The 144,179-nt window shown below is 41.9% G+C and overlaps 2 protein-coding genes, 2 long non-coding RNA genes and 1 other non-coding gene across 33 annotated transcripts; 3 read left to right on the forward strand and 2 right to left on the reverse strand.

The window, feature by feature from the left end:
* Window positions 1-2,000: 2,000 nt before the first annotated feature.
* Window positions 2,001-114,945, reverse strand: Plagl1 (PLAG1 like zinc finger 1). 29 transcript variants are annotated; one of them, XM_087190075.1, is made up of 8 exons: window positions 68,880-69,019; window positions 48,501-48,540; window positions 30,196-30,267; window positions 19,292-19,359; window positions 16,968-17,074; window positions 13,217-13,311; window positions 7,716-8,156; window positions 2,001-4,389 (listed from the first exon to the last, which is right to left on the reverse strand). In XM_087190075.1, the coding sequence occupies exons 7-8, from the start codon at window positions 7,865-7,867 to the stop codon at window positions 3,144-3,146; spliced, it is 1,398 nt and encodes a 465-aa protein (XP_087046201.1). In that variant the 5' UTR covers window positions 7,868-8,156; window positions 13,217-13,311; window positions 16,968-17,074; window positions 19,292-19,359; window positions 30,196-30,267; window positions 48,501-48,540; window positions 68,880-69,019; the 3' UTR covers window positions 2,001-3,143. The 29 variants fall into 29 exon arrangements, with proteins under 29 accessions (XP_087046201.1, XP_087046198.1, XP_021114961.1 ...); XM_087190072.1 differs by having other exon boundaries at window positions 19,292-19,584; XM_021259302.2 differs by lacking the exon at window positions 16,968-17,074 and having other exon boundaries at window positions 19,296-19,359.
* LOC147824230 (U6atac minor spliceosomal RNA) lies at window positions 103,621-103,745 on the forward strand. The gene has a single exon (XR_015442660.1). It is a non-coding gene; the product is annotated as a U6atac minor spliceosomal RNA (small nuclear RNA).
* LOC147824231 (uncharacterized) lies at window positions 114,526-115,791 on the forward strand. Its single transcript, XR_015442504.1, has 2 exons — window positions 114,526-114,595; window positions 114,922-115,791. It is a non-coding gene; the product is annotated as an uncharacterized LOC147824231 (long non-coding RNA).
* Window positions 115,792-133,333: 17,542 nt separating this feature from the next.
* Window positions 133,334-134,011, reverse strand: Sf3b5 (splicing factor 3b subunit 5). The gene has a single exon (XM_004846022.3). The coding sequence runs from the start codon at window positions 133,878-133,880 to the stop codon at window positions 133,620-133,622; it is 261 nt and encodes an 86-aa protein (XP_004846079.1). The 5' UTR covers window positions 133,881-134,011; the 3' UTR covers window positions 133,334-133,619.
* A 100-nt stretch (window positions 134,012-134,111) lies between these two features.
* LOC147824232 (uncharacterized) lies at window positions 134,112-137,748 on the forward strand. The gene is made up of 3 exons (XR_015442505.1): window positions 134,112-134,482; window positions 135,432-135,532; window positions 137,534-137,748. It is a non-coding gene; the product is annotated as an uncharacterized LOC147824232 (long non-coding RNA).
* The last annotated feature ends 6,431 nt before the right edge of the window (window positions 137,749-144,179 follow it).

Consider the following 144,179-nt stretch of genomic DNA (forward strand, 5'->3'; position numbering starts at 1 on the left):
ATGCCCCTCTGCTGTGCTGCCCTGCCTTGAAGCTAGGGACTTGAAACCTCTACAAACTGTGAGCTAAAATGTATCTCTTCTCCTTTAACTTATGGGTGTTGGGTATTTTGTTCCAGCAATGAAGAAGTAACTAAGACAACACATGTACCAGCTTCCAACAAGGAATGTAAACATTACATACTATACACATGTACTAATAAACTAAACTAAAATATTTTAAAAATATACTTAATATGTATGCTAATTTGTTTCATGTATACTAGTGTGTCGAAGAGAAAGTTTTGTGCTTTTATCTGTTTCTTTTTTGTAACAGTGAGTCTTTTTTTTTCTTTTTCTTTTTTTGGTACTGGGGATTGAACTTGGGACCTTGCTCTTCCGAGGCAGGCTAAATCCCCAGCCCAGAATGAGTCTTTTTGGTCTATGACTTGTACTCTAACATTTTGGCCGTTCTTTCAATATTAGGATACACAGCGTATTAACTATATTATTCTCTATTGGGTTATGAAATCATTTTATTTTTTTCACAGAAGAGTGATTTTTATATTTTCTTTATTAATATTACTAGCATTACATGAAAATAAGAAGCTGTGAAATCCCAGCTTTGATATTTGCACCCAGTAAGTATCAAGCCATTATTAGTAACTATTCCTATTTTCAGTGTTCCTCTATGCACCACGTAGAACTGTCTCACAAAGACCAGTCATGCAGATCATATTTTGGAGGAACCTGAGGTGGAGCGAGAAAGCTCACAGGAACCTCTCATCCTGGGGGAGAACGTGCTAAGGGCCTCGACCATTTACCTGTCATGGCCTAAACAGCAGCCACCTGTTCATTTCCTCACCATTGGTGTAGACCAGGGACGGTGACTTTCAGTGTGTTCAGTGGTAAACAGCCCACTGTGGCACATGTCCTGTAGGTGTGCCCCCACTGGGTTACACAGCTCTGTTGGGAGGTGGTGAGTCAATTCATCCTTCTTTCTACCACCAAAAAGGTGAATGAACTTCTTTTTGCAGAGCCATTTATGCTTATGTCATACGTTTTAGTTGAAACCCTTTTGCTTAATCAGAAACTTTAACTGGGAAAATTAAACCATGTTCCTTGTCTAAATTTCAGTAAGAGAACCACAGGCTGAAATCTGCAGGCTGAATTCATCTGAAACCCTTGTGACCTGTATTTTGGGGACCAAAGGCCAGTGCTTTATGTTCAGGAAAGTCAGCTCTGTGTTCTGGAACTGGACTGTCTTAAGCCCCATAGGAGCACATGTGCCTTCTCACCAGGACCTAACCCTGGGACACTCCCTTCCAGCCCACTGAGCAGGGGAGATGAAACCAACAAAGACACCTAGGGCCACGGGTTCCTTCCGGGGAGCTATGTTCTCTCACATGGTCTCATTTTCCCCAAGTCTGGTCTGTGTAACAGTTGGATCTCGTAGTTTAAGCTTCTCTGGGTCAATTCCCGTAGCCTCGGCTCAGCCCTGAATTGCTGCCTGTGCAGCACAGAGTCCTTGGTTTCTCAACAGGTAGGATGTACTGCTAGGCTCTGTGGGTATGAAAAGGAATCCACCTGCACCCTCCCTAGAGCTAAAAACAAACAGCCTTGCCAGACTGGAGGGCCACAGTGCTTTCTAAAGAAATTCCAATAATGAATAAGTATATTTCTAATTTGTTCGAGGAATTAAAAGTAAACAGTGCAAAACTGGATCACAGTGGCCAAGGGTGGATAGTATTCCGACCTATATACATCAGAAATACGTTATGTAATATTATAGGACTCGGAATTTAAATGTGATTTTTAGAATTAAGTCCTTAGCATTTTGAATTTAATTGAGGCATGTAAGCCTTAAAGCATGATGGACTCAAAAAGCACTGTCACAGTAGTTTTTGTGGGTACAGTAATGACCAGCAGGGGGCGCGAGGGAGCTGGGAACTTTGTCCTCATCTCTGAGCGTAGCTAATTGTCAACAGGCAATCCCTATATGAAAAATTGATCAAGCCAGATTGCAAGATATGTAAAGTTTATTATATGTAAATTTATGCTTATGGAAAAGAAATCCTCTAAAAACAAAAGACAAAGACTGTAAAAAGGTTTTACATTTTTTAAAACTCATTAACAAGATACCAATTTCAAGAGATACAGTTACATTGCAAAATGTAATTCTCTTTTAAAAAGCTAGTAATGACTTAACTGATGAATTACAAATGTAGCTATTAGCGATTAAAAACAATACTTAGGAATTTAAGCAGCTTGAGTAGTTAAGCTAGGCAAAGAAAATTCTTGTTCTCATATATATATATATATACATATACATATACATATACATATACATATATATATAAAATTCCAGTAATATTCTCTTAAATTCCTGTTAAAAATATAATCAGTATTATAGTCAGCAAAATGCCTTTGACTGACGCCTGGATTATTTTACCACTTTACCTGGTTACACAGTGATTTTTTTTTGTCAGATGTAACTGACATCAGTTTTGTCTTTAAGATAAATGAAGTGATAACTCACATTGCAGCATCATGTGGAAAATATTCAAACTACATGTAAAATGCTCTTTTTTTAATTAAATGGAGAAATCTATTGTCCCACAAAGAGTTGTTTCTCACAAAGAGTGTAAAACTACAGGTTGGCTATGGTAATAGCAACTAAACTACATCCAACCCTGAAGGTAGAAAAGTCCCTGAAAAGAAATACACAGCCTAGTTATAATATGCCATATAAAGGTTGTATTCTTATGTTTTAAACTTCTCCCAATGCGGAGAAACTCTGATGCTTCCATGGTTCCCTTACTAGGCGGTGGCACATAAAGTTATTTAGTGAACATTATCACGATCATGGCTTACGATTTAATTCAATATGACAAACACTTATACATAGCAGCCGTGGTTTGGATGTTGGTTATGACAATATTTGCAGTTCAACTGAAGAACACGCACTGGTTAAATTTGGTACAAAGCTTGAACACTCAGGACAGATTGGCACAATACATGCAGATAGAGAATTCTCTCTTCAAGTCAGACATCACCAAATAAGCCATTTTCCTAGTCCTGTTCCCCAAGCTTCCTCCGCGGTATAGGCGATGTTTGGTGCCAGGGCTTCGGAAAACATCGCCCAGAGTAAGGAAGGAGCCAGGCAGTCATCTGAAGGCGTGGTGGAAGTGCGGCAGGATGGCCGTGCTGGCGCCGGCCGTGAACACGTGCGGGATGGGCGGCAGGGGCAGCTGGCCCAGGCTCACGGCGCCCACGGCCAGCGGGGCCTCCTGCTGCTGCGGCCCCAGGCAGCCCAGCCGATGGGGATGGGGCAGGGGCTCGGCGGGCCCCAGGGCGAGCGCACCGCTGCCAAAGGCGTTCTGGGCGGTGGGCGGGGGCAGCTGCCAGAGGCTCAGCAGGGACGAGAGGTCCAGGGAGGCCGGGATGGTCAGGTTCACGGCATCCGCGGGCAGCTCCTTGGGCAGGCCGACCTTCCCGGGCCCCGCCTTGGCCAGCTCGAAGCCGGCGCTCAGCTTGTGAGGTGACTGAGGCTCTGGCAGCAGCAGGTCCTCGAACAGACCGACGCTGCAGAACGCTTTCGTGTCCGCCTTGAGGGGCAGGCCCGCCAGGACGGGGTATGAGGTAGAAGTGGCGTTGTACTTGTGATTCGGCAGGGTCGGGGGAGGAGAGCCGGGGCCCACCGTGGGGTGCAAGGCGGCCAGGGGCTCCGGCGGCCCGGGCTGGGCAGCCTGCTCCGGGGGGCTGAGGGGCAGGCCGTGCGCCTCGGCCGGCACGGGCACACCGCCCGCAAACCCGTTCTGGGCAGCGGGCCCCAGAGGGAAGGGGGACGGGGCCGCGGCCTTCTGCGGGAACGAAGGCGACACGGGGTGGAAGGTGCCCAGGAGCTCCCCGCCCTGCAGACTCTCCTTCAGCAGCTCCTGCGAGTGCGTCTTCTTCGTGTGCCGCGTGAGGTGGTCCTTGCGCCCGAACCTCTGCGCGCAGAACTGGCACAGGAAGTCCTTGCAGCCCGTGTGCACCACCAGGTGGCGCCGCACGTCCTTCCGGGTGTAGAAGCAGCGCTCGCAGTGGTCGCACTGGTGCTTCTTCTCCTTGGCGGTGCCAGGCGGCTTCTCCTCCGCGTGGGCCTTCAGGTGGTCCAGCAGCACCTCGGTGCTCGCCAGCTCCAGGGCGCAGACCCCACAGGTGAGGTCCCCGGCGCTGGCCGCGTGCAGGGCCAGGTGGCGCTTGTAGCCCAGCATGGTGTTGTACTTCTTCCCGCACTCCTCGCACCCGAAGGCCATCTTGTTGGGGTCGTGAGTCTGGAGGTGGTTCTTCAGGTGGTCCTTCCTGTTGAACGTCTTCTCGCAGTGGGCGCACTGGTGAGATTTCTGGGGAGAGTGGGTAGCCATGTGCCTAGGGGGGAAGCAAACATTGCACAGCGGGAGTTGGACAAGGGTGTGGAAATAACAGCACCCAGAATGTTAAAAGTTTGGTACACGTTCACTTTAAAACTACATTTCTGTACTTCCCAAATACATAACATTTTATCATTGAAAACCAAGAGCTACCCGGACTCCCAGCACTCTGGGGGGCTGAGGCAGGAAGATCACAAATCCGAGCCCAGCAGTAAGACCCTGTCTCAAAATAAAAATATAAAAGGCTGGGGATACAGATCAGTGTGAAGACCCTGGGTTCAATCCCCAGGACTGAAAACAAACAAAACCAGACCAAAAAACCAGCAAACCCAAGGACTACTAAAAGCATAATGCAATTTGCACACCCAGAAGAAATGCCTTTTGAGAAGATAGTGTGTCTTGCTAATGTATATAGAGTTCTAGACAAATACGAGTTTGAAAAGTATGTGATGGAAGGCTGAGGCGGGACAGTGGCAAGTTCGAAGCTAGCCTGGGCAACTTAGAGAGACCCTATCTCAGAATAAAATTTAAAAAGAAGTTCAAGTCTCCCTGGTTCAGTCTCCAGTACTGGAAGCAACAACGAAACCCTATCCTTAACTTTGGAGAAAATATGTAATTGGAACCCACTTTTTAAAAACTGTCATCTTTAAGCTTTATATAATAACTGAAACACCAAGTACTATATGTTAGTATTTCTCACACATTCTTTTTTTTTTTTTTTTTTCTGGTACTGGTGATTGAACTCAGGACCTTGCACTTCCAAGGCAGGTCTGAGCTAAATCCTTGACTATATGCTAGTATTTCTTATAAAACAGAATCCTGCATTACAGCTTGCGGCTTGCAGGTGCCACATACGTTGCTCTATCCCTTAAGGCATCCTCTTAAGAGGCTTGTCTTACTAACAATTTTAGTGCAACTGTATCCTCTGAGTTTGTGACTTTGGATACAAAAAAATTTCTAACAACTCATTCTATTAAAAAAAATACACTCTCTTTCAGACTATATGTTTAACTCAAAAGTATATTTAATTATACCTTTTACCACTGCCTACTCTATCTTACCCATTCCCGATAAGTAGTCGCGAACAGCAGTGGTTTAGAAGACAGTGGTCTCACTAAGAGTCAGACTGGAAGCCAGTTCCAAAATTATAAAGCTGATATGGATCACTGTTTTCAAAATAAAAGCAAAACCTCCTTGTACACCTCCTTCCTCTGTCTCTTAAACAAGAGTAACCTGCCATGTGCAGGGAATAAAAGGTTGGCATGTAAAACGTGCTGAGAGACAAGAACCAATACAACAGGCATTTGAGAAATCAGACATGCTGCTGTCTCCACATTCCGGATGTACTTAGGTGCATCCATAGGTTCCACAAAGGGTTTTTAAAAGCATGTTAAGAGGGGCAGTAGCCATCTTGTTCTAAAGATATCCACATGTGGCGGGATTGGTATGGGGCGGGGCTGACTTCCAACTTAGTATTCACACTGTTTCTATTTGGCTTACTAATAATAGATCGTGCTGCAAAGGACTGTCCCAAGTCTTCTCTTGTTGGCTTTCTTCCCCTTTCTTTGTGGAGGATTTTAATCTGGCTTGATTTCATCTATCATCCATGGACTGTGACCATAAGACTCCGTCTTGGACTTGAACTGCCCTGCCAAATCATCTCTTCTCACCCTTTGCTGACTGCACCTAACTGGTTTTATTGTCTGCTGTACTTGGACCTATGTTCTTTTTCTGGTTAATCAAGTCAGTTATTTTGTCCTTCAATTACTGTTCATAAAATAGAACTCCTGTGTAATGCTGGGAGATGGGGTGGAATGCTGCCCTATTACCTTTTCTTTTTTTAGGACAAACCTAAAGCATCCTGCCATCCCAGTCTCATTCCTTTAAGATTGTACGGCCAGAGAGACTCTGGGGGCTGGGGCAGGGAGCTCAGTGCCTGCATAAAAGCACATGGTTTCCCTGTTTTGCTTACTTCACACCCTTAACTGGACAAGCCATTTCCCTTGAACTACCTCAGTGATGCTTAAGACATTTTCAGTGCAGTTTCACCACATAATGCCAAGGAATTTGACTCCAATAATCTGCTTGCTCTGCTGTCTTTCCCAGGTATTTCTCTCCTTCTGTGTCTCTCAAGCTTTATCCCCGAGACTGAGCCACAGCCCAGGCCACTGTAGGTGCTGGGGTGATGCCTGCTGCCTGCTCAGCAGCAGCTTGATGCACAATAGGGAGCCGCCGAGATGACCCTGGTGTGCACTGTGCGCATTCAGACCGCTATCATGACAACTAAGTGGCCTGTGTGCACAGGAAATGCTCGAATTGTAAAGTGCCTATACATTGACAAGCTTAATTCAAACAATCAACCTATAGCACAGTACAGCATCTGTAACAGTGGTGTGCTTACAGCCAGGAGCATGATTTACATTTTCTTTCACGTCATTCAAGTGCCTTCCTCTGGGCACTCCAAGATTGAATAATAATGAGGCCCGTTAATATCACTCAAAGGAAAGGCATGCTTGCTACTGCTGGCTCTCACCTGTGCATTTCTATGTGTGCATCAGAAAGCTGAAGCCTAAAGACACGGGCAGAGCACATTTCCCCTTACCAGGCATCAAAAGCAACACAAATTAGTGGCAGTCCTAGTGCGTGGCTCTGCGAGCCCCACAGACATCGGCACACAGCCTCCGCTGGCAGGCACAGTACTGTCTGGCCGAATAGTCTGCCTTCTCTATATTACTACAGTCCTTGGAAACAGAAGCTGTATGTCATGTATCATTTCCCTCGTGGCATGGAGTACCTAATAGCTCTCAAGAAATAATTCAGATTAAACATATATTTCTTTAAGAGACTCATCTGGTACAGCAGTGTTCTGCAGCGCTCACAGGCTGCGCATCTGCACACACAATGGAACCCACTTGTGCAGGTGCCTTTCCCACGCCAGGTGACAAGCTGCTCCAAAAACCTGCACCTGTGGGGTCTCCTCCTCTCCAGCCTCTCTCGAGGGACCTGGGTAAGCCCTTGCACCCTCTGCCTGCACTCTCGAAACAGGAAGCAGGAGGCTGTGTTTTCTAGTGTCTGCCTGCCTACCTCCTCGGCTGTGGGCTCCTTGCCCTTCTGCCTTCATGCCGGCTGTGTATTACATACAGGTGCACAAGAAATATCTGTCGAAGGAATGAACTGATATTGCACAGCAAAACTGTCAGACCGAAGCACAGCGATCCCTGGAGAGAACAGGTTTAAGGAATGGCTGAAAGGCCACCGCGCATGCCTTTGCCCTTGGAGTGAGCGGTCTGAGGGGGCCGGAGGAGCCTTCCTAGCATGTCTCACCTCGTCAATTTGTATCTGGAAATGAAGGCTTTGCCACAGTCAGCCTGCAAGCACTTGAACGGCCGCTCCCTGGAGTGGGAATAGTTGTGGACAGTGAACTTCTCCAGGGTGAGGAATGTCTGGCCGCATAGCTGGCAGGGGAACGTGGCCATGGGCTTTGCTTCTCACACCTCTCTCTTCAGATGTGCTGACCCAAGGCTGTGCCATTTAAGCACAGATGGAAGGAAGGCACTGTGCACATCAGCAGAGTCACTGCGGCCGGACTGCAGAGAAGGCCAGAGGCAGCATCACCACCCAGTGCTACCCAGACATGGAGCTCTCGGACGTGCCCAGTTCGCTTCCTGCTTCCCCACGTTCCGGTTTACACGCAGCCTCGAGATGCAGGCGCAGGAAGGGTGTCTGCATGGCTACTGCTGGGTGGGGTTCTGCATCACCAGGCGCCTGTGGAAACAAGAAGTTGCCTTGTGTCAGCCATGCACAGCCTTGCTTCTCCTCCCTGCCACTTCAGAAGCAACCGCCCACGCTCAGCACGTTCCTCTACACGGCCCTAACTGGCACAGTTCTCCCTGAGCGCTCCAAGAGGCCCTTCTGCCCGGAGAGCTTCCCCTCTGCTTCTCACGAGTGGCGCCATCAAGCCTTCGGCTCGCGCTTCGGGATGATGGGGCACACGGCTTAGGGACCAGGAAGGCTCTTCCCATTGATTCGGCCTACTGTGAGGCTCAGGTGACAAGACAAGAAAAACCCACCTTGGTGTGCTGCAGTGTTTTACTGGTCATAAGCAAAATTCTCCCTCCTATTCAAACCATGGGTTTCCTCCTTCACACACTGTTAGCATAAGATAAGTTGTCTATGACACCTGTTTAAACTTCCAGAGGATGAGAAGAAATCATTTGTATATGTCTAAGGCAATTTGTTTGTCACGTCATGGCGCACAGGGCCTGGTATAAACATGAGTAGAGCTGGGGAGCCGCACTGATGTGGCCAGGCGAAGAGCATGTTTCCATGGAAACGAGACTGACGGCTGCTCTGAAAGCGCAGGCCACACTTCCACTTGTAGCACCGTCTTCTCGAAAGCTGTTCTGTCCCTCTCTGTCCCTTTTGTTCACGAAGTCATTACCTCAGTCTTCAGCTACCCCTGGGCAGGACAGTTGTAGGAGCTGGGCCTGCCAACTCCTCCAACCCAGCCAATGCCACCGAACTCCACGGTCTTTTTTCTCTACCAATGGACCCTCATCTGAGGAAATGCTTACAATGTCTAAGACACCACCATGAATATCAACCTGCCACTACAACTGGAAAATTCCACACCTGACTTCATATGATGGGTTACTTAAAACACAGACACACTAGAAATGTATAAAACTACCTCAGGTTATGGTTAAGGTGTATATGAAATGCAAGTACATTTTGTGTTAAATTTTGTGAGAATTAAGTTCCATTCCCAAGATATCTCATATATATTCATTCCAAAATCCAAACAACTCCAAAAGACCGAAACTCTTGTGGTCCCAAAGTGTTTCATTCATCTATTTTATTCATTCTCCCTGACTCCCTGACTCCCTGGTCATCCTGAGATGACCAGTAAGTCCAACAGAACTTTCCACAATGATGGCAATGCTAGGTATATTATGACTCTTAAACACTCGAAATGTGCCAGTGAGAAGCAGTAATTTATTCTGTTTAATTTCAATAGTCACATGTAGCTAACTGCAGCTTCATGGAACAGGCAGATGCTTAGATTTCCTGGCAAGGCTGGCTTTCCTTGGACATAACTGCATTCACTCTCAGGTGTTTTCCCTGGAATGTGGGAGGAATTTGTGTCATCTATTTTATAAACACAGTGGAAAGATTTGGCAGTTCAAATTCCCGCTTACTCATGTAGGCTATATCCCAAGTTTCTGTTTCCACTTTTATGATAGTCACGTGATGTATGGAAGCGGGGTGGGGTTTGGGGACAATCAACTGAGAGAAAATGACCTGGAAGCAAATTTTAATTAAAAAAATCTCCATACAGATGTTATAGTATTTATGAAACACTGAGATTAAAATAGAACCATGTGTCCATGTACAACTAATGGCTTCTAACAATTCAATGATGGATATGGTGGAGAAAAGACATAATCTCCCCGTGTATGCCCCATCAGTTATTCATGCTGGGAGGAACCCATGCAGACAAGGCACATGCAGAAGGAATAGAAGAGACAAAAAATGATGAGCTGCATACTTTGTTTCTCAGCAGATGTAAATCTCCACTGATCACTTACCAACATAAAAGGAGTACAAAGGAAAATCAGATATATTCAATTTTTAAAACTGCCCTTTGGATAAAGTTTTTCAGATCCACTTTCCGATCACTTGTCGCTAGATTCACAAGCCCAACAGTCATGTACATTGTCCATATGTTCTTTCCCGCTAGCGTTCCAAGATGGTGACTATAATCAGAGCATTAGGATGGCCATGTTTCATTTAGGAGCAAGGCATACTTCCTCCACTTCAGGTTCCCAAACCTTCCCTCAAAAACAAAGTCTCTCAACTTTTTACACATACCTAACTTAGTTTATGAATGTTCTTCCCAAGATCTTGTGAGTTGTAGGTTTGTGTTAAATATACCCAGCCTAACACAAGGGATAAAGTTGGTCCTCAAATGTTGAGCTGAATTAATTACATGATAGTGAACATATTTTAATTTCTTTAGTGATTAGCTCAAATTCATATGAGCTATAAAATTCAGCCACCATAACTATGTATTTCATAAATATGGGCCTTAGAATACAAGTGTTTGCACTGTTTTCATGATATAATCACTAATGTCTATAACTGTCTTTCCCAGCAGACTACACTGAGGATCAAAGCTTAGCTATTAAAATAAATAAGTAGGCTGGGGATTTACCTCAGTGGTTTCGCCACCTGCTGAGCAAGCGCAAGGACCCGAGTTCGATCCCCGATACCAAAAAAATAAAAAATAAAATAAATAAGTAAACTGTGTGGATATGTGCAACATCTCATCACCAGGCACTCCATCGGTACCGGCTACATTCGGATGATTCTGATCTTTAGTTGAAACTTGATGTACTTCTGGCCGCATCCTTGAAAAAGACTTCTGATCCCTTTCTACTGCCTGGCCTACCCACAGCAATCCTAGGAAAACTGACAAAGTGCTGGTCCTGATGAGAGTCTGCCTGTTCTACCGCTCGACAACGGATTGCATCTGAATCTGAAATGTGGTACTATTTCAACACCTGTCACCCTGGAAAGATAGTAAGTCTTCCCCCAAAACATCTCAGGGCATAATTTTCAGTCCCCTTGATTCTAAAAATACTGAGTGAGTGATACAGATCTGCCAGGACGCCAAAGAAGGCTCGTGCCATCTGCTTCATTCTGTTCATGCTGATTATTTTAGGGATGAGAGAGGATCAGACGGGAATAAGAACATATATATATATGGCAACAGCCAGGAAAGACTGTGTCCCTGGGGGCTGGGGAAACAGCGGCGAAGGGGAGGTCAGAGCACAAGTGGAGTTCCAGGACTTTCCTGATGCCACGTAACACAATCACCTAACGGGGGACAACTGTTTCACAGCATTCTCAAAATAAACCATGACTTCTGGCTTCCACTTCCATTGTTCCCTATGATTCAATTCAAGGCCCATTTCTGAGGGGAAAATGAATTTCCATTTTTGGTCTTCCAGGATGGATGCTCTCATTTTTATTTTCACACCATTCATCACTACATCTTATGGATAAGAAAGTTCTACTCCAAATCTCTTCCTCATGCACCAGATATAAATAATGTTAAGGCCAATTTTAAAAGACCTCTAACAAATTTGTTATTTCTTATATTCACAATTAGGAAGCAGCCAGTCCTGGAACAGGAAAGATAGAAATTCTTTGCTGGTCTGCTCCTAGGAAGCATCTAGAGTACTTTTCTTAGTGTCAGTTCTTTGAAGGACTTGGGTAGCAAGTGTCTGTTAGAAAAAAATAAAGAACTACTCAGAACCATCAGCAAAGGTAAGAGGAGGCCAGAAGCTCTGGGTAGTTGTCACTGCTTACTTTTTATTCTGTGCATGTCCTAAAATCTACTGAGCACTGTGCCTGAGTGAATGCCATGCCAGAGAAGGTAGGCTTATATGACTGATCAGTGGGAAAAGGTGCTCATGGCATGTGACCATCTCAAACTACACGTGAGGCCGCGACAAAGCTCTGGGGTGGCCATGGCGGGCTTATGTCAGCCTTGACCAAGAACAAGCCCCTCTGACTTGTCTGGAACTCCATGCAGAATTAGGAAGCACGCATACTGGAGTCCTTGTGTAGACAGGGACCATAACTTTGCTTGGATTTTCCAAGGGGTCCTAGGTCAAACAGGTTAAAGAACAATGACTGAGATGAGAAAATCCTCCTTGATGTTATCAATATTCTGTTGGACTCTTCACAATGTCATTGATATTTCCTAGCCCATGGGCTACATATTTTGTGTCTGGTTTTTGTGGAGTTAAAATGAAAAGGAAAAGCCCTGGGACATTGTTTTTCTCAAATTCAAGTGGTAAAACAACTTGCACAAATTTCATTTCAAATACAGGAAGAGATGATCGTTTCACAGGTCCTGCCCTGAGCGACAGATGTACCTTACAACTAGCTGTAAGGTGCCCTCCAGTCATAGGGTTTCATTTGTCAGCATGTTTTAAAGTCACTTATTTAAAACTCCTCGATGAAGCATTACGATATTATCATTAAGGTCCATCAACACTTGGTCCATCAACACTGCCCAGGATGAGCTCCAGGGCTGTCACCCCACAGTTGCCCACAGCCCGTCAAAGCCTCGGGTGCGTCGCCTTGCTATTCGTGTGCCACATTCTCTCAGGCAAATGTGCTTCCCTCCTGGAATGCCTGCCGTCCTGGTCCACCTGGCCAGCTCCTCTCCTGTCACTGCTGGACAGAGCACTGAATTCCTCTTCCGGCCAGTGGGGTGCACGTGACTGTCCCACAGACATGTCCTCCACACCTGCCTGAAGCTGTTTCGCCTCAGTATGTGCTCACTGGCCGGAAGCTCGGCTGCCCCTGCCCCCATCCTGCTGTGGTAGGGCCATCCCACAGCCTGCTGGACACTCAGGTTTACTGCCTACAGGTTTCTTAAACTGTTGCCTTGAGAGAATTTTGTTATGCCAGCAACTAAGCTCTTATTTTCTTAGAAATGAGGCCTTAAATAAGCAAGAACACCAAAGTGAAGTGTTTATCTAATATTCAGAGAGAAAAAGAAAGCTCTCTAGTGCAGTATAGCCCTACTTTAGAACATCAGGTCTATGTACTAGCCATAAAATTCGAAAAAGGATGGATGCATTCCATTTGCAAATAGCATGAGTTGTATCTACTTAAAGATGGTAGAGTGAATAAAAGCATGTTGCTCTGGTCTTCCCAGAAACTCTGCTACAGACAAGGGGGAAGGGGAGGTTCCCTCAAGGACCCAAGCATTACCCTACAATGAGGCCCTTGTTGACAAGCCCTACCTAAGTACACAAGAGACGCTTCCTTGGCTCTTTAATGGCTCTCCACTCCCACATCAGTAGGCAGTCAAGGATTACCAGGAAACAGGATACAGCATCTGCGAGGAAAAATCACTGCAAAACTTATAGGAAAAAGCAGCTAGGATGGGGAAGAGAGAACACAGAAGAAAAATTTAAAAGCTACTATTGTTAATATCCTAAAGGGGGGTAGGAGAGATACTTAAAAGATGACCAGGGTATTAAGAGAACGAGATTTTTAAGAGATGCACAATAACAAAAATGGCAGTGGTAAGCATAAGACCCCAGGAGCAGGGACAGTTATTGGAGGCAGGCATCTCAGAATCTGCGATTTTAATTAATTTTCCTGATGACTCTTAGCCACCTTCAAGTTTGACAATTCAGCTTCTTTAGAGGAAACCTGATGTTTTCCATGTAAGTTGGTCCTATTGCTCACTAATGATTCCCCCACAAAGCAACTCAGCTAATATAATCTGGAGACTAATAGTAAATCATTTACAAATAAAATGGCTACAATATGAATAGTTAGATTAAGAACCTGGAGTTACTTTTAAGTTAACAAACAGTTTATGATCTTTACTACATGACAAACTTACTTATTAAATGTTTCATTATTGTACTACGAGCTGTGGATCATAGAATAAGGCAATGAACAGAAATAACAGATATAAATTTAAAATAAACCTTTCATTACTTGTAGATCATGGTCTACATAGAAGACACAAAAGAATTCATACCAGAAGATTAGCATTACAAAGGTTGTCATTGTTTAGTTATCAAAATCAAACTACAAAATTCAACTGCATTTCTAAATACCAGCAAAGAGAGATATAATTTTAAATGCCACATATATTAGCTGCAAAACAAAGATACCTAAATAATGCCCAGCAAAAGGAAAAGAGGCGATATATAAAATGGAAGTCACAGACAGGATGCGTGTATTCAAAGATGTTCATGCTTTGGAATCAGCAGATATAATACAATACAATTGCTCATGGAAAAGCAATAAATCATAGTGAAAATAATTAGCAAGGTAGATAGGAATTTAGTTGTTTAGGGAGCAATCAGCTGTTGATGGGGAGATCAGGGTAAGTTTCAAGGAGGACTCCAAGATTAAGATGAGCTTGCAGGTTTAGCAGTTGTTCAAGGGGGGGCTGGTCCACTCCAGGCTAAGGTAACAAATGGACATAGGACATCTGAAAACAAGTAGTTTAGTAGGACTAGAACAAGGGCTCGAATATGAGGTAGAGCAGTGAAGCAGGATGGAGAAGCAAGCACATACCAAGTCATGAAGGGTCCATTCTAGCTAGCTAGGGAAGCGTACATTGGTTGTACATTTTCAGCAGACTCACTCATTTGCTCAGTCAAGACCGTACCAGCTCTGGCGGAGGCAGACAGTGAGAAGAGAAGAGTAACCATAGGTAGAGAAAGCCCGTGAGACCCTGTCTGAACAGGATGGGGAAGAAGCTGTGGAGGTGAAGCCCATGACTGTGGGCCTCAGAGTCATAGAGAATGGAGAGAAGCCAAACTCCCCAGAAGAAAGGATGGTCCAGGCACAGATGACCAAGGAGCCAGTAACAGGAAGCCATTATAAGCAACAGCCTGGTCATCAGATGCCACTTTCTGATGCTAACTCCGGCAGGAAGGAGCCACATAGGAGTGTAGCGGGCCTGGGCCAGGTGGAGACCACTTAGACTTCCACTCTGTCACAGAAGAGGTAACGCTGAGCTGTCCAAGGAGAAAAGTTCTAAGTGACCCTTTGTAAGCAGACTAGTTAGATTAGGATTTAGGATCCCCGAAAGAGGTGAGAGTGGTGGCAGAGATGGAAAGTCCCAGAGGAAAACTCCAGCGAAAAATAGGAGCTAGGAATTTCATTTTAGACATGTTGAGTTGAATGGTGCTTAGTGCCACTCAGGCCAGTAAGGAGATGCCCAGCATGGAGTTGCTGGAATCCTCTTCCAAAGAATGGTGAGCAGGCCCAGCGTGGTGGTCCACACCTGCACTCCCAGTACTCTGGGAGGCTGAGCAGGATTGCAAGTTTGAGCCCAGCATGGGCAACCTGGAGAGACCCTGTCTCAAAATAAAAGAGGGCTGGAGATGTAGCTCAGTATGAAGGGCCTGGGTTCAATCCCCAGTACTGGGAAGGAGGGAGGGCAGGGAAAGGATGAATGGATGGACAGTGGGACAGACAGAGACAAACGGTGAATGGGACCCTTTGGCTTCAGGAAGATGACACCACCTGAATTCTGAACACTGCTTATCCAGGTGACTTTACAAATGTCTCTGAGCTCTCTGTGGGTGGCCTTGAATCCTGACAGGAAGCTCACACAACCAACTTTGATCACCAGTGTTCCTCCTCCCCAGAGTAGTTTGGTGAAGTGGGTTCGCCTTGGGCAAAGGAAGACTTTGTTTTCTTTCCAGCAGGCCACAGCTGGAGTAATCCTCCCCTCAGATTCCTACTCTGCAGGCCGAGTGCCACGGACCTGTGGGGACATGCAGCTGTAGGCGCTGCAGTCACAGAGGAAGGCCCTGCCTGGAAGTGCCCCAGCTTCCTCTGGGGGGACATGGGGCAGGGACTGCTCTGTGGTGTTAGCCATCAGCAAATGGGAACTGAGTCTCAGTTCAAAGCTTGACAAGGTCTGCTACGTAACTCCTGCTTGGTGACAGTACGAACAAGACCCAGACAGCTTTAAAATCCCCTTGGTTGCCTGTCCTCTAGCAGAAGGTGGCTTTCTACAGCCGGGGTCTCTCTTTGTTCTGTTCTGTTTAGCAGACTGGAGAGAGTAGCTAATTTAGAGCAGAGCTGGCCACTACTAGGAGAAAAGCAGCAGCAGCAGACACCAAGTGCGTGTGACGCTGTCTCACCCGGAGTGGGAAGCAGCCCCCAGGGGCACTAAGCCCATGGATGTGAGCCCCAAAGAGCCACAGGTGCCAAACCACAGAGGAGCGAGGCCACTCTGCGGACCAGGCCCGGGGGCGCATCACCATCTTGTGCATCCTGACTCCCAGGCCATGACCGCCACGGCTGCCCTTCCTTGTTGTGCAGAGGTGACGCAGGGCTGGCCTGCTGGGGTTCCCAGGCAGCACCACAGCAACCTAGGGGATGGCTGTGTCCAGAAAGGCAAGTGTTAAATCCAGGATTGGCTCTCAAGCAGAGACGGATTGTCCTTGTTTGAAGAGGACTATTTATCAAGGAAGATTCTAGGTAGCCTGGATGGCGGAAGGGGTGACAAAGGGCTTTGGTACTAGGAGCAGATTTCCTAATCGTTAAAAGTCAGGGATGGGGGCGGTTCCTTTGTGACAGCTGAAAATGTATCCCCCTCCTCCCTCCCTATAAATCTGCGCCGACTGGCCTTTAGACCCTTTTAGGGTCTGCTTCTATAGCTGATGGCGTAATCTCTTTTCCTGGATGCTAAGTGTAGGTCATGGAGGAACCAAAACTCCAATTAACAGCAGGGCCTATTGTCCCAACAGGGCCCCTGCTTAGGGGGAAGAAAAGCCTGGTTCCATCTCAGGAGGCGTGAGGGTGCAGGCTCACCCTGAGAAAAGGGAGGTGAGCATCTGAGCCATGCTGACAAGGAGAAGCCAGACTTGAGAGTCTAAACTGAAAGGAAACTTAATCTATGCTAGCCAGAAAGGATGCTCATGGCTTGGGTTGTTTGATCTTAAGACAACAAACAATGTTACCAGACAGAAAAAAGACAAGCAAGGCTGGGCACGGTGCGGTGGCACACACCTGTAATCCTAGCACTCGGGAGGCTGAGGTAGGAGGATCACCATGAGTTCAAGTTCACCCTGGTCTACACAGTGAGTTCAATGCCAGCCTGAACATGTAGTGAGCCCCTGTCTCAAAAAATAAAAGAAAGAAATCAGTTTGTCAGCAGGATCTGACAGGGGAATGGGATGAGATAATATGTAATTTTTCTTTTTCCTTTCTGAATATCTACACTGCCTAAATTTTGATTACAACCACTTAGACTGAGTCCTGAAGTACCACCAGCTGGGCAGAAGAGGAAGGCGACTGCAGGCAGAGGGAAGAACAGGAAATCAGCACATGGTGCTTTGGAGCTTGGGGCTGGGGGGTGGGGGGCAAGAGGCCCAGGCGGCTCGGGGAAGTGGGCTTAGCTCGGGGAGTATGTGAGGTTCCGCGGACTCCTCAGAGTCATGGCCCATGTCCCTCCCCACACAACTGAGCTGTCTGGAGAGAACAGCAAGCCCGAGGTACTGCTCTGAAGATCCAGGCCCTTCGACCCCTCCAGTCAAGCCCAGGACCAGTCTGATGACCCCAGACAAAAATGTGATGGGTACTTTTAAAACGACAAAGTACACTTTTTTTTCAAGCTTTGTCAATGGATGAATATCCAGAACTTAAACTGTATGTAGATGATTGTGTGAGAAAAGTCAAACTGCTATGCTTGTGCCCCACAAATTGTTCATCCAGAAATGAACAAATACTGAAATATACAAATATTTATTAATGGTCCTTTATGACCCTCTGGGATTAGTTGGTTTTTTTATTCCCTCCTTTAAAACTGCTAAACATTTCATTGGGTTTCTGTTTCAGAAGCAAGCAGCACTGAAGAACAAGGCAACTTTTCTAACAGGCACTGGCTTCTCAGAAAGACGGGGAAGGAATGTAAAGGAAACGGGGAGAAAAAGTGGAACACTTGCAAGCCAGCCCCTCTGCTTTTCACCTTGTGTCTTTTTCCTTCCCCATTCACAGCTGTGGCCCTTTGTTTGTTTAACAGACCATTACAATCATCCGGAGTTCAATGGGGGAGGAATGTGAGCTCAAAAGGAGCTGTCCCTACAGTCCACATATGTGGTCATCCCTGCCCAGCCTTCGGGCTCCTGGCTGCCCTGGAGGCCAGCACCTTGCTCACCATAAGCCTGAAACCCCTGGAGGTGTACTTGCTGCTCCTTCTCAGGAGCCTGGAGCAATGTCTCCAGGTGCTCTTCATCTCTGCTGGCCTAACCACTGAGGTCCTGAGACAGACATTGCCTGACGTGTTGGCCGCCCCTGCCCGACCTCCACCTGTGCACCTGCATTGAAAACTGCAGCCTGCTCCTCCCTGACCTCCCAAACCTGGCAGGCTTCCCAACGCCTTTCTCAGGTCCTGGCAGATGCACCAGCTGCACTGGGATGGATTTCACTCCCTTGATCAACAGATCAAAATACTATTCACTAGCAATATATTTCTATAAGAATCAAAAGGACTGTAGTTAATACAATGATGAAGTATTTCAGTGGACCTCATAAAGCCCTCCCCTGCTAGTTTGTCTAATAATTTCTATCTCACAGCCTTGTGAGGCAGCTACAAAGGCATCAATGTTCCCTTTAGGGCTCAGAGGACTTAAATTCTTTGCCCAGAAGCACTGACTGATGAACCTGCAAACAATGTCTGTACCACACTAAAAAAAGGCCTGGTCCAGAGTGAGCACTCAAGAAGTATCGGTCCCCTGGATGCAGCCTCTGTCCCTCCTCACCAGTGACACCGATGGATGCTAACAGTACACTTTTAGCAATCTCTTTCCACTTCTGCCCCAGCCACACTGTCTGCAGGAGCAGAGACCTTTAGCAGGAGCTCTTACTGCTGTATTTCCAGAGAAAGCCTCAGAACAGCAGCAGGCCTCCTGGTGTAGCTGCATAGGACTAGCACTTCCCCGGGATGAACCCTCAGCTTCTATATGGGTGGGCAGCCTCGACACATCATGAGCATACAGGTAAGGCCTACCATCAGGGGCAGTTTCCAAGCTTTGAATTGACAAGGTTGTCAGTAGAAAACTCCACAGACCTGCAGTGTTACTGCGGCTGTGGATGGGGGTCAGCAGATAAGTCCACTAACTGCTTCATCAGATTCTCTGAAGTGCAGTGTACACTGATGCTTTAACAAAAGAAACGCAAAACACTCCTGTCCTAAATTATTTTGCAGTTTGATGAAAAGGGGAAAGTCTACTTATTCTCCACTAGAATCTTGACGTACCCTTGCCTCAGTTTGCTGTTTTCAAGCAATTATGCATATATACACCCAGCTAGAATTGATTTGAAAGCTTGCACACCTACTGGGTGACAGGAACCGTCGGCCGTGAGGTGGGATGAAGTCCTTCCAGAAGTCTGAAGATCCAATCTGTAAAAGAGACCTTGTACATCTTCAGTCAATGACATCAGAAAAACACTCTCCCGTTGTGCAGTAACCTGAGCTCCGCTTTACAAGCACATATTCGTGTACCCCATTTCGGTGTAGGAGATTTTTTACTGCTTTTTTCATGCCTTTTATTGGATGCTCTTTACTTATATCCTTTGTCCTACTGCAAGTGAATTAGAACAACTCTCAAGTTTTTCCCTGCTTTTTCTGCAAGTAGAAAAAAAAGAACACATGAAATTGCTTACCCAAAACATTCAAAACAGCACTCAGAGGAAATGGTATTTCTTTTAAACCAACAGCATTTAAATACCATAAACAGGTATGCAAATCTATGCAGTAATACAACTTGAAACAAATTATGAATTGAAAGAAAGTCGGCAATGACCCATCAACACTCACTTTCAACAAAAGCTTCAAATAAACATTGAGATCTATCAAATAAGCAAGGCCAAAAGGCTGGCACCTCCAAATTGAATATTCGATTTAGTACTGACTAAACCTGGTTACGCATCAAAAAATCTTTTAAGGGCTGGGGATTTAGCTCAGTGGTTTCGCTACCTGCTGCGCAAGCGCAAGGAGCCAAGTTTGATCCCCGTACCAAAAAAAAAAAAAAAAAATCTTTTAAAAGGACAGATTCTTAGGCCACAGGTAAGCCAGCACAGACTAAAAATATCTTAGGTACCCTGAGAATTTAGTTTCTATTTTTTTTTTTTTTTTTGAGACAGGGTCTCCCTATATAGTTCAAGCTGGGCTCAAACTCACTGTACAGTCTAGGCTGGCCTCAAACTCATGGCAATTCTCCTGCCTCAGCCTCCCCAGCGCTGGGATTACAGGCATGAGCCACTATACCCAGCTCAGAATTCATGTTTCTACCAAGACCTTAGGAACCAAGTCTGCTGCTGGCTTTGTACCACCAAACTCTGATGAGCATTTCAAAACCAGTATCTCTGTTCACCAATTAGTGATAAAACTTGGCTTCTAAATCCCATTAAAACCATTCCGACCAACAGATCCTCTTAGGGGAAAGCTACATAGGCTTTTTTTCACTGGTACAAAAGGTAAATTGATTATGAAACAAAGCCAATTATAACTCACCTACGTGATCCAATCACTGGCTGCCTGCTCCTGTTAATTTAATCAGAAGGGCTGTGCCCCTTTACTTTATATAGAATAGCCTTTTAAATTAAAAATGGAGAAATTAAGACTTTTTCAGCCAACTAACATTTCAAAACAACCCAACACAGCTCAAGGAAGAAACTGGAGGCGAATAGGTTATGTGTCTGAATCAGTCTGTGTTTGATCGCTCCCTTATTTTGCATGTATAAACACTTCGCAAATCATCTGCATGGGCGCTGGGAGCAGCTCACCTCCTGTGTGCTAGTGGGGGTAGTATGGCGGCCCAGAGGACTCCTCTTGTCTGCTGGGAGCAGCAGAGCCACAATTCTAACTCAGGTTAAGTCTGGTTTGTTCCAGTTTAATATCTCTAGGGGCCAAAGGCCTCCTAAGAACCCTATGTGACTGTAATCCCAGCTACCTGAGAGGCTGAGGCAGGAGGATTGCAAGTTTGAGGATAGCCTGTGTGAGTTAGTGGGACAATGCTTCAAAATAAAAATTTTTAAAGGGCTAGGAATATAGCTCAGTGCTCCCTGGGTTGAATCTCCTCAAATCCCACAGAATAAATGTAGGTCACATTTAACTTCTCTGTATGTTCTCCAGGAAGTTCCATGGGGGAGTCCATTATACTTTAGGTGGTTTTCATCTGAATGCTTATAGCACAGAAAGAAAGGTGCCCATGTGAAGTGCTGGATACATTAATTTACTTGGCTGCAGTGAGTCACACTCATGTTGGTGGCCGGGGGTATAGCTCAGAGGTAGGCTCTGTGCTTTGTGTGCACAAGGTCCTGGACTCAATCCCCAGGACCTTCTTGGATCAACTCTGGCAGTAACCAGTCTTGGCCATAGGTTATATGCATTATAAATATGGTCTGTTAAAGGACTGCTTTTCATTTTCTTAACGATGTCATTTAAAGTTCTAAATTTTGATGGAATCTCATTTATCAATTTTTTTCTTTTATACATCATGTTTTTTATATCCTAGGAAATTCTTGCCTACCCTAAATTCATAAACATGTTCCCTTACAGTTTCTTCTTAAAATACTTTTAGGCTTTCATATTTAGGTTCATAGATCCTTTCAAGTTATTTTTATGTATGGAAAGAAAGGGTTGAGGTTTTTTATATATGGATACCAGGTGTTCTAGTACCATTTACTGAAAACCCTATCTTTTCCTCAGCTCTTGAGTTTATATTCTATAAAATGTTAATGTTAAATAATCTTTCAAAACTCAGTGGACCATATATGTGTGGTTCTATTTCAAGATTCTCTGTTTTATTCCAATGATCTATATGTCTTTCCTTACACCAACACTGCCTTGATTACTGTAGCTTTAGAAGAAGTCTTAAAACTAGGTACTAAACGTCTTCCAACACTGTTTTTTTGTGGTTTTTAAATTACTTTTCTAGGTCCTTTGTACTCCTACATAACTTTTAAATTTCAATATCCAATTCTTCATTTATAGCAAGTATACACAGACCTGAATTTTTATATATACCTTGTGTTTTCTAATCCTGCTAAATTCAAATACAAGTTCTAGGGGCTCCTAGAGATTTCTTAGTATTTTCTCTGTAGATGATCATTTCATCTACATATAAAGATTTCACTTCTCCCTTGCCAATCCTATCCTAATTGTGTCATCCTATTGCCAGACTATTTTGGTGAGGCCTAGGTTTCAAAGTTTAATGGACAGATGAAGAGTAGGCATATCTGCCCTTGTTTCTCACCTTAAGGAGAAAGCATTGTATCTTCTCCGTTCATATAAGGTGTTTTTGCTGGAAGTATGGAGTACATGTCTTTGATCTGTTGAGAAGGTTCTGTTCTATTTCTAGTCTCCTGATAGCTTTTACCATGATCAGCTGTAGAATTTAGTCCAATACCTTTTCTCTAACTACTGACAGGATCATATGGCTTCTTCCTTTCCTCTGTTAAAATGATGACTTTTGGGGGTGGATCTTCCAATGCTGAACCAACACTGCCATCCCTGTAATAAAACCACTTTCTACATACTGCCAGATCTGACTTCTAATAGTTTGTTTTATTAAACATATTTCTATCTATGTTCATACTTTTTTCTTCTATTATCTTTATCCAGTTTTAGTATTAGCACAATGTTGATTTCCTAAAATGAGGGGAGAAGTGTTCCTTTTTTCTGCTTTAAATGTTTGATATAATTCACCAGTTAAAGTGTATACAAGCCTGTTGTTGACATATAGGTAGGTTTTCAAGCTAGGAATATACTTTCTTTAATAGGGGCTATTCAAATTTTATATTTCCTCCAGAGTTAGCTTCATTAATTTGTCTTCCAAGGTACTTCTTAGAATTTGTCAAATTTATTTCAAAACAGATTTTTGTAATATGCTTTCTATATCCTTTTAAATTCTGTAAAATCTGTGGTAATGTCTCCTAGATCTTGATATTGTAATTTTAAAAATGTATAATTGATGTTGTGTAATAGGAAGAAAAGGTCTAAAGAAGTGGAGGAAGTGGGAGGGGTAGGGGAAAGGAAAGGAGCGAAAAGAAAAAATATGAGAAAAGGAAAAACATGGAAACAAAGTCTTTGCAAATAGGGAAGGGTAGAGGGGGTGAAGGGAGGGTAGGGGAATGGGGAAAAAAATAAGAACCAAGAGACTCATGTAATGGTACAAGATCCCAATGATGACTGTAACTGGATTTTATACCTAAAATGTACCAATAAACTTAATGGGAAAAAAAAATCATCTGCATGGACCGCCTGTCATTTTGAAATGCTCAGCATTTATCATGGTGGTTTAAATGGGTGGTCCCCGAAGCTTGAATTAAACTCCCCAGCCCTGAGAGCTTTAAAAAACATTAAGGCAAAAGAATCAAATTCTTCTGCTTGTTCATCTCACAAGTGGACAATCCCAATTTATGTATTCAGAGAGGTGGGGGCTGTCATCCCCTTCCCAGGGAAGGGCTCCCAGAACATGAAGTACACAGCCAGAGGTAGCTTAGCTTCATTGTCAAAAGATTCAAATTATCACCAAAAAAAAAAGCAATTCCTTTCTGAATTCAACAATACTCCTTGGCCTCCAAGGGCTCACACAGGAGCTTATTCTTAAGCTACTCAGCGTGAGTGGCACTGGTGAAAGAGGAGCGCTCTAGCCGGGAGGACCTCAAGCCCCCAGCCACTCCCACCTCACCACCAAGCCCCCGTGGTCACAGCTAAGAATGCAGTGGGAGCCAGGGACGTAGCTCAATGGCGCTGCACCTGCCTGGCAAGCACAAGGTCCTGAGTTCAATCCCCGGTAAGCCCCCACCCCCCAAAAAAAGAATGCAGTGGGAAACCTAACACAGGCCTGGCCTGGGGACAGTCATATGGAGCATATGATAATTTAATACAGTGGAAGAGAGACAATCAGGAAAAATAACACATCTCAGTTTGACAGGATGCTACTTGCAGGCTGTTTTCCAGGTCTGGATTTAGATTTCAAAAGCAGAGAAAAAGGTTTTCAGATGGCAGTTTCTTTTCATGTATGTAGTAAAAATGACCCCATAAAGTTAAACCAAAAGATCAAAGTTTCTGAGTTCCAGAGCGGCACAAAACAAAATCATACTTTTCTAGGAAGGGACATTACCACGTGGTAACCAGATTCATTAATTATTTTCAATGAATGGAAATAGTTTTTAGGAAGCCTCTCACTGACAACAAAGAAAAGTTTTGTAAATCTAGAGCATATGGTTTCTAGAATCCCTTTCTGCTGGGACAATTTTTTTTCTAGGTGACTGCTTCTGAGAACAGAATTTAGGAACATACTTTTTCTCACTTAATGAATGGGGTTAGCTGCCTGCCGAGCATTTGCTGAAACCCAAATTGCACAAAACGATTTCTCCCAGTTTTAGCTCATTCACTTCTAGTGACTCCTGGTTTTACTTAAGCAAGCTCTCCAAACTCACTTTTTTTGTTTTTTAAACTTCTCATGATTTGAGTGGAAAAGAACTGAGCAAGCCCAACCCTGAAAAGTCTGTCTTGGTTTTCAGTGGAAAAATCTTTTAGACTGAAGATTTGCCAGGTTTGTTTTTATAAAGCCTCTCAAATGTTTAACTTTCTTTCTAAAGACCGTAATTCCAGATGGAAAGAAGTCCACCTGATTTGGCAGATTACTGACAACTAAATGCAACAAGATTCTGTCTTTGCAGAGGAGACTGTTAGCGAGATACTCAGATTCACCTCTGGATAGTAACATCATTTTAAAGATGACACAGGAGGGGCATGTTGCTAAAAGATCCCACGTATCTTAACGCATCTGTGAGCCTACCATTGGCCCTTACCCTCTCCCATTACATATACTCCCTGGAAGGCCCCATCACACCCCAAGGTTTCAACTACTTCCTGAGGTCAGAGGCCTCCCAAACATCTTCACTTCTGAACTTTAATTTATTTATTTTGCAATACCCAACACCTTGGACTGCAAGCACTTTACCAGTAGCTACATTCCTAGCCCTTTTCTTTTCTTTTCTTTTCTTTTTTTTTGTGGAACCGGGGATTGAACTCGGGTCCTTGTGCTTGCGCAGCAGGCGGTGAAACCACTGAGCTACATCCCCGACCCCGCCCTTTTCATTTTTAAAATTTTCAGACAGGGTCTAAGTTGTCCAGGCTGGGCTCCAACGTATCACGATCCTTCTGCCTCAGCTTCTCAAGTAGCTGGTGATGCAGGCACGCATCACCATACCTGGCTTAACCCTGAACTTCCTCTCCAATTCCACCCTAGTGTATGAGTGCTTTCCTGTTCTTCTAAGCGCCCCTCCCGGTCACATCTTTTAAGTGGAGGTCTCACACTCCAGGTCGAAAGCTGACTCCTCCCAGAGCTACCTGAGGTTAGCTAAGGGCCTGCGGTGGGTGCAGTAATGGCTATCAGTTCTTGGTTGCCCAGGGGTGATGCTATGGCTTGGTACCTCACATCCTCTGAGTAGGCAGTGGTAGCCCTAATTTACCGCGAGAAAACCAAGGCTTAGAAGTTGTGCTAATTTGCCTGATTCCACAACCAGCAAACAGCTGAGCTGGGAGGTGAATCCGTGGTTTGTGATTTGAAATTCAATCCCTTCACTATAATTTCCCAGCCGCTACAAAGTCAGAAACTCTGGAGTCATAACTAGATTTTTTCTCTCGGATCAAGCAATTCAGGTCCCGTGGGTTTCCTGTCTCTCAAGTGTGTTTCCTCCTCCCAAGTCCCGCAGTTACCGACGCTCTGGACGCCATCTCCCTGGCCTGCAGCTCACGGCAGACATTTTACTCTGCCCCGCCCCCGTTTCCCTTCCTAGCTCACTCAGAACAAGGGCTGGGTTCATTATCCCTTGTATTTTAGCCCAGCCAAAGGCAGAAATGGTCCGAAGAAGTCTGTTAATATCTAAACCCAATGAAGAAATTCTGCTGTACTTCTGGGAGCATAGGAGGGATGTATACAGAGGGTGGGAAAAAGAAAGACACTCTCTTCCCACCCTGTCCCACACCCGGAGTCTGGAAAGGGAAAGGAGGAGGCCTGTCAGACCCTGGTTCTCTAAGGCAGAGGCCGAGTCCCCGAGGGGACAGCTGAGTGATCCTGCCCTGCCTCCGCCCTTGTTCCCGCTGAAGGCCAGGCCTTAAGCAGGAAGTTTGCTGTGATGTGTGGAAGGTCCGAAGCCAGTTCTTTGCCTTCCAGGAGCTATGGGAATCTCTAGGTTAGGGCCACACCCTACTGGGAAAGAGGACACACCTAAAACTGGTGGGATGAATTTCTCCTCTACGTTGGCAAAAGGGAGGCCGGTGTCCAAACAAATATGGGGAATAACCTTGTACCAGGAGAGTCAGATGCGGTCCCTCAGTAAGGTGCTACGAATCCTACTTAGGACCCTGCCTAGCCAGGATGGAGACTTAGCTATAACTGCTGGGGACTGGAGCCTGTTTTTCATAAAAAGGCCACCACCAGTCTCCAGAGAGAACTGTCTGGATTCTAGTGACCTGAGGCCAGGCCTGGGCCTTCGAGCCTCAGGCAGACTGAGCCAGAAGGAAGGAAACCAGGGCAGATGGTTGCACACACTCCCAGATAATGCCTCTGATTCATACGCAGATACCTAGAAAGTGAGAGGCTTACAAGCTAGCTCTGAGGCCTTTATCTTAAACTCTGGATTGCTAAAAACAAACAAAAAAGGAAAAAGGGGAATCTACTAGGAAGCAGAAAGAGAAGCCAGACCAGCTGGCATCTTAGGTCTGGGACATCTAAGGCTGGGCATCCCTTCTGGGCCAGAATGCAGGGAAGGGAGTGGGACTTGATTTCCATAAAATGGAAATGATGGTGTCCAGAAAACTGAGGTGCTTTCTGGGAAGGAGAAAGGGTATAAATCCTTGTGACATATGGGATGAGTCCCATCCTCCACGGGAACTCCATGTCAGTTCTGTAGCTGAATGTCTGCCACCTTCAGAGGAGGACTTCTAAAGGCCCTGGTGAAGTCTGAAAAGGATTTTGCATACCCCAAGATAGATCAGCTATAATGCAGAAATTAGAACTTTGAGTAGAAAGCATCAGGAGGCAAGAGAAGCTTATTTTCCTGCCCAATGGGTACACCACTAAATCCGAAGGGTGGCTGGGCTGTGGGGCTGCAAGGGTAGCCACCTCCAGGAGGCTACATTCCCATCTTGGTGCCTGCGGACCGGTGGGGAGGGATGTGCAGAAGGGAGGGCTGTCCACTCCACTGGCACAAACTGAACTCTCATGTAGCTTTTCTCAGATGCCCAGCAGCCTAGCAGGAGCGGGGAGGCAGGTCCATGGAAAGGGCTGTTTGGGCATACTGGACACTGCGATCCATACTTCTTCCCCTGGCTCTGTTTTTGAACTGGCTCTCTTCATTCAGTCACAAAACTGCCATCAGTGTGACTCCTCTAACATGCACATATGTTCCTGTCACTTGGCTGCTTGGAATTCTTCAGTGGTCTCATTAGTTTCCATCAGTAGCAACCAAGAGACTTGTCTAATCAGAACCACTGAGTTTTTAATCACAGAGCATGATGTTCAGACTTGTGTTACAGAAAGATACTTTAGACAGCAGACACAAAGATGATTCTCCTGGATTGATTAATTACATACCTTAAAATGGACAAATAGTAATTCCCATAGCAAAACAAACAAAGCAACAAAACTGCTCCAAAGAATAAATGCTATCACTGAATGCCCAAGTTCCTCTATAAAACCATTCACTGAGTTCTACATCCTTCCTGAATCAGAACTAGCAACATTTATGCACTTTGAGTTGAACAGTTGAGACAAATGAGAACCATTTTAGTGAAACAAAAAGACTGTGATCTTAATGTGATTTAAATTTACATGGTGACTGTGTGTGCTTTATGAATCATTTTTAATTCCTACTGCTGAAACAAAAAAAAAATATTACCTTGGTAGCTTCTACAAAATAGATCAATTAAATTATTCCCCAAAATAAAATACACTTTGGCATAGCATAAACATACATAGTTTCCAGCATTTTAAAGAATGAAAAATACTCTTTATTTGGTTATTTTAATAAGTATATTTAATACTTTATTAAGATCTCAACTGTCATTTTCACTTTTTATTTATTTATTGTTCATGAAGAGGGGAGTAAGGAGTTTTAATAATACTCCCTAGGAAATAACTTCTAACTTGAAAGTGGTACAATATGTTCTACGCTTGCTCCATTCCACTATGAGGGAGGCACACTCTACTTAATTCTGTAGTAGGCTGTGCTCCTGTGGTTAAACAACAAATCCAAGGATAGTATTCTTCTAGGTACAACCTAAGACAGATGGAGTGGAAAGAGAACTGGCTTTAGAATTAGATAGTTCTAGATTTTAATGCTGGCTCTGCTACTTGGAAGGTGTGCGACCTTCACCAAGTTGTATAATTTCTTCTCTAAGTCTGAGTCTTTTCTGCCATAAAATGGGGATATCCATCCTACTGAGCTATTATTAGAAGATACATTCTGTGGATACATATAGTGGCATAATGAGGGCCACAGAGTCCAAAATAGCTGTACAAAGTAGATGTGGCCTGTAAGTAAGAAGTATCAAGAATGGCTTTATTTACACTGTGGGTGAGCTTACAACAGGAAAACTTTAATATTGTTAATAAACACAATTTATTTTAGAACATAAAACATGCAACAGAAAGAATATACATGAATGATCCACTTCAATCCTCTTACTGTGGATCATCATATTCCTTCCTAACATATACTTGTAAGAGAAATTTATATTATTATATGTTTGCTTTAACAGTGTATGTTGTGTATTGGAAAGAATCCTAAACTCTTGAGTTGTGTAATATAATTTACTGTGCTATGAATGCAAGACTGAGTCTGATGACAGAAAACAATTACAAACAGGCTTGGCATGAACTGGTCTTATGAATCTCATAAAGTTACTGAAAAGATAAAGCCATTCATGCATTTTTGGATTCTGCTAAATCTTTCCTTCTGAATCTGTTTCTGGGGAAGTAGACCAATTTCGGTTAGAATATCTGCAGATTATGTCCATGTATCCATTTCCCAAGATAAATGTAAACCTAATGTACTGCAAGCATGTACTAATAGATAAAAAAACACTATTAATATTAAATGTTAATAAAAGAATCATCTGGAAAGTAGAATGCATGCGAGCACACCTGGTACCCCCACCCGAGACAGCTGGAAATCAATCTCAAGATCACGAAAGAAGCTAGAAAGTGGTTTATCTTGAGAAAATGGCGGGGGGGGGGGAGTGTCAGATATAAGATGTATTATATGAAAACTTACAAAAAACACTGGAATAAAAAAATTATGGAATCTCAGTAAAGGAGAGTTTGCAAAAGATATATGGAAAGAGGCCAACAGTTATGGTTAAGCAACAGCATAAAAGCTGCAAAACAAGGGAAGGGTTGCTTTAGGGTGAAATGGGCTTGGACAGAGAACTAACACATGCTATGGGGAAAACCACAAAAATGCTGGCTAGGACATTTAAGGCTAGAATTAAGGAACATTATCTTGAAATGAGTGGTTAAAACAAACCATTATCTTTGTATGAATGGTGGAAAGTGAGATATAAAAACTTCTGATATATAAGAAAAGTTATACATCAGAATCTATGGTTGGTGTCCTGCCAACCATAGATTCCTTCAAATAAAGTCTGGACCTACCTACTTCACAACTTTAGGAAATTTGGATAGAATATGGACATAAATGGACAATCACCCCAATTATGATTTAGGAAGAGTGATTTAGACCCTGAGTTATATGTTACATAGCAGATATGTGATTCTAAATGGAGGACGACACTATTTCCTAGTATTTTCTTTGTTTCTTTTGTTTAAAGCAACTTTAAAATAAAAGGGAAGGATATCATAAATGTTCTAGTAAGCAAATCATGATACACAAAAATCAATGGTCCAGTACCCCATCATTTCTAATTTAATATGGATAAATAGTAACAATGTTCTTAGCAAATTCTCTTCGCTTTTTTTTTAAGATAGGGTTTTGTAAGTTCCTAGCCTTTATCCCTCAATCCTATTTTTCCCTCAGGGCCTGAAGTTCCTCAAATGCAAACTCTCTGGCACTGAGGTTTGTGGAAATGCTGTAAAACTTCTACTGTGCAAGAGGCTTTGGCGTGGGCTCCACTGCAGGGAGAAAATGTGGACAGTTATCACTGACCACAGGGGAGGCGAGAGGGCAGGTGTCTGAGGGCTTAGCAAGACGTACTTACCTTCCTACGTGAGGTACAGGTGCGTTTTACATGTGACCCGAACCAGAGGCCACATCAGACACGAGAGCAAACCTAGGGGAAAAACATGAGAAAAAGGTGCACAAAGGACACAGACAAAGCACACTGGTACCCCATACAGAGACACTGACCTATGGAGAACAGGAACTAGGAGGTCTCCCCATCACACCATGCCACTGTGTCATTATGTCATATTGTAACATTCCTTCAAGTCCCGAAAGAATGTGTACGTATGAATGTATTTACTGATTTTGAGACATGGTCTTGCTAAGTTGCCCAGCCTGGTCTTGAACTCATGATCCTCCTGCCTCAGCCCCCAGTAGCTGGGATTACAGATGGTTTGCTGCTGTACTTGGTTTTAAAGGGTTTTCCATTTGAAAGAGCCGATACAGTGATGCAGTTAACAGCTGGGTTATGGTGTCAGAAGGCAGTGATTAAAATCCTAGTGCTAACCAGATCTACCCAGGGTCCTCATCCAGTTTGTTTCTCTACCTCAGCTTCCTCACCCGTAGACTGGAGATACAATAACGATCCACCTGCAGTATAAGAGCCTTCAGAGGTTAAATTGGTTGACATGAGCAAAGTACTTAACCCTGTGTCTGGTGAGCAGGGAACACTCAGATATTTGCAATTATTTTTCAAGGACCCGAATATAAATACTTCACAGCCCACAGTGGAAATGAGAAGATAATCAGAACCTTTTCAAAAAGTGTCAACTAAGCCAGGCATGGTGGTGCATACCAGTAATCCCAGCCACTCTGGAGGGTGAGGCAGGATTGCAAATTTGAGGCCAGCCTGGGCAATTTAGCGATACCCTCAAAGAAAAAAAAATCAAAAACAAAACAGGACTGGGGAAGTAGCTCAGCAGTAGAGTTTCAAGCATAGCATGCTTGAGGTCCTGGGTTCAATGCCCAGCACCAGGGAAAAAAATAAAAGAGTGTCAACCAAGAATATTATCTTGAGTAGGGCTTCAAGTAAGGGATCCTGGGAGAGTGGAGAGGGTTACTCAGGAATAAGGAAAAGCCACCAAAAGGTGAAGTATCAAAAACAGAACACCTCAATGTCTCCTAGATCTTGATATTGTAATTTAAAAAATGTGTAATTGATATTGTGTAACAGGAAGAAAAGGTCTAAAGGACCAGGGGAATTGGGAGGGGTAGGGGAAAGGAAAAAAGGAAAAAAAAAATATGAGAAAAGGAAAAATGGAAACAAAGTCTCTGCAAATAGGGAAGGGTGGAGGGGGTGAAGGGAGGGCAAGGGAAGGGGAAAAAATAAGAACCAAGATACTCATGTAATGGTACAAGATCCCAATGATGAATGCAACTGTATTTTATACCAAAAATGTACCAATAAACTTAATGGGGGGAAAAAAAACCCCAGAACACCTCACCTTTACAAAACTCTGTTTTCAAAGACAAGACTACCATATGGGAGGCCTGGAGGGCAGGACTGGACCCTGAGCACACCCTGACCAAGAGAGAAGTCAAAAAACAAACAGGATGGTGATGGAAGGGAAGGCAATACTGGGTTTTCTAAAGACTGAAAAATATGTGAATATGGGGCCAGGGATTTAGCTCAGTAGCACTGTGACTCTCTTGCAAGCACAAGTACCTAGGTTCGATCCCTAGTACCAAAAAAAAAAATGTGAGTTTACTTTTCCATGAGAAGAATGAAGACAGGAAACACATTACAGCAGCTCAGACCACCAAGCCTCGTTTCCACAAAGACAAACTCCTTACTGACCAGCAGCCTGGTCCAAACAGGTGAATATGTGAGCAAGCAGCACCCTCTTCCTGCAGTGGGTCCACATTTATCACTGACTGAAAAGCCTGGGGCTTTCTTCCCCTAATAGCAAAACCTTACTAATCTGAATTCTACTCATCTACAAGAGTAGTGACTTAGGCTCTGAGCTGAGCTGGTTTTTTTCCCTTTGCGTTGGGGTCTTTCCTTGCTGAAAAAATGTCTCACTAAAGGAGACAATAAGCAACGTTGCACACATTTAACTTTACATATACTAAGTATCTAACATCCTCGTGAATATACTGAACATTAATTATAAATAATTAGGTAATGAGTTATTACAGAAAATCTTTATACTGTAGTAAATCTGGCCTCATATATACCTTACATGTAATTTTTATAATCTTGTATTTCACAATAGTTTCTCTTGCAATTCAATCTAGTGGGTAAGGAAGATGCCTCTTTGTCAATGACTACATGAGCCTTTTTGAAGTGGGGCCAGTACTGGGAATTGAACCCTGGGCATTTGCACTGAGCTACATCCCCAGCCCTTTTTATTTTTTATTTTTATTTTGAGACAGGGTTTTGCTAAGTTTCCCAGGCTGGAATCAAACTGTGATCCTCCTCGCTCAGCTTCCCAGAGTGCTGGAACTACAGGTGTGTGCCACCATGCCTGGCTTACATGAGCCTTTCTAAAAGCCATTTTATGTATTCAATGTGGATGGATGGGAAGCTAAGAGGGAAGAATTTGGTATCTTTCTACTAAAATGTTTGCTTAGGTAGATGAATAAAGATGTAAGCACAGAAATAAAATACACATCGATCCCCAAACCTATTCTGAGGGGCTGACTTTTAAATTACTTGAAATTTTTATTTCAGTTTTGGGGGTAAAACAAATGACTCTTTTATGGAGGATACTATAGTTGAAGTTATCTGATTCTATAAACATAGCAAGCACAGTTTCTGGTGGCAGCTACTTCCTTGGCCTGCATGTCGATAAAGCAATGCAGATAAAGATAAGCTTTGCCATGGAAAGTTGCACTATCACACGGGAAAGTCCAGTTTGAGTTCCTATTTTTTCTTCTATTCTTGTCCCTCCTGCTTTGGATTAAGCAGCCAAGTTGTAAAACTTAAAAGTTATGCGTCATGCTTTCTTATCTACAAGTGAATACTCAGGGAGATGAGTCTACTGATGATCAAAGTCATGGTAAGTTTCCTGTTTCAGAAAACATCTCTAATCTCAGCTTCATGATAACCTATGGAAGTTACCATATCTGTACAACTCACACAAATACCCATTCCTCTACAGGATTCCTACCACAACTCATAAATCTGTAAACCTCTATTTCAAATGTCATCCCTACCATTTAATCAATGCAGAAATCCAAGTAGATTTCTTTAAAAATAATGGCGGTGGTAAAAAATAAAAATGAGAGTCAAATATTAGCCAGTTCCTGTATTTATATGGTTATTCCTCTATCCACAATTTGTAAAAAGTTTTCACTATGATTTTTTGGAAATTATTTCTCCAAAGAATGTTGAGAATCATTTCCCACTTAAATAAAGCAAATGCTTAAAAAAGAAATAGATTGTAGCTGAAGAATAGCTCAGAAATTGGGTTTGTCTTAGGGTCCTGTGAAATCAGAGTCAAGCCCTGAGAATCAAAATTTTCCTTTCACTTTTCACTGAGAACTAAAGGTGTTTACTTCCTCTGATAAAGGGTTCATAATAGAGAGTGGCAGTTAACTTGGTTAAGGAAATTGTTAAAGGATGCTCTATTTGCGTTAACATCACATCATAAAATTAAATCATATAAAATGGAAGCCACATCTATCTCAGCTGCTAATTTTAGTTAAGTGAAAGCCTACAAATTCCTAATTAAAAGCTTCTTCATCTTAATGGCAAGAGCTAAGCATCACCTTGAGGGTTATTTTTAGGAAAGAATAAGAGAGCAGAGAGCTCGACTCTGAAAAGGACAAGACCATACCCTGTCAGTCCCTCCTCCCAGGCGGGCCTGGTGGGCTGCCCAAGGAACCTGCCGAAAACGCATTTAATAATTCTCCATAAAGAAAAGATTTTTAAAAGCAATAGGACCAATCAGGTAACAACAGACCAATCAGGTTTTTCCTAAAATTTAGAATTCACTGTGGCAAGCTGGATAGGCAATTACATTCAAAGGAATGTACAGGGAGCCGTCAATTGCCACTGCCATTCATTCAGCCGCATTTACTGAGCCAAGTGCTTTGCTAGGCTTGGAGATATAAAAATGAATACAACACAGCTGCTTTACTTCCAGTGAACAGAATACAACAGAGTATGCCGAAACAAAGGGCTTCAGGGCAACGTGTTAAGTACTATAATTGGGGTGTGCACAAAGGAATGGGGGCCAAAGGAAGAAGCCATAAATGCTTCCACAGGTGGGGGAACAGGCAAGAAGGGATGATGATAGTCCCTTGTGACAAACGAAAGACTTTGTCTTTGCCATGTTCTAAAAGGGCAGGTGGTTGTTTTAAGATTTATGAACTACTGTAATTTCAGGTGCTATTTTGGTCTATTAGCCAGTTTCATGTGTGTTCAACACTGACTTTCAGTTACAAAACCTCAGGAGTATACATCTTAAAAAATAAATTAGAATACTCCCCATGAAACACACACACAGTGCAGAATGGCATGAAACACCAGCATGAGTAAAACTTAGATCCTAATTTCAAAGATGTTTTGAAACCTGAGTGAATGAAAGACACATGAGAAAATTTATATACAATATTATTTTAAATATCACTTTTTTCTTTTCTTCTTAAGGCAAAAATAAAAGCATCACCTTATTATAGTGTGATATTTGCCTTTCTCTACATCTGTGTTTTTAAAAAGGAGGGTGTTGAATCAACTTCTACTTAACATCATTTACTATGCATACCATATTCCTACTTATAACATAGTTGTGACAAAACCTCCATTGTTCATTACACACCAGCCCCAAACTTGAGTCATTCTAATGTAAGCATGAGAAACTCCCGTCTCCTTTGGGGTGAATTTCCAAATTCCTCTGTGTTAAATTGAGGTCTAATTTTCCTTGTGCCTGGTTTTCACAAGAAGGTCCATTCCACCCCATGTGCTCCTTTTCAGCTGTCAATAAACAGAGGCAGTGAATTCCCCACAGCTTCACAAAGCTAGTTAGGCAGAGCCATTCAGTCCTTCAGGAAAACAGGGCATTGATTTCAGCGAGTTCCCAGGGAGCAGCTGCAACAAAGAGATCAAAGGCCCACCTCTCTCTCCCTCCATTGCTTTCATTAGGCCCAGCCCAGCCCAACAGCGACAGGTCTCCTCAAGACTGAGCCTCTGAGAGGGCCTGGCAGACCACCGCATGGTTCAATTCAAATTCATCCGTTTCCGACATTCCGGTGACAGTCCAGAATGCTAACCATGACAAACCAGCACAATTGCCAGCGTAATATACTGCTCCCTAGTTCATCCAAGGTCAGAGGGGAGGGAAGTCTGCTGCTTCTGGGCCTGCTGGGCCTCAGTGGGCCCTGACATTCCATAAATAAACTTCTCTCACTCTCCCTTTCTGCCTCGGTCCTGCAACCCCACGAGCGACTGTCTCACTTAACAAACTGCAGTTTCTTTCATGTCACCGAACCCAAATTGTCCGGAAACTTTACACTGGATTCAACACTTGTCCAGGGCCTGGGTCTGGCTGTGTGGGCAGCCCTTGGCGGTTCACTCCTGTGTGGTAAAGCTGTCTGTGACCTCCAGCCAGGTCCTGGATCATGAAGAACTAAGCAGGAATGGCTGAGGAGGTCACACCATTGCAAGAGTCAGTGTGCATAAATTCTGTTCTCAAAACAAAAATGTAAACAGAGATGAAGGAGATGTTGGCTTTTTTCCTGACCTAGGGACTCACCCAAGCTCCTGGATGACTGTGTGTGAGGGGAAGCCTCGGGAAGGTGAGCAGAGGGAATCTGAAAGAAACTGAATTGTCCCCACTGGTCACCCACACAGAGCAAGGTAATGGAAAGGTTTCTGAACTCGCCATGAGACTCCGAACTACACCTTTGACACAGCCTTTCCGAGCCTGCAATGAAACCCATTTGTTTTATTCATTCCATTTCTGTCACTCATTTGGAGCACAGATGGGAATAGATGGGTTGAGTTTCAAAATTCCTAAACCAAAAAGAAAATAAACAGTATTGGAATGAAAGGTATGGAGAACTCATTCCCTGATGCAGAACATGACCTTCCCACCCACCTCCCTGGAAGCTGGAGTCAGGACCCTGGGGATCCTTGGGGATCACCGAAGACCTCCAGAGTCCCTGTGCTCCACTATCCCTCTCTGCCTGCCCAAGGCGCTGTTTCACAGCGTGCTAAACAGCCCTCAGGGAAAAAAAGACTCGCTTGTTTTTAGGTTGGGACACAAATGAGTTGGAAAATACAGAACTCTAAAGTGGATCGGAGGCCAAGTATGGTAGCACACACCTGTAGTCCAGCACTAGGGAGGCTGAGGCAGGAGGGTTGCCATGAGCTTGAGGCCAGCCTAGGCTAGATGGTTAGTTCAAAGCCAGCCTGAACTAAATAGCAAGATCCTGTCTCAAATAAATAAATAAATAAATAAATAAATAGGACAGGAAAGGTGGCCTGGGACCAAGGCAGTGTGGCCACTAAATTAGAAACCTTAAAGCTAACTCTAGCATTGACTCACTTCAGGATTTGGGGGCACAGTTAGCCTCGGTCTTCTATTCTTCCGAAATGCAAAATATATGTCAGGAGTTTCTGTACAAGGTACTGTGAAGTAAGCATTCCTCCACAACTGTGTAGGTCCTTGAACAAGGCTAGTCTTATGAGTGGAACTTTTTCATACAGTCAGGGGCCACCTGACTCAACAGAAGGTCTCTGCGAGCTCACTAAGTTCCTGTAAATCAAATGAGTTTCAAAAGCACTTCAAAAACTTACTACTTGAAGGGACTACATATACCCATCAATCCATTTATGTACCTTTCAGAAGCATTTACAAAGCATTTAGGAATTGCATCAATTTGATCTTTGCCACCACCCCCTGAGATAGGTGGTTTGGGGCCTATTTTTGAATGAGGAGAAAACAGGCTCAAGAGAGGTAAATCGATTTGCCAATCAACGAGTTACCTAGCAGAGTTAAAACTTCAAATCCAAGTACTCTGTCTCTAAGCCAGATGTTGTTTTTATCTTACACCCCAACTACTATGCTGTGGCTATAATTATTCACTATACGCTCTCTTGCCATAACGAAAGTAAGAATCGTAACAACTTTTCTTCTCAGTGCTGGGAATTGAACCCATGGTCTTTTGCATGCTAGGTGAGTGTTCTACTGCTGAATTACATCCTCGTATCTTTTTATTTTCATTTTGAGACACGGTCTCAGTAAGTTGCCCAGGCTGACCTCTAACTTGCAATCCTCCCGCCTCAGCCTCCCACTCCACTTGGCTATCATAATCAATCTTTTACTCCAATACACTGTATCACTTTCATTCAGTGAGGTAGTGTTTAAGGGTGTGGACTCGAGGAAGATCCACATCTAAATTTTACTGTTAACTTTTAGTAACTTAAAATGAAGAAATCAAGAGTATTTTCAATGGCCCAGTTTCCCTATCTATAAGAGAGGGTAAGAATACTTTCACAGGGTTTGTAAAGAATCAAACTCGATAACTTGTACAAACCACCTGGATCCCTATTAACATAATAAATGAGCAGTAATGGTAGTGATTATCATCAATACTGAAAATTAAATCAATGTAAAATCTGTTTTTAAAAGTCTTCCTTTTACAATTTAACTTTCAGCCTCTAAATTGCACTTATAACTACCCTCCCACACTAAGTTCAGCACTCAAAGCTGGGGTTTTATGAGAACAAAATAATGAACCAAGATCAAACTATTATAAAAGATAAAAAAGCTACTTTATAAAATAGAAACATTAATTAAAGTGTCTTTTTTTTTTTTAGTACCAGGGATCAAACTCAGGACCTTGAGCTTTCCAGGCAGGCGGCAGAACCACTGAGCTAAATCCCTGGCCCTAAAGTGTCTTTTTAAAAAGCTGAGGCAAACCCTTTGCTATAAAACAACAATGTCGTTTTTTCTGCACAGTTCAGCTTTAGTTCTTGTCAGTCATTTCAAGAAGAAATGTATTAATAACAGTAAGAAGCCATAGACTTAGGCATGAAGGAGAAAATACATGCAGGGTGTTTGTTGCATGTATATTTACACTTTAGTGTTGGAGATGAATACATGTGTTACTTCACTTGATCCTCACATTACTAAGAGACAACAGATTAGCCTTCTAGCACAAGAAAAGACTGAAGCGGTAAACATCAAGCTTTGTTCTTCACTCCTTTTCTGTAACACTCCATGGAGGGAAGGTAGCATGTAGATGTGAGAGTACAGGGCATACAGAATGCAGCAGAAGACAGAGACAGGACACCAAGCCTAGGAGAGCCAGGAAAAGCTTTTGAGAGGAGGTGACATACGCCAATGCTGGCTAGTACAGACATACTTCGGGAACATTCCTGATTGTCCTTCAGCTTAAAATTTTTCTGTGACTTCTCAACTTGTCATTCAGTGATTTAGTTCTTTACCACTACTACTGTTCATTTGCAAACTTATGTGAATCCTTCCTCCCCTTTTAAAATCCCAGCTAAGGCACTGATACTAAAGAAGCAGGGAGCTGAAGTCACCGTTGTATGACTAAGCATTACCAAGTGCCTTCTTCGAGGCAGCTCTATGATTTTTTAAAAGTTTTCATGCATTCTTCTATTACATTATCTAGTCTGCAGTAGTATACAATCTATTCAACATATCATTTTAAATGTGCATGTTGATCTATAGGCTATTAATACTGAGAAACATTCTTTCTTCACTGCTATTTACCTCAGAAATTAATAGTTGGAAAGAACTCTAAAGAATATCTAAAACAGCCAGGGGAGGCTCTACATGCCTGTAATCCCAGCACTCTGGGAGGCTGAAACGAAGAATCAAAAGTTTGAGCATAGCCCGGGCAACTTTGTGATTAGTGACACCCTGCCTCAGAAAAAAAAAAAACAGAGAGAGAGAAAAAAAGGACGGGGGATACAGCTCAGTGTAAAAGCCCTTGGCTCAATCCCTGGTACTGAAAAAATTATGTATTTATATACATGGAAAAACAGGTCTCACCAAAGAAATGTAGCCCATAGCTGGGGAAGTCTAACGACTTTCTCTCCTACCAAGAGCTGAGAATCACCTTTTTGTCATCCCTCCTAATTCTATCTTCTTTAGCAAAAGGAAGTAAATTTGTTTTTTTGGTACCGGGGATCGAACTCAGGACCTTGCACTTGCGAGGCAGGTGTGCTGCCATTGAGCTAAATCCCTGGCCTAGGAAACAAATATTTTTTAAAAGAAAGGCATTCAGCCATTTGACAACATCTTTGACAATCTTGTATAGTGAGTCACTAAAAAAGTCACTGTTTTCTAATTAATTTTTATTTTGTTTCAAATGCTTTCTAATTTCCTTTGGATTTGTGAAATACTTTTCAGAGAAGTTTTAGGTTTGTGGCAAAGTTGGGCTGAAGGCATAAAGATTTTCCATTTATTCTTGTCCTCACCAGTGCCCCCACCAGGTTAGTACATTTGTGACAAATGATGAATTCACACTAACATGTCATTATCACCTAGAGTCCATAGTGGACACTATGACTCACTCTTGATGCACATTCTATGGGTCTAGACAAATTTATGACAGGTAGCCATCATTATATCATCACATGAAGACGTTTTGCTACCCTAAAAATCCTACGGTCCACCTACTCATCCATGTTAACCAGAGTTTTTCACTCTCTCCACCATTTCGCCTTTTTAGAATGTTAGTTTTCCAGCTATAACCCTATAATATGTAGCCTTTTCAGATTGCCTTCTTTCATTTATTAACATGTTCCTGCTGGTTTGAACCACCAGTGGTAAATGCATGACAGTCCCATCAGGTGGTGCCTGGCAGTGAGCCATGAATTTATGGCCCTGTTGTAAATATATTAATATGCATTTAAGTTTCTTCTAGTTATTTACATGGCTTGATAGCTCATTCTAGTTCTAGTCCCATGGATTATTTGGTATAATTCTCCAGCACAGCCATCTGGGCTTGGTGTCGTCTTTTCTGGAAGGCATTTTATTATTGATTTCTTTAGTAGATATAGGACTATTCAAGTTGTTTTTCCTTGAGTGAGTTTTGGTAGTATGTATGTGGATTTCAAGGAACTGGTCCATTGTGTCTAATTTACCAAATTTGTTGGCAAAGAGTGTAGTACTCCCTTATTAGTCCTATAGTCAGTGGTGTTAACTGCTCTTTCATTCCTAACATTGATAATTCGTGTATTTTTTTCTTGGTTGCATGGTTAGAGGTTTATCATTTTACAGTATTGATAGTCTCAAGGAACTGGCTTTTCATTTTGATAATTTTCTCCATTGCTTTTCTGTTTTCAATTTTGTTGACTTCTGCTCTAATTTCTATTGTTTATTTTCTTCTGCTTGACATACGTTTAATTTGTTCTTCTTCTGGTAATTTCCTAAGGTGGAAACGGATTGGTTTTAGATCTTTCTTCTTAGCTACTATATGTATTAAATGCTATAATTTCTAACTACTATTTTAGCTATATCTCACATCTTTTAATTAATTAGTTTTTCATTTTCAGTTAATTTAAAATATTTTCAAAATTTCCTTGGGACTTCTTCTTTGACCCTGGGCTATGTAGCAGCATGCTAATTTCCAAACATTTGAGAATTTTTCAGCTATTTTTCTTTTATTGATATCTAGTTTAATTTTGATTGTAGTCTGAGAATGTATTTTGAATGCTTTATATTCTTTTAAATTTTGTTTAGATGCATGATTCAGAAAATGTCTTCAGGTTATTTGAAAGTATAATGTTCAGCTAGAAGATATTTTTTCCAGATTCCTCTCCATTTTAATTTAATTCTATTATGGCCAGAGAACACTTTATCCTTTTGCATTTATTGATTTATTTTCTTACCCAGAATGTAGTCTATCTTGGTAAAAGCTCTGAGTATACTTGTTAGGTATAGTGTTCTATAAATGTCAGTTATGTCAAACTGGTTTTTAGTCTTGCTATTCAAGTACTCTATATCTCTACTGATTTTCTATGTACTTTGTTTTTTTTTTAAGACAGGGTCTTACTAAGTCACTAAACTGCCCAGCCTATCAAAACTTGCTTGAACTTGCAACCCTCTTGCCTCAGCCTACCAAAATTCTGGGATTACAGGTGTGCAACACCACACTTGGCTTAACTATCTACTTGATCTGTCATTTATTGAGAGAAAGGTGTTGAAATCTGACCATAATTATAAATTTGTCTACTTTTCCTTATCTATATTGAAATTCTTTTTTAGATGTCTAAACACTTAAGAGCATATCTGCTTGATGAATTTACCACTTTATCACTATGAAATAATCCTCTTTATCTCCAGTATTATACTTTGCTATAATTTCTGCTTTGATATGAATATAGCCACTGCAGGATTTATGAATTCTAACATGATATGTTATTTTCCATCTTTCAGATTATAAGCTTGTGTCTGTATATATGAAATGTATTTTCACAGATACCATAATTATTTCTTGTTTTATAAAAAACTCTAACCTGACATTCTTTGACTTTTAATTAGTATATTTAGAGCACTGTACTTAGTGTCATTACTAACAGGGTTAGGCTTAAATGTAGCATCTTGCTATTTGTTTTGTAATTGTCCCAACTGTTCTTTTTTCTTTTACTGCTTCCTTTAGAATTGAATATATTTTTGATTTACCTGTATCTCCATCTTATAACTCTGCATTGATATTTTACAGTTTCTAATTTACAGTTTTATCTTTTTTTGGTACCGGGGATCGAACTCGGGTCCTTGTGCTTGCGCAGAAGGAGGCGAAACCACTGAGCTAAATCCCTGGCCCTACAGTTTTATCTTTAATTATCACAGTATATCTTCAAGAATATTATATCATTTCACATATAGTATAAAAACTTTATATTTCTATTTTCCCTTTTCTGACTTTTGTGTAATTACTGTTGTACCTTTTACATATTTTATATTTCATATGATGTTGTTATTTATTTTAAAAATTACATTTAAAAATACTTTAATAAATTTTATATATTTGCCACAGTGGTTACCATCTGTGGTGAGCTTTACTTCCATTTGGTATTATTTTCCATCTTCCTTCAGGAGCTCCTTTAACATTTTTTGCACTATGGGTCAATCCTTTTAGATTTTCTATGCTTGAAAGTCTTCATCGATCTTGTTTTTTTGAAGGATATTTTCACATCTATAAATTTCTAAGTTGACAGTTTTAGTACTTTAAAGATGTTGCTCCACTGTCTTCTCGACTGCATTGCCTTTGAGGAGAAGTCTGCTGTCGTTCTTATCTTTCATCCTCATGTATACTGTCTTTTTCCTCTATTTAAAAACTTTTTTCTATTACAGGTTTTAAACTACTGGATTATAGTGTGCTTTGGTATACTTTTCTTTTGTATTTGACATTCACTAAGATTCATGGACTTATTATTTAGGCTTATTATTTTCATCAGATTTGGCAAATTTTCAACGATTATTTCCTTAAATACTTTCTGTCCCCTCCCCTTCCACTGGAGATGCTAATTACACATATATTCAATCATTTGAGGTCATCTCATAGCTCAATGATATTGCATTCATTTTTTCAGTTTTTCCCCAAGTTTCATTTTGAATAATTTCTATTGTTATGTCTCAAGGTCATAAAATCTTTGATCTGTGTTGTCTAGTCTGTGATTACTCCTATCTAAGATGTTTGATCTTATATGTTTATATCATCTCCAGAAGCATAAAAGTGCTATTTAGGTATATTTCTATCTTTCTTTAACAAGTTTATACTTTCCTCTAAGATCTTGAAGATAAGGAGCACATTTATAACAACTATTTTAGTATCCTTACTAAATTTACTTATTGAATTTTCATTAAATAATGCAATAAATCTGTTAAATTTATGTTAGCATCTTCATTTGCCTAAATGTAAGCCATTGAGGGATCATAAAACTTTTTGTGAGTGTAAAGGCCAGATGGAAAATATTTCAGGTTTTGTAGGCCATGTGGTTACTGTTATAACTACTCAGTTCTGCCACTGTAGTGTGAAATCAGCCATAGACAGTACATAAATGAATGGGGGTGGCTGTATTCCAATATAAGTTTATTTATAGAGATAGGCAGTGGATCACATTTGGTCAATTTGCAGGCTCTTGGTTTAAAGAATAAACTTGTTTCTAGCAGCATCTCAGAACCAAGCTCAAGGCTACTTAAAGAACTATGAAGTATTTGAAGTAAAATATACAATGTCTAGCATTTGATCTAAATTTACTAGGCATGTAAAGAAGCAAATTCAACAGTGAAGAGAAAAATCAATCAATGGAAAAAGAGAAATGGCTGACTTCTTAGGCAGGACTAGAGCAGTCTGTATTCTGGGGCTAATTTTTCCTCAGTATAGAGGCACTGCTCTTCTGAGTACTCCACCTAATGTCACTTACATTACAAAGTTTTTCCACTCTCATAGTGGGAGATACATTCTTCTCAGCCCTATGTGTGAATTACCTTTTTCTTTCCAGTGGCTCTTCTCTCAGCCTTGGATAGTTACTTTATATGTATGCACTAAACAGCATTCAGCTGAAGACTCCAAAGAAACCTCAAAATATTGCTGGAACCTACTGTTGGTACAACTCTCTGTTCTCTGTCATTCTGGCCTTCAAATTTTTGCTGCCTCAGCCTCCCTGAATTAACTCTACCACCTCAACTCAGAATGACCATGAGGCTGTATCTGCCAAATCATGTTTTCCTGCCCTCAGTGTTCACTGTCCTTTGTCACTTGTCCAGTGTCTGAACATTTTCTTTTTCCATTTCTGGCAGGAGAATAAATCCAGTTCTTAGTGGAAGTAGAGGTTGCCTGCCTCTGTAGAAGTCCTGATCCCTTATATTTCCATGAGTGCTTTATATGTAAAAAGAAGCTGCCCTAGCTTGAGTCATTATCCATCAAAAAAGAAAAAAAAAAAAGAGTATTAGGCAAAATCAGTAACTACTAAATCCTTCCACCCATCCAGCCTTCCCATCTTTGTGGAATATATATTGGAGAATGGGAGCCAAACTGTAATCAGTTTTGGTGGGTTTTTTTTTTGGTACTAGGGATCAAACTCAGGACCTTTCGCTTGCTGCAGGCACGGTGCCACTGATCTATGTCCCTGGTCCTGTAATAAGTTTTATTTAACATTTGTTTTTCATACAAACAGTATTTATTGAGGAGCTATTTGCCTGGCACTGGTCTAGGAGTTAGGATTCACCAGTGTGAACAGCACACACACAAGCTCTACTGTTGTAGAGCTTAACTTTGAATGAAAGGGAAACAAACAAAATAAATGATATCAGATGGTGAAAAACAAAGGATAGGAAGCGCTCTGAAAGTAGGCTTGGGAAAATGGTGCCTATTTAAAATATGCCGTCCAGGGGAGCCTGGGAGAAAAAACTGATAATTTAGGGAGAAGTGAAAATTCAGGGAAGATCTGAAGGAGATAAAGAAAACAGTCATGTGGCTATTTGTGTGAACAGTAACTGCAAAACATGATATAGGGCTAAGAAAACGTATGTGTCTAAGGGAGTGAGTGAGGGGAGTAGTAAAAGATTAGGCCAGAGGCAAGCGGGCCCATATCACATTGGTGCTGATAAGCCTCCTGAGATAGGGAGGCCCTAGAGACACTGGAGCAGGAGAGAAACACGATCAGACACACAGTTTTAAATAATTTATCTGGCTGCTGTTTGGAAAATGAGTTAGAGGAGACAAAGTATAAAAGCATGGAAAGCAGTTAGAAGCTATTACAATAAAGGGATGATGAAGGCCGTACCAGTGCTGTAGCAGAAGAGATGGGGGAGAAGTGTTCACCTTCCGGTTACATGGGATACATGCAAGGGGCGCCCAACAGCCTCTCCTGACAGCTGGATGTGTAGAGAGTGGGACAAGGAAGAGATGAGAACAGTGACAAGGCATCTCACCTGAGCAACAGGAAGACTGGTTGCCATTTACTAAGAGGAAGAGGACGAGGAAAGAAAGTGTGGTTGGGAGTAGAGGAGAATTTAGGAGCCCAGTTGAAGGCTTGGTAGGTTTGAGGATCAGATTCAGCAGTTGGATATTGGAATCTGGGAATCAAAGGAGAAGTTCACACTGGGGATGAGCAGTGTCCAGCACATATGTGGATTTAAATCCAGAAAAATGAATGAGATCAGCTGGGGGTGAGCATAGATGGAAAAAACTCTATACATTGACAGAAAAAAGTCTATACACTGACTGAGACACCCAACATTTGCAAGTCAGGGAAATGAGGAGGTATCTGCTAGAGAGATGGAGCGGAGTGGTCATGGCCACAAGAAGGCGGTTGCAAAGTGTGATGACTCAGAAGACAAGGGAAGAAAGTGCTTTACCAAGTGGCATGACCAGTTGGGTCGGGGTTATGGATTGGTCAAAGAAGGCAGAACTAGCTGATAGCCTTGCAACATGGAGGTCACTGGTGATGCTTATGAGAGTTTTGATGGAACAGTGGGAACCAAAGTCTTATTAAAATGGCAGAATGAGCCTCACATGGCAGTGCAGGCCTGTTATCTCAGCATTCTGGGTGGATGAGGCAGGAGGACTGAAAAGTTCAAGCCTATATCCTACGCAACTTAGCAAGACCCTGTCTCAAAATGAAAAAAAATTAAAAAGAACTGGGGATGGACCTCAGTGTGAAGACCCTGGTCCCAAGCCACACTACTGAAAAATAGGTGGTGGGGGGGGGACAAAATGGGAAGAAAGATTGAGAAATTGTATAAACAAAAGTAGAGAAAGTAAATGGAGGGGCAGCTAGAGTGGAATGGGTGCTAATTTTCTAAGTAATATGGAGAAAGAAGAGACAACTATTGTACCAATATCCCTGAATAGGCAAAACAGGATGGAATCTAAGAATGCAAGAACAGGTATGAAATTTAGATTGGGCTTAGATCAGCCGTCCAAAAAAGAAGAAGAGAGGTAGAATGTGGGGACAGATGCAGTTGGCTTCGTGCATGTAGTGATGGGAGTTTATGAAAATTCTCTTTCAGGCATTTCTGTGTTCTTAGTGAAAAGGGAAACAGGATCATCAGTTGAGAGGGAGAAATCCAGAAGAAGATTTGGAAATTTATATAAAAAGAAGTTTTAAATGGTTCCTTAGGAATTAATTACAGCAAACATTAGTAGCCCACTTAAAGTTATCAATCAAAGCTAGGCCAGTAAACATGGCTGGGTGTTTTTTCCCAGCTCTGTTCCACTTGATAGCTGCAGCCGTGGACCAAGCAGATGGAGGCACCAAGACTCTTACAGCAAATTACAATGAACCAAGAGGGAAGGATGGAAGAATGAGTGAGGAGAGTGTATGGGTGATTTTAACATTAGGACTGGCTATTTATGTTTAGTTAGGAAGGATGTGCGATATAAGGGAACTGTGGTGCCCTGTAAATGGAGGATGTCTAGATGGAGTTCAAAATGTGCTCGAGCTCAAGGACTGGTGGAGAATGGAATTCTGGGGCTCAAAATGACGGAGGGAAAACAGCTATTGTTAGTGACTCAGGTCCACAATTTCCCCATGGGAGGAAATGGCGGAAGTAGTTTGGAGGTCAAGCTCACTGAAGGAGAGGAACTCAAGTAACTGAGAAGCCTGGGTACTGGAAGGAGTCTATGTAACCTTAAAATCACCAACAACTGGGATACATTGGTCTTGAAGAGAAGACGGATTGTAATCCAGGAACTGAAGAATCCAGGATTAAGTATGGAACAACAATATGGGAATAAATAGATGACTACAACAAGGAAGAATATACCACATATTTTACTTTTCAGATTTTAGGTTCTTATGTTGTTTTAAATCTATATTTATAATAATTATTTAGGCATGGCTCTGTCAGCCCTTTTGTACTACAACTTCCTCTCTTCTTCTGAAATGTCATTTCCTTTGCTCTCATTGTGAAAAATGTACAACTGATCCTGTCAACTATACCAAATGCCTAAATTTTAAAACAATATTTCCTGGAGCACAAGTCCTGTGATATATTTGGTGACACAGGGGTCACATGGTCAAATGTGTTTGAGGAACACCACAAAGCAAAGCCGCTTTTAGAAAAACCAGTTGTTAGAAATAAATTAGTTTAATTTCAACTCAGTTTTTTCCCCCAGATGAATGGCTACAGATTCCTTTCCCATATAATATCAATTAACATCCCAAGCAATGAGGATTCAAAGGCATGCACTTTGGGGAAGGCTGTATTAGAGATGTGTCTTTCTGATGGCCTCAAAATAGGTGAAACAGAAGCTGCTAGAACAAGATTCAAGGTATTGATCGAGGAACTGTCAGAGAACGCAAACCTTCATTATATTACTTTATAACAGTAGCCTCTTGTATTTCTAACATGGTGAGAAACAGGCATCTTCAGGCAGTGGAAGTTCTTTGAGATGTCTTTAAAATTGGTTTAGCATATTTCAGTCCCCCTGCACCTGTTCTGGCTTGTACCTGGATGTTCCCCCAAAGCCTCATGCTGTCATAGGCAGGGCTTTTAGAGGTGGCTGGATCTAGGGTATGTGCCGCTGGGGTCAAGGATGTGATGCTGGGATTGATTCCTGATGCAATGCTAGGATTAAGGCTGCCCCATCCAGGGTGTGAGTGCTGCCTGTCGTAAGGTTGGGGAGCCTGGACAAGACATAAAGGACAGAACGGTGGTCACTGCTTGTCAATTGCTGCTTGCTTCCTCACTGCTTTACTGCTTTGGTGTCTTCTTGCCTTTTGCGCTCCATAAACTGCTTCTCCTCCGCGATGCCCCTCTGCCATGCTACCGTTCATTGGAGCCAGCTGACTGTGAACTGAACCCTCTGCAAACTGTGAGCCAAATAAACCTTTTATCCTCTGGGTGTTGGATATTTTGTCTCAGCAATGAGAAAAGTAACTAAGACAACATCAAAATCAAAGATGCCAAAAAGATGCCATGGTCTTTGGATGAAGACCTCGACAGCCAACAGAGTGGAAGCATATAAAACCTCAGCTCGACAGGTGGCCCTTTGTTCCTACCTAGTATAACCCCAGAAGAAAGTTATTCAAGAAACAGATACTGCCGAGCATGGTGCCACACACCTATATCCCAGAGCTTCAGGGTGGAGGCAGGAGGATCACTGAGTTTGAGGCCAGCCTGGACTACATGAGTTCAAGGCCACCGTGAACTACACAGTGAGACCTTGTCCCAAAAACACAAAAACAAAAAAGAAACAGATACTCCTAACCCAAGTCAGGAAGACCAAACTTTTTCAAAATAATTATTACCTACTAGTATCAGAAAAGTGAAACAGATCTTAAGTTAACAATATAAGAGCCAAATAATGATTTTTTACTCTATCTGTTGCTCCAGGACCCCAGGATTGTGATTAGAGAAGGCAAAGTGCTGGAAAGAAGAATAAAAGCTTGAAATGTCAACTTACAAAGGCAAATGGCACCAGGTATGAATCAGGCAGGGATGATCTGAAAACAAACAGAAATCATTAATTAGTTTCATACAGTAGTTGCACATTCATCTGTTAACTGTAATTTTTTCTTTTGGTACTGGGGATTGAACTCAGGACCTTGTGCTTGCGAGGCAGATGTGGTGCCACTGAGCTAAATCCCCGGCCCTGTTTATTGTAATCTTAAGATTGTTGTAGATTCATATGCAGTTTTAAGAGAGCTTTACTCACTTTTTCCCAACAGCAACATTTTGCAAAACTACAACATAACCAGTGTATTATATTAACACAATTCTCAACTCTTTTGAGACCTTCCAGTTTGTCTGTGTAGACTGAGTTCTGTATGATTTTTCTGCACAGAGAGGCTCACATCTCCACTACCACCACAGTGAAGATCCTCAACAGCTACAGGGAGATGAGGGTCCCTCGTGCTGCTCTGACCATGTGCCCAGCCCCTCAGCACCGCCCCCTTGGGTCCCAGATCCCATGGCCCTCTTAACTTCAATATTAAAATAATAACACACATTTATAAGTATTTTACTCATAGCCTGTAAGAGATTATTACTCAGCTATATCTCAAATTATGCATAAAGAATTTTGCCTTCCTGCACTAAAGACTACGCTTTAGTTTAAGGAACAAATTTTTCTAAAAAGAAGTTTCTTCTTTTGCATACAGCATTCTCTTCAAAAATCAAAAGGTGAAAAGTAAGACAACTAGACAACTAGTGTTGTCTGAACTACCATTCTGTACTTTCAATATTTCTGCAATAAAAAATCTGTCAGTGCTCACTGTGGGACAACCAAAATATTTTATACATATCAAATCCTCATAACCCTCTGATATGCATAGCACTATCATCTCTGCTTGATCCAGGGGGAAACAAAGACACGGAAAAGTTTGGTAAGTTACTTAGTCACACAACTAGCAATAGGCAAATCTCAGTACCTGGGGCAGAGTTTTAGCATCCAGGGGAGTCTATACCTCAAGATACCGATGAGAATGAAATCAAACTATTTTGTGTTGTTATCACAAATCAACTCCACTTTAATACACTGAAATTGAATAAGGGAAATGCTCAAAACAATGATTTGTAAAATGGGAAAAATGCTTTGTTCAAATATGAAATGATCCCGGGGATTTAGCTCAGTGGTTCAGGCACCTGGATTGCAAGTACAAGGTCCCAAGTTCGATCCCTGGTACCAAAAAAAACCCAAAACAAACATGAAATGATGGAAAATTGTCAAAAACAAAGGGCAGAACACACTGGCAACAGACAGCTTGCCAGCCCTGAATTGCGAGGATTCCTTATATGCTGCTGATTGTCAGGCAGCAGTTTACACAGAGCTGTGATTACTCTTGAAAAAAATGTATTCAATTGGGCAAAGATGATGATGTGAAAATTGAAATTTTCAGTCACAGACAAAAGCTGCACAAAATTAGGCTGCTTAGCCAATAGTCATCTAAAAGACCAGAGATAATGTCCAGATAATAACAGTAGATATCTATTGTGATGAACATTCTGTGGTCTATTAGCTTAATGATATAGCATTATTACTGAGGATTAGTAGATATTTTCTTCTGTGAAACCACATAACGCATCTGTGATTAGCTCAATACTCAAAAGGTGCCCATTCTGCGATCCATTGATGCACATTGCCCAAATACTCTACTAGGCTTTCTTTACAGCACTAATTTTACAGACATCTCCTGGATGATCTAAGGTCAGGCAGTAGACAAGGGCACAGGACACATTATTAGCATTGTCTGATGTCCATACAACAAGTTACACACAGGAACCAGGGAAATGGAGCTCTGAAGTTCCTCTTCTGCATGAAGCCACACACTAACCACTGTTCCCAACTCTGAGATGAAATAAACTCATCATCTCATTAACATTTACAGATATCAAAACTTTTTCAAAATGCTTATGTTATGCAATTTCTTCAAACCACAATTTTGTTAATTTATTGTCACTACACTGTATAATCTCTCCCAGTTACTTAGAACGCACACTGTTTTAGAGAGGGGAAAGCATAGGGGAAAGTAAAGGGGTCCTCTTCTGCCCTCTCAGGCAACACCCCACACTACCTGCTCGCTGTGCCTCACTGAGAAGCCAAACACCAAGGCTGGGCCAGAGTGTGGCCTTGGGGGTCACTGCATACAGCTCCCCTTTCAATGATTCTTAAAGCCCATGTTTTTGTAAGCATCATAATTTCAGGGCAAGTATAAGGCAGGGGGCATAAGTATTTTATCTGAACGCTCCATCTCTAAAGAATGGGACAAAACAGATTTCAAAGTTCTAAGAGAAGGAAAATTGGAATTCCTTCATCAGTCGCATTTATGTGCAATTCTTTTCGCAGGGAGATATTTAGTAGCTTATTTTCAATTTAACATGATTTGCTTCTCTTATGTCTCTTTCTAAAAGTACACTTTTTGTTTAGAATACTTTTTCTCCACACATAGAACATAAAACCTTACAGCTTCTTTTCCTAGTCCCAAAACACTCTCCCAAGAAGGCTTGGTAAGCTATAGTGATTATGCTTGAATGCCGTGTCCCTCTTACTCTACTGCTGAAGTCACCCAGAGATACACGGTATTAGCATAGTATTTGCCTGGCTCTTCATTTTAAAACATTCTACAAAATTACCTGAGTTCTTCATGTTTGTATGTCACCTCAGCTACAATGTTTATACCACTGGTTCTTTTCTTTTCTTTCTTTTTCTTATGCAAGGGATTGAAAACATGCCACCGAGCTACTTCCCAGCTCTTTTCTAATTTTTATTTGGGCACAGAGTATCACTAAGTTTTCAAACCTGCAACCCTCCTGCCTCAGCCTCCCAATGAGTTGGGATGACATGCATGTGCTATCATGCCCAGCTCACCGTTTTTCCTAAACTGTTAAACTCTTAGAGGACAGGAGCCACATCTATAAAACTAAGTTTACAAAGAACAGCCAGCCTTGCACAAATGTCCTACAAATGCCTTTGGTAGTGATGAGCACAATGACCATAGCGATAATGGTGGGCTGGCTCAACTTAACCAGAGTTCTGGTTTCCACCAACCTGGGCCCTGACATGAGGGAGTAACTGAGACCTACGTGAGAAGCAGGGCTCCATGTCAGAGGCTCCTGTGGGTACTTTCCTTTGAACTCCATTACCTGCGAGAAAGACAACAGCCATTTATTCATTCTCCTTTGAGGGTTTTCAAACTCTAAGACATAAAAAACTGACCTGCCTGTCTTCGTCATTTCAAGCTGCAATAACAAAGGACTGCAGACAGGTGACAGACACGGCATTTCCTTCTCACAGCTCTGGAGGCCGGGACTCTGAGGCATTGCAGTGGCAGGGTCATACTGTGAGGCAGAACCTCTCCTGGGTGGCAGACAGCAGGCTCTCGTGTGTCCTCCTCACATGGAGGAAAAAGAGCAAGAGAGCTTGTGGCCTCTTCTAACCAGGGCACTAACACCATTCATGAGGGCTCCGTCCTCAGAAGCGAATTGCTTCTCCAACGTCCACCTCAGAACACCGCCATGAAGACCAGCATTTCAACACACTACTTCTGAGGGGGCCACACATTCAGTCCACTGCAATGGCCTTACGCACACGTGAAGGCAGTTCTGGCGGTTCTGACATACCCCCTAGTCTGCAAAATTTCATATAAAAAATGCCACACTCATTGGGCCATCAGACCCATTTGGGTTCTAGAAACTGCTCAACCACTTTGCAGCCTTTCCTCACTCCCTGTCACTTCACACCTTGTCTCTTAGCTTCCAGTGACTCTCCCCACGCCCAATCCTCATTCACATGTCCCTATCTCTGTCAACATCCTCGCCTCATGCTTCACTGAGAAAACAGCAGCATTGTATGAGCATCTGTCTCATCCTCCAACTCCAAATGCACAAACTTCCCTGCACCTACAGGAGGGTGCTAGCTTCCTAGACGCCTCCTAGATGCTGCCCATCTCCCCCTTCAAAATTCCTTGTACTTTACCATCCTTGCTCTTTCTGCTGGAGATACTCACCCCCAATGTACTACCATGCCCAAGTACTTCCCAGTTAACCTCCAACTGCCCCCGGCCCCTCCCTTTCTCTCTCAAACTTCTGAAAAGTTAGACAATCTGCATTTGCTTTCACGCACTTGTTTTCCAACCCAGTCCCCTGGCTCTTACCTCAACCATGGTCACTGAAGCCCTTCCGACTATCCTCATTTATAGAATCAGGACACCCGGGCCCAAGAGATTACTAGGTTGAGATAGTAAAAAGAAACCTTCCCTGGGAGACACACAGAAGCCAGGGCTGCCTCAAAGTGTTCTTTCCCAGATATCAGACCAAGGACTCCATCTTCCAGGGACTCTCTATTCCTCCTTGCTTATATCATCCCCTCTGTGCTAAGGCTCAGACTTCCTCTTGGAATATCATTGTTTTTCATACTTTCAATTGAGGAAAAAACCTTATTTACCAATGAATGTGCTCTGTGTTGACCTCATGGTGTAAATTATTTTATTTAATTGTCCCAACAACTTGAGAATGGGTAGTTTTAAGCCCTGTGTCCAATTATAATCTTGGCTGAGAGGAAATAAAACCTTTCCTAATATGCCACATTAATAAACAAGACAGCAAGCATCTGACTTCTGACCATAACTGGAGTCGTCAGCCAGCTGCCTGTCCTTTGGGATGGCAACATCTCATTGTTCCTTAGTTGTTCTCATTAGTTAGTGACACGATTGGGGCATCACTGAGATGTGTCATGATTCCATCACCTCGTGAGGTCCAAAAAACTAGAACTGATGCAAATTTGCTCTGATGAGCAAACACATCAGAAACTGATTTTTTTATAATGGGACTTCATGAAAACTCTAATTGTCGAAATATGACACTTGGCTTCAGTGATCAGAGCATTTTCCCTTCCAGTTCTACCTCAGAAGCTGGCTTAACAAGCATGAGCTGTGACACAGCCCTGTGATCCCCCACATCCTGTTCTGCTTTCCAGACACACAGACACTGAGCTTGCTGGGAACTGCTGTGAAACCTGCCCAAGAGTGACTCTACCTGGAGACCTGGGCTTCATTCTGGCCCCTGCCCAGCTATACCACCCCTGCTGAAGGGAGAAGCCCTAGGGCCGTGGGATGTGCTAGACTATGCTTCTGATGCTGAGAACCATGGAATTCCTACAGGCGACTGCTGGACTCTCTCCCAGACCCTGCTTTTGAAGGCAGACTGTGGCCCCAGTGGGCCTGAGATAGGAGGTGGTGCCTGGCAAAGATGGCTGGGAAAATGAGCGGGACCTGTCAGTGACGAGATCCCAGGACAGTGCCAGATAATTCCCACGACTCCGGATGTGGAACTTCTCGGGGCTCCCATGAGAGGTGGGCTGCACATAAGGACATGGAGACCACAGGAGCCCGCTATCATGACTTCCCAGGATAACCTGCGCTGCGTTTCCCAGGCCCGTTACTTTTATTTTTGTTTTTACCTTCCTTTTCTGGTGTTCTGCTCAAGTTCACTCTGCAGAGTTGGTTTCTCCCATACCCATTCACCTCTCATTTTTCAAATAAACATTTGGCACCATTTTTGACTTGGCTTGTCCAATTCTCTGTTTGAGGCAAGAAGGACCTGGAATACTTTTGACTGCTGAGCCATTTCGAAAAGAACTACTGATAAGAGGCCCAGGGGCGGTCAAGAGGTGGCTGTCTGCTGTCTGGTGTGGAACAGAGCAGGGCACAGAACCGAAGGAGAAGGGAAGATGGGCCAGGGTCGGGGGCCAGCTTGCCCACAGACATGTTCTGGACTTGTCTCTTCCAAGACTCCACATTCAAACATGGTTTTCCAGGTCATATGAGGGAAATATTTAGATATATGGTAAAAGACTGTATATTTTTATGTGAGATTCATCCCTTATCACAAGGTAGGGGCATGTGACTAGTTCCAGGCTGTTAATAAACAGTTAATTACAAAAGTGTTATCGTTCATAACTGGATGCCCCCCCAAAACCTCATGCACTCTGAGGTGGAGGGGGCCCTTGTGGAAGGTGATTGGATTATGGGGCACAATCCCTGGTCTGGTGTTGGGAAGTGCGGTCTGACCCAAAGAGGCACTGGGGGCGTGACCTGGAAAGGCATCTCCCTCCCAGGCTCCTCCCTTCTCCTCTGCTTCCTGTTTGCCATGAGGTGAGCAGCTTTCCTCCACTCAAGCCCTTCCCCCATTCAACTTCTACCCTGAAACCAGCCTACTGTGGACTGAAAGCTCTACAGACTGTGAAACAAAACAAACCTCTCCTTTGACTTGCGGGTGTTGGGCATTTTGTTTCAGTGACGAGAAAGTGACTAAGACAAAGACCATTCACATTCTCTTCCCCTGTGATAGCAACCAAGACAGCTAAGTCTCAAATAACAATTATCTTATTTGACTACAAGATGGCAGCACATCCAAAGGCTTGAGTATGTGGGGCAGTGCCTCTTGCAAACCCACAGTGGATATTTAGTATGAGCAAAAGATAAACTTTTAGAGTAAAGCCCTTGAGGTTTGGGGATGGCTTGTTAGCACAGCATAACATTAGTCCATCCTGACTAAAAATTGGTACCCAAAGTAGGACTTTGCTTTAGCAAAACCCTAATATACATAACCTTGGTTTAGTGGTCAGGAAGTGGTGAAGAAACTCATCTTCTCGGAAGATGATGTTGTATTCTATACAGTGGTCACGTATTTAGTAAAACATTTGCCTCTGGTACCTCAGGAGGCAGAAGTTTCTGTCTTAATGAACTTGTAGTTCTAGGAGAAAAGATAAGAAAATAACACTTTGGTAGTGTACATGGGCCATTTCTGGCTTCATCTGGCAAGGTATTTCAAGAAGAGATGAGCTGAGAGAAGAATTACCCACTTTTCCAAAATAAGTGAAGGGGAATGGAGAGATTCTAGACATTTCAGTTTTGACAGAAAAACTAACTCCTCAATCCCCACATTCAAGAGAAGACTTTGAAGGACAGAAACCCAGGAAAATGTTGTTGTTAAATTAAAATGCTTCAGGGCAAAGACAGATAATGTATCCATTAATTCATTTCATGAGGATAAATGACAGAGGGAAAAGATCAGATTAAGGGTAAAGCTTTCCAATAGCAGCCAGAGAGTCCCCGATCACTGTCTTCAGGTCCAGAAAGAGAGCTACAGGAGTGACAAAGCAAAGGAATGTACCAGATGTGACAACCAGGTCTTGTCTTGACAAAGAATAAAAATTCAGGGGTATGTTTATTTGCACACAGAATTGTCTGGGAACAGGGCACATTCCAAAGGTTGGAGAGTACAGTGCTGTCAAAGACAAAAGCCTCACAGTTGAAGTGTCAAAATGAACCTTATCTATGCAGGCAGCGGGCAAAAAAATGGTTCAGATCCCAAGTGGAGCAAATTTTCTACTGCCACTTTGAGTGTGGCTAAGGAGGAAAAACGAATCATCAGAGGGCAAAATAAAAATTCTCAGAGCGCCTCTTAAAACAGCAAACAAGAAGGTAGAATCAAGGTCTAATCAAGAAACATTTTGCTTCCCCAATGTGACCTGATTTCAAAATTGCTATGGATCACTTCATCTCTCTCTTACGGCATCCTGGTGAAATTTACAAAGACTAGGTTTGAATCGGTAGTTTCTTAATAATCCTGGAGAGATGTCTGAAAGATCAATAATTACCTTACACATAACAGATTTTAAAACCTCATTGAATGGCATGCCACCGATGTTCCACATCATGCCCTCTGAGAATACGAACATCTTCTCTCAGCTTTTTAAAAGCAATTTTCTAGATTGCAGCTTAATACATCACTTTGAAAGTGACAGGTATTACCCTGAAAGCATATGATACTGCCATCACACAGCACAGAAGTGCAGACAGATTCAACAAAACAGCTCTGCATCAGGGAAGCTCTCAGAACCTTACACAGGAGCTAAACTAGCAGCATTAGAAATACGACTCACATTATTCTTAAAACATATCGCAGAGAGTGAGGGAGTATCATGAATGCTAAGGCTGCTCACATTCAGTGAAAACATTTTGCTGCTGCATAACTAGGAAACCCGCTTTATAGGCTGAATTGTATCCACTAACTCCAGTGTGACTGTATTTGGAGACAGGACCAAGAGAGGTAACTGAGATCATTAAGGGTGGGGCCCTAATCCAACGGATGGGTGCCTCATAAGCAAAAGCAGAGCTAAAAACATGCCCTCCATTCATGTGCTACAGAGGCTCTTCAGGGCACATGAGCCGGGGCAATCAGCGAGCCAGAAAGAGCTCTCGACAGAAAGGGAATATTTTGACACCGTGATCTCAAGACTTTGAACCTCTAGAACTGTGAGAAAATTCTTGCTGTTGAACCACCCAGGCTGTGGCATCATGATGACTGCCCTACCCGACCCAGACACCCACCATACAATTTCCCTTAGGGATGAGGCAGTACGATCTAAAATCAAGTTTGTAAATAACGGTGACAAACACAACCAAGAAACAACAGTTCCAGTTTCTATGTTAACTCCAAGGGTAATATTATTAGTAAATGCTTATCAAAGTGAGTGCAAATAATGTATTAAACAGTATTCAATTATAAGAAGGGACTTCTGTTTTTTCATTCCAAGCACAACTCATAAAACCAATCCCAAATAAATACACTAACATTCATAAACCTTTTTAGAACTTCTGAAATGTGTGTTTTTTTAAGACAGGGTCTTACTATGTATTCCAGGCTGGCCTTGAACTCACTACGTACCTAGCCTAGGCCTCAAACTCAAGGTGATCCTCCTGCCTCAGTCTCCTGAGTGCTGGGATTACAGGTGTGTGCCACCACACCTGGTGTTGAAATTCTTTTACAAATGCATTATAATGAAGAGTTCAAGTACACAGCTAAATGAACTTAATATTTTTAAGGGCCTAGTGTGGTAGCCAGTCCTCATGAACTCATTTACTTTCACCCACAAGTTATTCTAACTTCACATTTAATAATTATTTTACTTATTACATTATAGCTGAGCACTGTGCTAGTGATTTGGTTGACAAAAACATCTCATTTTCAAGGAAGTGTTCCTTCTCACTAGACATGACCTGAATATTCAAAGAAAGAAGACTTGGAATTATATAACTTCAAATAAATGTAGACATAAGGGAATGCTAATCAGAATCACTTCTGACGTAATGGTAAAAGTACCATGATCTGATGGCTTCATGGTGTATCTTTGCCTTCAAACACATCAAGGCTTACACATCAAGTACCCACAGCTCTTGGATGTCCATCAGACCTACCTCAGTTTTATCTAAATGTCATGATCATAATACATGCATATTTTTAGCCAAGGCCCCAAAAGCCCAAAATAGCACTCCACCAGATCAAAGCATCGCCATACACAGCCAATAATGATGCCAAGGCACTTTGTCCTAACCCACAAAGCCGAGTCCGTCTGGTGAACCTATAACACATGTGCCGCAGTGGGCTGTTTGTATCATTGAAAGCTAGAAAAGGTTTACCATCACTAGCCTCAATGGTTCTTTGGTGATTAGGCATCAGCATGTCCCTCTTCAGAAGAAAGTGACAAATATTAGTGATCACCACAGACTAGATAATCCATTCGAAACAGCTTGGCTAAGATACACTAAAGCCAAGACACAGAAAAATAGAAATAAGAGGGGAAAGGAAATTGGCCATCCCTCATCCAAAATAGATGGGGGCAAAAGTGTTTTGGATTTTGGAATATTTGTTTATGTGTAATGAGGTATCTTGGGGATGAGACCTGAGTCTGAGCATAAAATTCATCCATGTCTCACCTTTTTCCTATCTATCTAGGTAATCTCATACAACATGTTTGGAGCACTTATGTTTTAACTGCGACCCCCTTGCATGAGTTTCAGTGTGTAACTTTCCACTTGCAGTACAATATTGATTCTCCAAAAGTTTTGCACTTTGGAGGATTTCAGATTTTAAATTTTCTGATTAGAGGTGCTTAACCTACTCTGGGTGGGTGGTGTATGAGGGAATTTTCTCTTTCTAGATGGATATAATGTTGATCTAGGTTGTGGTTCCACAGGTATACACATATACCCAAAAATTCATGAGCTGGATACTTAAAACAGGCAATCTTTATCTACTTTTTCCTCCAAATGCTTTATATTACAACACAAAGAGGATATATACTTTACAAAGGTGAAGCAGACTATGTTTAATAACCTAATAAACATCATTAGGCAAACGGAAAATTTTCTACCCAAGATGAAACACCAAAGTGCGATTAAATTTGTTTGACTCTCCCAAATAAGCCAAAGTTAAAATATTTAAACTTTATTCATGAGTAATAATAACCTACAAGGAAAATCCAAAGGACCCCGCTAGTTAGTTGTACCACCAGCATGGTCACCAAAGCGAAGCGTCTAAGTAGCATACTGACAATGAATGCAAAACAATTTCAGTGTGCATTGTACCAAATACTTCTACCCAGTATTTCATTTACTTAACTATTTATTTTTGTCAACAAGGCACTATGGCATAAATGAATAAGAATTTTGAATCAAGACAAGCTAGTTTTGCCACTTACTAGGTATATGGTGTTAGGTAAGTTTCTTAATCTCTTTGATAGCAAATTTCTTCACAATTTCAAACAGAGATAATACTTACTTTGCAAAACTGTAGCACAATTATAGTAGGTACTTAATAGTGGTAGCTATTTAGCAATAGCTCTTTTGTATGCAAAATATTGTGCTAGGCACTTGAACCCCAAATCTAAGAACCTGACCATCTGGAAATGACATTTAGATAAAAAGACTGGTGATGAAACCTTAAGAATTTAACAAGGACTATCAATTACAAATTACAGGGTTCTGATCTAGCTAGGAAGATTGTAGGGTATCTTCTGAACAGGCCTGGAAGTTTTTGGTTGAAAATCAGTTTGAGTGAATGTACGTAAGGTTTAAGAAATGCATGAATAAAAATATAGCCACAGACACGGTGGGACTGATGGGTGTTAGATCCCCCTGGACTAGTCCTAGGTAGTAACAGACTAGACAGTCAGTAAAACAAATCAGGATGGACAAAGAGGAACTACTATCTGGCTAAGAACCCAAGGACCTCTTTTATCAAGCACTGGGATGTCACTAAAGGGTTCTTTTCAGGGAACTGACCCCAGCACTTACTATGCATCATAGGAAGCAAAGGGAAATCTTACCATAGGGAGAAGCAGCACAGGATGCTAAGGGCCTAGCAAGGTGCTGACAGGAAAGGGAAACAGGAAAGATATGAGAAAACCCCATTTTTCCTTGTTTAATAACTATAATGTGTTACATCTTTTTATTACCATTTTAACATTTTTTTTAAAGAAAATGGACAAGAGCAGGGCACGCTGGTAAACACCTATAATCCCAGCACTCTGGGAGTCTAACATCAATTTAGCAAGGCCCTGACTCCAAATTAAACAAGACAAAGATAAGAGTCTCCCTGAATGGATACACATAGGCCTGCCTTCCACATTCAAAATGACCCAGGCTGATCGCTAAGTTCTCAAGTACAACGGTGTATCCCCAAACAGCAAAACGCTCTGCCTGGCACATAGAAAGTGCTTGGTAGAGTGTGGCTGAATAAATCTTTTCAAATATTCCAAATATTAAAACCTCTACATACAAAATCAGCACACCGTATTCATAACACAATGTGAAATGGGTCAGCAAGGAAAATCAGTTTTCCTTTCTGTGGCGTGGCTGTTTTCCATGATGCTGGATTTCCAAATGCCGGATTGGCTCACCAAGAGCTATGTCACTTCTAACTTATCAAAAGACTCAGATACAAATCACTCCAGAAGGTGGGGAATGTTCCCACCTCAGTTGTGAAGGTCTTGTGTAACACTGTTTTAGGAATCTAACATTCATTAGGTCCTTTGTTATATCCAAAGAATAGCTGATGTATGACTCACAAATATTACATGAAAAAATTAAACAATAAACTAAGTCAAAATCATATAAATGTGCATAAGGCTTACCTAAGAATATAAGCTACACTCCGGGAGGCTGAGGCAGGAAGACTGCAAGATGAAGTCCAGCCTGGGCAACTTAATGAATTAGAGAGATCCTGTCTTAAAATAATAAAAGGACCAGGGATGCAGCTAGCAGGAAGACCAATTTGCAACAGTGAGGAAAAAAAAATAAACTGGCTTACTAATTAAATAATTATTCAAATAATTTAAAATAACCTGACATGCTAAGAAATAAAAGAAAAAAATGAATGTTTCTGAGGTAAGGCTTAGCCCTTATTACATGTTAACACACTGAATCCTCTCAACAACCTCATACGGTAAAGTACTTACTACCATTAGTCTTCATTGTACTACTCCATGAAATAACACAAAACCAGAAGAAAAAGAGACATGAAAATCAAAAAAGACAACACATAATTGGCATTTCTTGCAAACTGTGCATCTCTAGAAGTAGAAATCTAATATTATTTACAAAGTAATAACTATCCAATTATAGAAAATAGGAAACAAATCATTCAGCATATCAGGAAAAATTACAAGAATCCAGGAATAAGGTAAGGAAACACGCAAATTCTTAATTTATAAAATATTGTCAAAGGACACAAGAGGGACATGTGAAATGAAAGGAAACATTAGATATTACAAACACATCAATTCTTTCCTTATTAGTCCTTAAGTTCAAAGCCATTTCTATAAAAATCCTAACAACATTCTTCAGGGAACTTCACAACTGGTAAGAATATTCACATGGACTAGGAAAGGTTCCCAAATAGTTCAGAGAATGCAGCAGAGAAACAAAGGAAAGCGTGTGCCCCGCAATATATCAACATGCGTTCCACAGCTATCTTCAGGCAATTTGTTCAGGCGATCTGGGGAGCTACATGTCCAGAAAACAAAACCTGGCAAAACCAAAGCACCTAGAAATACTGGACAAACATCCTCTAAAATGTCAGACATTTGTAATTCATCATATCACTGCACTAAGAAAAACCATGTGATAACTTCAGTTACACAAAGTATGTCATGATATTTGAAACCCAGTATGCATACATGGAATTCCCAGCTACACTGGGAGATCAAGAAAGTGACGGCTCAGTAGCAACAAGGCCATTCAGCAAACACATCTCAATATCTACCTACCATCCTTGAGTAGATGGAATCAGGCCTTGGAGAAATGCTGGATTCTCAGGTGGGGACAGGAAAAAATACTAAATGTGGGAAAAAACAAGAACCAAGATATGTCATGTACAGATACAAATTCCCAATAATGGAATGTGATCATAATGTATACCTAAAATGTAACAATAAACTTATGGGAAAAAAAAACCAAATGAGCTTAATGTGCATCAAAGACAGTAAGAAAATGGGAGGAGGCACAGACTAAGGAGAGCTATAATATTTGTACAACCTCAAAATATTAATTGCTCTGGTGGTTTTAACATACAACCATAGATTATTTGATACTCTTCCCTCCAGTGTGGACTTTAACAAATAAAATCTGGACAAGGGGGAAATGCGTCATTACTATGAGAAACCCAGGGGAAACCCTCTTAACTATGTGATCAGGTTAACATCACGGGTTGATGTGGATGCCACGTGTCCCCAAACATGATGTAATAAGAAGGGTATGATGCCTCTGTAATACTCATACCCCTGAATCTACAGCTTCAAATTGTGACAAAGCATCAGACAAATTTAAATTGAGGGGCATCCTGCAAATGCATGAAGAGTACAATCCTCTGCAAAAGTGGCAACCTCATGAAGGATTGTGAGAGCATCACAGATTGGAGTAAACCAGAAGACATGGAAACTAAGTGCAATGTGGTCTAGGGGTTGGATTTTGAGAGAGAAAAGGCACATTTGTGGAAAATGTGTGGTAATCTGAATAAAGTCTATAAAGTATTGTGCCAATGTGAAGTGCTTAATTTTTGTAAATGCACAATGGTAATGTGAGTTGTTAACAGAGGAAACTAGGTAATGAGTATATAGAACACTTTGTACTATGTTTGCAACTCTCAATCTAAAATTGGTACAAAGGGGCAAGGGATTTAGCTCAGTGGTTCTGCCACTTGCCTTGCAAGCACAAGGTCCCAAGTTAGATCCCTGGTACCAAAAAAATTAAAATAAAATAAAATAAAATTGTACAAAGCATCTGCCAAAAAAAGTAAAATATTGAAGTATTCTTCCCTTAGGATGAGGAAAAGGCAAGGGCAGCTATTTTTAAAACTTCTGTTAAATACTGTTGTGGAGATCTCTGCCAATGCAATAAGGCAAGAAAAAGGAAACAGATTGGAAAGGTAGACTTTAGACTTTTAAAGTTTATTTTGTTTTGCAGATCACATGATTGTGAATTTAGAAAATCACCCCAAATCTTCACACTACCAGAACTATGACTGAATTTAGCAAAGTCATAAAATACAAGATCAATATACAAAAGTCAATTTTGAGGTCATGCATGGGGCACTCAGGACTTGGGAGGCTGAGGCAAGAGGACTGTGGGTTTGAGGTCAGCCTGGGGTATGTAGTAAGACCCTGTTTCCTCCTTGATCCCTCACAAAAGGGATAGGGATGTAGCTCAGTAAAAGCGTGCTTGCCTAGCATGTGCAAGGCCCTGGATTCAATTCCTGGTAATACACACACACACACACACACACACACACACACACACACAGGTAAAATGTGTATTTCTACAGATAAGCAAGATGGTTTGAAAATAAAATTGGAAAAAACCCCATTATGTACAATAACATAAAATTACTCAAATTCCTATAACCAAATTTAACAATGTGTAAGTCCTCTATACTTTTGAAAAACACAAAACAAGCTGGGTATGGTAGGGCATGCCTATAACTCTAGCCTCTAGGAGGCTGGAGCAGGAGGCTCACAAGTTTCAGCCCAGTCTGGGCAACACAGGGGGACCTTGTGTCAAAACTGAAAAACAAAAAAGAGCTGAAGAGGGCTGGAGATTAAGTTCAGTGGCACCATGCCTGCCTTGCAAGAACAAGGTCCTGAGTTCTATCCCTGGTACAAAAAGAAAACAGAGATCTGAAAATGTAGCTCAGTGCAAAGATCACAAAATACAAAGGTTCAATACTGGATTCAATTACAAGTGCTAGAAAAAAGAAAAGAGAGGCCAGGCAGGGGGTTTAGCTCAGTGGTACCACCATCTGCCTCGCAAGGGTAAGGTCCTGAGTTCGATCCCTGATACCAGGAAAATAAAAGAAAAAAGAAAAAGAGAGGGAGAGGGATAGACAAAACAACATAGTAATTGAAGAACATATTCAACAAAGATATATCATGCTCACAGGTTGCAAGATCCAGTACTGTTAAAAGTCTGGTAGAGTGTTTAAAAAAAAAAAGCCATTGACAAGCTCATTCTAAAATTTATATGGAAATGAAAAGCATTTAGCCAAAACAACTGTCAAAAAATAAAACTGGAGGGGTTACAGAACTACGTGGACTTACTACAGCACTAGGAATGTAGCTCAGTGGTACAGCACTTAGCTAGCATGCATAAGGCCCTAGGTTTGATCTCCAGTAAAAAAAAAAAAATCTGATGCAAGTATTGATAAATGGTTCAAGTGGAACAGATGTAGAAACAAATCCAACTGTATGATCCTTCATTTTTCAACAAACTCCTCACTGAAATTCAATGGAAAGAGAAAGGTGGATTTTTTTTTTTTGCAATAAATGTGTAAAGCAGTTGTTTGTCCGTATGGAAAATAAATCTGGATCCCCACCTCACACTGACAAACACACACCAAAAAACACAACTGGTAACACCATAGACTCAACTGTGACAATTGAAACTAAAGCTTCCAGAGGAAATCAGAGGCTAATGTTCTCAGGACCTTGAGGGGAAGGTGAGGGTGGATAAAAGTTTTGTGAGCAGGATGTGAAAAAGCACTAAACTCCCCAGTCCCTTACCTATTCTCTTAAAACCCCAAAAAGCTGGACTTTGTAGAAATAATTCTGCTCATTAGAAGGCACCATTAAGAAACTAAATAGGGAAGGGGTCTTAGCTCAGCGATGGAGTGATAGCATAGATGAAGTCCTGGTTTCAATCCCCTGGACAGACAGACAGATGGACAGATGGATGGACAGAAAGAGACAGAGACAGAGACAGACAGAGAGAGAGAAAGAGAGAGAGAGAGAGAGAGAGAGAGAGAGAGAGAGGGAGAGAGATTTGCAAACAAGTTCCCTACCTAGACTATATTAGGAACTAAAAACTATTAACAGTAAAAATCTCTAATTTAAAAATTGGTAAAATATTTGAACAGGTACTTTATAAAAGAAATCTACAAAGCCAATAAAGATACAAAAAAGGGCTCAACATAATTAATGTTCACGGAAATGCAACCATTCCACCCACAGACCATAAATTCAGGTTTCTTATACAGACCGAGTCTCTCATCCAAAGTGCTTGGGACTTTGGGGTTTTTATTTTTGAAATATTTGCATATATGTGATGAAGTTTCTTGGAGACAGGACTGAAGTCTGAACACAAAATCCATTCCAATTATGTGTCATATACACTTGATTCACATAACCTGAAGGTAGCTTTGTGTATTATTTTTAGCACACCTTCATTTTGACTGTGATCTATCACATGAGGTCAGGTGTGAAATTTCCCACTTATGACATATTGGTGTAAAAAAGTTTAGATCTGGTGCGGTGGCACACTTTGGTGACCCCCTACTGGAGAGACTGAGGCAGGAGGACAAGAGTTTGACAGATTAGCAGAGCCCTTTCTCAAAACAGAATGATAAAATAAAAAGAGCTGGGAATGCAGCTCACTGGTAAGGACTTGCCTAGCATGCATGAGGCCCTGAGTTCAATCCCCAGTACCACCAAATAATAATAATAATAATAATAATAATAATAATAATAAACAACATCTGGAGCATTTCAGAAAGACTATGGATTTTTGGATCAGGGATACTCAACCTATGGCCAGGAAATATATGCCTACCAAGGAAAGCTTTTTAAACAAATATTTGCAGACATTTATAATGGCCCAACATTGCAAATGACAGAAATAATCATCAGCAAGAGAATGGAGAGCTGGGCATGTAGCTCAGGGCAGGGGGCTGGCTCAGCATGCATGAGAGCCTAGGTTCAATCTCCCCATATCCAGGGGGTGGGGGAGGGGAAGGATGGATGAGTAAATTGTCAGTACATCACAGAAGGCAACATTATGGAAGAGCAGGGAGAAACTGTCACATTGTGAAAACTTCAGGCTCTATGGCTCATATGGTCTCTGTAAAACTACTTAACTATATGGAACAGGCTGGAATTGGCTTACAGATCATAGTTTGCCAACCATTAAAATAAGGCAAACAAATACACAAACAAAAAAACTTACATATGCAACATGATGAAGTTCAAAAATACAATGTAGCAAGAGAATAAAATGCAAGATTCCATTTATATGAAGTTCAAGAACATCTGAAAATAATCTGTGGCAATCAAAGGCAGGGCAATCGTTGACAGGGGGAGAGAGGCTCTATTGTGGGAAGCAGCGGTGGAAACTTTTGCAGGAGAGTAAATGTTTTACAGTTATTTATCTGGGTGGTGATCACACACGTTCATAAATATGTAAATCTCATCAAGGCACACACTTTAGTGTTTTGTGTACGTATATTATAGCTTTGGAGAAAAATGCAAATTAGACAAAGATCAGAACATGAATGAAGAAATCATCTACAATTCAACCTGGATATAAAATATAAAAGCTAGATAAAGAACATAGATGATAGACAATCTAACAAAACTCTAATCATAGGTCCTAATGAACAGAAAAATGAGCGAGGCAAGAGACAAAGGATAAAACTTTCCTAAATCGATGAAAGACAAACCTTAGCGATACATATCATTCACACACACACACTCACACACACACAATCTATACCTTACCCAGAAAGTCTTTGAGTATACATTCTTCTTGATCATACAAAAAGCAACTGAGACTATAAAACAACCCTCAAATTTCAAAGAATCAGTACAGACACATTTGCTAGCTACAGTGCAAATGAGAAATCAGTAACAAAAAGACAACTCAAAAACCATCCACACTGGAATGAATGACTATTTCTAAAAATCTTACAGGGCAAGAAAATATGACAATGAAAACATTTAAATTCTTAAACAACATACTACATATAAAGCAACACTAAATGAAAGCCTAGTATTTTTGGATGGCAAATGGGGTACAGCATCCAGAAATAAGCCCTATCATATCTGGGCACTTTATATGACAGAAGTGGTACCACAAGTCACCAGCAGTAGGACAATGACTTTTTCCACATGAGAAAAAGAAAATGAATTAATTGACTTCACAACATAAATAAAATGTACACATTTACATCCACACACATAAACACACATCTCAGGTAAAGAAAAACATGAACAAAACCCAAACTTCAAAACCTGGGGACATAACTTTAGAATATATTTCATCAAAGATAGAGAAGACTGCTTTACTAAGATGCAAAAGGCACAAAACAAAGATTAATGCCTGCATTTATCATCTGTAAGTTTAGACATCCAACAAAGGATTTGCCCCTAGAGCAATGTTTTCAAATAGAAATTTCTACACTGTTGGAAACGTTCTCTTCTACAGACGTAGTACAGTCCAGCTTAATAAAAATTACATGTGACCACTGGGCCAGAAATGTGACCTCAAGCAACAGAGAACTGAAATTGAGATAAATAAGTCAACCTGTTGGCATTTTAAAATCCTGAGTGAAGGTCTATAAAGTTATGTTCTTTTATACTTTTCAGCAGTTATTTTTTTTTCATAGCAGAATCTGATTTTAGCTTAAAGTACTAAATAAAATTCCAGCTTTAGACAAAATATATAAAAGTGATTTGGAAAAACATACCAAGTGACTTCAGTTTTCTTCTAAGTGCTTTTTAAAATATAAATTAAGGAATAAAAACATAAGGAGAGTCTAATGAATGCCAATGTATCCACCAGAACAGTTGTGAAATAAAACATTACCGATAGTAAATCCACCAGGCACTTCTCCCTCAGCAAGACTATTTATAAAAAGACAGAAAACATGCATAATAGAACCATGGTTTCAGGCTTCCTCACTTAATACATCTGGGGGATACTTAATGTGCAAACCTATGCGTATCACTGTCCTGGAGGCACTGCCAGCGCAGGGAGCCCTGGGTCTATTCACACCCACCCGTCTCCTCTTCTCCACAGTAGGACTCCACCAGCTCAACTTTTGTGGCATCCAATTTACACTTTTTTCTTTACCATTTTTAATGTCTACATGGGCACCCCTCCACAAGTAGCTTGGCTTCACCAAGTTCCAGATTATACCTAGACGCTATCGTGCAATATCCTTCAGGGACTTGCCTATTTTATTTTTTCTGGCTCCACACCAAGTTGAGTCTGACTTGCTCACCGCTGGGCCTGCCGAAGTCTGTTTTATGACCTGACCGGCCCGTAATTGACATTTCTTCTTCCCATGGACACCAAGGTTGATCCCAGCTGCTTGGTATTGCAGCAGACCTTGTGCACGTCCTCGTGTGTAAATGTATGAGAGTTTATCTAGGGCAGTGGCTTTCAAACTTTTTTTTTTTTTTTTTACCATGACTCATACTAAGGAATGACGTTTTACATCATTCCGCACATCTGTGTGTGTATATGTGTGTATGTGTTTGTGAAGCTGGGGTTGGGGGTCACGACAGCAGCTCTGCTGAGACCTGAGATACAGTCTGACATTTGCCGGTCGGTGCTGTTCGTGTTTTACAAATTCTGGTCTCTATACACTTAAATGATCTCACGACTCATAAAACGAAGCTGGGCGTTGAAAGCATCATTCCAGAAGATGAATATTTAGCCATGGGACTCCTGGCCCAGGAAGGAGCTGGCAGAGCCCATCAACATTTCCCGGGAGTTAACTTTTAAATAAACGGCCCCATCTCTGAGTATACAGATTCACCGTTACTTCATTTTAGAGCAAAAGCCATGAAGCATGAAGACATTCTATCTGCCTAGGGTTATTAAACAGCATTAATCACTTACCACGTGCTAGGTAAGCACTCACTGGTCCGAGCGAGCCGTGGATTACTACGTGCAGGACGGGGAGAGAAAAGGGGGGACTTGGAGGGGCCGAGACCTCAGGAAAAGCCCAGAAAGTCACAGAAGGGAAGGGTTCGAAGAGGATTCCTGGAAGGAGGAGGACCTAGGCTGGGTGTTTCTATTTTTAATTTTTACTGGTTTCCTAAGCCAGAAAAGTAACTCATTTACTAGGAAAAACATTTTCCGAAATGTCAGGAGCATGTATATTCGGTATGAAGCAAGAAGCCCCGCTGGCCCCTAAAGTTGGGTCCCAGGTTCCCGGCGTTGCTTACCCGCTGCCCCGACCCGACCTCCGGGTCCGCGCTTTCACTCGCAGGAGTGCGAGCGTCCGCGTCCGGGCGGCGCAGTCCCGCCGCCGCGTCCCAAGATGGATGCGCGCGCCGCCGAGCGGCCCGTCCCGCCCGCTCCGACGCTGCCCCGGCGCCCGGGCCTCGGCCGCTTCGGGCCCTGCCGGCTCGCGCACACTGGCCGCGCGCGAGCCCGCGGTGAGGCGCGGAGCAGGAGGAGGAGTAGGCCGGGCCGCCCCCCCCCGGCACCGCCAGCGGCACCTACCCCGCGGCGGAGCCGGCTCAGGCGAGGCCGGCCGGGCGCGTCCTCCGCGCAGCCATGACGGCCCGAGCGAGCGCCCCGGCCCGTCCGACCGTCCGTCCGTCGCGGAGAGGGAGGCCGGACGCCCCGACGCGCGCCTAAATCCAGGCCGGGGCGGGCCCGCGGCTGAATGACAAATGGCAGATGCCGCGGGCTCTGCCGCCCTCCGCAGCCCAGGGCGCCGCGCACAGGCGGAGCCGCGGAGGGAGGGAGCGCGCGGCCGCGGAGCGGAGCGGTGGGGAGCGGAGGGGAGCGGAGGGGAAGGGAGGGGAGGACGGGAGGGGCCCGGCGCCCAGGTGCGCGCGGCGCAGGTGGCGCCCTGCACCCGGGTCCCCGCCACGTTGAGCGCGTCTCCGAGTCGAGTCCAGGTCCTCGTGAGCAGCACGACGGCTGCGGGCCACGCGCTCCTCCCGCGCCCGAGCGGTCAGGGCCGCCCAGGGCCCAGCGGGGCCAGGCGGGCGGAAAGGCGCTGCCCAGGGGGACGCGTTCAGCCCACGACAGCCCCGGAGGGACGGGGCTGCCACCCGATAGCCTCTCGGGAAGGTTGGACAGAAGGGAGCCTGGGCTGGTGCTGTGTATTCTTCCGGTTAAAATGCTTGCGTGTTATTTGGGCATAAGGAGCGGAAGGCTTCCTTCACTGCTGGTCCTCCGATCCTCAAAAGGCCCGTGGACACGGCCTAGGACAGCGGCAAAAGGCACTCGGAGCCTCCCTGCGTGGTCCAGACTGGACAGTCTCGGGCTCTGAGATGAGATTAGCATCTCACATTTTCACTCACCTTCTCCTCGGCCTCGCGGTTGCACTGCTTCCAGTACTTCTGTCTTATTAGCAGCTAGAACATTCACAGTTGCTGTGACTTTATGCCGTCTTAATTCTGCATTTAAATTAATGTGATCGTCACCACGGGGAACCCTTTGCTGTGTCCCTTATTTTCATCTAGTACCCGATACACTGCCTTCTGTGCAAGCCATTCCCTACAGAGGGCCTGCACATTAAGGTAATGTTAGGCAGAATCTGCCTTTTCCCCTCCATATATAAATAAAAACTGAGCTGGGTAAAATATTTTGAATTCACATCTTCCTTCAAAACCTCAGAAGACAAGAACTCAACTGCTTCCCTGATGCCTGACCCGGGAGGCTTCTGTGGAGAGATCTGAACCCTCTGGGTGCTCTGCTAGGAGGTGGGATTTTGCCACGCGGCTGCCTGGAGAATTCTCATCATTAGTGCTCCTCAGCAGTGGCATTGTCTCCCCAGTGCAGAGAACCGTCATTCTCTGTGGGTCCCATTCTTGTTTTCTTCGTGGACTATTCCACTCTTCTTGGAGACCCGAGGCAGCTTCAAGTTTAGGTCTTAGTTGTGCGGCTGTCTGCTTTTTTGCGAACTGAAGGTCGTAGGACAAGGCAGCAGGAGGGAGGACGACTGTGTCTGGGCCTCGGGGACAGCCTGCCTCTGCATCCTAGCGCCGTGCCTGCCACAGCTCGGTTCCCAGAAGGTGGCACAATGGCCTCTCAGGGCAAGAAGCAGCAGTCGCTCCTAATATTTCACAGGACGCCACCAACTCCCTCCTAAGTGCGGGCAGACTGGGAGAACCGTCAGGGTTCGGCCTGATCGTCCTTTCCCTCAACGGGTCTTGCAGGGAGGGAGGAGGCTTAGCCTGGATACTGGCTCTACATTGACATCCTCTTTGTCGTCACTTCTCCAATTTTACATTATAAGGTTATATTTTGCCTTCTTTGGTTATAGTAGATGTTTTATTTTTTCCTGTTGTTTTCTCTTGGGTGGCTTAGGAATTTAATTTTAACTTTTCTTTTTTTTGTTTCTTTGTGCCATGCTTACCCGGAGACGGTCCGCCCCTCTCACAGGAATGAATTACATGAAAAGCCTCCGCTTGTCTCTTCCACAGCGCTCTTTTCGGACAGGAATATGTTGCCATGGTGGCTGTGACGCCCTCTCGTCCCCTAAGCCTTCCCTCATCAACATATGCCCTGGCATAATGACGTGCTCCCGCGAGGGCCACAAACCCCCATCATACTGCCAACACTGAGGACGGGGACTATGATAAAGTGACAAGGACACTCTTTTGGTGAGGAACAGACGTTGTAGAGCTCATGCCAAAGGCTGCCATGTTGGAATTCAGGGCAGTGTTGTCAACCCTGTATGATTTCCAAGAGAAGTATGACTCTTAATGCTTTCACATGAAATCTGCTAATTTTGGAAACAACACAGAGGCCAGATGAAATCTCTCTCAAGCCCAAACTGGCCCTAAGGGTTGACAGTGTGGTTTCCGTTACAGAAAGAACCACTCAGGAGAAATTCTGTAACCATTCTTTTAATCTTCTAAGTATTTTTGAAGTTTGGTTTTGTTCCACACACTGGTCAATGACTCCTGACAATTTCTTTACCAAATACAGAGCAAGAAGATTGATTCTGACACATTTACAATTTGATAAAAGGTGTTAGGAACCCACACTATTGGGGACAGTTTTCACTAAGGGTAACAGCTATTATGGGTCTAAAATGTATACCAGGTGGCCAGGCAATTGATATAGGTCATGAAAAGATTAATAAAATACTGAGGGAAAGTATTTTTTCAGTTGAGGCAGAAGAGACATTTGATAAAAATCTAAAATTCACTTTTGAAAACAAAAAACTAGAACAGAATGAGACTTGCTCGGTCTGCTCATGGGTGTATTTGTTTCCTATAACTGCCATCATAAATTACCACAAATTGGTGGCTTGAAACAAGAAATTTATTTTCTCACACTCCTTAGAGGGAAGTCTGAAAGCAAGACATAGTATTAGCAAAGGGCGTGTGCGCTCTCTGGTGGCTATGAGCAGAATCTTTTCTCAGCTTTTGGTGGCTATCAGCTTCCTGGACTTCCTAGCTTCCTTGGTTTGTGGGGACGCCTTTCCAGTCTCGGCCTCCACCTGCACATCACCTTCCTCTCTCATGTCATGTTTTCTCCTCTGTGTGTGTCTGTCTTGTAAGGATACCTGTCATTTTATTTAGGACCCACCTGAATAACAGGGTGATTTCATTTCACTATCCTGAAATTAATTACATCTGCAAAGACCTTCTAACTTTTTCTTTTTTCTTTTTCAAATAAAGTAACAGTCACAGGTTTCAGGGATTAGGATATAGACCTACCCTTTGCGAGGCCATCTTCCAATCCTCCGTAGCAGGTAAAATGCATGTTGGCTTTGTGGTAGAAATTGCCAGGCTGATTCTAAACTTTATACAGAAATAAGAAGAACCTAGAGGAAAAAATATAAGCACAGAAAAGAAAAACAAGGGGCCAGGGATTTAGCTCAGTGGTGCCACTGCCTGCCTCACAAGCACAAGGTCCTGAGTTCGATCCCTGGTACCAAAAAAAAAAAAAGAAAAAAGAGAAAAACAAAGTTGGAAGGCTTTTGCTACCTGATTTTAACGCGTATGATAAAGCTAGAACAATTAAGACAGTATCATACTGCCATAAGAGAAAAAAATGAAACAATATATTATGTCCACAAATAGACCCGCCACACATACGATGTACTGATTATTCACAGAAGTGCAATATAATTCAGCTGGGAAGGGAAATAATGGTGTGGAAACTGGGTGCTTCTATGGGGGGGACAACAAACTTCTACCTGCTTTGCATATGATACATGAAAATTACAACAGATTAGCTCACAGACCCAAAGAACAAAACAAGAAATATAAAACTTCTAGATTTGTCTATTCAATACGATAGCCTTTGGTCAAGTGTGGCTACTGGGTACTTGGGACTGTGGCTAGTCCACACTGAAATGTGGTACAAGTTAAAAACATGCTCTGGCTTTCAGAGGCTCAGGATAAAGAAAAAGAATGTAAAATATCTCATTCATAACTTTATGTTGACTATATGTTGAAACGATTATACATGGTTTAAATTAACAGACGCCCTTTCTACTTGAGTAGAAAATTTTAAACTACACATGATATTTCCATTTGACAATACCCATCTGGAAGAAAACTTAGCAATAACCAAAGATCAACTGGTAGCAGACACAAAGCAATGATCATAAGAGCATAAATTAGTAACTGTATTCACTTGAAATAAAACCTGCCATTCTTCAGAGATGACCATTAAGGAAATAATTCAAGCCACACACTGAGAGAAATTATTCACAATATATCTGACACAGGACTTGTATCAGAATATTCTAAAAACTCACACAATTCTGTAAGATAAACAATGCAATTAAAAAAACAGAGACTTTTGTTTTCATTTTTTCATTTTCTCATATTAACTCCATTCCCTTCTTTCCTTTCCCCTAGCCCTCCCACTTCCTTCCCCTTTGCCCCTTTTCTTCCTATTTCACATGACCTATTATACATTTTAGTCCTTATTTACACTTTCAGTTTCTCACACCAGAAAAACTATTCGGTATTTACACATGTGTGTCCTATTTATTTCACTTACAGGGAGGGGTGGAGGAGTTGAAGTGAGGGCAGGGGAATGGGGAAAAAATAAGAACCAAGAGAGATTATGTAAAGGTACAAATTTCCAATGATGAATGTCATCATATTTTATACCTAAAACATACCAATAAAATTAATTTTTTAAAAAACAGCCATAACACTTCAAAAGAACTTCCCTAAAGAATTTATATGGATGTCCAACAAACACATAAATAACATTCAACCTCATTTCTTTAATGACTTATGCAAATTAAAACAACAAAATACTAATACTCATTCACTTGTATACCTAAAATTGAAAGACTGACACATTAAGAGTTGACAACAATGTGGAAAAACTGGAACTCTCACTCCTGAAGGGAAGATAAATTGATATCATTTGAGAGTTTCTTATGAAGATAAACATTTTAAATGATCCAGTCATCCCAAGAGGTATTTATCAGAGGAGCAGTACATCTATGCAAAGATTTACAAGCAAATAGTCATGCTAGTCCCAAACAAGAAACAACCCAAATGTCTGGCAGCAAAATGAGCTAATTACTGATGTTCTCAACAGCGCAGCTGAATCCAAAGAATACTGTGCTGAGCTGAAGAAATCATACATAAAAGGTGACACACTGTAGGGTCACATTTTAGAAAGACAAGTTTTCATATGAAAATTTCATACAAAGTTTTAAAGACTAATCTATAGGGAGGGATAATACGCAGAGCGGTGGTTTCCTTGGGTGGATGTAGGAGCAGCCAAGGGAATTCTGTGCAGCAAGGGAATTGTCCCATATTCTGGCTGAGGAGACCATTACCTGAGTCAATATGTTTGTCATACCATGCTGAATGACAGGCTTACAATACACACGTTTTATCACACATAAACCTTGATGGAGTTAAATTTTTCTACTATTTTAATAGGATGAGAAGAAAGAAATAATAGACTTTTTATCGTCATCCACAGCAGTTCGCATTAGAATTTCCTTTCTTTCAGTTGCAAACTTTCTCATCAACACTCCCTAACCTCAGCAGTTTCTCTTCTCACCTGTGAGCTGCACATGGCACTGATGCAGGTCAAAGCCAAGCCTTTCCTTTAGCCCCAACCCGCTGCTCCCTCACCAAAGCCGTGGCCGTGGGGAGCAATCACAGTTTACATTCTGAGAACCATAACTACTTGAAAAAAAAATCTTTTAGTGCATTCAACTCAAAAAATATTCCCTAAGTGCCTAGATTTAATTTTCTCTAACCGAAATAGAAGGGACACTTGAAAACCTCTAAGAACATGTAGTTCTTTGTACTCCCGGCTTTCGGCCAAACCACCTCTCATGGGTCTTATGCTAGCCTTGTTCCTTTCGAGAAGACTGTCAGCTTGGTACACAGGATTCCTCCTCTTGCCACTACCTGCAGTGACTTCTCCTCTCAGGTATCATTTCCTCAAGGCCCTCATGACAAGATCTTGAAAAATTGTTCCCTCAGCAAGTCTGATGTCCATTTTCGCCTTCAACAAGCTGACCTTTGACTCACAAGGCGAAGTCTGGGGTGGGCAGCTCCTCTGCTGAAATGTCTTACTTTATCTTGAGAACTGTGTCCATCCTCCAGTGCACCATGGAAAGTGCGATGAGAAGTGACTGTGACCTAACTACACACCAAGAGCCACAGGATGTGGCAGAACAGAGCAGCCTATACTTCCCCCGGAAAACCTGAGGCTGTGCCATGGCTTTGAAGAGCTGTCTTCTTCCAATCCAATCTTCTTTTTTGATACAATGTATCCATGTGACTCAAATTATACACGATGGAGATGGAACTTTAAAGTTTTAGTAGGAGAATTCAGTGTCTAGCTTGAAACTAAAAATACTACGTTAAAAATAAGAAAAAAAGTCCCGCTTCACCTTTTATTAATAAGTTACCAGAATTAGCGAGAAGTGATTTCAAATAGAATCAACACCATCGATTTTCATTCCTGGTTTATGTGGCACCAAAAAAAAAAAAAGCAAGCTGACAATGGCTGACCAAGTGCTGGCCTTTGCTGCAAAGAAACAAAGGTCATTTTCAGATGTCAAAGACTGATACGTATTTTTCTACTATAATTAAAATGTCATCACGAAATTCACCATCAGTAGGGAGAAAGGGAGATGCGGTAAAGGCTTTTCCTAATGCAAGAGGGCCAGCTGTTTTCTGTTTGGTTTTTGCAGTGCTGGGGATGGAGCCTGGGGCCTCACACATGCTAGGCATAGTTCCACTACTGGGCTAAAAGTCAGCCCCTTAGCTGCTCAAGGGACAGTGGTAGACACCTGTTATCCCAGCTACGCAGGAGGCCGAGGCAGGAGGACTGCAAGTTCGAGGTCAGGCTGGGCAACATAGGGAGACCCTGTCTCAAAAATAAAATAAAAAGGGCTGGGGGTATAATACATCAGTGGTAGAGCGCTTGTCTAGCATATGTGAGACCCTGGGTTCAATCCCCAGTACCACGAATGAATGAACTAATAGAAAAGAAGTCAGACAGGCAGGCAAAAAAATAGAGCCCTCGTGGCCGGTAGGAGAACGGTGTCCTCCTTCAGCCAGAGCCCTCGACACTGGGAGAGCCTAAAGAGACAGCACTGTTCTTATTCTCTAACCCCCTGTTTACATCACTGTTCTCTGCTTACTTGTGATTTCTGGCTCCTCCACCCATGCCCTGTTTCTATCACCTACAGACCCACTATGCATCCATCGTGCTCAGCAGAGGACTTTGGCACTTGACAAGTTAAAGGTCCCCTCCAGTCACCCCATCATCGTGGGGTACCTGGCATTCCTTCGGATGATTTATTCAACGCTGTAGCCTTAGAATGCCTCCACTTCCTCCTAAGGCAAAACCTCTCCACCCAAACAGTTCTCTGGATACAAGGCAACCCCCAAGCCCTTCATAGCCAGGAACTGTTCTACCGTGGAAACCCCAAACTCCCGAATCCCCACCTCTGATCCTAACTTCCAGGCCCTCGAGCTCGCTCACTGTCTCACTGGCAAGGCTTCCCTGGCTCTGGCGAGACACCCACCCACCCTGTCCTTCACTTGATGCCCTTCTCGTTTCTGTTCTTCCAGCCAGGTTATTCCTGTGATCATTCTCTTACCTCTGACCTCAGATCCCAACACTGCCTTCACACAGAACCAAACTCCAAAGTTCAAGCCAAGTCAGTTCAGAAGCTTAAAAGGAATCATTTAGAAAAGCTGTATTTTCTAACCATCATCATAATAATTGACCTGTGCAAGAATCATCAGCGGATGCTCAAACTACTGCAGTAAATTGTAGAACAGGACATTTCCATAACCCATAGTCTCAAAGCCACTTATCTCTTCTCAAGTTGTATCATTACAAAGTTACAAAGAGGTGCAACAGTAACTTGGTGGTACAGAAACCTGGCAGACACTACAGTGATGAAAGCTAATATGTCCACACTTTGGGGGTGTATATCTAAAGAACCGGAAATCGCAAACCATCTGTGTTTTCACAAGGACATAATCACAAGGTTACTAAAAGGGGGAAACAGTAACTTCACAGTGAAGAGACCCGGCAGTCTCCCTAGCCACATGATTATAATCAGGGTCATGTCCACACATGGCCGTGTCACCTTCATTGCAGCGTGATACACAACAGGCGAGATAAGGGGTCGAGCTAAGAGTTCACTGAGATGAACGCAGAAAGAAAATGCAGTATACAGACGAGAGGAAAAATACCATTCTTTTAAAAAATGAGATCTTGTCATTTGTGATGAACTTGAAGGGCATTATGTCACGTGAAATAAGCCAGGTCCAGAAAGACAGATACCGTATGACCGCACTCATGTGCAAAGTGTAAAAAAGTCAAACGCATAAGTGTGGAGACTAAACTGGTGGTTACCAGGGGGCTATCGAGTATGCGACTGGAAAGACATTCGCCAAAGGATAAAAACTTAGTAACTCAAGGGAATGACTTTGAAACTTAGTGTACACAGTGGTGTCTGCAGGTGATGGGTTACATACTTGAAAACTGCCAAAAGCACATTTCAAAGTATTGTCACCATACACACAAAAATGGGACGTGAGGTAAGGCATGTGTTAAGTAGCTTAATAGCCATTCTATGAAATACATACATCAAAACATTATGTTATACATAGTATTTGGGGGGTTTTCCCCCCTTTGGTGGTACTAGGGATTGAACACAGAGCCTTCACACTGAACTACATCCCCAGCTTCTCCCTTTCCCCGTGCCTTTTTTTGGTTTTGTTTTTGAGACGGGATAAGTTGTCCGGGCTGAGTTTAAACTTGTGATCTTTCTGCCTCGGCCTTCCTGAGTGCTGGGATTACAGGTCTGCACCACCATGCCTGGCTATGATTTTGTCAATTTTAAAAAATAAAACATAAGAATTTATTTTAACACTGTCTTAAATCCCCTCAGTAATACAATTTTTCAAAAAAGCATACCAATAATGGTACACCTGGTCACGTGCCTCCTGACGTGACATACTGAGAAAGACACGATGTCACTTATGCAATGTTCTACCAAAAACGCATGACCTTAATCTTAATAATCAGACAAGCCAAAATCGAGCAACATTAGAAAAAGACTATATTGCAAAAAGATCAACATTATAAAGAGAAAAAAAAAGGATTCCAGATTAAACAAGATCAAAAATAATAAACTGAATAAAATAATAATAAACTGAAGGCATTGCTTCATCCCAAAATGATCCTGGCTTTTTGATCCATGCTATAAAGGCATGGAAAGAACTGGGTACCCTTGAATATAGACTGTACATTGAACAACAATATTGGATCAATGTTAAATTTCCTGGTTATAATAACTGTATTATGGTTATGTAGGAAATGTCATTGCTTCAATGATACAAATGCTAACATATTTAAGTTTAAACAATCATAAATCTAACTTAGCCTGACCAGTTGAACAAAATAAACAGACATTAGGACTGAATCTAAGTGAAGGGTAAGAGAGGTCATTGTATTATCCTTCCAGCTTTTCATTTTGAAAAAATTCAAAACCACAGAAAAGTTACTTTAAAAAATGGAAAAAACAGAAAACAAAAATGCTCCAGGTCAGATTGAACCACCTGATTAAGATGTTCTTTGACTGTGCTGTTCAGATAGCTGGAGTAATTGATGGAGCGATCCTAAATTGCCCAAAACTCCACTGAATATCTGCTTTTCCCAAAAAATCTGAACATGGAAATGCTGACCCTCAGTCTGGTGGCACCTGGGTAAGGCTGAGGCCTTTGAAGAGAATGAGGTCGGGGGAGCAGAGCCCTCACGACCAGGCCTGTGACCTTGTGGACAGGAACCACAGAGCCAGCCTCTCCTCCTCACCACGATCTGCAAACCAGAAAGTGACACCCCCCCCCAACCAGACTCTAAACCTGGAAGCACACGGAGCCTATACCTCCTGGCCTCCAGAACAGTGAGAAGTATTTTCATTGTTTAGCCACCCAGTCTACCGAATGGTCACAGCATCCTGAGCTGACAGAGACATACATGGTGCATGTGAGGAAACAGAGTTTTAGGAGATTAAGGAACCTTTTGAAAGTCTCTCAGGTAGTAAGTAATCAAATTAAAAACCACTTTCTAAGCCAGGAACAGTGGCCCAGGCCTGTAATCCCAGCACTCTGGAAAACTAAGGCAGGAAGATGGCAAGTTCAAGGCCAGCCTGGGCTACTTAGCAAGATCCTGTCTCAAAATAAAATTGAAAAAGCTGGGGATATAGTTCAGCAATGAGGTGCTAGCATGCACAAGATTCTGGGATCATCCCCAGTATCACAAACAAAACAAAACAAAAACCTCCCTTCTGATTCCACAGTCTTTGCTATGCTACTCCCATAAAATCATGAACACAAAATGGGCACAAAGGTAGAAACAGAAATTAAATCCGCAACTGGTGATACTGACTATGAGGTGAGCGAGTCCATAATACGTTACGTTAATTGAGGTTGAAAAAGGACTTCACATTCTGAATTTAACATGGGTAAAAGCATCTATAAGCTTAATTTTGTCAGGAATTTTTACCAAGCAATACTGTATTTGTTCTAGGGTTTTATTAATATCTTTTTAAATTATTTCATCTATTATTTCACCTTTAAGATACTGTGCCCTTTTCTTTGTGAGTCAGGCCTTCCTAATATCTTATAGTAGCTTTCCTTTTCTGCCCATCAAGGGAGTTACTGCAGGGAGAAAAACAATTTCCATAGAATAGAGCTTATTGATGATGGAAGGATGTAGGGAAATTCTAAATTCCACATTGTCTCCTCACCCACTGGCATATGTACAAAGTTTGCAACACACAGAAAACACCAGGGTCCCTGCTGTGAACAGCACCTCTGAGACACGATTCAGACTCTTGTCCTATTGTGATTTTTAAAATTACTGACAGATTTAGTTCACTCTTGTGTGCCATCATAACTATTGATCTTTTATGTAATGGGAGGAATAAAATTTCACAAAGAAATTAAATACTCTCAGTGTCTGAATCATGCAGTTCTTTTCCTTTGTGAAAGCAATTTAAAAGGTAAGAAGATCCACCTATATATTGGTAGCATTCCAGGAGGGTTTCAAAAGCTCAGGTAGTAACGGGATCACAGAACTCAACATTGAAAAACACCTGCTCCCACGCAGGTAACTTAATATTCCTATTTTATAGATGAGGCAGTCAAGACTCAGAGAGACTGAGTGGTGAGAAACAGAGAGGAGAAAGTAGCTGGACAAGAGGTAAGTGGCTCACCCTTCCTATCTCAAGCAGACTTGGGGTTTTGGACCAGAAGCTCAGAATCACCCAAAGAACTTTTTAAAGACCCACATGTCAAAGCCACACCTCAGACTGGGAGAAAATATTTGCAAATCACAAATTGAGAAAGAACTTCTATTCAGATAAAGAACACTTGAAACAACAGAAAACCAAACAATCCAGTTTTTAAATGGGCAAAATATATAATAAGCCAAACACTTGTCAAAGGTGCTACATAAGTATATAAAAAGGTGATCAACTGATCAATGTAACTTGTCTTTGGGAAAATATATATTAAAACAACAAGGCACCATTCTACACTGATTAGGATGGCTAAAATCCAAAATTGTGACAATGCCAAATGGGAGCAAGGATGCAAAGCAAAAACTCATCATTGGAGTTGAGACCACAAAATGGTGAAGCCACTTTACAAGAAGACATTTTGGCAGTCTGGTACAAATCTAAATAGCTGCATCATACTATCCAGCAATTGCATTCCTTGGAATCTACCTGCTTGACTGGAGGGCCCCTGGCAGAAATCTGCAGAAAACTGGGTGCTAAGCCAATCACACTGCACCCTCCCCTCCTCAAATAACTGTGGGGGTCAGACCATAAGACAAAAGCAAAGGCCTACAGTGCGCCATGAGCAGAGTGCAGCCTGCAGCAGGCAGGTGGCTCAGAGCAGTATCTGCTTCAACAAGGCTCCTCTCTCACCAGCAGGCAGGTGGGCAGGGCATAGAGGGGGACCAGCTCCAAGACCTCCACTAGGAGGCAGCGCACTGTGGTTTGGGAAGGGTGAGGGGAAGAAGTAAGAAGAGCATCACAGTGATGCTCTGAGGAGGGTGGCGAAGAGGGACCGAATCAGGCCCAGTGGGGACTGCTGGTTTCCCACTACCAGTCAAACCTTCCCCATGTGTGAACGTGGGGGGAAGAGATCACTGGCTGAACTCAGGCTGCAATATAAATGGGACTGGAAGAATGCTTTAATTTTGTGTCTCTGTAACAGCTTGGGTTTTTTTCTCTCTCCTTTTTTTTTTCTTCTTTCTTCTTCCTTTATCCCTCCTCTTCCTTTCCTCTAGCATATATAAGAGGTATCTACACATATGCAAAGGAGAATATGAATCAACCAGTGCTTTAATCTAAATAGTACCTTTTATGGGCAAGGCAGGGTAGCCCTCACCAACACTGGTTAGGATCCAAACACAAGCTAACTATAAACTTATTAACAAGTTCTGACATTCTCACAACTTCCCTCAATATCCCTCTGCATCCCTTCTCCCACTCCCACAAGTAATCTCGCAAACCCCCGCAATGCTGGCCCTTGACTCTCCTGTCTGACCTCCTGTTTTTCACTTGTTGATACCTATTAATATTTCTCTTCTCACTGACTTATCCCTTTTTCTCATCTTTCATCCATCCCCTACTTACTACATCCCAGTCTATCCATTAGTAGACATACACTACAATTTGTGTAGGGCATTGATAATAGGGTAAAATTGTTAAAACAAGTTTTAATGTACATGATTGATATATGCTTGGATCTGTAAACATTGTTATAATGGGTACAGATTCTCTGCTTGCAACACAGTGACCAAAACTGATCTTATTAAACTGAGTAGGTTGAAAAGATAGATAAATACCACTGTACGACCAAAGCCAAGATCCTGTCACTAGGAAGCAGACACTAACTAAAGAGACCTCCATACAAGCAGCAAACAAAGTCTTTCCACTCTGATTGTCAACCCTCAGCACAAAGAAACAACAGAAACACAAGAAAACAAGGCAAGGAAATGCTTCAAAAAACTACTAACTTCCCCAAAGCTGATCCACTGGGCATTGAAGGGGAGGAAATAAAAAACAAATATTTTGAATTATACAAAATAATTTTTTAAAAAAGAAACAATCACCATAACAAAAAACACAGATCAATAAGGTGTTCAGCAAGCTCAAAGATGATGTAACTAAACAGATAATGGACTTAAGAAAAATAAAGATCAGTGAGCATAAGACAAACAAAGCTAGCTGAGCTAGCTATAAAACAATATAAAATATGAATGACCAGCTTAGCAAAAAAAAAAAAATAGGGTCCATGAAATGATACCAAATCAAAATCTAGCAGATTAAAAAAAAATCTATTCAAAGTATGGGCAACAGAAATGACTAATGTGAGGAGAGAGGGAACTAGAAGGCAGGGCTGATGCAGATGACCATATATTCAGATATATCTCAAAAACAATAAGCGATCATAGGAAATGATCTAACAGCTGCTAAATAATGCAAAGCCTACTCTAGAATAAATGGACTTAGAAAAGAATTAGAAGATGCCACAAATGGCATAAAACTTTGTTTATTGAAATCAACAGAAAACTTTCAATGTATGGGGAAAGAATTCAACACACAGATAAGTGAGACACGTAAAACCCCACGAAGCCACAACCAGAAGAGAACTTCTCTATGACATATCATAGTCAAAATCCCAGAAGTCCAACACAAGGATAGAATTTTAAAAGCTGTTAGGAAAAAAAAAAAACATATCACCTATAAAGCTAAAACTATTTGAATTTTGCAGATTTCACAACACAAACCTTAAAGGCCAGAAGAGGATGGAGGGAAATTCTTCAAACCCTAAAACAAAACAACCTTCAACCCAGATTATTATATCCTGCAAAACTATCTTTCCAAATTGATGGAGAAATTAGGACCTTCCATGACCAACAGCATGTTAAGAAATTCATGACTTCCAAATCAACACTACAAAAAAATACACAAGGATAGCCTAAACTGAAGCAGTAAAGACATCAAAGCCAAAGAGCCCACTGGAATGAATATAGCAAACAGGGCAAGTAGTTACACAAATGGGAAAATAAAGAAATCAGCAATAGAGAAACAATACAATGTCAGAAATCAGTCTATTTTCAATAATAACTCAATGCAAATGGTCTCAATTCTCCAATTAAGAGACACAGATTGGAAGAATGGATAAAAACACAAAACCCAATGGTATGCTGCATACAAGAAACACAATCTTTAAAGAAGCCCACAGATTAAAAATCACAGGATAGAAAACAATTCATTCTGCAGAAGCCTAAAAGCAAGCATGAGTGGTTATTCAATTTTCAGCAAAGCAGACTTCAAGTCAAAACTGATCAGAAAAGGCAAAGATGGTCACTCAATGAAAGTAAAGGAAAAAATTCAACAGGAGAAGATAACAATTATAAACATATATGCACCAAGCACTAGTGAACCGAATTTCATAAAACAAATACTATCAGACATAAAAGATCAGATAAACAACACAATCCTATGGAAGGACCTCAACACCCTACTTCCACAAACAGATCAACTAGACAAAAAAAAAATCAAGAAATATCAGAGTCAACACCTTCAAACAAATGGACTTAATACATATCTATAGTGTTCAACCCAACAAAAACAGAATATACATTCCTTACAGCAGCACATGGAATTTTCTCCAAAATAGATCACCTACTAGGCCATAAAGCTTGCCTAAATAAGATACAAAAGAATAGAAATGATCCCATGCATACTATCAAATCATGGTACAATAAAACTAGAAATCAGTGGCAAGAGGAACTACAGAAATTATGTAAACACAGCAGGATTAAACAATACACTTGACTAATAATGGGTCACAGAAGAAATCTAAGAAGAGATCAAACACTTCCCAGCATAAAGACTAATGCCAGTGCAACATACCAGAACCTGTAAGACACAGTGAAAATAGTTCTAAGAAGCATATAGGTGTGAATGCTCACATCAAAAAAGCAGATGAATCCCAAATAAACAACCCCATTATGCACCTTAAGGTTCTAAAAAAACAAAAACAACACAAATAAAGAACTAATATAAGGAAGGAAATTGTAAAGATCAGAGTAGAAACTAATGAAATAGAGACAAAAAATACAAAGAATGAAGACCTGGTTCTTTGAAAGGATAAACAAAATAGACAAATCCTTAACCCTATCAATTACAATTAGAAATAAAAAAGGTGAAATCACAATTAGCATTTTTGAAATCCATGGGATTATAAGTAAGTAGTTTGAAAACTTGTTCTCCAATAAACTGGACAATTTAGAAGAAATGGAAAGATTTCTAAACACATATGAATTACCAAAACTGAACCAAAAAATATAAACATACTAAATAGTCCAATAAGAGGCAACAAAATGAGGCAGTAATAAAAAACCTACCAACTAAGAAACACTCAGGATCCAATGAGTTCAATACTGAATTCTACAAGAACTTCAGGGAAGATCTAATGTCAAACTAGATCTAATGCATAAACTATTCGATGAAATTGAAAGGGAAAGAGTACTGTTGAACTCATTCCTGGAAGCTAGCATTACCCTGATACCAAAAGCAGACAAGGACTTAAAAAAGAAAATTGAAAGCCAGTAGTCTTAATAAACGTAGATGCAAAAATCCTCAACAAGATGCTGGTAAACAGCATGCAACAAATCATTAAAAAGATCATATGTTAGGTCCAAGACCAAGCTGATTTCATTACAGGAATGCAAAGAATGGTTCAACATACATTAACTCAATAAATGTAATACACCACATAAACAAGGATAAAAACTACATGATTATCTCAGGATAGAAAAAAAACCCACTGACTAAACAACATCTTCATGATTTAAAAAATAGAACCCCGATGAAAACAGGCACAGAGGACTTTATCTCAATATGATAAAAGCCATTTATGACAAACTTATTGCCAACATCATACTAACTGGGGAAAAACTGAAAGCTTTTCCCCGAAAATCAGGAACAAGATAAGGTTTTCTGCTTTCACCACTCTTGTTCAATAGAGTCAGTTATCAGGCAGGAAAGAAAGAAGTCAGATGATCCTTATTTTCAGATGACACAGTCCTGTGCACAGGAGACACAAAAAACTGCAGAAAAAGACTCCTTGAACTAATAAAAAATTCAGCAAAATAGCCAGATACAAAATCAACATGAAAAAAATCAATAGTGTTCCTGTACTCCCACAATGAACACACGTAGAAAGAAATCAAGAACACAGTGTCATTCATAATACCTTCAAAAAAATTACATACCTAGGTATTAATGTAACCAAGAAAGTGAAAGACTTCTACAGTGAAAACTACAGTTCTCTAAAAAAGAAGTGAAAGGGTCATCAGAAAATGGAAAGACATCCCCTTTTCTTGGATAGGCAGAATCACTATTGTCAAAATGGCCATATTACTAAAACTGATACAGATCTAATGCAATCCAACTAAAATACCAACAGCATTTCTCACAGAACTAGAAAAAAAATCCTGAAATTTATATGGAACCAGAAGATACCCAAAAGCAATCCTGAGCAACAAGAGCAAAGAGTAACATCACAATCATGCATCTCAAGTCACGTGACAAAGCTGCAGTGATAAAAACAGCATGTATGGGCACAAAGAACCTATTGAGAAGAACAGAGGATGTAGAAGCAAATACAGGCACATTCAGCCCTCTAATCTTTGACAAACAGGCCATAATATATGCTAAAGAAGAGACGGCCTCTTTAACAAATGGTGCTGGGAAAACTGGTTATCCACATGCAGAAGACCGAATCTAGTGCATATCTCCCACCATGCACTAAAGTAATATCAAATCAAAGACCTAGATATTAAAACAGAAACACTAAATTTGCTGGAAGATAAACTAGGCATAATCCTTGAAGTCACAAGCATAAGCAAGGACTTTCTGAACAGAACACCAATAACTCACAATAGCTAAATCTTGGAAGCAGTCAATATTGTCTATCAACAGATGAATGAATAATGAAAATGCAGCATGTATACACAATGGAGTAGTACTCAGGCAGTAAGAAGGATAAATTAGTCACTGTAGGAAAATAAATGCAGCTTGAGATCATAATGCTTAGTAAAATAAATCAGATACAGAAGTTTAAATATTGTATGATCTATATGAGAAACCCAAAGGATAAATAATTTAAAGAGCAAAATAAAAGATAGATAATAGGAAATAGAGAAATAGACCTTTTGCAAATAGAAAGGGAATGTAGAGATGGAGAGAGGTAAAGAGGAAGAGGAAATAACAAGGGATTAAAGTGTAGTATGTACATCTACCATCTCCCCATGATGAATGTATTCATTACGCATCACAAACACATACTAGTAAAAAAAACTTTTTAAGGGCTGGGGATATAGCTCAGTGTGAAGTCCCTGGGTTCAATCTTATATCCCCAAATCTGCAAGCAACCACAAAGTCTTTTGATGGATGAATGAATAGACTATGGTATGAAGTGTGATTGAAAAATAGTTACTGTCTAAATTTTTAAAAATTTATTATAGTAAAAGACAGATACCCATCAGTTACCTTCAAGATACTCTCCCTTACTTCAAACACACTTATCCCATTGTTATTGCCACTTTCTGAGGCAGCTCTGGAAGTGCCCTTTCATGAGTGTTTTGAGTTGTGCTGTCATGGCTGCCTTGATGTCCTGAATTGATTCAAATGTTAACCATCCCTGGCTATTTGACTTTGGGGAAGAGCCAGAAGTTGCACAGTACCAGATCTGGTGAATGGGATGGATGAGGACACACCATAATATTTTTATGAGCTTGCCTTCCCATTGGATGACATGCAGCAGCAGCATTCACTGTATGTATATATATATTTTGTTGTTGTTGTTGGGGGCTTTTTGGTACCGGTGATCAAACTTGAGTCCTTGCACTTGCAAGGCAGGCAGCAGAACCACTAAGCTAAATCCCTGGCCCTTCACTGTATTTTTTGTCACACCTGCAGAACTGCTTCAGAAAGTGGAAAGAGCAATGGGATAAGCATGCTTGAAGAGAAAAGGAGTATTTTGAGAAGAGATGATAGCTATGTGTCTTTTACGATTAATTTTAAATACTAACTGTATACCTTTACCACATTTCATATATCCATGCTGTGGAAAATTATTCAGAATCAAAAGGAATGAGCTGCAAATTCATGCAACAACATGGAAGAACCATAATGAATATTGCTAAATAAAAAGAGCTATTTGAAAAGACTACATACTGTGTGTTTTCATTCATGTAACATTTTGAAAAAAGAATACCATAAAGATGAAAACCAAAAAAACCCCAAAACAAACCAAAAACAAACAAACCAAAAAAAGATGAAAACCAAAGCAAACTCACCAGGTGTTTGGGGAGAGAAGATGACTGAGGAGATACACACGAGTACTTGTTTTTAGGTCAGTGAAGTTATTCTGTATATAACATTATGCATTTGAAAAAACCCCATAGAATTGTAATGCACAAAGAATAAATCTTAATGTACACAAATGTTACCATTTAGATCTAAATTGGTCCCCAAGCCTCATGTGTTTGGAAGGTGATGGGATGGTGCGGTTGTCCTGAGTGACTTGCAGTGAGCAGACGGGGTCTGGGTGAAAGAGGTGAGTCAGTGTGTGTGTGTGTCCTAGAAGGGTGCATCTCACTTCCAGCTCCTTCTTTTACTCTTTGCTTCCTGTCCGCCATGCAGCGAGCAGTGGTCCCTCCACCACATCCCTATGCCATGCCATCCTGCCTTGGAGCCAGCCAGCTGTGTAGGGACTGAGACTTCCAAAATATGGGCCAAAACAAACCTCTCCTCCTTTAAGCTGTGTATGTCAGACACTGTGTCCCAGAGACAAGAAAGTGAGTAAGGCAGAATTTTCAAAAAATTCAACCAGGAGATCACAGGATTCTGAGATGGAACTTGGGATGTGATGCAAGAACCTAACGGGTATTACTAACACATAGCAGGGGGTCAGAGGAAAAAGGTGCTGACCTAAGGAACGAACTACGAAGGGTATTACACTTGAAGTAATCACTGTAGCCTGGTTGGTAAAGTTGTTTCCCAAGGGAGTACAAATTAACAATTTGCAGACCATTGCCTATGCACTCTGAGGATGTACAAATAAGTAAACAGATGGTGAACGTGCTCAAAATGAACAAAATAGTGGTGCACATCAAAAGGACACAGAAACCAACTGGAAAGAGCTCCAAAGGAGCAAAACTGGAACAATCTGAGTGTCTTGCTTACTTTCTCGTTGCTGAGACACAATGCCTGACACCCACAACTTAAAAAGAGGAAAGGTTTATTTCAGTTCACAGTTTGTAGAGGTTTCAATCCATGGTTGGCATTGGCTGGCTCCAAGGCAGGGCGGCATGGCAGAGGAGGCTTGCTCAGGGCAGGAAAGTGGGAAGCAGAGATCAAGGAAGGAGGGGGACAGATAGACAGATGCTCCCAGGCCACGCCCCAGCGACCATCTCCTCCCAGGAGGCTTCCCCTCCAAACATCACGGACGAATCCACTGCTGAGCATCACACCCCCCATGATCCAGTCACCTCTCACAGACCCACCTATGAGCACGTGAGGCTTTGGGAGGACATCTAAGTAGAAGTCATAACGCTGAGCAACCAAAAAACTCATGCAATATTCAATTATAACCCAAAGTATAAAATATTAATTTTTTATCAGTATGAGTCCATGCTGGTATAAGTAACTAAATAAATTAATGAAGAAGAAGAGACAAACCCTATGCAGGAGAATTCCAGATGATTTCTGTCACTCCCTACTCCCTAAAGGTAGACTGCACATAGTGACTTCCTGCCAAAGTGCACAGGGCAGAAGCAGGGACCAAAAAAGAAAAAGTAACTTTTCATTGTAGAAACCACAAACATTACCTGAACCAAGATCATAATTCTAAGCAAAATTAATCAAACACGGAGGTTAAATGGCACATGGTTTCTCTTACATGGAAAGTCAAAACTAAAAATAATTTAAAGTGCAAAAGAAAAGACAAATGATAGGAAAAAGGAGTGTACAAATTTTGTAGATGGAATGGGGATACAGGGCTGCAGGGAGAGAGAGGGATGGAGGGGGAGAAGAAGTGGAAAGGACTATGATGCAATGCGTATATGCACCAAATTCTGGTGAGGAATGTAGCCATTATGTACTTAAAAATAATAAAAATATCAGAATGCAACTAATATAATATGATTTTGGAAAGTTATTTTGTATATGTGTGTCTCCTGAATTGTGATATAAAATGCATTTCTTAAAGTAAAAAAGCTCAAATTTAGCAAAGGAAAGAGAGACAACTGAGTCTTGGGGAAGGGCGTGTCTTTAACTATAGCATAATGAAACTACTTTCTATGATTTTTATAAAAATAATACTAGAGTAACCCATTCAATCTCTTCCCCAAAAGAGCCACTGCATATTTATAATTCTTTACCAATAATTGATTCTACCACTTCTCCAAAAGGAACTTAAGGCAGTAACTGAGATAGTCATTATGCTATAAAATTTAGACTCAACACTCAACTGCTGCACAAATTCTCTCTCCAATTAGCCTAACAAGTTTCTGATGGTATGTTTTTACTGAAATCTCTATTTCCAACAATTTCCAATCATTCAGCTATATCCAAGCCGCTGATTTGTCTGTCTTTGGCTGTTATTTCAAATTAAAATGAACACGTATTTTTAATCTCTAGGTTACTTTTACATGAACACAGCAATGCTCAAGATTAATTAGTATTTAACCCTTGGATGCCCTCTAAGTCACCATAACTCCTGCCAAGCAGAGGGAGAAGTTTCTCTCTAAAGCCTGAAAACGTCCCAGCACTCTGGGAGGCTGAGGAAGAAAGACTGAAAGTTTGAGTGTGGCCTGGGCAACTTAGTGAGTCAGCAAGAACTTGGGTTGAAATAAAGAACAGTTAAAAGGCTGGGGAGGTAGCTCAGTGGGAAGCCCCTAGGTTCAATCCCCAGTGCCACCTGAAAAAAAAAAAAGATTGAAAACCTAACTTTGCAATTTGATTTCCAAGTTGGATCAATTTGCTCAGATTTCCCAATACAAATTATGTACATTAATGAAACTGGATATTATTCGAAGCACACAGGCTTTAAGTTAAAAGTTAAATCTGCAAGTACTTAGAACAAAAAGCAAAATTGTGAGTGAGGGCCTTTTTATTTCCTGCAAATTCCAAAAGAAAAGGGAAAGAAGAGAGATCAGGACAAGAGCAGGAAGGAAGAGGAGAGAAATAGTTTGTAGGAGGAAAATACAGAAGCGTGCACGAGCCATTCAAAGTGCAGAAGAACAAAACCAGCCCCAGTGAGGACCACGACCCAGCCCTCGCCCACGGCCAGCACCAAGTGCGTGTGCTGAAGGAGGACCATCAAACGCTGACACTGCCCAGCCACCTCAACACGCACAGGCTCTCACCCCAGAGTTCCTCTTTTGAAATGAGGTTGGATGCTTAAACAGTCTCTTTACTGGGAAACAGTTTGTTCTGGGGGGAATCCTAACCATATATGCTAAATTTATTACGTATTTGGTACTCGTTCTAATACTCTCAATTTCTCCAGTATTGCAAATATGTACACAGACTCACGTATAAGATTCCGAAGAAAGGATTTTGTAGATGCTCCCCCAATACTTCAGGGTCATTAATTTTGATAGAGAATAAACAGATGCCTTGCTGCATTTTAAGAAAACAAGAAGACAAGGAAATGTAAAGAAATCAAAACCCCCAAATGCATAGAAGTGTCCTTTGAAGTCTCAGCACCTCAAAAAATCCATGGTTCTTCACCACTTTATTTATTATAATTTTATGCTATAACCAAAGCTCCTTTGTGTAGTTAATTATTTAACTACCTACAGTTACTGTATAAACCATTAACTTTTGAAATTTATCTCTTTTGAATACCCTATCTAAAATTAACTGTTACCCTTTGAGTGTTCCAAGTATGTTAGAATAAAATGCATTATAGCTTTTAAATTATATTTTGAAAAAGTCAGATCTCTGTAGTCTCCTGATGGAAGTCTTCTATCTTAATAGTGGTGGCAGCTTCAAGGATAAACGCATTTGTCAAAACTCAAGCCACACATTGTGTTTGATTCTCTTTTATTGTTTTAAACTGTAACTCAAAGTTGGTAAGGAAAAAAAGACTCCACCATGTGCAAAGAAGATGAAGAGAGGGAGGAGGGGAGAGAGAGAGAGAGGGAGGGAGGATGAGAACGAACTTTTAAAAAAGACAAGTATTAGGAAGAAAAATTTAAGAGAAAATTAAAATTCACTATGATGTGCTAATTTTGGGACACCATTGTAATTTGAGCTGTACCTTTCTCTACAGTGAAATACATAAAAGAGAATATTCCCTGAGATGCTGATGTCTAGCTATAAAAGAAGAAAATCTGGATAAACTAGCTCCAATTCTGGACAGACAGCCATCTGTGTTCTCTGGCCCACTTTCGGGCTGCCAGCGTTTGGAGTGTCATATCCAGAGCAGCAGACCCTTACAGATGCATGTCGGGACAACAACAGCATCCACATTGTTGTATTTTTTTCTTATTATAAAAAGATGTGTTTATTATGGATATTTATGACAAACAGGAAAACATCTTAAATAATAAAATAATCTCTAACCAGGTGTAGTGGTGCCCTCCTGTAATCCCAGCACTCTGGGAGGCTCGGGCAGGAGGACTACAAGTTCAACTCCAACCTGGGCTACTTAGCAAAGACCTGGCTCAAAACAAAAAATAAATAAATGGCTTGGGATGTAGCTCAGTATGAAGGCCCTGGGTCCAATCATTTAATTTTTAAGAATTAAAAAATATTCTTACCATCCAATTATAATTATTAATTTAACTTCCATTTTTCCCTGCCCATTTTTTATGTAACTGAAGCAATGTGGAACAGATGTGGTCTTGATTCTGGTCTCAGTCAAAACAAACATGTCCCACGCATTCATTTGTAAACATATTATTCCTGTGTGTTTAAGGAACTTCTTGTCGATGTTATTTATACAGGTTGCATAATAAACCACTGCATAGTGACGTCATAATTAAAAGCACCAAGCTGCGCGTGGTGGCACACACCTGTAATCCCAGCATTCTGGAGGCAGAGGCAGGAGGATCGCTTCAAGTTCAAGGCCAGCCTGGGCTACATAGCGAGTTCAGGGACAGCCTGCACTATGAAGCAAGACCCTATCTCAAAAAAACTAACAAAAACAACAACAACAAAAAATAATAATTAAAAGCACCATTCTTCAATTATCAAACTTCTATATTATCAACTTTTAAATTTACAAATGATGTAGTGAACACCTTTACAAATAAATCTTTTTTAAAAATTATTTCCTTAAGTGAGCAAGGCATTTTAAAGTATGACACAAACTCTGAAAGTCATGAAAGAAAAACAATGATAAATTCCACCACATAACACAATCAAATTTTCTGCATGACAAAAGGCCATAAATAAAACCAAAAGACAGCAATAGGCTGAGGGGTGGTGGGGAGAAGAGTTGTTCCTTATGATAAAGGTCTGATTTCCTTAACCTAGAGAAAAGTTCCACAGAACAGTAAGGAAAAGACCAACAACTCAATAAATGAATGCATGAAATTTATGCACAGATACAGCTCATTTAGTGAGGAATAAAGAAATAGCTCTTCAATCTATTAGAAATGTTCTTCATCATAAGAGAAATGCAAATCAAAGCTATGCTGAGGTTTATTTCATTTATCAGATTGGCACAGATTCAAAAAACTGTTTTTTGATTCAACATTTTTAACATATACAGTGCTGTCAAGGGTTTGGAGAAAGCCTTTATCTCTTGCATATACTGCTGGTGGGAGCCTCTGGAAGTCAACTGGGCAATAACTATCCAAAGGGTGAGTGTACATTCTTCAATCTCACAGTTCTACATTTAAGAATAAACCTGTAGGGCAGCCCACTTTCCAGACCCCTTTCTGTCTCTCTTAGAAGCTATCTTTTGCTCAATAAATTCTTCCTACTTAAAAATATATATATACACCTGTAGATACACTAACATACACAACATGTCACATGAACAGGGTTGAGTAACAAAGCATTCTTTATAATAGTAAATGTCCAATAATAGAAAACATAATACATTATATATCCATACAATAGAGTAGGATGTAGCTGTTAAAAAAGAAGTTCTTCATGTACAGACATGTAACCATCTCCAAGATATTTACTGTGTAAAAAACCTAAGTAAAGTCCAGTTTGTATAGGAAGTCATCATTTGTGTAAAACTGGAGTGTAAGAAGGGAGATGGGAGGTCTAATTTTTTTAAGTTCTTTATAGATTCTAGATAGTAGACCTTTGTTGGAGGAACAGCTGGTAGAAATTTTTCCCACATTGTGGGTTGTCTCTTTATGCTGTTGGTGGTTTCTCTTGCAGTGCAGAAGCTTTTTAATAAAAAAGAGATCCCATTTGTTGATTCTTTGTGCTAGTTCACAGGCAACTGAGGTTTTGTTCATGAAATCTTTTCCTGTGCCAATGTCTTCAAGAGTTTTACCTATCTTCCAGCTGGTGCAACCACTGTGGAAATCAGTATGGAGATACCTCAATAAACTAGGATTAGAGGTCCCATTTGACCCAGCTATTCCCTGCTGGGTATCTTCCCCAAAGAATTAAAAGAATCATACCACAGTGATATATGCACACCCATGTTCATAGCGGCACAGTTTGTAATAGCTAAAACTTGGAGACAGCCCAATTGCCTATCAACTGGAGACTGGATAAAGAAAATGTGGTTCTTTGAGCCAAGGATTTAGCTCAGTGGTTCTGCCACCTGCCTCGCAAGCACAAGGTTCCAAGTTTGATCTCTGGTACCAAAAAAAAAAAAAAAGAAAAGAAAATGTGTTTTTTAAACTACAAAATGGAGTACTACTCAGCCATAAAGAATGAGAAATTAGGGGGCAGGGATTTAGCTCAATGGCACCACACCTGCCTTGAAAGTAGAAGGTCCAGAGCTCCATCCCCGGTACCATAAAAAAAAAAAAAGAGAGAGAGAGAGAGAAATTAGAGACACCTATAGCTAAATGGATGCACATTGAGGTGATACTCTTAAGTGAAATAATTAGGACACACATGTAAATACCGAATAGTTTCTCTGGTGTGAGAAACTGAAAGTGTAAATAAGGACTAAAAGGTATAATAGATAATGTGAAATAGGAAGAAAAGGGGCAAAGGGGAAGGGGGAGTGGGAGGGGTAGGGGAAAGGAAGGAAGGGAATGGAATATGAGAAAATGGAAAAATGGAAACAAAGTCTTTGTAAATAGGGAAGGGTGGAGGGGTTGAAGGGAGGTCAGGGGAATGGGGAAAAAAATAAGAACCAAGATATATTATGTAAACGTATAAATTTCCAATGATGAATGTCATTATATTGTATACCTAAAATGTACCAAAAAAATTAATAAAAAGAAAAAAGAAGGGAGATGGTACACATGCACACACATACACACACACACATGAGCGCAAATAGGATTCAGATAAATAATACCTGTTATGGCTTGCATTTAGATGTCCCCCCAAACCCTTCTGTGGTCATAGTTGGAGCTTTCTCAGAGGTGGCTGCATCTAGGGTGTGTGGTGCTGGGATCAAGGATGTGATGCTAGGATTAAGGGTGTGAGTGCTACCTGCCACTAGGGCAGGTACCCTGGATAAATTATGAGACAGAAAGAGAGCTGCTATGTCTGCTTGCTGCTTGTTACTTGCTGTTTGCTGCCTCTTCTGTGATGCCCCTCTGCTAAGCCACCTTGCCTCGGGAGCCGGCTGACTACAAGCTGAAACCTTTATAAACTAAGTCAAATAAACCTTTCCTCCTTTAACTTTGAGTGTTGGGTATTTTGTCTCAGCAACAAGAAAAGCAACTAAGACAATTACCCAATTAAACTTTGAGGAGAAACTCAGTAGTTTTTTCTTAGTTTGTTTGGGTTTTTTTGGTACTGGGGATCGAACTCGGGTCCTTGCACTTTCGAGGCAGGTAGCGGAACCACTGAGCTAATTCCCTGGCCCAATGTGGAGGGCATTTCTTTTTTTCTTTTTTTTTTGGTACCGGGAAAAGTCTGAGGTTCACGATGGCGAGCATACATGTGAAGAATGTTGACAGCAAACCTGCTTGCAGAAGTGAAAAAGCCAAAATGTCCATCTATAAGAAAATGAATTGTGGCACATAATAGTGCTCTTCACGCCAACAAAACTGAATGAAACTATAGGCAGGTTCAAAAAAAGTAAACCTTCCATTTATATCCCATAATTCAGCTTATAGAGTTGAACAAGTGAAACTAAATATAACAAATGCTAGGTAAAACTATGAAGACGGTAACAGAATGATTAACATGAAAATCTTCATTGTGATAAAACACCTAATGCAGGAAATGCAGAAGGAATGGCTCAGAGAGGAACTCACAGGGACCTCCAAAGTTAGTAGTAACAGGCATACAGACTCTAAAGTACCTGCTATGGGCCAGGTGTGGTGGTGCACACCTGTAATCCCAGCTACTCAAGTGGCTAAGGCAGGAGGAAGAGACAACCAAACTTGAATAATCTTTACAACATTTGGGTGGGAAGAAGAGAAACTATAGTCATTAAAAGGAGATAGGAGCTTTTTTCTCTTTCAGAATAGGAAATGCTTCACAGATTGTAGACGGATGACGGTGTCACAATGTCTCATTCAGCAGCGATGGGGACTCACACATTAATGGTAGGAGCAGCGGGAAGAGCAAAAGCCAGCAGCTATTGAGAACTTGTGCTACATGCACCACCAGCTCTGCTTGCCTAACTGAAGGCAGCTCACAGCACTGCAGGCGAGCTCTGTCCCATTCTTCAAAAGGAATATGGAGGCACAGGAAGGTTTTTAACGTGCCTGAGGGACGTACTTAGGAAATACAGAATCAGGGCCACACTAGCTAATGACACCCTCTATGCATCCGCCTCCTGGACATGAGCAGAGGGGAGCCAGCCCTGAGACAACCCGGTCCTGGAGAGCGGAAGATGGGTCTTGGCTGAGAAGGAAACTTCAGACACTGGACAAGGGGAGGGAAGAAAAGAGGCAAAGGTGTTTAAACCAAGAAATGGCAGGTGTGGGGATGAACAAGAAGGAAGCAGCTGTTTTTGTTTTTATTTTGTGATACTGGGAATTAAATCCAGGGTTCCATCACTCTGAGCTGCACTGCCAGCCATTTTTAAATTAAATTAAATTAAATTAAATTTTGAGACAGAGTCTCACAAAGTCTCTAAGTTGCTCAGGCTGGGCTTGAACTTATGATCTTCCTGCCTCAGCCTCCCAGCGTGCTGGGATTATAGAGGTGTGCCACCACATCTGGGTGATTTATTTTTTAATGAGATGGGAGGTCAGGTTTTCCCTGCAAACAAGTGAGGGTATAGGCTGAATTGAACCAAAATATTCATGTATCTGGTGAGAGCTGAATGGAATCAACCAAAGGAACAAGGGATCCACATTGCCCATGACAAACTCATTCTGGAATGCACGCCTTTGGAGAGTTTGTTCTTTTTTTCTCTCTGTACATAGATTGGTTGAACTCAAATAAATTAAATGTGTCCACAGCACAATGCCACTGTAAGGTATTTATACCAGCAACTAGGGCTTGTTCAGCTTCCCTGTCCAGAACCATTCTCAGACATTTTTAACTTGTTTGTTATTCTCCTACCATCTGTGTGAGAAGAGAAAAATACTTCTCCACTCTTGTAAGGCTAGCCTTTCTTCTATATTTATGTATCCATAATTAGATTATAAACTCATTCCAGGGAATAAATATATCTTATTCATGCCTTGCAAGAATAAGGATATAACATTTAAACACATCTTTGCTTTGGCCATCTCATTATTTGAGATTCTACACATATCTTTGAATTAAGTAGAAAGTAGATTTTTCTTCCCTGCTTCCAAAAAATGTACTTTTACATAGATTTAAAACTCTTACTATTCACACAGTTCGTTGTTTGGATAACAACCTCTTGTATCAGTCTAATTCCTGACCATATTTTCACAAATTCCAAATTAATTATGTTTTTCTATAGTCTATTAACAACCCGAGTTTAAGGAACCAGATCTGTCATTCTTTTATTACAAACAATATCTTCAGGCAAAATGCACTAACAAACATTTATAGATTAGATATTAAATCATCTTTACAGGTAACAACATATTAAAATCTAAACAGCTGTGGACTTTACTATAATCAGATAATATCTAGGAAATCTCCTCAATTAGTACTTTATTTCCAAAGTTTCTCTATATATCACACAATTAAATTAGAAATAAATTAATTTCAAAAAATAACATAATCACTCAATACAGGAAACTACTATAAGCCAAAGCAGGGAAACTAGTAGCCACAACAAGTATGCTAAACACAAAGAGACGTGTTCTGGCACACGTCAGCCTTCTCTTTGCAGGGACACAATACCTGACACCTACAACTTAAAAGAGGAAAGGTTTAAGTTGGCTTACATTGCAGAGGATTCAGTCCATGGTCAGATGGCTCTCAACAAGGAACATCGTGGCAGAAGGGAGTGGCAGAGCAAAGCTGGTTAGTTCAGGGGCTGGGAGCAGAGTAAGGGAACAGTATCAGAGATCAAGGAGCCGGACCATACACAGCACCAGGCCACACCTCCATAACCCACCCAGACACACTCAGAAGTGGGATCCTCCCATCCGCCCTGCATATCCTACAGCCAATCAAGCTGACACTACCCTAATTGCCCTAGGCAGTTTCAGGTGCCAAATAATTTCTACTAGTATTTTTGTCACACAAATCCTACTCCACTGCTTTGAATCCTTTCAGTAAACAACACACACGTGTGCACACACACAGGCACGATGGTACAGATATACTCAAATGAGAGCTAAGGGCAATCTTATACCTCCATTTATCCACAAACAGTATCTTGCCCAATGTCCTTCAAACCAATGTTTCAAATGGTTCTGACTACAACCACTAGCAAAAAAAAAAGTTGCAAACTAGTTCATATACATACTCATGAAGTTTTTTATAACAATATCTAACTTACTACTCATGACACACTCAAAAATTTCTTTATTCTTTACAATGCTGCTTTCATTATACCAAAATGAAACTCAACACCTTGAAAATACTCCTCCGATAATTTTAAATGACATGATCCCAGACTGCTATTTGGAAAATGAATGCAATTTGTCCTAAAAACAGAAAAAGGTGTAAATGATACCCCTAGACAGTATCTTGCTCCTTTACATATATAAATAGATTCCAACTTAGGACAGTTCAACTTGTGACTTTACCATGGTGCAAAATTGAAATGTACTCAGTATGAACTGGACTTTGCATTTCGATGGCTTCCTGGGTTACTTATATGTGGCATGATGACCTCTCCTTATCCTGGGCAGAAGCAGCAGCAACAGCTCCATCAGCCAGGCACTCATCAGGGGAAACATTGGATGCTCCACAGAGCACTTTCTGCTAAGCTAGGACATGCAGTAGGTGTGGGGTATTTAATGCATTTCAATGTATGCTGTATATTTTTTATTAGTACTATATGTTTGTGATATATAATGATATACTCATCTTAGTACCTATACATCCGAAACTATAGTTCTTTTGCTTTCTCCTTCCTCTCCTGTATCTTTCCCCCCTCTCCATCTCTAGATCCCTTTTCCTTCACCAAAAGTTCTGCCTCATTGTTTCCTATCATCTCTCTTTATATTTTGCTCTTTAATTTATTTATACTTTGGGTTTCTTATATAAGAAAAACCATGCAATATTTAACATCTGTTCCTGATTTATTTTACTTAGCAGTATGGTCTCAAAGTGCAGCCATTTTCCTACAAATGACTCAAATTTATCCTTCCTTATGGCTAAGTAGTATTCTATATATACCACATTTTCTTTATCAGTTCTTCTACTCATAGACATATAGGCTGTTTCCATGGTTTAGCTATTGTGAGTTGTACTGTTATAAGCACAAGTACACATGTACACTGTAACATGATGTCTTTAACTCTTTTGGGAAGATACCCAAAATAGGTGTAGCTGGTTCAAATGGAATTTCTATTTTTAGTTTTTTGAGCAATGTCCATACTGATTCCCATCGTGGTTGTAGTAGTTTACATTTCCACCAGCAATGTAAAAAAAATTTTTTCCCCCTTTCAACCTTGTCAGCTTTTGTTGTATTTTGAGTTCTTGGTGATAGCCATATTCTGGGATAAGAGGGAATCTCACTGTTGATTTAATTTTCATTTTTCTCATGGCCAAAGATGCTCAACATTTTTCTCACGTATTTATTGACCATTTGTATTTCTTCTAAGATTGTTTCTATTCATTTTAACTGCCCACTTTTTGATTCATCCTTTTATATTGGGGGTTCTAATTTTTTCAAGTTCTTTATATATTCCACACATTAGTCTTCTGTCTGAGGAGCAGCTGGCAAACATTTTTTCCCATTCTGTAGGTTGTCTCCTAAGTCTGCCGGCTGTTTTGCTGGGCCAAAGCTTTTCAATTTGATAAAATTTCATTTGTTGATTCTTGGTGATATTTCTTGTGAAACTGGGTTTTTATTCACAAAGTCCTTGCCTTTGCCTATGTCTTAAAAAATTTTACCTGTTTTATCTTCCAGCAGACTGTTTCAGTTTTAATATCTAGGACTTTGATCTGTTTTGATTTTAGTGCATGGTGAGAGATATGGGTCTAGATCCAATCTTCTGCATGTAGATAACCAGTTTCCCCAGCACCTTTTGTTAAAGAGGCTATCTTTTCTTGATATGTTAAATGTACAGTGGATTTATCAGGATGTACTCTCATCATAAGCCAGAGACTTTGTTCGTATGTAGGTGAGATACTATCCATGGGGATCACTTACACATTTCTGGGGCCTACAGCAAATCTTGTTCCTTTTCTAGGTAGGAAACTAGGATCAGATCACTAAAAGAACATGTGAGGAAAGTCACATGGAAAGGGAGCAGCCCAGGGGCATCTGTGCATCCTAACTGCCCACATGGGAGGGCAGTGAGTGGGACCAGGAGGGGGTAAGGCAAAGGAGTGGAGCCCTTCGGCTGATAAGCAGCCAGGGGACTCTGGAATTCTGTGAGCCATATGGTTGGGAGAATAAAACGCTGAATCTGAAATCCAGGTACTTAGTTCAAGTCACAATCCTACTACTTCGGGCAAGACACTTTGCAGATATAATCTTTTCATCTGTGACAGATGACACAAACCAGGGGGTTCTGTCTCTTATCTACCACTCTATTTCCAGAGTCCAGACAGTACATGTACTTGACAAATAGTAAGTGCTCAATGGATATTAGTAAAGAAATAAATGGTTGAATTCTATCATGTTCATATGGCTGCAAACATGATGCCAGGCCAATGGGTAATTTTTGTTTTAAAATTCAGTCTGAAATAACTGGAGACCCATTATGCTTGCAGCTTCACACTACTGTATGATGAAAAGCTTTGCTTTTTCCACAACTCCAAGACCAAAAGAGTTGGGGAGGCACTGAGTGCCAGTATTTTTCCATTTCTAAAGAATATTTCACTGTTTCTCTCCACATCCAGGAATATATGCAATAGGTGTGTTCTCTGAGACAAAAAAAATGTAAATGTCAAGCCACTCTTTTTTCATGCATTTAGTCATTTAACTCCATCTTGATATCATGAACCGAGAAGCTTGAAGGGGGTCACAGAAGGAAATTATAATCGTAGTATCCAATTTTGTATCTCAACACCAATGCTAGTAAATGTTTTCATAAAGAAAGATAAATTTATTTTAACTGATCCACAATTATATTGAGTCATCTTTACTATCTTGTTATGGTTTAGATCTAAAATGTCCCAAAAAGTTTCGTATGTGTGGAAGGTGATTGGATCTTGGGGGTGCTATATTCATCAGTGGATTTATGCATTCATGAGTCCTCTAGCTAAATGTGCTGTTAGGAGGGGGGCCTGGTTGACAGGGCCCATTATGGGTATAACTGGGAAGGATATATTCTTGTTTCCAGTTACTCCCTTCTCTCTGCTTGCTGGCCATGATATGAACAGGTTTCCTTTACCAGATTCTTCTACCATGCAATTTCTCCCTTGGAATTAGGCAACCATGGACTGAGCTCACAGAAACCATGAGCCAAAACAAATCTGTCCTCCTTTAAGTTGTGGGTGTTAAGTATTTTGTCCCAGTGATGGGAAAGTGAGTAATATGTATCTATAACAAGACACTGACAAAATAAATTAATCAATCCTGTACGGAACAGTCATTAATTCTTGAGGAGTTAATTCAGGTACATCTTGCTAAGTCTGTCAGGGACACACATAACCACCTAAATCTGATTTATCATGAAACTACTGAGTAACTCTGTAAAATACTATCTGATTATATATAATAAATAGTACAGATATCAATTCCTTAAGAGAGCTGAAGAAAAAAACAATTGACCTTCACAAAGAAACTTATCACCTAAAAGTCTAGGCTTTATGGGTGGCAAATAATCAATTATTACCTATATAAAACCAGTTACTGATTGCAGTATTCTTCCCCTGTAAACATAGGTAGGATGTCACAATCCCTCTCAACACATCCTTTTATGCAACCACAAGCAAAAATGATAAAATCTGATTGTCATCTCTCAGTCTTAGCCTCTCTTCACTAGACAAAAGTATTTGCTGACTTCAATTATCACATGAATTGAATCCTGCCCAAGTGCACACCAAAATGAACAGCTTCAACTCTGAAATCCATCCAAATTGATGTGGTCTAATGAACTATTTAACTACAAGTCTTAAATTACTGAAGCTGCATGATCATCGAATTTAAAATTCCAATAAATTACTTTTAATTATGAAGAATTATCCTACCAGAAATCATAGGAATTAAATTATAAAATTAACATATGTGCATTGTAACAAAGAATACAAAAATTATATAAAGATTTAGATGTTTACCAGCCCTTCTGTAGTCCATTCCCCAGAGTTAGTCAAGATGAAGTGTGGTAAATGTCCCGTAAATTTCCTTTATTTCTCATTCATTCATTCATTCATTCATTTATTGTGGTACTGGGTATTAAGCCTTTGCACTGAGCCCTTTTGTTTAATTTTGTTGAGTTGCCCAGCCTGGGGTGACTTGCAATTTTCCTGCCTCAGCTTCCCACAGTGCTAGGATTATAGGCACATGCCACCAGCTCTGGCTCCAAACTTCCTTTATATTTATACAAGGAAGAAGGCTGTGTGTGTGTGTGTGTGTGTGTGTGTGTGTGTGTGTGTGTGTGTTCATGTGTGAGGAATACTAAAGCTATTTTTGTTATAGCAAATTCTAAATCTGTAAAAGAAATGTAGTATTAGTAGCTGAACGATAACGTAAAATTTAATGCAATTTGTGTTTCCCACAGCTCAGAGTTTGAACATGTACAAAATAAAACATGGAGGAACATGCACTAATGCAGCACTTTTTCTTTTAATTAATCTGAGGAATTTAAAGTGAAAATGAAAGTGCTCAAACTCCTTAAATATAAACAACCCATCACTTTTTCAGCATGATTCTTTTTTTGTTTTGGGGGGTTTTTGGTACTGGGGATTGAACTCAGGTCCTTGCGCTTGCGCAGCAGGTGACGAAACCACTGAGCTAAATCCCCGGCCCACGATTGTTATTTTTTTAGAAAAAGAATCCATCCAAGTTTTGTTGAAACTCAAAAAATAGAACTTTCTGTTGAAAATTATCCTTTACATATAGTAGTTCCACAAATGTTGAAAATGAAACGTCTACTGCACACCGACAGGCACACAGCCTTAGATACTCGTGTCCATAGATAACCCTGAAAATACATTTACCCAGAAACACAGGGTGTCCACCCAGAAGAAAGCTCACCAATGCTTAAACACTTTCACCTCACGGACCAGAAAGCACTCAGTAAGAACAGTGGCACACCAGCCACACCCACACCTGCCTCCTGGCATTTTTTCACCCTAGGAATCTTATTCTCCAGATGGGGTTTTATATGGTGCCAACATAAGCTTTTATCTGTTGTTTTGTTTTATTTTTTTGGTACCGGGGATCGAACTCGGGTTCTTGCCCTTGCGCAGCTGGTGGCGAAACCACTGAGCTAAATCCCCGGCACTATAAGCTTCTATCTGTGCCAAGAGGCCTTTGTCCCCAAATCTAACTCTCAGTGCCTGCATATCTCTGTCCCAGACCACCCAGCTACCCTAGAGCCTTCGATTCCTTCCCCTGGCACCAGTTGCAGTCTCTTCCACCCACCACGTCCTGCTGGTCACCTCACTCTGTCCTGACCCTACCCTTCCCAGTCACCTTGAGCACAGTCCCGAGGCTCCATAAAGGGAAATGTGCGAGCGCGAATCTCCAAATATGGAGCTACCAACTGTCAGAGACACAGATCGTACCTAGAGGTACTGAAAGTTGCACAAAAGGTACATTTACATTATTACCAATAACACGGAGAGAAGGTTAGCACTTCTCTGGACAGGGACGGAGGAGACCCTTGGCTCTGACAACAGCATATGGTTAAGGCACTGCCATCTACTTGGTGGCATCTAACCATCGTTTTTAAGATAGATAACAGGAAGTAGAGAGATATTTTTCAAATGGCAAGGGAAACAAGAGATCAAGGGAAGATGGAAGAGAAGAAGGAAAGGGGATTTTTAAAAAATTGAAGTAGAGCTTTTGTAAATGAGAAAGGGACCAAGAGTTAGAACTAGCAGGGAGGGATGAAGGGGTAGGGGACAAAAAAAGAATTAAGATGTGTTAGGTATATACACCAACTCCCCACCATAAATGTAATCATTATGTACTGAAAACATGTACTAATAAAAATAAATGAACAAACAAGGTCTGGGAGAAAGAATCTGATCCCCACAAATGCCTATGCAGCCACTGTCTTATTTGGTTACTATATTCACAGAGAGATTGATGCATGTTCCAAGCGCATGGTTAGCGCTATCACTGGTTAAAAATTAACCTTCAAAAGCTGACATAAGAATGATGCTCTTCCTTTTGAAAATAATAATCATAATGCTATTTCAGAAGTTCACTAAAGATAAAGGTTCAAAGACAAGTTGAAGAAATATGGTAAAAGATTATTTACTTTTCTTTCCCTTCATTCTGTCTTCCAATTTGCATCCACCTTTTGGCACCTCTGAGGAATTGTACAACTGTTGAGAATCAGTTGGAGAACTACTCTTTGCTACATTTTGACATTGTCACTCAAGAAACTAGACTGTTTTTGGTCCCAACCAGACAACCACTGCCATCTGTTTCTGTAGTTCTCCTCTCCTAGCTTGTTGTACAGCTGAAGTCTTACAGTTTGTAGTCTTACCAGATTGGTTCATTTCACTTAGTAATATGCACCTAAGGTTCTGTCCTTTCTTTCTTTCTTTCTTTTTTTTTTTTTTTTGTGGTACCCAGGATCGAACTCGGTTCTGCCCTTTCTTTACATGTTTTGAGAGCGCAATTTCTTTTTAGAACTGAATAATCTTCCATGGTCTGTACAACAGTTTATTTACCCATGGAAGGACATCTTGGTTGCATCCAAATGTGGACAATTATGAATAAAGCTCCTAAAAACATCCTTGTGTAGGTTTTTGTGTGAACCTAAAATTTGAACTTTCTTGAGTAAATATTAAGCAATGCAATTACTGGATCATATGGAAAGAATATGTATAGTTTGTTTTTTAAAAACTGTCAAATTTCCTTTCAAAGATAATTCACTTTCATTAAACAATGTCAAGACATAAAGGCAGGGTGAATGACATTTTACATATTGTAAGTTGATAATGAGGGACAGCATTCTATTTTATCTCTTGCTCCTTAGAAACTGCATATTTGCACTTCTCCCAAACATTAACAAGCTGTTTTATCAATGTCTTGTTCTGTATCGGGTTAATATGCATATTTAAAATCAGGGTAGGTGTGGTGGTGGCACACACCTATAATCCCAGCTACTCAAGAGGCTAAGTCAGGAGGATCCTAAGTATGACACTGGCCTGGACAACTTAGCAAGACTGCCTCAAAAATAAAATAAAAGAGGCTGGGGATGTAGCTCAGTGGTTCCTGGGTTCAATCCCCAGTACATAAAAAAAGGGTTTTTTCTTCTGATCTCAGAGGCCCTTAGCTATACACCCGGGCCAGGGCCAGCCCAGAGGCAGGAGATGTGCACCTCTACACTAGCTCTACTCCCTGTCCCAGGTGCCCTCTCTCAGTGCACTCCAAAGATCCCAAGCCCCCAAGCTGCTAAAGACACTGCAATCCTCCTTCAAAAATGCCACAGAAGGGGGCTCGTCAGCTCGTAACTCTAGCCCTTCTCCTGAAAAGCCAAGTGGGAAATCAGGTCCCAGGACAAGGGGTCATTGGAGGCGCTGCCAAATGCCCTGGCATCTCATCCCCTCCATACCACCTCTCTCCACTTGTCCCACCTCTACAGATGACTTCTCTCTTCCTCCAGTCCGAACTCGTCAGGTTCATGGACTCGTGGAAATTAATTTCCAAAGAAACCTTTTACAACTGTTGCAGTTGTATCTTCAGTCTGATCTCTGTTCAGGTTAGGTGAAACCAATGGTTCAGCCTGTGACCTGGTAGCAGGTTGATTATACTGGACCACTTCCATCACGGAAAGGGCAGTACTTTTTCTTTACTGAAAACGATACTTATTGTGGGTGTGGATGTGCCTTCCCTGCACGAAATGCTTCTGCTGAAACTATCCATGAAATTACAGAATGTTTCATCTGCCATCATGGCATGCCACACGACATTGCTTCTGACTAAAGAACGTACTTCATAGCCAAAAAAAGTGTGGCAATGGACTCATGCTCATGGAATCCACTGATCTTACAATGTTCCCCACCATCCAGGAGCAGCAGGATTGATAGGATGATAGAATGGCCTTTTGAAGAGAATTATAGCACCAGCTATGTGGCAACATCTTGCAAGGCTGAGGGAAGGTTCTCCAGAAGGCTGCATATGGTCTGAATCTGAATCCACTTTGTGGTACAGTTCCTCCCATAGTCAGGATGCATGGTCCAGGAATCAAGGGGTAGAAATGGGAATGTTATCATCATTACCCCTACTGACCCACTAGCAAAATTTTTGCTGCCTGTCCCCTAAACCTTATGTTCTGCTGGCCTTACCCAGAGGCGGTAAGTACAAGAAGGCACAAGAATGATTCATTGAACTGGAAGCTAAGACTTTACCCCAGGCCATTATGGGATCCTCATGCCTCCGAGTCTCTGAGTCAACAGGTTAAAAAGGGAGGTAAGTGGTGGCAGGGGATCCAGACTACTAAGGGGAAATTGGACTATTACCTCACAGTGGAGGCAAGGAAAATTGTTTGGAATGCAAGAGATCACACAGGGCATTTCTTAATGTTACCATGCCCTATTATTAAGGTCAATGGGAAACTAAAACAATCTAATCCAGGCAGGATGGCAAAACCTTCAGGAATGAAGATATGGGTCAGTCTAACAGGTAAAGAAGCAAGACCTAATAAGGTGCCTGCTGAGAGATAAAGGAATATAGAATGGGTAGCAGAAGAAGGTAGTGACAAATACCAGCTATAACCAGTGAGACCAGTTACAGAAATGAGGACTGTAATTCTTTCCTATTTCCTATTTTGCTCATGTTTGAGCACATGTTATACAGATGTATTAAGCAGACCTTTGTTTTCTTTCTTTGTGACATAATGTTGAGTGACTTAACGTGAGTACTTGAGTACTGTTAAATCTGTATTATAATATTTAAGTTATGGAATGCCTGGAGAAGTGTAAGCACCACCCAAAGAAAAACTTTGCCTTCTGTTCTGGGGAGGGAGTTGGTGTTTGTCCATACACAGGACCACTGAATTATATTGGGCATAATTATGAACTTGCTATTGTATTTGGGGGTTAGGAATGGTTCAAAGAGATACGTCTTGTTGTCCAGTTGACAAGAGGTAGGCTGTGACTCCTCACTGTGATATATCAATGGAACTGGAGTAAGAATTACCTAGCGTAGTGAAGCACTGTTCTGGGTGTCTGAGGACGAATGGCATGCAGACAGCAAACTGAGGGTGGGAAGGTCCCTCCCAGGTATGGGTGGCACCAACCAATAGGCCGGTAGCCTGGATGGAATAAAGAAGGGCGAGAAGGAGAAAAGGTGCACAATGTGAAGAGCTCCAGTCTCCTTGGGCAAATGCGTCCTTGCTGCCATGCCTTCTCGGCAATGCCCTCCAGTGTTTTCAGCCTCCAACACAGCCTCATACCAGCAACCCTCCGGTACGCTTCCAGGCCTTTCATTGTGGACAGGTGCTGCAGCCTTGATTGCTCCTGTTCTGCAGCTTTCATCTTCTTGGGCTGAGCAGCTATTAGATCCTCTGGCTCTCAGGTACACAGATGGCCTTGCAGACTTGCCGTCCTCTTATCCTGTAAATTTATCCAATAAATCCCCTTACATAACCATGCCTATGTTTTCTATTGTGTTTCTCCAGAGACTCCTAACCAATGCACAGGGAAAGGAGACAAAAGGAGGAATGTTTAATCAGTCAGTGCGTCTCTGGTCTTGTATGAGGGAGAGGCTAAGCCATCTGCCAAGCAGGGCAGCTCTGCTCACCAACAGGTGAAGGGCAGATCAGGCTCCCAGGGCTTCCTGCTTCCATCACTAAAGATCAACTTTTTGTTCTTACATTGTTCTCAATAAATAGCTCTTCGGCCTTTATTTGGTTTCCTTGCCATAGGTAAAATGCCTAAATCTGCAATGGAAAAAGCAAATAGATATGGTGGGCACATTCTCCTGGTGGAAATTAGTAATCTGAAAATGGCATGTGTTTGTTTCTTAGGAATTTACTCAGTATCACTGAGACCATGGATCTTCCTAAGGTTCTCCCCGAACTGGGCAGGATTCAAGGGCCTGCTGTATCTGTTAACCAAGGCCCCAATGTCCTCTTGGGACACCTCCATGGCAATTCCCCCCCTTCCAGGGACCATGTGGATTCCTTCTCTATAACTTCTCTTTCCAAGAATAGGGAATGATCATTTCTTTTTGATAAATATAGGTTGGGTATCCATTACCCAAATACTTGGGACCAGAAATATTCAGAATTTTTTTCAGAATATCTACATGTATCTCTGATGAGCTATTGGGGAGGGGGGTTAACCACAAAATTCATTATGTCTCATGTATACCTTATTCACACAGCTTGAAGGTAATTTTACCCAATACTTTTAGTGTATCTGCACTTCAGCTATAACTTGTCACATGAGGCGAGGTGCACAATTTTCCACTTGTGATATGTTGTTGGCACTCAAAAATTTTCACATTTTGGAGCATTGGGGATTTTGCATTGTCAAATTAGGAATGCTCAATCTGTACCCTTCACAGCCTTTACCCAAACCATAGCTGTATCTTTCCTGGCTATTTTTAATACACTTAGCAAATGTATTCACCAAATACCTACCATGAAGCACAACTGCTCTTTAAGTTTTCTATCATCTGCTGTGAATTTGAGGCAGCCTTGTCATTGGCTGGATAAACACTGTCATTAGTATCTTCCCATCCCAAGGCTACCAGAAAGGAAACCTGGGATCCCTGTGGCCATCTTGAGAGTTCAGCTTCAAGGTCTCTCATTATTGGTACCTTTACTCTTTTACTTCTCTGTTCCCCAATGCCACAAATCTGTCTTGGTCACTTACTCATCACAATATGAAACGCCAAGACTTAAAACACCAAGAGGTTTATTTTGCCTCATATTTTCAGCCTGTAGTCAGCTGGCTCCAAGGAAGGAAGGCATGGCCAAAGACCACAGCAGAGGAAAAGCTGCTCACATCATGGCAGCCAGAAAACAGAGTGAAGGGAGGAACTGAGGAGGAAGTCACACCCTACCAGGCGATCTGCCTCTCCTGACCACGCTCCACCTCCTACATCACATTCAGCTAGAGTTCACCACGATTCAATCACCCTTCAAAAGCCTCACCTTTAAGCACACAAGGCTTTGGGGGTCATCCAGATATTAACCATAACATTCCACCCCTGGCCCCTAAAAGACTCATGCACATTTCTTTATGAAAAATACATTTAGTCTACCTCTAAGAGTAACCAAAGCCTTAGCAGTTTCAGCATTGCTGAGAAGTCCAAGTCCAAAGTCTCCTCTACGACTCAAGGGAACCACTCAACCATAAGACTCTACAAAGATCAAAAAGAAAGTTAAACATTGCCAACATACAATGGCACAGGATAAACATTCCCATTCCAAAAGGGAGGAATATGTGAATAGAAAAATTCAGACCAAAGCAAGACTGAAACCTAGCAGGGCAGTTAAGTCCTATTGCTCTGTGTCCAACACCCATGGCAAAGACATGAGCTCCAAACAGCTTGGGTGTAGTTGCTGGTAGTTGTAGCCCTCATGGCTTCTCTCTTGGGATGGGAAGGCTCACTCAGACCTTCCATGTTCCTTGTTTCTCCAACTTCTTGGCATCTCCATTGTACTTCTGGCTTCATTCTCACAGCTTCACACACTGCCCTCTCAGGGGCACACTGTCTTGCTATCTTCTAAAATCTAGGTGGAAGCCTCCCTGACCCCACAACTCTTGTATTCTGCATGTCTATAAAACCAAGACTTGGTAGATGATGCCAAAGTCTGCTGCTAGCTCACACAGTAGCTGGGCCTTCTTATCTCATGGCTACAGAGGCCTCTGAGTGCCTAGATGGTGAAGCACTCTGAACCAAATCCCAAGAAATCAATTTCCTAAGTGGCATTCTTGAGTAGGGTGCCTTGGGGCTCTCCTCTCAAAGCAGTCTTTTATTTTCATACCTTTTTAACCTGGGGAGGATGAAATCTTTCTGATACTCTGGATGCTCTCAAGGCATACTTCCTACTGTTCTGATGCAAAATACTTGGCCTCATTTAATATTTTCAGCAACTTTGCTCTTTGCAGGCACTTCCTTTCTTGCCTTGCTGAAAACTTTTCAAATAGGCCTTTTGCTCTTGTTTTTCACAGTAGGTCTCATTAAAAGCAGCAAGTAGTAACCACACTACAGCCTGAATGTTGGGCTACATTGAAAATTCCTCCACCAGAGTCATTGGTCCACAGCCTAATCTTAGTCTCAAGACTTGAGCAAAATGTAGACATATTTTTTTGCCAGACCATAATGTATACATGGTCTCTAGCTCAACTACCAATGGGATCCTTGCTCTCAACTGACACCTGAGCCTGGTCTTCACTGTTGCATGGCTATCAGCATTCTCATCTTCTAAGCTCCAAGCAGAATCTCCAATCAAGCTATCTTATAGCATTCTAAGGCTGCTCTTCCAGCCAACATCTCCAAATGTTCCTAAACTCTTCTTGCAAGCCAGTTCCAAAGGCTTCTAAACTATGTGGTTAGGTCACAGCAATGACTCCCACTCTTCTGGTACTAAATCTGTCTCAGTCACTTTGTTACTGGGACACAATACACCCATAACTTAAAGGAGAAGTTTATTTTGGTTCACATTTTCAGAAGTTTCAGTCCTTGCATGATCGGCAGGATGGTGGAAGGGCCTGGACAGAGGAAAGCTGCTCACACCATGGCATCCAGAAAGCAGAGAGTGAAGGGAGGATTCAGGAGGCAGATACATTCTACCAGGCCATGCCTCTAATGACCCACATCTTTTGACCAGGCCTCACCTCCTAACCTCACATTTAGGTACAGTGCATCCACAATTCAATCACTCCTGAAAAAGCTCCACCTTTGGGCACATGAGTCCTTGGGGGATATCCAGATAAAAACCGTAAGAGCCACCTGACTGTCCCTCAATCCCCAGGTGATGAAGGATTCAAAAGATCATTCTCACCCTTCTAGAAAGGGTGAGCCCCTCTCCTCTCTCATGAAGTTCAAGCCTTATGAGCCTTCTGATGATACCTTCTTTTTGGGAGACTGTGTCACACCACTTAGCATTTACATTTCTGTATATGAAACCAACTAGGGTTCTTCAAGGCTCCTTGGCTAAATGCTGCCTTTCCACCTTCATGTATCACCTGTATTACCCAAGATTTTCATAGGCACATGGTTGGTGTGCAATACTCTTTTTGATTACTTGAGTTCAAAGATTAAAAGTGCCAATTTGAAAGACATGAAAGTAGGGGCTGCTTGTATCTAAAATGTGAAAGGTGATCCATGAAGATTAAGGATGCTCCTTTCTAAGAAAAAACTGACCCAGCACTGGGAACTCAAAAACAGCCTTCCTTTATACTTTTCTGTGTCTTATTTTTAATGAAGAGATTCTTGGTCATACTTTTCCATTCCAAGTTATCCATTATCCTAATTAAAATCTGACCCACATTCACGGGTTGTTTGCACATGGTCCCCTCCCCCAACGATCCAGGGACCAGACATGTGAGAGGAGCTATGCCAGGGAATAGGGTTTCTGACACCAAACTACCAGCTGCAGATGAGAGCAGTTAAGTTCCTGAGCAAAAAGGTTATTTTTCAAATAATATTACAACACATTACTGGAAGTTGGAGAGCAGGGTTCCCCCTTTTAAAGCTCTTCCATATATGACTTCCTTATAGCCTTCCCATCATCTGCTCCTCAGGAGTTGACTCATACTGATGTATTTTTAAAGAAATCAGTGAGGCTGGCCAAGGTGGCATACATCTGTAATCCTAGCATTCAGGAGGCTGAGGCAGTAGAATCACAAGTTCAAGGCCAGCCTGGGACTACATAGTGAGACCTTGTCTCAAAAAAATAAAGAAAGGAAAGAGGGAGGGGAGGAGGAAGAAAGAGAGAAGGAAGGAAGGAAGGATGGAGGGAAGGAAGGAAGGGAGAGAGACAGAGAGAGAGAAAGAGGAAAAGAAGTTTAACAAAGGAGGAAAAAAGATCAAAAAGTGGAAAAGTGGTAGACGGTGGTGAGCAGGACTGCTAACAGACACCCAGGATTACAGCCTTTGCCCTGTCTCCAGGGCGAGGAAACAGCCAGAGCAGGGTCATGTGCGGCAGGATCAGCCAGGGCATGGAGCACAGGAACGCAGAGGACTAAATTCCAAGATAGGGCCCTTCATTTCACAGCCACTAACTGCAAGCTCCCGGGCTTTATCCAGCCAGGCTCCAGCTCAGGTCTCTTTCTACAGCTGTCCAAGGGGGACTGTACTGTCTGCGAAGCCCACCAATGCCTGTTTGCAGCAGGACCACACAAGGTGAGCCAGGACCAGGAGCAGTGGCCATGCCCCACCACAGCCCACCACAGCCCACCACGGCCACATGCCTGCGGGCCCACAGGCTGCTCATCTTCACAAGTCTCCCCCAGATCATCTGGTTACCCACATTGTACAAATGAGCAGATACAGCTGGGTGAGGGACCTGTCAAGGGTCACCAGCTAGTAGTTATTCCACTTGGGCTTAGCTCAGCTTTTCAGCACCAACCACTTCATACGATGTCCTTCTACATGATGTGTTGAAATAACAAAATTTATATGTTTAGTAAAAATATGTAAGCCACCGAGAAGCCAGCTACGAGGTTTGATTCACTCATTTCCTTTTCCCTCACCTTCAATCCCATCAAAGTCTTTTCTCCTCCCCACTTCCCTTTATTCCTCTCACCTTCCTTTGTGCCTGCAGTGTCTGTCGCTTTAAACTTTTAACATACCGAGAACGAAAAACTAAAACAACTTTCAAAAGTGCATTCTCCAAAATGACTTATCCAAATACTATTTTAAGAGGAACTAAATAGTACAAACACAGGGCACACTTTAAAGTTTTCTCCTTAACAACCCTTTCTGAACTTCTGACAGAGCTGGGACTTTCAGAAATATAAAATGACAGAGTGCTTAGTAAAAAGACAGAATACCCAGTAAATTTAGAGTCACCATGAAACCAGAAGTCACTTCCATTTGAGATCATCAGTACATGATTACACTTGAATTTTATCTGATTGAAAAACAAAAAGAACACAGAAATCTAAATGCTAGGTACACCTTTTGCAGAGGACTTTGTTGTTCATTTGCTATCTTTATCATCTCATAACCAGGTTATACTGTAGCTGTTTGCACATTAATCTCCCCCACTGGATGGAGAGGGCTAGGGGGACAAAACATTTTATTCATCTCTGAATTCTGAGAATGTCCGGGTACATGAAGATCTTCGACACAGGTCTGTTGAATAATGGAACAGAAATTCACATTTAGCAGGAAAACATACGGCTTTCAGGCAAACCGGGGTTACCAAAGGACAGAACACTGGTGACGACTGGCTCATGATTTGTCCATAGAAAAATAATCTAAAGCTTTTAGTTCTTGAGAAGAAAAAAAATATACATGGTGCATTTTTCAAGCCATCCTCCACCGACTGGAGCTGGCTGGCTTTGGGGGGGGGGGTTGATTTTCCAAGTTATAGTTTACACCAACAACCTCACAGACCTGATCCCCAGAAAAACAACCCTCCTTTCCCTCTATCACTCAGCTCTCACTTGGCCCCAACTTTGCCTGCAAAACCAAAGCCTGAGCCTGACTGTTGTCACCTGCATCCGCATTTTTTGGTCATTCTTCTTTCTCCCTTTCTCCACACTTTCCTACACCCCACTCTATCTCACCTCTACCAACACGTTCTTAGGGGGTCACCTGCGACCTCCTGTCCAGGATCCCCCAGCAACTCCCCACCCCCACCCCAAAATCTTTGATCAAAACGTACACGCCCAGGACTTGTGGGGCGGGGAACAGGTGGCTTTGAAAAGCTCTCCACGCGGCAAGACCGCCCCGCAGCACCGGCACCAGGGGTCAGCTCTTCCCCGGCGCAGCGCAGGTCCCCTACTCAGCGGCGCCGCCCGAGCCGCCACCGCCAGCGGGAAGCGGATCCCGCGCGCCACTCGACAAGAGCGCCCGCCCCGTCGCACTCTGCGCGCCGTCGGGAGCCCTGGGGCGCCCCGGCCCGTGTCCCTTTTTCTCCCGAAGTTTTCGGGGACTTCCTTCGCCGCCACCGGGCCACCTTCTCCCATCAACTCGGTCTCTCAAGGGACCCGCGACGCTAGAGCTTGACCTCTCACGTTTGGCCGGTTCAGAAATGACTACACGCGGTAGGCTGGACCCCGCATCCCGCACCCCGGACCCCGGCTCCGCCCGGCGCGCGCCCACAGACGGCAGCGCACGCCCCGCCGCGCACGCTGGGACCGCGCGGGCGCCAGGGAAGGGGAAGCACGACCCGGAGGCGCACAAAGGCCGGCGGCCGCCCTGAGGGGTCCCCCGCCCCAGCCACCCGTCTCTGAGCAGGACGCGCGCACTGCCCGGGGCCAGGCGGCCTCGAGGGCCTGAGGCGGCGGCGCGCGCACGTGGGCACCTGTGAGACCGCGCGCCCGCGCCCGCGCCTGAGCGCGCCCCCGCTTCCGCCTACCTGGCCGCGCGCGCGCCGCCGAGTTCTCGCGGCCGCAAAGCTGTGGCGCGGAGTCCGCGGGGCGGCGCCGGAGACGGTGAGGGATGCGGGCGGCCGCCGGGCGGGCTGCGCGGCTGGGACTCGGCGTCGCGGAAAAGGGGAAGGGGAAGGGGAGGAAGGGGCGGGCGCGGCGGCGCGGGGAGCCCCCTCCGACTCTGGCCTGCTCGCGCGCCGAGCCGCCTCGGGACCTGTGCGCTCCCTGCCCGCCCCCGCGACGGCGACTTGCCTGTCCCTCGAGGCCGTGGTCATCGCCGTCGGCGGTGGCGACTCGAGTGTGGGCTCCGAGTCGGGCTCCCTGCGGCTCGCTCCGCCGCGCAGAAGTGCGAGATCTTGGGCGACGTAACTTTACCCTGTGTGCCAAAGGAGGGAAGTGGTAACACCGAGCCCGGCGAACCCACGTGTTGTGCGACTGGAAACTTAAAACAGCCAGGGGGAGGAGGTCGCACGGAGAAGACGCAGTTCGAGTCTGGCTCTTGGAAGTCTTCGGTACACAGAGGGCCCGGAGCTTAAAGCTCATTAGCTTCACATGCAAACTGCTGCTGCAGCCCTCCTAGGATTGTTGTGAGGATTCACGAGGTGAGCCCTGAGAGCCCTGCCCCGTGCCTGGCTCGCACCAAAGGCGCTGTGTAGAGGATTCAGGTCCCTGGGACCGGTCGGAGGGACCCGGGAAATGCAGAAATCACATTGACTGCAACTATGGGCCAGGTGTTTGAAACGCCCAGTGTGCTTAATTTACCCACAAACATGTGCACGTATGCGAGAGCATTCTGCCCGTGTCATAGCTCCAAAAAATAAGGCTCGGAGAAGTCGTGTAACTTGCTCAGTCTCACAAAATTCTGCCATATTACAATTCTGCCATATTACAGGTTTTTCCACAGTTACATGTCACAAATAATATGTAAATTATTACTATGACTTCTTGTTGGGACAACAGAAGAAATTCCCCACGAGAGAACAAAGTGCCTCAGAAAAACCTACTCACGAATTTTCCCTGCAAAACTTCCCCACTTCAGAACCAAAGCAAATGAAATGTTTTTCTGCAGGTGAAGTACCTTGCTGCAAAATCAAGAAACGGCTTTACTCAAGTGTATGCAGGTCATACATTCATTTTCTCTGCTAGCACGGTGTGTGTTTACTTTTCCTATCATTTATTCATACTGTTACAGTTCAAACTAGTGGGTTTATAATCTACCCTCAAGAGGCTTATAAATAAAACAGACAAAATGAAAGAAACTTTTGGGGGCAAGATACTTCATATACTTTTTCTCTGAATTACCACATCACTTTGCTGTAGTTATAATTACTTGCTGTTAGCCGGTGAAAATTCGAAAGTATATTAATTTGTTTAAATGCACACAGTCACAATTTGAACCCAATTTTGCCTGGATCCTAAACGTTGGCTCTTTTTTTTTTTAACACCTAGGCAAGAAAAGAATAAACTACTAAAATACATTAATTCATTTATGTAGTACAAAGTAGGAGGAAAGAATACCACAAATTATGATAGCTATTTTCTTAAACTGTTTCTATAGTGGAATAATTCAACATAAACTCCATACTCACAGTGCAGTGTTCTAAGGTGAGGAAAAGAGAGTGCTTATTACATTACCAGGCATAGCAGAGCATCGATAGAATGAATGCATTCATAAATAATCAGTAAAATGGTAGTTACTGGTGAGTGTGTCGCTAAGAATGAACTTGGGGTGTTGCCTGTCCCACACAAGTGCTTCTCCACTGGGCTACGTCCCCCATAAGTCACAGCCTTTCAATAGAATTATTCTTGTAAAATGACAATATAACCAAGACACCCCCTCCCCTTGGCTTATAAACAGGCAAGTTAAATTGTAAAAGGGTACAAGAGGAGAGTAGAAGCAAAGAAGCCAGACACAGTGGCTCACACCTGTCATCCCTGCACCTTGGTAGGCTGAGGTAGGAGGAGCCAAAGTTTGAGCATGGGCAATTTAGTGAGACCCTGAATCAAGATTTTTAAAGGGGACAGGGAACTGAGAAGGGGAGTGAGGGCGGTGAGGGGAGACATCCTTTCCTTCGCCTGCTTCTCAGAGGAGAAAGACTTTTGTACTTCAGGAAAAAACCCACAAAAGTGCATTGCAGTTTCTAACTGAGAAATGGGAGCCATAGTTTGACTTTTATTGTATGGGAGTCAAACCAGTGTTTCTAAAGATGGAAATCAAACTTGCTTCTGTGCTGCCCTCCCCAACATATTCGTCCCTCCTCCCTCTCCCTCTCGGAGCCTTTGGGTGGTGGGGGATGGGGTCACATCTTTAATAAGGGATGCCCCTTCCATACCTCTCCCTCTGGCCTGGAAGCATTCATGCAAGAAGTGAACTTTCAAAGACTTTCAAAGACAAATTCAATAAAGGAAGTGAGAGGGGCACACATACACCTTGCAAGGATTCAGGGGCTCAGGGAAAAGGTTGGAATGGGGGATCTAATAAAAAAGGAATGGCTCATTTTTGCATTTATCCAGGCCCACCCACTCCAAAGCCCAAGCTCCTTATCCGATGTGCTACCTGCTTTGCAAGAGACCAAGTTAGACCTCTGATCTAGACATGGCAATTGGCAAAATAGAAAGGAAAAGAGGAGAAAAGGATTCTGCTTTCTTAAATGAGCTGCAGAAGAAATGAGGCTCTTGGGCCTCAAGCTGCAAGCAAACTGATTCCCTAGTTCCAGGAGAGACCAGAGCTCCCCTTGGTCACGCACCTGTTAACCCTCATTTTCGAGTGTCACTAGTGGGGCCAGCAGTGAGTCAGTTTTAAAGTTCAGGGTCTGTCCTTCTGTACACTGCGCAGAGGCACTGTGTACACTGATACACCACACCATTCCTTTCACAGACTGATTTCCAGTCGGGGTCACCATCTGCAGAGAGGTGACTCCAGCTACAGTGTGGGGTGCTGCCCTCAGGTGCTTACCCAGAGCAGCAAAGGTTGCTGGGGGCTTGAGGCCGCCATGCCCATGCCCACCATGGGGAAGAGCCGCTGTCTTTGACCTCCACCAGTCCCTTGATGTGCCCATGAGACACACGGGAAACCACGTCCCAGTAACCAGAACTTTCTGTGCAGTACAGCAGTGGGGGTAGTTTAGTTCCAAAGGGGTCTCAGCCCTGGGGCACTAACATAATCAGGTCCACTGCAGGAGTGGAGACTAAAGATCCCTGTCTCATCCCCATCTTAACTTCACAGCCTGGCATGACGCTGGTAGTTTAATCCACACAGGTGCCTGCCACAGGGGAGGCCCCCCATCTCCCTGTCTTCCCTGGGCCATAAAAGGAATTTTGCAATCTCTTTTTTTTCAAGTACTGAGAAGCCTGAATAGTATCTATAATTTTTTTCATATGTGTTTACTTTTTGTTTTTTTGTTGATTTTGTGGTACTAAGGATTGAACCCAGGGGTGCTCTACTACTGAGCTATCTCCCTAGCCCTTTTTATTTTTCATTTGAGACAAAGTCTCACTAACTTGCCCAGGTGGGACTCAATCTTCTATTCCCTTTTAGGAGCTGCCCCTGAGCCATTCCGCTGTGGTGGTTGTTACTTTCCCAAATTGTTCCATATTACTGGGGCATCCAAAGAATATTTACTGATCAGATCTGCTGTGAATTGATCTACTCTCAGAGCATAATCAGCTTTCCCTTTCACCATCTCTCCACTGCCTGTCTACCTCCACAGTTCTAAACTTTCTCATCCAAGATGTTAATTGTTCCCTCTCCTCACTCTCAGTAGACCACATTGTTCCCATCTTCATGTAGAAGTGTTTCCGACTGGAGCTTCAACAGATGTTGTATCTTCCCACTGTGGATCTATTTTCTTCACTGTGAGAAACAGGTCCTGGCAAAAGCTCATCCCGTGTCTTAAATTCAAAACCTCTACCTGGCCCAGAATTAAACTCCATCCCCTGCTCCAATCTACTTGCATTTTCCAAGTAGTTCACTTTGTTGAATCTTAGCCTCTGTCTTCAAGCCTAGGCCTTCGTTATTCTTTAAAGAATACTAGTATTAATATAATGTCAAAAAGTTCTGCATTTCCCTCAAACTATTGACTATAGCTCAATATTTCCTTTCTACCAAACTTTGTCAGTGCAAGTCTCTTCCCATTGGCTCAGATTCTGGTTTCCACTCCTGGTGGAACCTTCTAGAATCCACCCATGGAATCTGGGTTCGCCACCATTATATTTTATCTTCTTACTACTGATGTGCCCCTGGGCTTAGTTGTTATCACCTTTGACTTTTCTGAGCCATTTACCAGCTGGACCTGACCTCCCTTCCCAAAGGCATTTTTTTTTCTCCAATACTGGGGATCGAATCCAGGTCCTTATGCCTTCTAGGCAAGCACTCTACCACTGAGGTACATCCTTCCTGATGTGTTAACTTCACTGGATTATAGAAATGCCTAGCAGATTAGTAAAGCATGCTCTTGGATGTGTTGAGTGGGTTGAGGAAGTGTGGCTTTTCGTACTATACATGGCCTTTACTCATTCCTCTCTGGCAGTGTTTCCCTGCTGTGCTTCCCAGCCTTCATTAAAAAATCATCTTCACTCCATCATGCCCCTCCACCATCCTGTTTCTGCCTTGGACCCAGCCAGCCATGGACTGAATTCCTGAAACCATGAGCCAAATTAAACTTGTCCTCTTTTAAGCTGGGGGTTGGGTATTATGTCCCAGCAGTGGGAAGGCTGATGAAAACAGGTGATTAGGTGATAAAGGTAAACCATAGATTGGTTTAGTGCCTTGACCAAAGGGACCCTAGAAATCCTTTTGTTCTCTTTTTTCCTTGTGAGGATTCAGTATAACTGTAATCTACAAAGCAGAATAGGGCCTTCCTTGAACCCCGCTATACTGGCACCTTAGTCTTGGGATTCCAGGCTCTAGGTCTGTGAGAAATAAATTTCTGTTGTTTATAAGCCAGCCAGTCTGTTATTTTGTTATAGTAGTCTGAACTAAGACAGAATTTATGTACAGTGCCCTCCCAATTTCCTATCTGTGCACTTGCTGAAGGAATGGAGTAAGTGTTGTAAATAGCCCCAAGGAAATATCTTACATCTCTAAACAAAGACAAAGCAATTATCAAGAAACTACTACAGGAAATCCTACTGAAATTATCTGTCCATTCAGAGCTGTTATCTCCACACTGAGGAAATTATGCCCTGGCAGAATACAATTCTCTCAACTTCTGTGATTCTGTATCTACTGGTTCTTCTAACAACCACAACTACTTGTTCGGCTCCCTCTTTTTTGGTTCCTTTTCTAAATGAGGTGGCCCTTCAGTATTCTAGCCTCAGACCTTGTCTGTTATCTTCTTTTACTCCTTTTCCACCCGTGTCCTTAAAAAGCACATTATAAATTACTTAAAGGCAGATAGATTCCAAATCCATAGTCCTGGAAGTTCCTGAGTTACAGATGTCTGTTTTTCACTTCCTGCTCCGTAGAGTTAGACCATTCAATGAAGAAGCAGTGGCATAAATCGATTAGGTTCCTTTCTCAGGGTCTTTCAGAGCCAGGACAGCAGTCTAGGTAGCTTTAGCCCACCAGTAACTTTCATGGTATGCAAACCTTCTATTAAAAATGGTCTTCATGCAGAAGTGGATGAAAACAACTCAGAAGTTCTCAGCCTGTGTAGATTAGTGGCTTCCATTTCAGTTACAGAAGAGCTTCAGGAATTCCCATCCAAACACAGCAGCATGGGACAAATCTGAAGATACAGTTGGTGAGCAGTGGAAGGTCCCTGTCGCTGGGAGACTTGAATGAGTGTAGCATCTTCCTCAGCCCTGCCTTCCAACAGAACGAGTTTACAGCAACTGCAACGGGTCAAGGGAGAAGAGGATGTAAGTGCCCTTGGGTAACCTGTCAGGGTAACCTGTACCAAGTCAGAGTAAAGCCACACAGCCTAAGTTTCCCCTACCTTTCAAGAACACAGCTAATGGAGTAGTTTGCATTTTCCTCAGAGGGAAATCACTTAGGTGACAGTTGCTTGTTGCACAAGAGTAGTTTACTTTAGATCTTCAAAGATTTCTTAAAGAAGGTCCTTGTACACTAGACATTGTATTAAAATTGCATTTGGCTGCTTGGATTTCACTTGATTTTGTTCCAAAAACAGTTCTGTGTCTACAACCACACTGTGCTGCCTGAAATCTAAAATGAATGCATTAGTTGATTCCAGAACAAAGAACCCAAAAGAGATTCATGTTCTGGAGGCTGGAAGCCTGAGACCAAGGTGTCAACAGGGTTGACTCCTTCTAGCACTTGTGAGGGAGAATCCGAGCCCACACCCATGTTTCAGCTTCTGGTGGGTTGCTGGTGATCTCTGGCAGCCCTCGGCTTTCACTCACTCCATCTCTGTCTCCATCCCTGTGTGAATCTCAGTCTCTGGAGCTGGATTTCCCCATTTCAAAGACATCAGATGTATTGGATTAGGGGCCAACCTAATGAGCTCAATTTAAAGTTGACTGCCTCAGCTGGGGATTTACCTCAGTGGTTCTGCCGCCTGCCTCATAAGTGCAGGGACTCAAGTTCGATTCTGGGTACCAAAAAATAAAATAAACTTGACAGACTCTATAAAGACCCCCTTTCTAAATAAGGTTACTCTCTGAGGTACTGTTAGGAGTTTGACATACATTTTAAGAAGTACGCATTCAAACCCATACTTTATTAAAATTAATGTCTTGGGGCCAGGGATGAAGCTCAGTGGTTTTGCTGCCTGCTGCACAAGTGCAAGGACCCAAGTTCGATCCCTGCTACAAAAAAAAAAAAAAAAAATTCATGTCTTGCTCTTTGTTTCCTTCTATTTTTTGTTTGTTTTGTGGTACTGGAAATTTAACACAGGACTTTACACATGTTAGGCAAGTGCTTTACCAGTGAGCTACATAGGGATGTAACACTTATAATTTTATTTTGAAACAGAGTAACTAAGTTGCCTAGGGTGGTCTCAAACTTAAGCATCCTCCTGCCTCAGCCTCCCACATAGCTAAGATTGCAGACAGACACCACTATGCCTGGGTCCTGCTATAATTTTTATTCCTACTTTTTTCTCAGATTATTTTCCCTTATTTTATTCCCTGACGACAAACATTTTTACTTCTTTATTCTGTGATCTGTCCTCTCTAAAATCCTTTTTTTTTTTTTTCACATTGATTCCCAGTTAGACTTCTAACAGCAAAACTTTAAACAAGGAAATCTCAGCATAGAAATCTGCATTCTCTCTTCCCATTTTGTTCTCTTGGGTCACCCCCTACTTAAATGTTACATTCAAGATACACTTCCTTCAGGAGAAGTTCCCTCACTCTTGCTAAGCAAGCGCTCTACCAGTGAGCTACACCCAGCCCTTTATTTTTAATCTTTCCAGTCCTGACACCCATCAAGTGCCTTATCTCATAATATAGAAACTGCTGTCAGATGTAGGATGCAACATTGTTTTATTATCACTAGGACCATGCGGCTTTTCAATCCCGGCACGATGCTTTCTTAAGTCATCTTCTGGGGAGTCATTAACTCTGCAGCGTTTCTTAAAAGACTCCACAAAATAACTGAGTGCTACTGGTTCTGGGCCCTTAAGATGACTTTGTGGGTAGAGAGAGAGAACCTCTTTTTGTCTCCAGGAATGTTGATAAATAGATCAGATTCTCCATTTCTCTATAGCACGAGGGTCATGAAAGCTCAGCAAATACCCCAGTGTGTGTCTCTGGATTTTTCCCACACTGCTGATGCCCATTCTGATAAGTGTTGATGTGGAGTTTTTGGCATTTGGGTCTGCACTGTCATAGCCCTGTTATCAGACCGACAGTGATTACATGATACAACCTGATTTCAGAGATATAAAAATGGGAAGAAAAAATATGTATCTTAAAATGCAGTATGTAGCAGCATGTAGTTAACTGACTGAATGTTTAACAAACAGTACAAGGCACAGGGAGGGCATATTTTGTCCCAGATCCATCCAGTCTTCCCCTGATGACTGTCCTCCTGGTTATCTTCATGGACCACCCTCTTGTTTCCTGGAGCCTCAGGTACTGCTTCTGGAAGCATGGACTCCTTTGAGATCCAAGGATGGGCCATGCCCCTGGACAGATGATTGGTCCGGGAACAGTCCAGAACTCTAACCTGGATATATATACACCTCCTGGCAGCTTACAGGAAATGGCGCCAATACTGAAGAATCAGAAATAAGAAACAGAGAAAAATGACGTTTGGGCCACTTACTTGAATTCTAGGTTTGAAGCATCAAAGCTGAGGGTCCTGAGCTGGTTGGTGACATGAGCCTGTAAGATTTAGCTATTGTGAATCTTAATATTCTTTTTTTCTAATTTAAATCACCAAGACTCAGAGTAGGGAAGATCAACCCTAGGCATAGAGAAACATTCAACAAATGTTTATTGCGTGCCTATGACTTAGCAGCCCCGGGCTGACCTCTGGTCTATAAAGTGGAGAAAATCGTCCTTTCACTCGAGCTCCAAATCAGAAGAGAAAATCCTCCACCAGCCTTGATCAGTTTAGTTTGATGCTCTGCTTGAACTCTTTTGTACACCTCCAACATAATAAAGGTTAATTTTCTATAAGTGGTTTTGTCCAAAGGCATTTCTGAAGCATGCCATATAAAGGACACAATTTGGACTTCTGTAAATTTAAAATTGCGTATGCAGCTTGCATTATATTTCTGTTAGTACTTTTTTTTTTTGGTACCAGGGATCAAACTCGGGTCCTTGCGTTTGCACAGCAGGCGGCAAAACCACTGAGCTAAATCCCCGGCCTACAACTTGGACTTCTATTAACCAATATTTGTGATAAATTCCATCTTCTTCATAGCCATAATCTCTTTTTATAAAAAAAATTAAGACATGGCACCAATGGGAAACAGATTTCACATTATCTTTTACAACCAGCTTGCTGTTTCAAAGGAGCCCTTACCAAAGATACCCAAGGAAAGCAGAGGGTAGTTTGGATTAAATCCTTTTTAGGTTTATGTGCCGTGCACTATTGATATTCAAGGTTCAGTTACTGGAGAAAATCTGAAGCAGAAAATACTCACCAGATTAGGCTGAAGATTAAAGAAGAAAAGATGCACAGCACTTGCTGTACAAATAAATGCCGCATTCGCAGTGATGCTTAATGTGGCAGAGGTGAGTCAACTGATGTTGATTATTAACATGCTGCACATATAAAATTGCATGTTAGCATCCCCATAGTCTGACACCAAAAGATTTGGGTCATTTAGACCTAGTCAGAAGAAATTATATGACTTTAAGCTCATAAAAATCAGTATTCTTTTTTTTTTTTTTTTTTGGTACCAGGGATCAAACTAGAGTCCTTGCGTTTGCGAGGCAGGTGCCAGAACCACTGAGCTAAATCCCTGGCCAAAAATCAGTATTCTTGAGTGTATACTTGAAAAAATAAGCTAGATATTATCACTAATTGGAAATTTCAAACAATTAAATGTTAAGTGGAAACAAGTTTGCAGTAGGGATCTACACATATTATTATTTGAAACTTAAAAATAAATACACACGAGAGCCAATTTTTACTATATTAATTGTCTAAGACATGTGTCTGAGGCAAAAATATGCTTTTGTATAAATTAGAAATTAAATACTGGAATTGAAAGGGGCCTGAAAGATCTTTAATATCACAGAGATTCAGGGAAAGCACCTCATTTACAGAGAAAGGCAAAGTGACTGATCTAAATATAGTAGTACTCAGCTCACGAACTTAATTGGTTCCATGATTCTGGAAAAGATGGCCGCCTTACTGTTTGTGTGGGGAAAATGGCCATGGTCAGGTCCATCACACGATGCAGAATTTGCAAATGGAAGCAACATTTTTCCAAATGCTTCTGTTCAGAAACTGAATTGTTCGCGAACAGAAGTGTTCATGAACCAAGGTACAGTACTACAGTATGATTTTCATGAGGGTATGAGGCAGTAATAATGTGACAATGTGCAAATTTACAATCATTTTATAGGTTTTGAATATTAAATAAACTTTCTGTATGATGATATCTATGTATATATTACATGTATTTTTCAAAAAATGGAAATAATTCTTCCTGAAATTCAAAAATACAAGCATCACCTCTAAAACTGACTTTATAAAGAATGACTGGTAGAGCACTTGCCTAGCATGTGCAAAGGCCTGGGTTTAACTCTCAGCACTGCAAAACAGAAAACAAAAATCCTCCAAAACATATTAGGAGACAGCTCTGGCCTCATACAGCGCACAGGATGTTATCAGGGAAACGGGTCTGACTTTCTGTAATAGCATTCAGACACTTCATCTCTCTTCCCACTACAAGTATTCCAAGAGTCCTGCCTTGGATTGGGATATAGTTTATGTCACATTCTAGAATCTGTAGTGTGCAAAGTTACTGGCTTACACAGTGAATAAACCCACAACTATGGAGTCTTCCAGGAAATATTTATGAAATAAATTCATTATCTTTACATTTTTTCCTTATAATTTTGGTATAGATGCATAAATAACCAGTTCAAATGTAATTGATATACTAAACATACTCTAGTTCTCCTATGACAAATGGAGAACTCCTATAACCTTCTACTATACCCATAAGAGCATATAAATGTGTGTCATTCAATTCTCCATCTATACTGCTATTTTGTGAAAATCAAACTGCGTTATCAAACTTTGGAATTCTTCATGAAAACCTTAAAAATTCCAGACTCTATCATGTACTCTGTCAGGAGTACATGACATTTAATTAACACGTATGTCTTAGTATGTAAATTCTAAAGATGCTCTAGGGCAGAGAAATGGGTTGAAGATACACTGGATTCACTGCACTAATTATCTGTTAAATTTCTTATCACAGAGTATCGAAAATGAAAAGGAGATAAATGGGAAGGGAGATGGACAAAAGCCAGAGGAAACACTGACAGCCTAAAGGGGGGGGGGGGATGTCTAATCAGCTTTCACTTCATGAGTGTAAATATACTGACTTTCTACAATTTGCTCTCTAAAGATTACAAGCCTATTAAAGTAAACTGGAAAATAAGCTTCATATTTAGTCCTGTGCTTCCACATTATATCTATCATCCCCAAGGTGTGTCCTCACTGGGATGTATTTATTTCAGATTTCATTTTCCATCCATCAGTAATTTTTTTCTTCAATGTATGGGACATATTTTGCTTTTAGCAAAATATTCTTAAGAAATTAAAGCAAGGGTTCCAATATGTGCCTATAAAATGGATATTATAATATTTTATTCAATCAAAAGTATATTTTGGTATTTACTTCACTTGAGGCTTTCATTCTATGTGAAATTATCAACTTGTTTGAGTCATTGATATTTTTTGCATTGCTTACTCATATCAAATGGATGGGAACAAGTGTATGTTTCTTTGAAAGATGTTGAGGCTTTAAAAAAAACCCCACAAAAGTGTGTTCATCAGACCTGATAAGACTAAAACCACTTTAGGTGAGGTTTCTAATGCATCATAAAACACCAGAGTTCCATTTTTGAGCCCAAAGGGTGGAAAGACCCATGATCAATGTTAGGTTAGCATTTTTCCATGATTCATCTCAACTTTACCCAGTCCGCATTGCTTCTTGTGCATTTGTTCATTCGTTCCCTTATTTGTGGTTCAACAAACACTCATTGAGTGTCCACTCTGTCCCATGCAGTATTATAATGTCTGGAGACCTGTTGGTGTCCTGCGTTCTTGTGATTAATTGTGAGCACAAGACTTTATTTTTATCATTTTTGAATCTGTTCACTCGGTCATTGACCATGCTTTGCTCGGTCTTATGCCAGACACTAGTAGTGCTCAACAAATATTTTCACAGCATCTACAGTGCATTGAATGCTAAGCTATGTAATGAGCTACATAATGAGCAATATCAACTAAAATATTGTTCTTCCTTGTAGGACTTTATTGTGTATAATTCAGATTAATCTAGCAAGAAAACCCAAGTAATAAGCAATGTTCCAGCCCTACATGTCATGGAAAATAGCCATTTTGTCTTTTCTTTTAAACTCATTTTTAGGAAAATGTCTTCTGAAAACCTACATTGCTTTTGTAAGTTGAGATCAAGGAGTAGGATAAAGCAGGCTATGTGGATGGAGACAGGTATAATTACAAGGCTGGCTGCAGAGTTAGGTGGCCAATGGAAATGATGGGAAGGAGAGGGGGCAGGCAGAGGAAAGGAAGATAAGATGTGTGGGGGGGTGGTTCAGATGGAAGCCACAGAGCGGAAGGAGCTGCCCCTTCCTTGAGTCCAAGAGTCCTCCCGGCCCTTACTGTAATGTGTCCTCTCCCCTCAGTCTATAAGATCCATTAAATCTGCGATCCTCTTTGACTCGGTGCAGGTTCAACAAACACATATTAAATAAATGGCTAAGAGTAAAGTTATGGAAATAAGAATCCTGTATTACATAATCCTTAAAACATTTCAAAACACAGAATATACACATGGCCCTGAGGAGGACACCTTGCCACATGGGACGAGACACGGATGACTGCGCATCGCAGAGCTGTCTGCAGTAGTGGAGCTCTGGGAGCAACCAGGTGGCCCGTGTCACAGTGCGCTCCCTCGAGGTGGCCTTGTGGAGGACTGAACTACATGGTCACCCTGCAATTTGAAGAGATCTCAAAATGCATGAAAAAACATTAAATAATATGCACACATTTATATTGCATATATTAAAATAGCTATATTGAGATAGATCTTTGGCAAATGGGAAGGGGAACAAGAGGCAAAGGGACAAAGGAGGGTGGAGAGGGGAAGGGGATGAAAAAAGAATGGAGATGCATTAGGTACATGCACCAACTCCCCATGAGTAGTATAATCATTGTGTACTACAAACATGTACGAATAAAAAACTGGAAAAAATAAAATAGCTTGAGATGTAAGTTCCATACCATATAATTCATTCATTTAAAGTGTACAATACATTTTGGTGTACTTACTAATTTCACAGTTATATTTATATATATATATATATATATATATATATATATATATATATATATATATACATCTATCATGTAATTTGTCATATTGACCATCCTGAAGTACCTGACTAATTCAGTGTCATTGTAGTCAGCTGCAGTGGCATATTCCCATAGTCCTGGCTTGGGAGTCTGAGTCAGGAGGAACACTTGTGTCCAGGAGTTCAGGGCCAGCCTGGGCAACTAAGCAAGACTGCCTCAAAAAAACTCTGTGCTATTAATTATATTCATAATGGTATACAGCCACCACTGCTACTATTTTCAAAACTTTTTCATTACCCTAAACACAATTCTGTAACCATAAACTCATCATTCCCATTGCCCCTCCCAACCCCCTAGTAACCTCTATTATTTTCAGTCTCTATGAATTTACCAATTCTGGGCATATCTCGTAAGTGAAATCAAGCAGTGCTTATCATTTTGCTTATTTTATTTAACATAATTCCTTCAAAATTCATCTATGTTGTAGTGCTTTTTGTGGCTGAATATCCCAGTGTTTTGTTTATCCATTCATCTGTAGGTGGACTCTGGGGCTTTTTCTACCTTTTGACTATTTTTGAGTAGCGCTGCACTGAACATGGGCATATAATTATCTGTTTGAATCCAAATTCCATTTGGTATATGTCTAAGAATGGAATTACTTGAGCCATAAGGTCATTCTTTATCTTTTCCTTTTCTTATCTCTTTTTCCCCTTACTGGGAAGTGAACCCAGGGCCTTTGGACTGAGAGCTACATCCCCAACTCTTTTGTATTTTTAAATTTTAAGACAGGGTCTTCCTAAGTGGCTAAGTTGTTCAAGCTGATACCAAACTTCTGACCCTCCTGCCTCAGCCTCTCAGAGTGCTTGGATTACAGTTATGCATCTTTTTGAGGATCCAGCAGTTTCATTTGTATATTTCTAAAAACACAGTAATACTTCTTTTTAAAATAATAATAGTTCCTTAATACAAATATGTTTTTAAAAATACACTAGGCATACTGAAAAAACACAGAAATGATTCTTTAGGGGGGGGTGGGAATGGATATGAGGAGAGAGGAAAAATTGGGCTCGGAATAGTCAAAGGAGGCAGGAATTCATTTTACCTGTAATGCTTCCTTTTGATTTTAAATGCTTTGTTTGTTTGGAGACAGTCTCACTATGCAGCCCAGGCTGACCTGAAACCTGGTGACACTCCTGCCTCACCTCCTGAGTGCTGGGATCACAGTCATCACCACCATGCCAGTGCTTCTTCTAAAAAATGGTCATATATACATATAATTTGCAAAGTTCTTTTTAAAAAATATAAAGAATTTGACAAAAGATGAAATAGTTGTTAATTCTTTGTACCTTTTTGTTTTTTAATAGAAAACCAGAACTTTTTAAAAAGAGGACATATCATTTGATCCTCATATCAAAATTGATGAAGGAGATAGTACCGTGACACATCGTAAAGGACAGAATTATGGAGCAGACCACAGTGGGTAAGAACCCAAGACCAGGGCAAACCGGAGACCAGCTTGTTAGTGAAGGGCTTGGGCATGAGAAGGAGGTCAGGAAGCGGAGGTCTCTTCAGCCCCCAGGACTGCCTCTGGTGCTCTCCCAGGAAGGCCTGTCTGCTGGAAGGCCAAGTTTCTGGGAGAAGACAGGAGGAAGCAGGGATAAGGTCCTTTGAAAGGACAGACAGTGAGAAGCGCGGAGGGGGGGGACAAGATAACAGCTGAGAGCGTGGGTAGGAAATGAGGGAAGCAGGGAAAGCAAGCCTTCTGAGGCTGCCTAGATCAAAGAGAGATCACTTCAAAGGGCCATTTGCAGAGGCCATTTGTGGCTTAGAGAGGAGAGGGACCCTTCAGGGCTTGGTTTCCACCAGCGACCCCCTCCCCCCGTAGCTTTTGCTGTTTCAGGGCGAAGCGACATAGTGACTCTGAGGGACCGAGAAGGCGGGCACCCCGAGGACGACATGTGTGTACAGTGCCCGGAAGGAAGATGCAGGACACGCGGGATCTGGAAGAAACGTCGGTCGGCCTTGAGAGAAAAAACCAATTAAATGAGGAAACAAATTGTCGTATCTCCAAAGTAGACGACTGTTAGCTGCCAGATCGCTCCTTCCTGGCGCGTCACCAACATCCATCTTCCAGATACCGATAGAATCAATGAGCACAGATATCTAGATTCCTGAGGAAGCTTGCGTTTCTGTTTTCTTACCCTTGTCCTGGCAAAAGCATGATCTTTAGATGAGATCATAATTAATTTGTACAATATAACTGTCTCTTTTCTCTCCAACATCTCAGAGAGCTAACAACAAAGAGCTTCCATTCACAAAAGCCCTTACTTTCAAGTGAGAATTTACAACCCTAGGAAAAGAGACATATCTGAGGTTGAACTCCAGCCTATACACTGTCACTAAATTCATCTTTCTCAAGCCTGGAGTTGAATACATGATTTTCTATTCGAAACTTTTTTCATTGCCCAAATCAATAACCCTCAAATATATTATCAGTATTATCATGGTAATTATTTAAGAAAAGGAGTCTATGGTCAGATAAGTTTAGAAAATGATGGGTTAAAATTTCTTGCTGTAAAATATTAAATGATCTGAAGCATTCCTGAAACCGATTGAACAAAAGCGACTCCTTGTTCCCCCTCCCCCCAAAAAAGCTACCAGTAATTTTTCAAAGTATTAGACTTCTGTAAACCACGGTTCTAGAAAATCTGATCTATGAGGAACCCAAACGCTGGCAAGAGACCTGGTTAAGTCCCTGTTCTACGCTTACTTGCTGAGTGATATTAGGCAATTTAATATTCCCTCTATGTCTGCTTATTGGGATAATAGGATCACAAATGTCTCTAAGTATCTTGTGAAGATTGACATAAGGTATGTAAGTCTTGAGCACATAGTGAGCATTCAGTAAAAGCAGCTCTTCTATTATTATCATCCCAGGACTTGGAGCTTGGTTTTCCAGCCTTATGACAGCAGTGAAGGAAGACTGGGGGATGTTGTACACTGTAAGAAGCTGTTAGAAGTAATGGAATGGTTTTTCTGTAGGGAAGAGTGATTTGAATTGTTCTGCCCTTCTGGGGTAACTGATACCCCCGAGGCTCACAGTGTACTGCCCTTGTCTTGCTATGTATACCTTCTATTTTATTATGCAAGGTACTGCTTGAAGCCTTTCTCAACAATGTCCTCCCCACTCCTCCCTGGTAGTTTGCAATAATCTCTTCCTGAAAGCTCCTACAGCCTTTCTAAATCTTTCTTTAGCATTTAGCACTTCCTGCTATATTTAAGTGCCACTGCATTCATTTTGCCGACTTGCTTCCTCTCAAGGGCAGTCCTTATCTTGTTCTATCCTTGTAAGCATGACACAGATATCTGTAAAAGGATTGCTACGAATTTATCAAATTTAAAAAAATGCCTATTACTTTATACTTTTCCAAGTGACTTAATTGCAACATCAGTGCAAATAAATATGAAAACAGGTGATTTCTGAAGCTGGCAGGAATCCACACGTGTAAAGTTGTTTCCCGAAGTAATTTCCATGAGGATCATCTGCTGCCCTCCTGTGTTTGATGCAGATAGCCTCACCCTACACCGAAGGGCAATGGCAGTGGCAGCACAATCACATTTAGTTGGACTGCACTTTACTCTCAGATACTTAAATGCAATTTTTTTTCCAAACAAGATTACTCTTCCTCCTATGCTTATCTTTATTCAACATATTTGAAGTTAGAATTTTTTAGTTATATGAGATTTCTCATATTTCTTCCTGTTTTATACTGCTATTTCTTATTTCTGCTAAGCTTTTAATAGTTCCATTTTTTAAATGTGTGACATTACCTGATACCAACTTATTCTGGTATTATTTCTATGTACTTGACCAGCTTGGGGCAGTGGGATGTTTGGGATTTTGTACTGTGAAACTAGGAAGACCGTTTCAAATCCAGGCTGTGTGAATTTGCAAATTAATTTTTCTGAACCTGTTTCACCTGTAAAATAAAGATGATGCTTCCCAAAGATTAAATAAGATAAAATGCTTAGATATTATTACTATGATAGGAAGCATGTCTTGAAATATCTCTTTTCTTTGCTATTATCTATCTTAGCACACTTGATAGACCTGTTACACCTGTGGAAAATAAAGAGCGCTGGGAGTTTCTTGATACTGTAAGACCTTCCTGATGAAATAGGGGTGATGTTAATGAGTGTGACTTTTTCACATGTACAAAGAAATCCTCAACATTCAAAAACCCATGTTATTCAATGAGCTAACACTCTCCAAATGACTGAGGCTTGATGTTCCAAATAATTTCTGATTAAAAGATCCATCTAAAGTTCAAGATAGGTCAATGAATTTTAATGTGAAACTTGCAGAACGTGAAGCTCACTGACCTAGTTTCAGATTCCATGTTGTAGTTTCAGAAACTACCACTGGTTTTTGCTTAAGCGTCAAAGAATACATATAATTATTTGAAAGGGCTAAGAAGTCTTCCCAAACCATGTATTTATGAAAAGTAGATGTTCTCCTACTTCAACCAAAACTTTTTATTCCAACGGTATGAGTGCAGATGAGATGAAGCCAGCTGTCAAAGACATCTCAAAAAAAAATTTTTGAAGCCATTCTTCTAAATTATTTTGGAAGTTATTTTTCATAAAACTGCTTTCATTATGTTATTTTTACATGAATTACTGCATATTTTCAAATTTCCTGCCTTAATTTCTATTGTGGTAAATATTAACAAATGCATATTTAAAATATATAATACAACCCACATCGATGTGATTCATTAGGGTCTTCAACAATTTTTAAAAGCATAATGGAGTCCAAATGTCAAATATTTAAGGACCACTGGTTAAAAAACGTCAGGGTCAGCAAACCTGTAATCCCAGCACTGGGGAGGCTGGGGCAGGAGGCTCTTAAGTTTCAGCCCAACCTGGTCTTTAGCAAGATGCTGTCTCCAAAAAAAAAAAAAAAGGCAAGGGCTAGGGATGTAGCTCTGTGATGAGTGCTTGCCTAAATATGCATATGGCCTTGGGTTTGATCCCCAGCACCACTAAATAAAACTGTCAGCTCATGTCACTTCTCTGCTTAAGAACTCTCTAGCGGTTCTTTAGGATCTACTCTCAGTTCTCTCTTCCATTACAGTATCTGTCTCTATGTTCTTCCCTTTGCTCACTCTTCAGCCATACCTGCTTCTGCTTTTCCTCCAATTAGCCAAACATTCCCGGCTTTAGACCGTGCCCTGGCTACTTCCTCTATATGAAAGGCAATTCCCCCAGTTTTCTGCAGGGCTATTTCCTTCAATTCTTCAGTCTGTCCTCGGATATCATGGTCTTAATAACCCCAACATCGTATTTAAAATTGTAACCTTACCAGCTATCCCCACTTCTTAGCATCTTCTAACACTCGCTGAGTCTAGTTTGGCCTCCCTCTCCCCAGCTAGCATAAGGGAAGCCCCAAAAGCCTGGAGGAAAGCCTGCCACATAGAACTCAACATATATTTATTCAACATTGAATGAGTGAAAGAACTCCTTTGCCAGCTCATTTCTGAAGTCACAGATTTCCAAGAAAGAGCATCCAATTTGCAGTAAGCCAACGATAGCAAAACTTTCTGAAATGGGAGACACAGTGGGATAATATTATAACAAACTCCAAAACTTGGAAGGCACTGTGAGCCTGAAAATAACACTCGTGGAAGAAATCGGGAGGGGTTAACATTATGAAACCGTGGGTGATGACTTCAGGCCTGGCCCACTTTCTGCTTCTCACCAGACCTTGGTCCCTGCGTCCTCCCCGAGCCCCTGCACGCAGACACAAGCAGTTCACACCAAGAGACCGGCGATTTCTCAACTTTATGGGAAAACAGCAACAAGGCAATCAACAAGCCGAAAGCCAGCCTCCAAGTCCCGCCTCAGTCCAGCGGGCTTGGCCTACGCTTCCCGAATCCAGGACCTCTCTCCAGCAGTTCTCAGCGTGCGAAGGGCACACGAAGGCGGGTCGGGGGGCACCCGGCAAACGCACGTCCACACACACATACACACACGGCTTGGGAAGCCGTCCCTGGAGACAGAAGAGGCCGGAAGGGCCGCAGTCGACGGAGGCCGGGCGGGGGCCGGGTCTCAGTTCTCCTCGGGCTTGTCGGCGGGCGGTCCGCAAGGCTGCAGCATCTTCTCCATCAAGTTGAAGCGGACTCGCGCTTTGCTTTCGTTCTCGGCAATGGCGAAGTAGTTGAGCAGGTCGAAGTGGCCCATGTAGGAGCAGTACGAATCGCGGTGCTGGTTCACCAGCCACTCCCACTTGGTGGTGTCGGCGTGGCCCGTGCCGATGTACTTGGACTGGAGGTGTTCCAGCTGGCTGTGGATGGTGTAGCGGTCCGTCATCTTGCCGCTTGTCTTTCTGCTCCTAGATCAGAGGCCGCAGACGAGAAGTAGCCGCTCCTGGGTTTCCCGCCGGACGGTGGCAACCACCCGTTACCTCAGCGATCGCGCAGTCGCAGGAAAATGGCGTCACGACGGCGAGACTGCGCAGACCCTCGGCCAGGAGGCGGAAGCGGAAGTGCATTCTGCCACACAATTGGAGTTGCCTAGGCGACCCTGCAACTGTACCGCCCCTCGCGAAGCTCCGCCCCCATCGGAAAGCGTGGCATTACTGTCCACTCAGTGGCTCTAGTCTAACACAAGCCTTGCATTCTGGGGCTTGTAGTCTCGGTAGTTCGCGCTCGCGGGCCACAGGGACCCCTAGTGCGTTTTTGGTTCCCTACCTTACCCCCTCTTTCTCTCTCCGTTTTTTCTTTCTTTCTTCCTCCCTCCCTCCCTGCCTCCCTCCCTTCCTTCCTTCTTCCTAGGACCCAGGACCTTCGCACTGAGCTACATCCTCAGGCTTTGTATTTGGGGACAGAATCTCGCTCAGTTGCCAAATTGCCCAGAATGGGCTTTAACTCTTGATCCTCCTGCCTCAGCCTCCCCGAGTGCTGGGATTACAGGTGTGCCCAACACATCCCGCTGCCCCTTGCGTTTTAAAGAGCACTTGAGCTGCCTAAAGGAGGAGGCGGCTTGGAGCAGACAGGGAATGGGAAATGCCCGGTCGGACAGGGCTACGAGCACCCATGAAAATGCACTCGTAGTGTGGGCAGGTCGTTCCTTTACTGTCAAGGGCGGGTCACCCTGAAGCCAGCCAGCCCGAGGTCTGGTCCCAACTCGGTCTCTTGCGCGCTGTGTAGGGTGAAAAAGTTATTTCAACTCAGCAGGGCCGCGGTCTTCTGCTCAGCGTCCAGGGTGCAGCAGGAGTTCCGTCCTGGTCTGCGTGTGGTGGCCATGCTCGCTCCAGGCCCCCGCCGCACCTGGGCGGCCCGGCCCACATCATCCACATCCCCGGCTGCGCATCCCAGGCCCCTCTGCACTGTGCTTGGAAGGCCTTTGTTCCCTCGGCAAAGGTGACCACAGCCCAAGCATTTCCTCCCGTGGGGCTGAGGCAGCTCCAGACCAGGGCCCTCCCCTCGCACTGGGCATTGCTTCCTCCCGACGCCCTTGTATCTGACTCATCCTTCTCGTTGGTGCAAGCGCCTCCTCAGGAGAGCAGAAACCACTTGAGAAAAAGATCCTTTACTTCTATGATCTCCTGTAATGACTTCTGTATACCCCAGAGGAGATTAAATTCTCAATATCTAATGAATGCAAAGAGAACGATTACAGCCGTAGAAGAAACTGGGAGAGAGAGAAACTGCTTAAACTTTGTCATAATAAATGTTTCATTCCCGACCTGGAGAGAGCATTGCAAGGTGTACTTGTGCCTTCGACATCTAGATGTACCACACCTTGCTCTTCTGCTGTAGTTGTGGTTTCAGACTTTGTCGTTTTGTTATTAAACGAGTAAAAAAAAAAAAATACAAATAAGCTTGAAGTTTTGTCTGTTCTCTAATCTTGCCACTTTAGGGTACTTCTGAATTGAATCATTCCTGACCTGGTTCTTGGACTGTTGAACATTTGTGTATCCATAAACCATAGATGTTATTGTCATGCATGGTTAAAACTGTGTAAGTAACCCTTTGGGTATATTGTTAGCAAAGTTGCTTTTCCCGTAGTCACTGTACTAATTTTAGCTGATACATTTCACTTTAGTTCATCTTTATTACTGCATTAATATCCCATAATGTTATCGGGTAGTTCCTTTAGAAATGGCTCACCAATTAAACGTATTCCAGGTCCTTGCCTCGAAAAAAGAATCGAACAAGACAAATCAAAAATGGTGCCAAAAGTTTATTTGAAAAGCGAGGGGTGAAGGAGTAAGAAAAATGGCTCTCCAGAGAGAATTTGGCCCAAACAAAAGAGGACAAGAGAAAAAGAGCAAAAATAAAAGTACAGCCTGGTCTAGAAGACACAGAGTGGGATTCCATGAGGAGTCAGGATAGGGGCTCCTAGGGAGTCTGCGTCCTTGCCGACATCTTGTGGGAGCCCTGATAAGTTCTACATCTGGAGTCCTGGGATCTTGTAATTGACAGGTTTGGCTCATCTCTTCAGCCAGCTTTGCCACGCCCTATGTCCTATGTCAATAACACATCCCCTCTCTGAATAGTGGCTGTTTATTTCCATATTTTTGCTATAGAAACAATGCAACAGATACTGCTCAGTGTATTTTTCATATATGTGAAAAATACATACGAATAAATTGTTGAGACACAGAGCTGAGTGTCTTCAAGCTTTGCTAGATGTTGCCGGATTGCTCTTCCGAGTGATTACTCCAACCAAGTCTCCCACCTGCAGAATGAGAATTCTTTCTGCTTGATACACAGTGTCATCAAGTATTTTAAACATGCATGACATTTTCTCAACAACTTGAAGTTTAAAATTTGCATTTTTTACTTTGCAGCTCTGTGGCATCAGGACTTGCTCTCCTACTCCACAGGGAGGCCACTGCACTACCAACTGCCCTGTGCTTTTGACACATGGAATGAGACGTGCTCTCTTCTCTTGAAAGTTTCTGTGTCAGCTTCAGGGACTTGATTCTTTCGTTGTTATTTTTTAAGATAGGGTGTCACTATGTAGTTTAGGCTGGTCTTGAACTCACTGTGTAGCTCAAGCTGGCCCGAACTGCCTGTAATTCTTCTGCCTCAGCCTCCTGAGTGCTGGAATTACCAGCAGGCACTACCATACCCTGCTTGGGGGCTTGATTCTTATCAAATATTTAACTGCTTTCAGTTTTGCATTCACTGGAGGGATATTGTTCTGAATTTGAGGAATAGGTGCTTTTTCTAATCCAGGCATCTCTAGTGTATCTTTTTCCCAGAATAAACATCTTTCGTACTTTTTATTCTGGTAGCAACATGCAGCTTATCAGGGTGCTTTGGATTTTCATGATCTTCAAGTGAAGACTGAAACACTTTATCTGGAATTCTAGATTTGGTAAATTTGTGACGAATTCAACCTGTACCAGTGAGAGATTCTGAGCCATTTGTTGCCATCTGTACGCTGCCCTGGGGCTCAACACCTGAGGATGAGATCCCTGTCATAAATGCAGTTACTATTACTCTTCACAGGCAGCGTCTGCTAACTGCAGCCTGAACTTCCCCATAAATTACGCTTTGTCTAATCTACTTTTTAAAGCAAAGCTTTTCTTGTCCTTCTTGAACTTTTGTGAAAGGCTTTACATTTTTAAAAAGTTGTTTAATATTTTGAATAATCAAAGCAAAACTCAAAAATAAAGAACAGTGCCAAGGAATTCATTATCCAACATCTACCTGCTTTCCTCCCCATTGACAATAAGTAACCACATGATATTAGTTTCCTGTGTATTCTCCAAGAAATTGCATTTATGGATGTATGAGAAAATACAAATACATATAATTATTATCAAATATATATGATTCTTATCACTCGATTGTTATCCCTTTCTGAAGTTCAAATGGTAGCAAAATACCATAGTTCTCTACCTTAGGTTTTAATATTGTTTGATTCTGTTTTATATTCTTTGATACATAATGGACATCATCCTATATGAGTCCTTTACATCTTTCTTCCTTTTTTGTCTTGTTTTACAGGAACACAATACTCTACTGTGTATCATTCTCGAAATCACCACCCTTTAATGCCTGGCATTTATGCTGCTTGTAACGCCTCAGTGAACAATCTGGCCGCAGTGACCAACTTTATACTTGGTGTTATTTTGCACGGGCCCAAATATGTTCGTAGGACTAACTGCTGGAGTGGAATTAAAGCATTATGTAAAGCATCGGTTATGAGTACCTTGAATACATTCTTGAGTTTTTAACCATAGTAATTCTCAATGATTTTCTACTGTCTTGTGCTTCTAGAAATTACATTAAAATTTTATTATGACTTCAGAAAAATGTGAACTTTAAGTGGTACTTAGTCGTTTTTTCTTTGGTAAAAATTATTTTAGACATCATTTTTTATTGTAAAAATTAAAGGGACTTTCAGTAAGTGCAGGTGTTGAAATCGAGTTCCACACTAGGGGGCGCCAAAACAGTATTTAAGGCCCTCAATTAAACCAGTCGTTGAGAACGTTTTTAAGAGTCCCGAACTTCCAAAGTCACAGGAACTTCGGAAGTTGCCTCTAGGTGCTGAAGATGACTGAGACTGATAACTTGGGAGATAGGCAAGAGATGATTTCTTTGTCATCATATAGATTTTACGTTGGAATTTTATATTTAGCCAGACTAAGTGGTGATGTAGAGCTTAAGTGACAGAATGTAAAGAATTTTTAAAAAGAACTTTATAGCTGTGAGTTTACTTTTCTCTGGTTAAAAATATCTTCAGCTTTTGTTTTTCTTTTCCCAGCCATAGCGGGTTTTGTATATCCCAGCAGATCTAAAACTCAATTTTGGGAGAGTTTTGTCACCTTTTGGGCAATTATAAGGATTAGATTATACCATTTTTTTTAACCTCTCCTGGGGCAGATTTGAATTCCACAGACATCTACTCCATAACTCATTTGAGATTTAATAGGCTGGTTCCTCCCTGTTCTTTAGTGATAACATTAAATCCCAAGCTGGTACGATGTTTGAACAATTTCTCACGGGAGAAATCTCACAGAGGAACTTTAAAGCATTACATAAATGTCCCATTTGTTGTGGTAATATGGAATTTACTTTTATGGCAGGATTTTTATGGCAACAGCAATGTCTTAGTCAACTCAATTGTTATAACAAAATGCCACAGACTAGGTAGCTAAATACCAACAAAAATTGATTTCTCAGGGTTCTGGAGACTTGGAAGTCCAAGGTGAAGGTGACAGCAGACTTGGTGGTGGTGAGGCCTGCTTCCTGGTTCGTAGACACTTGTCTTGTCACTATATCTTCAGACAGTGGGAGTAGAAAGGAAGCTCTCATAGGCCTCTTTTATGAGGACACTTGTCCCATTTAGCATGGCTCTGTCTTCACAACCTGGTTAGTTGCCTCCCCAGGGCTCCACTTCCACCTTGGCTGTAGAATTTCAACCTGTGAATTTGCAGAGGAGATGCACTAACACTTAGACAACAGCATTGCTAAGAGTCATAGTTTCTCATTTTCATATTTTCCCTAAGAGAAGTAAAGCACCATTAAAAACATAGTAAAAAGAGGTTTCAGAGACACTTCTCAGATGAAGAATTAGAAACAGCAAATAAACATATGAAAAAATGTTCAGCACCACCTATCATTCATGAAATGCAAATGAAAACAACCCTGAGATTCTACCTCACTCCAGAAAGAATGGCTGCTATCAATAAATCTGCCAATAACAAATGCTGGAGGGGCCATGGGGAAAAAGCAACCCTTCTCCACTGCTGGTGGGAGCATAGACGGCTGCAACCACTGTGGAAATCAGTGTGGAGATTTCTCAAAAAACTAAAACTAGAGGTTCCATTTGACCCAGCTATACCTCTTTTTGCTGTCTTCCCCAAAGAATTAAAAGAATCATACCACAGTGACATGTGCACACTCATGTTTATAGCAGCACAGTTTGTAATAGCTAAAGCTTGGAAACAGCCCAAATGCCCACCAACTGATGAGTGGATAAAGAAGATGTGGTTTTTTAATACAATGGAGTACTACTCAGCCATAAAGAAGGATGAGCTTCAGACATTTATAGCTAAATGGATGGACCATGAGACCATACTCTTAAGTGAAATAAATTGGACACACATGTGTAAATACCACATTGTTCCCCTGGTGTGAGAAACTGAAAATGGAAACAAGAACTGAAATGGCTAATGGATATTGGAAAATGGGAAGAAAGTGTTCAAATAGGAAGGAGAACAAGGGAGGAGGGAGGGAGAAAGGAACAGACAAGAAAAAAAGTGAAAATAGAAGGAAAAAAATGGAAACAAAGCTTTTGTACATAAGAAGGGGAGGGGGCTTGAGGGAGGAATGGGATAAAATAAAATATATTTTTAAAAAAGAGGTTTCAGGTGTAAAAAGGAATTTGACCATTTCTGACTTCAGTGAAGGGAATAAAGAGGGTGCTGTGATAGAGACTAATGAAGAAGGGGACGAAGAGGCACAAAAGCGAGAGTGATTAAGAGGGACCACCCTGGAAGGTGACATTTACCTGTGTCCTGCAGGTGAGAACCAGCTGGCTATGCCGGGAACTGGAGGAGCAGTCTGGGCACAGAACCAAGGCCCTGGAGTCGGGAGAAGCACGCAGTGTGGAGCCAGTTGGAGCATAGGGCCAGAGACAGAGTGCCACCAGTTGAGGGTAGAGATGGCAGCAGTGGCCAAATAGTGCAGAGTCTTGTGGGAGTTTATGCCTTAGTGGGGCGCAAGGGAAGAGTTTCAGGCCAGGGGAGGTGTGGAACCCCATTGCAGAAAGGGGGCTTTGGAAGTGAGGAAGAGAGCTAGCGAGGTCCAGCTAAATTCATCGTGTGTTTGCAGAGGTGTGCGCGAGAAAGGCCTATCACTCTGACTGACTCCCACACCGGACGCGGGGCAGCCGTGTTGCTACAGGCGCCGTGTTCCCTCTGTGGAGGGTTCTTTCCCAACGTGCCCGCTGGTCAGGGACCTCGCTTCATTTAGGCTTCACTTACAGTGTCACCCACTTTGGCGAGTTCACTTCTGGACAGTTTACCTCACACTGCAATCCTGTCTCTGTCAATGTTTTCAAGCCCCTTTTTCCTTTGTTTCCCCTTTAGCACTTGTTATTAACTGTTGTGGCTTGTGTCTAGATGTCTCCCCAAAGCCTGGTGCATGTTCCAGAGGTGGCTGGATCTAGAGTGTGCGATGCTGGGATTAAGGGCGTGTGATTACTAAACCAGTACACTGGTTGGCTTGGCACCAGCCTAATCTGGTAGTCTGGATAAGTCAGAAGGGGCCGAAAGCTGCTGTGAGGTCCCTTGTTGCTTTGGCTACCGTGTGGGTGCCATGAACTGTTTCTCCTCCGTGTCCCACTCTGCCTTGGAGCTAGCCGGTTATGGACTGAAACCTCTCCACTCTGTGAGCTAAATAAACCTTTTCCCTGTAACTCTGGGTGTTGGGTATTTTGTCTCAGCAACAAGAGAAAAGTGACTAACACACTAACATACATGTTTAACTACATGATAATACATTCAAAATATGTTTTACTTCTCTTGCTTATTGTCCATCTTCCTCACTAGAATGTAACGTCCATGAGGTCAAGGATGTTGTGTTCTGAGTCTCTGCTCTGTCCCCAGCTCCAAGTTTAATGATTGATATAAGTACTAAATTAATACTCATTAAGTGAATGAATGAATGTTTCTGAAAGTCCCTTGAATATACCAATGGATTGGAAATAGCTTGAATGCTAACGGTGAAGAAAAAGTTGCATAAAATGTACAGTTCTCATCTGCAGGATGGTAACTATGTGTATTTATTTTTTAGAGATGTTATGGTTCATACAGTATCCAGATGTCCCCCCAAGGCCTCATGTGATTACAAGCCAGCCCTCTGCAGGTGAGGACTACAGGGGCTTAGAGCTGACTTGATGGGAGGTGACAGGGCCTGGTAGGAAGGGGCCCTAGCAGGTGCGACCCCGAAGGTTGTGTCTCCTTGCCTGGCTCCTCCCCTGATGCTCTTTGCTTCCTGGATGGCCCGACAGGAGCAGCTCTCTTCTGCCTAGGCCCCTTCAGCCATGATGCTGACCGTGTAAAAACCAAAACTTGTAAAACATGAGCAAAAACAAGCCTCTCTCCTTTAACCTGTGGATTTCAGCTATTTTGTCCCAACACTCGGTGACTATGACAGAGATGCGTAAGTATATATAAATATACACAAAAATATGTTCATTTTATATTAAGTGGGAAATGGAGGTTATAAAAATATAAATTATATGATCCCGTTTTTTTCTTTTTATACCAGGGATCAAACTCGGGACCTTTCGCTTGTGAGGCAGGCACTGGAACCACTGAGCTAAATCCCCAGCCCTATATAATTCCATTTTTAAAACACACATCCCCAGCCAGACAGCCCACCCTGCTCTGGGATCCGTATAGGAAAAGGATTATTGGAACTATTAACAAAGATCTTCTGGGGAAACAGATGGAATGATTGAGGGGTTTAAATTTTTTTCAATCAGCTTGCATTAGTGTTGAAATAAAAAAGAAAAATAATTAGAAATTTTATTTAAAACAAAGCAAAAAGGGGTGGATTTCACTCCACACCTACTAGGGTAGATTAAAACTTAAAATATTGATGATATCACATGTTGGGAAAGATATAGAGCAACTGGAACCCTCACATAATTTGGAAAATTTTTAGATTGTCTTGTAAAGTATGTATGCTAACCAGAAATGCATTTAAATGTGCACAAAAATCCAAAAAGAGCCAGCAAGAATATTCATAGCAGAATGTGAACATCAAAATAGATCCAACTCAAATATCTGCAAACAGTGAAAAGGTTAGATTGTAGTATATTCAAACAATGGAATACCATACAGCAATAGCAATAAACAAACCATAGCTATGGCTACTTCCAATAACATGGTTGAATTTCACAAATAATGTTTAGCAAAAGTAGCTGAATACATCAGAGCACATACTGGTTATTGCATATACAGTTTCAAAAATAATCAAAATTAATCCAAAGAGATAGAATTCAGGATACCACTTACTTAGTGGCCAGCCTAGGGGATTTGGGGACAAGATGACTGGGGACATTCATAATGCTCTGCCTCTTGGTCTGGCTTTGGGTGCACTGCTGTACTCCTCAGCATGTGAACGATTATCAAACACTTAGAGTTTGTGCCCTTTTCTGTACACATACCATACTTCAATTTAAAATTACGATAAAAGAATGAACAAATGGCATTATTTCTTTTTTTCCATACAAAACTTCCAATATTTTTCTTGTAAGCATAAACTGATTTGAGGAAAAGCCTGTTAAAATTCTAGGCCCAACTTTATCGCTTCACTTCCCATTAAAAACTTGCTTAGTTTCTCTCCTCTCTACACTTGCCTGTTCCGATAATTTTCTGGAAATGTATGGCATATTGCTTTTGCAAATACAAAGTCTTTTTAAATATGTAACTGCATTCTCCATTATATCAGAATACTGATTACCCATAGAGGTACTCAGTAAAAACTCGTGAATTAGAATGGTGCTCTCTCAGTGGGGTGGGCAGGGAGATATTCCCAACTCAAAGCCTCGCCCAGGAGCTGGGATTAGTCACACTCTAAAGTCCTCATCGTACTATATTCTAAGCCTAAGAAGTGTGCATATTAAGGGGTCAATTTTTTCTTCCATGACAACGCTTTACAAAATTTGGAGCATAGTAAATTTCAGTTGTTGTAGCATTGCTCCTGTTGGCTAATCGCGATTGTATGAAACAGTCTTCCCTAGCTAAGTCAGTTCAGCTGAGGTCCTTGCATGGGTGTAATCACCAGTGGGAATGTGGAATGCAACAAGAAGAGGGACATGGACAGCACTAGCTTGCTGTGCAAATATTGACCACTTCAGGGATGCAATTACACATGTCATTTGTTATCAGCCTACCGAGGATAAAAGCTGCAGGTGAGCCCAGAGGAAAGAAGCTGAGTTTATACCTTTTCTTTGATTTGAATTTGACCAAGTGTAAGATTTGTCTAGTTTTTAGAAAAGATTGAATGTCACTCAGGGAACTTGCTTCGCTTTTACTTTTTAAGACAGACATGTATAGGGAAAGAAGTAATGACAGATAGGTCTTTATGAACAAGTGTGTTCATGTTTTATAGCTTTACTTTCATAAACCGATGTTTTTAAATCTCCCCATGTATTTTTGTGATTTTATTTATTTTATTCTTTTACCTTCACATATTATCTGTGTTTCTTAACTCCCCCCCACCCATTAACTTTATTGGTACATTTTAGGTATAAAATACCGTTACATTCATCATTGGAATCTTGTACCATTACATGGGTCTCTTGGTTCTTATTTTTTTTCCCCTTCCCTTGCCCTCCCTTCACCCCCTCCACCCTTCCCTATTTGCAAAGACCTTGTTTCCATTTTTTTCCTCTTCTCATATTTTTTCCTTTCCCTTTTTTCCCTTCCCCTACCCCTCCCAATTCCCCTGCTCTTTTAGACCTTTTCTTCCTGTTACACAGTATCAGTTATACAGTTTTTAAATTACAATATTAAGATCTAGGAGACATTACCACAGATTTCACAGAATTTAAAAGGATATAGAAAGCATATTACAAAAATCTTTTTTGAAATAAATTCGACAACTTCTAAGAAGTAACTTAGAAGACAAATTA

The sequence above is a fragment of the Heterocephalus glaber genome, unplaced genomic scaffold, assembly GCF_053883595.1.
Source record: "Heterocephalus glaber isolate CG9 unplaced genomic scaffold, H.glaber_assembly_v1.0 deba00001550, whole genome shotgun sequence".
Lineage (NCBI taxonomy): Eukaryota > Metazoa > Chordata > Mammalia > Rodentia > Bathyergidae > Heterocephalus > Heterocephalus glaber.

What these genes read in the sequence shown, in the direction of transcription:
- Plagl1 (XM_087190070.1), bottom strand. Translation starts at nt 7,867, where the DNA reads ATGGCCACGTTCCCCTGCCAGCTATGCGGCCAGACATTCCTCACCCTG. An exon ending in TCCAGATACAAATTGACGAG is followed by an intron (nt 4,390 to 7,715) that starts GTGAGACATGCT and finishes CTTCCCCCCTAG; the next exon opens with GCACATGGCTACCCACTCTC.
- Sf3b5 (XM_004846022.3), bottom strand. Translation starts at nt 133,880, where the DNA reads ATGACGGACCGCTACACCATCCACAGCCAGCTGGAACACCTCCAGTCC.